Genomic DNA, 144179 nt, shown 5'->3' with positions numbered 1-144179 from the left:
ATTTTGGTGAACTTGAAATTCAGAAAATTTCAGTCATATAAACGAGTATGCAGCAAAGCAAGTCTAAGAGGAGTTTTTGTTAGCTTTCTAGGAATCCTCCTGGAATCCTATCTTCAATATTATCAACTGTTGAATGGGCCCACTATAATACTCTCCATTATTCTTTCTGACTTTAAAGTTGCCATCCCATCCTTTTTTTTTCTTTTTTTTGCAGCTTGAGTTTAAATTTTCTCACACCCAACTCGTAGAAGGTTTTGTTGCCTTAATTTCCCGTGAAGCAGAATTAGTTATGCATCTATTCAGGAGAGCCTACTTTAATACACTCTGATAAACTCACTTCTGTTTGACTGGTGTACGAGTGATGAGCAGTGAACACCATTGAATGTATTTAGCAAGTCAAAATGATTCTGATGAGTTTAACTGATTAACTCATTTAGAAGCAATGAGCTACCGGCACAACCTAAAGGAAAGTTTGCTGCTTTGTAAGTCAATCAAATCATTTTCATCACATTCAAACTTTTTTTTGTTTGTTCCCAAATTTAAAACTAAAGGAGGGGAACGTTTTTTAAAAGCAACAATATTTTTTGTTTTAAAAACTAAGGGGAACATGTTTTTGCCTTTTCTTTTTTCTTTTTTTTTTTTACTGCAAGGTTAAATGGTGATAAACATATAGAGTCCATAGTTTACAGATCGTCATAGAAACCCTGATTTAAAAGGCTGACGTCATGTTACTGAGACTGTATCACAGCCATTGAAAGTCCATTTAAGATACAGAGGGACTTGTACAGTGTGTTTGTGAATACAGAGCAAAATCAAACAGTACAGTTTTCATCATTAGACTCAATTGACTTCCTGCTAAAAACGCACAAATCTGACAGTGTTTGAGGCTATTTTTAATTTGGCGAGTAGCCTGCTCATTAAAGGTAAAGTGTTGTGTTTTTCAGGCTTGTTAGCTCTTTGAAATATGTGCTGGAGGACAACTTAAGTGTGTGTGTGTGTGTGTGTGTGTGTGTGTGTGTGTGTGTGTGTGTGTGTGTGTGTGTGTGTGTGTGTGTGTGTGTGTGTGTGTGTGTGTGTGTGTGTGTGTGTGTGTGTGTGTGTGTGTGAGACAAGAAAATGCTTTGAAATTCAAGCTTTCTCCCTCCTGTCACATAATTTCCTCAAGCTTTCCAAGTATTTTTTTTTTTTTTTTTTTTTTTTTTTCTGGTTACGTCTGCAAATTTGCTTTTCATAACAGAGAGCAGTTATTATAATTGAAAGTGCTTCTCTCTGATAACAGCAGGCGTCTTTTATTTCATCTCATTGATCACTTTTGATTTGAGAGCTGATGGTAAACCATATGCAGACACTGAGGATTTGTCTTGGCTACACATCATTTTCATATATAACGATGCAAAGCCTTCTACCAACTCATTAAATACCGCCGCTTGGTCAAAGTTCCAACAAAAAATAACTTTAAGGCTTACTTATGCATCAAAACTACATTTTTAAGCTCATGAAGAAAACTCTTGGTTTGTGTTAAAATAACTATTTGTTACATAACTGGCATTGGCTTATGATTTCATTGGTGCATGTTTAGTGCATGTAAGAGCTTGTTCCACTAGTTAGCTCCAGGTGGCAACCTCCAGTTCTGACGAGTAAAGCCAATGAATGAGTGTATTAAAGCTGCATTCTCTCTCCTGTCCACCAGGGGGCGACTCCTCTGGTTGTATAGAAGTCTATGAGAAAATGACTCTACTTCTCTCTTGATTTATTCCCTCAGTAAACATTGTAAACATGAGTTTATGGTCTCAATCTCTAGTTTCAAGTCTTCTTCAATACAGCATGATGTTCATTTAGTAAATGATGCTCCATTTAGAGTCAAACAGACCATAACGTGTGCATGGAGAATGCTTGAGGGCGGAGATACTTTGACAGATTGCTACTGCAACTGTATACAGTGTCTCTATGTCACTCCCCTGCATTCCAAATATGGTAACTTCAATTTATCGTTGGCGAAAAAAACAACATGGCGACGGCGGTTATCCAAGAAGGCGACGGCAAAACAGCCAAACTCAAGGCTTCATAACGGCAGTCCAGAAACCAATGGGTGACGACAAAAATACTTAGTCCACTTCTTATACAGTCTATCGGTACGTCTGCGTTGGTATCAGATGCAGAGGGCCGCTGACCAGGCTACGGTATTTCAGGCATTGGGAGTGAAACTGTGTTGTTTTCTTGCAGGGAGTAATGGGGCCTAAGACTAAAAGCCAAATATGATCTTTATATAAATTGTACAGATGTTAGAGGGAAACCAATCAACCAGTCAGTGTCAATTTTTCAAGGTCCGGGCTAAACCTCAAATATCGCCAAATCCTAGAAACACCCCTGTGAACACATGACCTGTGTGGGACTTCTCCAACTGGTCTCTTGTCATTTTGCAAAAATAGGCCTTTACACAGGTTGCAAAACGTTCCAGGTGGCTCCACAAGTTAAAACTTGAGTGGTAGCCAAGCAACCTATCCTGGAAATGTGTTTGGCACATTATGACAAAATATTCAAATTATTTTAAATGAAAAAAAAAAACAATCCAAGTAGTGATAAAGGGATGCAAGGTTCACATGCTGACACCGATGAGGCATATTGATCATAAAAGCAGAAGAAGCATCCTGCTATAAGTGTTCAAATGGACAGTAATGGACCTGCAGTAATAATTTATCATTATTCATGCATGTTTTTTTTATTACACTGTCTAATCTTATCACCCACACGGCCCTGACTGGTCCAGTAATGTGTGTATGTGCATAGTCACAGTGTGGGAGCTGTCAAGGTAGTTAACGTTGTGTTTGACTAGCTCTCTCCAACAATAAGATTCATTGTTCTTTATTTATTTAAAGCCAAAAAAATAACAGCCTATTTCTGTAAATAAGAGAGAAAGGAAAGAAGTAGCAATCACTGCTGGTTGAAACAAAGAATGTAATTTTGTCAGTGTGCGCATGTGTGTGGGCGAGTCATTTTTTTTTAATGCAGTATGCTCTTAAGTACCTAAACAATCTTTTATAATAGAGTAAAACACACAAAGAAAAGAAAAACACTCCCACACAAACATATGCAGCGGTACAGACGCGTAGGTGGCAGTGGGCGCTACCATCTGTAATCGCTCCAGTTGTTAATGAACATGGTTCTGCTCCGTGCACACAGTCCTGTCTAGCATGCACTTCTCAGCCAGAGAGTTTCACGGCTGCAGCTCAAGAGGCAGATTTCAGCTCCTGATGAAGACACGGAGAACATTTGTTCCCGAGCCAGAGAGACAGAAATAACGCCAGCTCTGTAATGAATACCTGTTTTCTTTTATTTATTCATTTTATTATTCTTCCCCTGTTTACAAGAAACATCTTCATTGATGTATTGTGTAATACAGAAATATACACAATAAAGACAGTGAAGAACAGAAATTAGCATATTGTTACTTACCTCCACACAATATTGCTTCACAAAAGGCTCAAAGAAAAGGCTGCGTGGGAAGAAAACTTTGTTTTGGCTTCGCAGGAAGAAATGATTGAAATAACACATTTTAATACAAATGAATACTTTGTCATTGAGAGCACATGGTTTCACTCCTTGGTGAATAAAGCAAGAGCATTTTTATAGGAATACTGGATGATGAAAAGGTCAATTCAGTGTTTTCAAAACATGAATCATGGGTAATGCTTTGGAATAGAAAACTTTATATATTTACTGTGTTTTCTACCTTATTTTTCTCTCCCTCCCTCTGTGGACAAAGTCATCCATTACTGTTCTTCACTCATTTCCCACAGTAGTACCTCTCACTGTGTGGCTTTATTATCCACAGTGGTACAGTACTCTGTGTCGCTTTACTTTCCAGAGTAGTACAGTACACGGCGTTGCTTTGTCTCTTTGGTTTTTACAGTAGTACAGTTAACTGTCTCTTTTTTTTTACAGTAGTGCAGTTAACTGTGTCTCTGTTTTCCACAATAGTACAGTACACAGTCTTGTTTTTTACAGTAGTACAGTACACTGTCGCTTTGTTTTCCACAGTAGTACAGTACACGCCGTCACTTCTTTTTACAGTAGTACAGTACACCGTGTTGCTAAGTTTTCCACATTAGTACAGTACACTGTCGCTAAGTTTTCCACAGAAGTACAGTACACCGTGTTGCTTTGTTTTCCACAGTAGTACAGTACACTGTTGCTTTTTCCACAGTAGAAAAGTACACTGTGTCGCTTTACTTTCCAGAGTAGTACAGTACACACTGTGTCTCTTTGTTTTCCACAGTAGTACAGTTAACTGTGTCTTGTTTTTACAGTAGTACAGTACACTGTCGCTAGTTTTCCACAGAAGTACAGTACACGCCGTTGCTTTGTTTTCCACAGAACAGTATATGTGTTGCTTTGTTTTTTCACAGTAGTACAGTACACCGTGTTGCTTTGTTTTCCAGAGTAGTACAGTACAATGTGTTGCTTTATTTTCCACATTAGTAGAGTACATGGTTTGACTTTGCTTTCCAGAGTAGTACATTACTCTGTGTTGCTTGGTTTTCTACAGTAGACTGTGTGGCTGTAATTTCCCACAGTACTACAATACACTGTGTTGAACAGTAGAGCAGTTCCTTAAATTGCTTTTTACAGCTGATTCAAACCGCTGCTGCTCGACAACAAAGACCAAGAAATGGTCACATGACTCCAGTTCTGAGTTCAAAGAATCGATTTTAAAAATATTACTGTTGGTTTATGAAGCACTTAATGGTTGATTTAGTATCTTCTGCTTCGTTATGAACCATCCAGACCTCTCAGGTGGTGTTGGACCGGTCTCTCTTATTTTTGTCTTTTTTTTTGTCCCCAGTCAAAACTAAACTTGGAAAAGCAGCGTTTAGTTTGCGTGCACCATGCATCTGGAACAAACTCCCCAAAAACCTGCAGGCCAACTTCAACTCTCACTGCTTTTAAATTGAGGCTGAAGACTTTTCTGTTTACCGCTACCTTTTATTAAATCAAAGAAATATGAGTTTCTTTCACTGAACTAAACTTTTTTCCTTGTATTTTTTAACTGATTTTCATTTTTCCTACTGTCTTTGGGTTTTTGTAACTGTTTAATTATTTAGAATTTATATGTCCTTTCATAATGAGTTTATTTTGCAAAACGCTTTGAATTGCCTTGTTACTGGAATTTACTATTTCAAAAAATAAACTTGCCTTGCCTTTGACATTATTGTAAGTAAGTAAAATACATTGAAGTAGTTTCAGTTGTAAGGAGGCTATTAAACTAATTTTCAGAACCCACTTTTGTTTTCTCATAAAATAAAACACATTTCTAGATAATGTTGATGTTAATTAACTACTTGTCTGTTTTTTACAGTGTGTTTATTTGATCTTAACATGGTGAATACTACGTGATGTACTCACACAAAGATAACTGACATGATGTTAGACATTTAAAGGTCTGCTGAATGTCTGAAACTATCCAAGAACACTTTCCAGTAGAGATTCCGTCATGTTTAATAAATTAAACATGACCTGTTACTTTCTGGTGGTTAAACCTGTTTATATCTGAGCCCCAATAGCGAGACATGCCGAGAATATTTTGTTGGACTTTCTGAAAAATGCATGCACCACCCATCTGTCACCAACAAGCTGTCTTTGAGCAAAGCACTTAAGGCTAATACTTGTATTTTCTCAGGTTCATGGTTCTGTTTTCCTCCCTTTCAGAAAAAATAAGCCATTTGCAGCTGATCATTCTTAAAAAGCAGAAAAGCTACTTTCACAGCCTTGAATGCTGCCTCAGTCCTTTTCATGTTTTATTGTGTTTCAATGTTTTTATACCACCCATCACTCACATTGTGTCACATGACACCCACGTTTCTTTTTTGTGAAGATTTAATCCTCACAAACACAACTTTATTGTCAAATTCATTTATTTATTTTCATTTCAAACAATGTTGTTGGATGGGACAGCTCAGTCTGACAGCTCAGTACAAGAGCAGCAGTTCCCTGATCTGAGTGGCCGTAAGTGCATTGCTGTGAAAAATAATGATGCTGTAAAAAGCATATGCAGGCTCCTCAAACATCTCTTTAGCTACATCAAGGCTAACCAACGAATGGAAAAAGTCAAGCCTCCAACAGCTCTTGTTCAGACAGGCGGAGATGAAAACGTCAGCCATCAATAAACTGCAAAGGCAACAGATCCAGGAGTCTTCAGTTCTATTCATAGTGATGAATGATAATGTGCTCTCTGAAAGTGAATTCTAAACAGTGTTGGTGTCATGGTGCATAAAAGGAGGATCAACCACAGATGTCGCCGGGAATAATTAGTTAAAAGCCTGGTGACTGAAGGATTTTATATTAAGATATGTCATCAGGATCAGGTGTAAGACTGTTCATAACAACACCATTCTACATGGCCTGCTATTGTTTTATGTGCAGGAAGATTCATTCAGCACTTTCGCTAAGCCTGTATAATAACTTTAACTTTTCCCTGGAGGTCTGAGGATCAGCAGCCATGACACTCTCTGGTACAGAATGTTCTATGAACTGTCTAAGCTTAATAGACAGATTTATACACGGATCCTGCATTCACGTGCAGTCCAAAGTTCAACCAGATTGATCTTGGATATCAAGGCCAAGATTTTCTTTTCTGTGTGCTGCTGTTTACAGACCTGTTAGCAACTTGAAATACGAGACTTTGGAGCTGGAGTTGAGATACGTCTACAACCGGTCGCACATTTTAAACCAATAAAAAAACCTAAATCATCTTCAGACGATAGCCAGTGGGTTGAGATTTCATTTCTGCTTTTTACTCTCCACACGGACTGTTTACCTGCATTCAACCAAAGTCCGCTCAAATGTGATTGGTTTCAACTAGTCAGACTACAAACAGAAGCCAGAGCACGTCTGATACTAAAATCTCATCCTGTTTCCTCTGTTTATACAGATCATCTACAGTGGGATTTCCCGCCCCATTTTGTGTGAGTTTTGACTTGCTTTATTTGAGTGAATTGTGGGTAAATTTGACCACTGAACTGTTTGCGAAGTCTGTGTTTATTTCACACAAACACCAGACTGAGCTTCAACTGTAGCAACATAGACACTGATTTTATGAGTGCTGAATTGGCCTGTTTGTGTTGCAGCTGAGCTTTATCTTTTTATATATTTGTTTTAATCCTTTCTCTGTTGTTAAGTATTCATAAAGCCTCTGAATAAGCATAAATATTTCAGTCAAAATGCAAATTTTTTACTTTGCATTGTGTGTTCGCCCAACAGTGGAGCACAATCCACAGCTGGTTGTGTCCAGCTCTATCTTTCCGTTGACTTCCTGTTTTATTGCACCACACTAAAGTCCGCTTTATGTTCTGTTTGAACATCCCTTCCGCCACGTTAACTATGTGCAGACAAACCAAGAATAATGAGAGAACCGGAGCTAGTCCATAAAAAAGACAAAATGTCATCAGACTCGGACTGATTTCTAGCGTACAGTGATCATAGCCTCATCCGTGGTAGTAATTAGTAAAATACAGAGTAGCGTGGCAGAGATAATGAGATGGAGAGAACGATTGCTTGTGTAGAAGCTTGGGCGGAGCACAGTGTGCACTGGAGGAAGATGAGAGTAGAGCAGAGGATGAGGAGAAAACGAAGGGCGAGCAGAGGATGGTTGCATAGCTGAAGGAAGATGAGAAGGGAATGCAAAGGGTGAGGGGGAGGGTGATGGAGAGATGAAGAGGAAGAACAACACATAGAGATCAGATAAAAAAGGAAAGGAAGCAGGTCAAAGAAAGGGAGACATGGAAAAAAAAGATGAAGGTGAAGTATGCAGGAGAGAGTTCAGTTACCAGCAGTAAGCCATCCATCATTCCTGCCCTGGATTTCTCGGGGGACCATATGTTGTTGTAGAACTGTACTGTATATAATACTAGTATCATGTATAATACAGACTCCCTCCACCATGCGTGTCGACACGTTCTGTGTTACAATCTCAGCTGACGAGAAATGTTTCTACGCAGATGACAAATTCCTTTTTACATCTCCGCGTGCTTGGTATATGAAACAGATTTTTATTTTTCACCACATCTAATCCTCCGGCTCACTGGAGCGCCCTGGTGGTTCGATGGACCGGGATGCATGCTGCACTAGCACGCTTTTGCTTTTGTGGGATTTGCGTCTGACGTATGCCCCCCCCCTCGTCGCCTTCCTCCACCCTCCGATGTGAGCTGATTGATGAAAAGCAGCAACGTGTATAATCTGCAATGAAGTGATCTAAAAAAATAAAAGAACGTCTTAACCCTAAGAACAAGCGCGACGGCCTTGCTCGTTTTGCGAGGTAAAGCGTGAAGAGGAGAGGATGAGAGGGATGAGGCTGGCGTAGCTAATGTAATAAGATGCTTTTCTGCTGAGTATCCAAAAAGAGCAGAGAGAGAGTCAGATGCTTTAGAGTTTAAAAGCTCTCATACAAATGGGGTCATCTATAATGACATTAGCATTATCAAAAGGCTAATTCTGCTCTGGAACCAGAACAATAATAATACACAAAAACACAATTAGCAGAATGTGATCCATAATTACATTTAAAGCTGATGAGGAAGAGAAGGACACAGAGAAACACACAAATCTCTTTAATCTCTTTCACATGAGGTGGAAATGACTCACAGTAATTACAGTCCATATCACGAGGAAGGAAATTCCTGAAGTCATTATAGCAACTCTCAGCTCACATACAATAAAAGGATAAGGATATTAAATATAAATGCATATGCAGAATTGCAATCCTCCCCTTGGGATCCCAGCCATAGGTTAAATCTATAATACCATATCATCAACTGTAGCGTGCATTTAAATGGATTTTCCCAGCTGTAAATGTGCCCTCTAAGGTGGGTTTGGATTCGCATATGGCTTGTTAATTCTGGACACCCATCCATAGCTTTAATTAAACAGCACACTTATTAAAAGCATAAACAAAGCACTGCTTAGTCTCGCTGTTTTATAAATCTGGATGATTGGAGCAAAAGGCGTTGTGGCTAATGAAGGATTATCGCAGCTCAGTGTTCATATTGGGGAACTTTATTTAAAAAGTACAGGTTTAGATACACTAGAACAACTTCAGCTACACCCAGACTCATTAAATCAAGCTGAATCATGTGATTTTATTTTTTTAAGTAGTTTTAACTCAATTAATGAGAGAATACATCGCGACTACAAAAATAGGCCTACCGGTCATTAGGATAAAAAAAAAAATCAACTCTATTTGAAAAGTGCAGAGAACATTCCCTGTGATCCAAACTGCCACAACTCAAACTTCACATGTGAACGTTTTCTCAGAGGAGCTACTTTACTCATCATGCATGGCTCTTTTAATTAGCACCTTGGAGGTTTCTCATCAGAATCCAATGTTTTTATCCAAAACCTGGGGACCAGATGTGTAGAATATGAAATATGTATATTCACAAAAAGTAGCCTATATATATTATCCAGCCTCCATATGAAAATAAAACTCTGAAACATGTGTGATGTAGTGAAGGGACAAGGAGAGGAGTAATATTTAGATCTGTGGTTACCAATCTGGGGATTATGAGATGAATCCATGCGGTCGAGAGATGATAACTAGGGTTGGGAATTATGTTTATTTTTAGACCCTGCTCTCCTAGTGAAATATAATTATTTTTTTATATATATATATATATATTTTTTAGAACTGTTCAAATACACATTTGTATTAAGGGGTCACATGCAAAACATATTGAGAACCATTGATTCAGAGCTTTCTAATCGCCATGTTAGAAAGATAAATAAATAGATAAATATATATATGATATAATACAATATGTCTCCTAGCATAACATGTTTTTTAGAGCGGAAAAATAAGCGCAGTAATTGCCAGCTATGTCATACAGTTTATAAAGGAATAATGATATTATTTGAAGCATGTAAGAGAGAGAGTGTGCAGTTACCAGCAGTAAGCCTTCCATCATTCCTGCTGGGGATTTCTCAGGGGACCACACCTTGTTATAGAGCTGTACAGTACATAATACAAGTATGATGTGTAATACAGGCTTCATTATATGCTCCCTCCACCATGCACGGCGGTATGTTCTGTGTTTCTATGCAGATGACACTTGATGACATCTCCTTGCATAACTGATATTTTATTGGGAAAAATATGCACAATTATTGTCATATATGTCACACAGTTTATAAAAGAACAACGATGGTATTTGATATTTGAGTTTTATTGACTGAATGAATGAGCTGCATGCATGTCGTCAGGTTTTTGTATAGTGATATATAAAATGTATTGTGAAATACTGCGGAGTATCAAAGCAGGTGAGACCACCAATAAAAGTGCTTTGGATATGTTGAATGTTTTACGCTTTTACAATTGGTCAGAGCATTGGATGTAGTACAAGCAACCGCTATCGATAGTTATGTGATATAATAAAGAGAATACCAGGAGTGAACGTTCCAATGATGGGTCAAACAAACCGAGGACTTTCACCCAGGAGCCCGCTGTTCTTGTCCTGTGTCGAAACAAAAGTAAGGATTGACTTTAGCTTTTTGTCTTACGTAGGAAAGTCTACTACCATGTGACGATATCTTGTTATTTTGATGCGATTATTTTAACACAAACCATGACCTGACATGGCAAATATCTAATAAATTGTAAATATAAATGAATAATTCACACTTTTATTCTTTCTAAAAACAGTTTATAGCTTGACACATTGACAAACACAAAGAGAATGTGAACTAGAAAGTCAATGCATTTATTCTACGACTACGTTTCTTAAAGTTGGTGTGTAAAGACAGGCACGTGTGCCCCTGGAGCCATGCATATGCTTATGTGCCTGTTTTTCTTCAGGTGACTGCTTTCATTTCACACCCGTGGGAATTCACTTGACTGATTAGCTACAGAGAATTAATCAAAGCAACAGGCCGGGGAAAATCCTGGGGAGCAGCCAGACACATCCTTCATCTGGAGGACACACTTCAGCGAGGCCCGCGGAGACACCGAGCTGCCAGAGCTCCGGAAAGATCACCAACAGTTCACCATATGTGTGCGTGTACATGTCCTGCATTTAGCTGGAGAATGCTTTTAGTGTCGGGGCAGGGAAACATAACCAATGTCACAATAGTAGTATTGGTAGCATTCAAAGTAAAACAGAAATATCTTTCTATGCTGTATGTGACTTTAAATGACACTCTGGTTGGCGTACACTGCGTTTATATTTAGATGGCTATACAAACAGTTGCGTTTGAATATATTATGAACAGGATTGATGTGCTTTCTTCTAAATGGCCAAACGTGTGGCAGCAACAAATGCACACCGGAGAGCAGATGCTGACAAATGTGCAGTTTAAAACACTGCACTCAGCATGTAATACGCTTGAGAGGAAGCTAACAAGCAGATCGATGCAGAAATGTTCAATGACGCTTTTTGATCACCTGATTGTCCATTCATCTTACTTTTAACCCATTCTTTCTTCCACACCTCCATCACCCCTCCTTTTATCATGGCCTCAGCTCGCTTTCCACTCAGGCGACAAAGCTTCAACCAGCTGGAGTAAATTATCACCGCTGCAACGTTTTCCCAGTCGATGTCCCCCCCTCTCCCTCATCACAACTCCATCGATCCCATTATACACTGGTCTGGTGAAATGACCACACTATGGGGGTAACAGGCACAGTCCTCCAATCAGAGGAGGACAAGACACTTAACCCCAAATTGCTCCCGCAGGCTGTTCCTGCATGAATGTTAGGGTCCTGATGTGCAGGTGGCACCTTGCTTGGTAGCTCCTGTCATCAGTGTATGAATGGGTGTGAATGGGTGAATGATTAGTAATGTAAAAAGCGCTTTGAGTGGTCGGAAGACTAGAAAAGTAGTCTCCATTTACCATTTACCATTATTGGTTATTCAAAGGCCATTTTTAAGAAGTAGCTCCCATTGATCTAAGGTAAGTGCAGGAAGGAACTGCAGGTTCTATGATTTTTGTTATGTCACGTGACTTGACATTTTCCATAAGTTGTCAGATGCTGTTCAGTCCTCTGAACCCCAAGATGTTTAAGGGCGGTTTTTGGCACATTTTACTCTCTGTGGCCTTGATTTTCTCGGCAATATGTAAAGTCCTGCACCTCTATGGAAACCGCACAATGATGGCTAGAAGAAGAGAGAACTCAAACATATATTTTGTACAGTATAACACAGTTCCACGAGCCTCATACAACGATGGTATAATATCTTACTTAAAGTTACTCCTCATATTTTGTGCGTTTTCCTATTAAAGCCAGCGACGCGTGTCAATTTCTGCTTGTTTCATGCATAGTCTTTTTAAAAAAAACTCATTGGAAACAACTAAATTAGGTTTTCGGCAACAGAACCACTTGGTTTGACTGAGGAATAGATCTTGAAATTGGTTAAGTTCAGGAAAAGATTGTCAATTGGATTAAAAAATAACGCATTTATCAAAATAAACTTTATGAACAGATATTCCTGGGACCACTACACAATATCGCAGATGAATATTTAATAAGCAGGAATTCACATCAGAGACACCACTGATTATTGCTGTAGCAATTAGTCACATTGACAACTATGTGCTCCTCTCACTGAAAACCACTAAGATTCAAATAGAGGTTCAGGGGTTAACCATATTTCTGTCATTATCAAACGCTCCTGGATAGGGATCGATTGCTCCGTCCAGGACAAAAACAACCTCAAAAATGAAAGGAATTACCTCCATTACTCTCTCTCACGTGACATTGTTGATGGCCCCATATTGCAGTTGTCACCAGATTAGGTTGCCTCGCTGATATCATCCAACTTGTATCTGCCCCCGAGGGCTTGATCTCAGACAATCTCTCCAACACACACGGTTAGTTTCCAGCTCAATAACTACACTAACAACTCTCTCTGTCCCTGCTCTGTGCCACAGTTTGCTTTATTCGCCTTTTAGCTATTGATTGCGGTTTGCTGTTGTTATCGTCTGGGGGATGACAGATATGTTGTCTTTTTGTCTCAAGCTCTTATCTGCTGCTCATTTTATTTTGATTTTAATTAGTATTTTCTTCTATAAAAACTAAACAAAAACTAAATGAATGGTTGTCTTCTGTTACTCTCAATTAAGGCAGTTTGGAATGGATTTTAATAAAGGACCATAATGTATTTTTGTTTTGGCCGTTTATTGTCCTCGGATTCTGTATCTCCTGCTAATTCCACTTTGCATCCTTCCAAATAGTCCTTCTGTGCTGTCTGTTCTTTTAAATGAGCGATGTTATGGTGTGATTCTCAGACTTATTATGTGCCCTTAAAATCTACATGTATTCTGGGCCAACAAGCTCCAGGTTAAATCTCGTCAATTATGAAGCGTCTTTGGCTTCCAGCTTGGAGGGGAGATTGTTAAAAAAGACAGTTTCATCCAATTATTATATGGATACATGAAGACTTTTAACCAAACACAGTTATTGTATACTGTTAATGTATGTATAGTGTGTGTGAGAATGTTGGGTGTTGACATACACATTATCCACCAATAGAGCAACACAATTTATTTAAATTCTTTGCTAATTTCCCATCTGGGTCTACAGATATAGTTTGTATTCATGTTAACTGCAATAACAGAAGAATCAGGTGGCAACCTCTGGTTCTGAAAAGTGTAGCCGATGCTGAAGTGTCTTAATCCTGCATTCTCTCTCCTGTCCATCAGGGGGCGACTCCTCTGGTTGTATAGAAGTCTATGAGAAAATGACTCTACTTCTCTCTTGATTTATTCCCTCAGTAAACATTGTAAACATGAGTTTATGGTCTCAATCTCTAGTTTCAAGTCTTCTTCAATACAGCATGATGTTCATTTAGTAAATGATGCTCCATTTAGAGTCAAACAGACCATAAAGCAGGGGATGCTTTAGGGCGGGCTACCTTGTGATTGGCAAGTCTCTACGTCTCCCCTCCCCAGACCATATATGGTAACTTCTGCTCACTGTTTGCAAAAAAACAAGACGCCAACAGCCAAAATGTCAAAATGCCAAAATGCCAAACTAGATGCTTAAAAACATCAGTCCACAAACCAATGGGTCACGTCACGTTGACTACGTCAATTTCTTATATACAGTCAATGGTGTAAAAGAATGTGAATATGACACATGCACAAACGATGCTCAGCTGAAGCAACTTTCAATTTGGGGCAATGTGATCTGACCACGAACTCTTAACAATTTATTACTGCTTAAAATAAGTACTTAAATACTTTAAGTAAATTCCTAACTTCACTTTGGGACACCAAAACAGGTCTTAAACACTGGTCTCCTAGTTGAAAGTCCTGTGCTTTTTTTCCTGGGACCATGTACACACATCTCTCTGGCAATCACGAAATTGTTGAGATACCTGCTCTGGCCCAAAAGAGTCGAATGGGAAAATACGTTTCAAAATTCTATGACCAAACCCCTATCGGACAAATTACTCATGTTTAAGAATGATAAAATCACATACGAATGTTTATATTGGGCGATTTTTCATAACCCAGATTATATTCAATGACAATATCTGATCAATCCATAATATCTGTGCCTAACTGCTACAATTTTCTTAGGCTAAGATAAGTATTGCAGTTATGATAAAACAGAAGTAAGCACTTAAAAAAGGCACCATGTCGAGTTTTTGACAACAAAGGACAGGAGGTGCTCTACCAGCTAGAGCATTGTTTGTGCTTCTCTTGTGTACACGCATGAGGGTGCATGCAAGAGTGACATGATAAACATTCCTTCCACACAAATCCTGGTCATCGTATCACCTCCTTTTGAACTGAACATTGGCATTTGGTGTAAATTACTAGGTGAAGAATTGACTAATATAAATGTAAATTCTGGAGCTACTGCGCTATGGACAAACTACTCCATATCTTATTCTCTTTTGACATGTTCCTATACCTAAATATGAATACATTAAAGATACATAACACAGCTGTTCAGGCTGATTTTTGGGGGATTTTTAATTTCAGAAGTTCAGGCGTTATTGCTGAAGTTCCATCACTGTTGCAGTCCTCACAGCACGACTTGCTTAAAAAGAAAAGCGCTGACATCCCTTGTCAAGCTCATTATATCTGAAATCTCCCGCCACCCTCACTTCCGTTGTGTCTCTCTATCTCTTTCTTTGTCTCGAACCATTCTCTTGTCCTTCCCTCCTCTTATCTGTCCATCTACATCAGCACAGGCCAACTAAGGGAAATGTTCTGTTTCTTCTTCCACTCATTTTCCCCTCCATCCTCCTTTCCTGCTGTTTCCACCCTCCTTTTGCTCGTGGCCCCTCGCATCAATAATTCACAGACCCCTGTAGAGACAACCGCCTGGTGGACTGATTAAACATGAGAGAGAGAGAGAGAGAGAGAGAGAGATAGACGGAGAGAGATTGCAGAGGTGTGAGGGAGATGCAGAGGGAGGAGGAATAATGACAGGGAAGATGAATCCATGTTTGAAACTTTGAAATGCAGTAAATACAGACCGGAGTCGTGCAAGTGAGTCGAAATTAGTATATGGTTGATGTCAGAAGACATCCAAACGATCTCTGTGAGGACATTTTTATGAAGTCAGTACGGCCAGTTTGCACTTTTTAAAGGGTAGATGCATGGTGCGGATGAGTTTGAGATAAACATTATTTTAGGGTTATGGATCCGAGGTGAAGGGATGGAAATAGTGTGAGTGTGTGTGCGTGTATTCTTGTATTTGTTACATAGTGGGGACTCATTCTCAAACCAACAGAGTGAGGACATTATTAATAAGTTAGGGCATTTCACTATTTTGAAGGCCTGTTGAATATTCAGACTTGTTTTGTATGGGTCAGGTTAGACTAGGGTAAGGGTGAGGCATTTCATTTTTGGTGGTTAAGGTTCTTGTGGGTGTGGTGTGTATGTGTGTGTGTGTGTGTGTGTGTGTGTGTGTGTGTGTGTGTGTGTGTGTGTGTGTGTGTGTGTGTGTGTGTGTGTGTGTGTGTGTGTGTGTGTGTGTGTGTGTGTGTGTGTCTGCTCCACCCAGCCATCCAGAAAGCCCAATATTATCCCCGTCACCAAGTGGGCGTGGGCAGCATAACTCAGCCATCTCTGATTTACACAGCCTCACTAATGCACCGTCGTTAGGTGAAGGAAGCATCACATTAATATTGTCTCCTCTCTTTAAATCTGCCACATCGTCTCCTTCCCATTTGCCAAGCAGTCACCCATGAAGGAGCTTCTAACTATAATCTTGCAGTGCAGCAGTTCTGTTCTCTACTTGCTACGATTGTGATAAAACTTTCTGTCGGGGAAATCTCTGTCTGTTAGACATTTTTGGTTTTCTTTAAAATGCATGGACGTAAAACATGCTGTGCAGGTATACCTCACATGTTCTAGGTGTGTGATAGACACATATTTTCTGCTGAATGTTTGACTGTCTCGATCTGAGTTTTCTTATGTTAATATTTACTCTCATTGTGTATGTTATATTTTTCCCTCTGGGCTCAGATGGACATTGTTGGAGCTGAACAAGAGAGCAATGGATGTCATTGCTCTTTCTTATTGACTTTAGACCCAGGGGAATAGGAATGCCTTTTGTCCAAATGAAATACATACAAGGTTCTTATGATGTTTCTCAAATGGTTAAAATGTTATGATTTGAATTGTTTGGTGCCTTCCAACATCTTGAAGACCCACAGAATCAGAAACATGTTTCATTATGCCTCCCTGCTGGCGACAACCATGACCAGATATATCTCACAAAATTTGAAAAACTGGAATTTACTAAACTTTTGCACAAACATCCACCAGGACTCAAGGATAAACTGATATGTGGTGGTCACAGTTCAAAGGTCACTGACCTCACAAACCACGTGTTTGGCCATAATTTAATATGCTGATGTTTGAGGATTTCACAAAAATGTCAAATAGGATAAAATGATGAAGTGATGATATGTTTTAACAGACAAAACCCAAACTAGATTAAGGATGGTCTTCTGTTTGTCTCATTTCAAGCAGTTTTGCAAGAATTTTAATAAGAGACCATCATCTACTTGTTTTGGCTGTTATTGTTTCTAATTCGCTAATTCTACAATGTGCAATAACATCGTTCCAATTGCCATGCCCTTCTGTGCTGTCTGCTCTTTTAAATGAGCAATTAAATGGTGTGATTCTAAGGGTTTGTTTCAAATAATGTGGTTGTCTCCACATAAAATTATTATTCTGGGCAGAGAAGCTCAATTATGAAGCGTCTCACAGAGAGTCTTTGGCTCCAATTATATGGATACATGAAGGCTTTTAACCAAACAGTTATTGTATACTGTTACTGTATGTTTAGTGTATGTGAGAATGGTGGGTGTTGATCCCAACATACACAGTATCCACCCATTGAGCAACACAATGTATTTGAATTGTGTGCTAATTCCCCATTTGGGTCTATTGACATAGTTTGTATTCATGTTAACTGCAATAACAGAAGTAAATCCGGTGGAAACATCCGGTTCTGAAAAGTGAAGCCAATGCTGAAGTGTCTTTAACCTGAATTCTCTCAAATGGCCATCGCCTCCTCTGGCTGTAAAAAGAAGTCTGATTATAAAGAAATTTATGAGAAAAAGACTCTCTCACTTTATTTACTCCCTCAGTAAACATTGTAAACATGAGTTTATGGTCTCAATCTCTAGTTTCAAGTCTTCTTCAATACAGCATGATGTTCATTTGGTAAATTATGGTGCATTTAGAGTCAAACAGACCATAAAGCAGGTATGACTAGTATGACCACTGTGAAGTCAGATGGACATTTTTGCAACTAAACAGCTTCATTGCTCTCATATCGACTATAAATCCAGGGGAATAGAAATCCCTTATATTAAAAAAATTAAAAGCATTTGAACTTTCTTCAAATTTGGCACAAACATCCACTTGGATTCAAGGATGAACTGATATGTGGTGGTCACAGGTCATAGGGTCACTGACCTAACAAAACATTATGTTGACCATGAGTCAAGAATATATATTCTAATAATGAAGATTTCACTCAAATGTCTAAAAGGCTAAAATGATACTTTGAACAGGCATGGATGTAAACTACAAGTGGACTGGTTGGCGGAGGAATACAACTGTGAGGTAGTAATTCTGGTTGTACTAAACCTGCAACAGTATTGGTACCATGTTTTTCCCAAACTGCTATCATACTGAAACCACTGGCTGCAGAGTGCCACACAAGCACAGCAAAACTGTAGTCAGCAAATATGCATATGGCTGAATGCCACATTCGTCTTAATGGAAGTAGAGCTTTGGCTCTGGAAGCCTGGCAACACCCATTTAATGAAGGTTTTAAAACATACCACCTGCTTGGGAGTCTTGGAGGCGAAGCACAGGGATTAATATTTATCTGTGGTGCACTGAAATCTGTGGCGGATCATAGAAGGTTATGTTTTCCCTTCATGGCTGTTAATAATTTAGCAGTACGCACACACACACACACACACACACACACACACACACACACACACACCTCTCTTAAATGTCTTGAAATTCACCTGTGTTGTAACCCACTGATGTGATAAAACATTCAGCTAAATTCCTATCACTCAAACACACCACACAGTTAATCAATTACCACAAATATATTGTCTCACACACTAGTTTATACTTACAGGCCCAATTTTCCATGACTGTGAGAAGTCACTGCCCCTTAATGATTCCTGCCAATGCCTTAGGCTGCAGATATATTAATGTCATATTAGGAGGAAATGGAATGAATTCACCCAGAGGGGCTTAATATTTCCATTTATTTATGGGTCTGTGAGAATGGTAATATACTGTATCTGACATGGTAAGATTATAAGACGATGCTAGAGGCAGGTATAGTGTGTGTTTCCCCGTTATGTGCTCACTGGTCACACTCTGCACACATCTCCATCTCATGTGTGTGAGTGTATTTTGATTGTGCATATTCCTCTTTGTGACTGTCCATTAAGTGCAATCATTATAATCAGATGTGTTCAACCTTTTTTGAATTGAGACCCATAATGAATCTATTTCACCTAATCCCTTGTCACAACTTCAATATATGCATCTAGTTATGAGTGTTTTTAAAAATAATTATGTGAAAGAATAGCCAGTATCACGTTGTAAGAAAAATATGAACATTGTTATATGGTTTTGTGTAGCAGAACATTCTTCTTTTTTTTTTTTTACTATTACATTAAATATTTAACCCCCCTTGGATTTATGCATCCTCCTCTGAATGTCTGAGTTGGAAACCAAAGTTTTAGATGATGGTTAAATGAGGTTTTCTGTAATGAGAGGAAGTTTCTTCGTCTCATTTGCATAATTACCCACAAGTGATTCTACAAGTGATAAGCCAAAGATGAACCAATATGTCTGTATATGTACTTGCATGCATTTCTATATGTCTGCGTCTGTTTGAATGTACATTGGCCTGAGATTGTTCTGTGTGTGCTTGCACTTTTCTCTGATTAATTATTGAATAATTCCTGCAGTAAGCAATCGCCTTGACAAAGTATTGCTATGAATCATTCCCTCATCAATAATAGGTTTGTGAGATCATCACTGTGTGTGAGGAGTCCAATTAAAAGCCGAAAGGTGATTTAAATGGAGGTAAAGGAGGATAGAGAGCAGAGAGTCACAGCTGTCAGCGTTGTGATGTAAGTAAAAGCTTTTTGATGCAAAGGCAAAACATTTTTTTCTTTATCTCTGAGGTTTTGAATGTTGTGTCAAATATGTGGAATTACAAGTTCTGGACAAGTGCTTCTTCAAAAAAGCAGAATTCATTGTTGCTGGAGGCTGACTGATGTGACAAAACTCTGGCTCAAAATAAGACATTTTTCGGCGTTTTAATGCTTCAACTCCAAACAATGAATTCTCTTTCAAAGGGATCCAATACTCATTTAAAATGTTCAAACGTATCTCACTCTGTATTGTGCATTTGGTGTTTTTCGATGGCAGCATTTCTGCTTTACTGAAAGAACACAGTGTCAACAACTCCGTTTACAGCGTCCCCATTACCACTGCCGTGTACTCAACCTTCTCAATCTTCTTCTGGCGTGTAGTTAGATGTCATCACTTAAAGTTACCTATAACTTTCAAATCCTGGAATATGGGAGCTAGGTAGGCTGAAAGTTTCCAATTAGTCAGGAAACTTGAGTGAGCATACGAGTATATACAGTATCTTCGAATTGACATAAATCCATTGGCCTCTGGCAGATATTAAAAATATTTAAAAAAATAAAAAAAAAACGAGCAAATAAAAATTAATTTTTTGCATTAAAAGAAAGCGTCAAATTCTTGTGTTGGTATCATTAATGTGCTGCAGAGGATTCAGAGAGGATTTCATGGGATTCCCTTTACATTTCACACATCTGAGGTCTGAAATAAGCAGGGCCACACAAGAAACAGATTTTACTAAATAAACCAAACTGATTGGTCCTTGATTTTGATGTACAGCAATGAGACCAACTGATGACGAGACTCTTCTTTTGTGATGTGGCAAGTTTGAAAACAGTCTTGGCTCATTTATTGTGCCAAATGTGGTCCATGTCAGTAACATTGTAGGGCCTTATTAGGATGCATTCAGCATGGCCAAATACATCTCCTGTCACATGTTGTCAAAAGCCTCATTTAAAGTGCTCTTTCGTTTTGGTACAAGCTGTTCTATAGTCTTGTTTCAATCCTTTCTAAATCATACATACAGCCATAGCAGCTTTAAGAGGCACAGCTGGTCTTTGGGGCAAAAGTTAATGGATGCCAATATGCTCACAATGACGCACTAACAAGCTGCTTTAATGGTTACTGTGTTTACCATACTGTTAAAAAGTGTTAAGATGCTAACATTTGCTAATTAGCTTTGAATACACAGTACAGTTGAGGCGGATGGGAATGTCATTACCAGCCACCGAGCGCTGGTATTGTTTCACCTTGTGAGTCTGTGTGTGTCATCATGGCAAAACGTGGTCCACAGTCATGTACAACAAAGTCATATTAAATGTTTTCCCCCACGTTAGCGTAATGAAAATGTATTTGTGTAACCCCAAATATATGATTATGGTGGTGCAAGTGGAAAAGTCAGAAAATCTCCAAAGTCATTAGAATACATTGTCTGGGAACCATGAATGTCTATACAAAATTTAACAGCAATGCATGCAAATAAAATGTATATTTCACTGAGAACCAAAACAAATGTCACCCCGTCTAGAGGTAAACGACTGACAAATCCCTGGAGCCATGCTGCTCACATGAAAGTATTGAACTAGTTATTGATGTACAGAAACAATTAAATGTTGCCAATATTCTTGAAGTACAGTATTTACATCTCCACGACAAATTACACACAGTGGTCCCTCTGCTTCCTGTCTCCTGCTATTAAAGCTACAATCAATTGGAAACCTGAGCCAATGTTCCTCCATTTACAATAAACCTATAAAAGGGATAAATAGGAGAAGTTTAATTGATGGCCTAAATGTTAAGTTGTTCGTTATACAAATTGATCATAGACAGAAGAAAACCAGTAGAGATCGTTAGAGAGCTGGGAATTAAGAGGCTGTTTGGGTCTATGTAGCTTTTTTGAGGCATTCGGTAAATATCAGAAGAGTGAAAAGATATCATTCATTTTCAAACAGTATTGAGGCAAAGGCTTAACCCAGGCAACAGTGGATAAGGATGGAGAAACAATACTTTAATGATCGGGTCACAGGTTTGATCCCCTAAAGGAACTAATGAGTACAAAACTACCACAAGATCTCTTTTCTGTCCTTTTAGAGCGACACTGAACCCTTGCAAGGCTCACTCACTGAATGAGGCTGCCAAATTAGAGACACTCTTGGAGATGGATTATAAAAAGTAGACTTTGTGATTCCTTTCACTGTTAGGGGGTGAAATCGTGCTACTAATCCTTATCCTAGCCCACCCAGTGGGATCCTGAACCAACGTTTGTCTCATTTTGACAAATATGCTGTTCTGCATGACTACAGATAATTTAATGAGTGTCCAATGTGGTCAAGTTCAAAATGTAATTAGGACAAATCCTTTCAAAGAGAACCAAAGAGTAACAATTACTTTTACTTCCTTAAAGTGAAGGGATATGCAAAAGACTATAGACTGTATATAAGACGTGGATGTAGTCACAGTGGCATCACCCATTGGTTTGAGGACTACGGTTTTGAAGCCTATAGTCTGTCATTTTGTCCGTCACCATCTTGGTTTTTGGAACCAGAACTGACACAAGACAGCGGTTCAACCGAACGCTGAACAAGACAAAAACAATTAACTTTTAATGAAAGGAAAACCCACTGTGAAAGGGTTAAAGTTCATAGACGAAAACATGGACAACTCCCAGACTGGACAACGACGTGGTGTCGACCTGTCAATCACAAGGTAGCCCCGCCCCTAAAGCATCCCCTGCTTTATGGTCTGTTTGACTCTAAATGGAGCATCATTTACTAAATGAACATCATGCTGTATTGAAGAAGACTTGAAACTAGAGATTGAGACCATAAACTCATGTTTACAATGTTTACTGAGGGAATAAATCAAGAGAGAAGTAGAGTCATTTTCTCATAGACTTCTATACAACCAGAGGAGTCGCCCCCTGATGGACAGGAGAGAGAATACAAGTTTAAGACACTTCTGCTTTGGCTTCAGAACAGAAATAACAGTTGAGGTTAATTGGAATAGTTCGAAATCCAAAATTAGTACACTCCAAGAGACAAGAATGTGTTTGCTAAATTTCGGGAATTATTTCACTGTAAACAACAATTATCAACCTCATGGTGGCAGAGAGGAACGTTTCTTCTACTGGGGACCATGAATATCTGCACCAAAATCCACAGCAATCTTTAAGATAGTTTATTTTATTCCGGCCAAAAGTGGTGGACTGACGTTACCATCCCTGGAGCCATGCAAATAAATAAAAAAAGAGTGATCCAAAGCAATGCTGTCTTGGGTCAAGGCTCCAAGAAATATACATTGGCCACTCTTCCCTAAACGCAGCTCAATAGCTCCTTTTCATTACACCATTCCATTTGGTAAATGCCCACATCTTTCATAGCTCATGCCAATGTAATAATGCTGTCCTCATGATAAGGGCAACAGATTGAAAAACGCTGATATGGGTTATTTTCGAAGGCAGTGATGAAATAAAAGAACATTATATCACTGATGGACTGAGTGAGTAATGATTCAAATCTTTTCACTTTAAGTCAAGTATGTGATATAAAGACCTATCTAAAGTATAGTGTGCTAAAGTTTTGAAAGTTTTATTATCCTTTATGAATGTTCAAATGCAGTCAAATCATTCAAAACATACGGTTTATTAACTTTCAGGCCCTCTTCGCCTGGCAAACAGTCGTTCAATAAGGAGAGATCAATTGGGAGTGTATGAAAATGTAACGGAGGAAAGTATAACGACAGGACAGCTGACATTCACCCACAGAAGAATAAAGGCAGAACGTGATGACAAAGATTTTCCTAATTGAACTTTTTTCAAAGTTTCTAATGAACTACTAAATGTATTATTCATTGCTTTGTTTTTAAGTTGACATATCTTGCACAGAGTTAGGTAGCATTAATAACAAAAGAAGAACAATACACTAATCAAAACTTACTGTATTTCAGAGTTAAACATTAATTACGACCATGGACATAACCAGCTTTCAAACATTGTTTTTTGAGACATGCTTCAGAGAGAGACCTCATGTTTTAGAAGGACTATTGTTTATGAAACATCTATTCAGTGCAGAAATCTGATTGGGGTTGATTAACAATAACAGAGCTTCACTTGCTCTTAATAAATGGGACGGATATTAGTTTACCATGAAGGAAATGTGTCAGGATTTGGAAATACCTCTGATACGGCCTTGAATTCTGGATGCAAGTATAAGTATACATCATTCATCAGCTCTAAAAATGGTAGAGGAACATATGTAAGTGTGAAGGCTGGAGGTTGATGTATATGCCTCCCCTGCATTGGTGAAAAACCCCTGGCGAAGTGCGTTGCCAAGGCAGGGCTCCTGTAGCTGGCTGGCTCCCTCTTGTCTCTCACATCTACTGGGGGCCCACAGGGCTCAAGAGGTTCACCGGGCCCCTCTGGGCGGTGCTTGGAGTCCACGTAGGAGGCAGCATCCCACAGATGTATCTTCATCCTCTGACACTTGCTCCTGGCTGGTAAACAGAGAGCCAGACAGAAAACTGAGAACTGACAACAGAAATGTGCATAGATATTTTTTTGTTTGTCCGAGGTTTGGTTTTGTAAAAAAAAGATAGAATTAGAATAATCAACACAACGGTGATGTCTGTGAACTTATTTTATAATATATACTTCTTTTCATAGATGCAGCTAAGAAAGTTCTGACAAATAATGTATCATATAGTGATAAAAGATTGGTAAAATAATCTAAAATTCAGTGTTTTCCCAAACACAGATCCAGTCTGCATTAAATATACAGCTTGACAGATATGCAATTTCCCTGCAAAATATTACTTTGGAAAGCAAGTTAAAGCTTGAGACTATTTTATAGATTGACAAAAGTTGACGGAACACAAAGAGGCATGAATGGGTAACCAACTGGGTCTTCCAGGTACAGACCCAGAGGGCCCAGGTCCTCAGTGGGTCCCGTCTTTCTACACCCGCCTCGTCCTGAAAGCAGTCTAATGCTGCGTTCATACCAAAAGCAAAGCTGGCTGTGCACAAAATAACTACATAATAATACCAATTTGTAGTCCGAATTCATGCTTTGTTAGCCATAAACACATTGTAAATGCTTGTTTTCTGAAAGGAGCTCGGATAGATTGTTGCTAGCCTTTGCTGACATTATAGCAGCTCCTTCAACACTCAAAATAATGTATATCGGCGTAAATAAGGCAGCGTCATTATTGTTTGTAACATTATGGTTTATTCACACAGTCATTTTGTAATCGTACTTCCTTTTTAGAGCAGTGATGAGACTACTGTGCTTAGCGTCACCAGCTTTATCATCCTTTACTTGCCATATGCTTTACAAAAAAGCTGTTATGAAGTAAAAATTAAGTAAAATAACCATTTATATCCCCAATATGTAAACAGTTTATTCAAACAAAGGCGTGAAAAAACCACATGACAAAAGTGTTTTAGTAAATACTCTTACTACTACTGCAAGTACGACCGTGGAGTATTAATAATAAATGATGATATATTAAATTAAGAACCGTCAAATTGTGCGGTAGCTAGTCTGATCAGTTACATAAACAAACCTGACTCATCACACTGTGCGTGGGGAAGGTGTGAAACCTGTCCAACGAGCAGCAACACAGCATTTTGCTTTACAAACAGCTCATGTCTTATTCATCTCAAAAGTTTACGACATAAGTAAGCCAAGACGAATGTCAGAGGAAGAGATCCCGCCTGCTAAAAGGAGTTTATTTATTTTAAATCTCAAATCAGCCGAAGACAAACTGCAGCGAGCGCTCACTGCTGTCAGCGGAGTCGACTGCACGTATTAGTGTGATTATTAATGAGTCCTCAAGAGCTTTTCCTAGTCAGCGGTTTCTACACATCACAAAAAAAGAATGAGTGTGCAATTCATCCAGAGCTTTTATCCACTCATTTATATTTACAATGATACAATACCTATTTAATAACTCTTGTGCTGATCATACACAGCGGTGTCGTCAGTCACAAGTGATCGATGGAGCTGTTAGTAGATGGATTTAACGTCAAAAAGAGGAATTTCCCTGTGATTAAATAAGACTTAAAATTCCTAATTTAATGCAATTAATATCAATTTAAATTTAGATGACTATTATCAACAACTCTTCTTTTATGAGTAGTTGTGATGACTTTCAGAAAAGGCCAGATGTTAATTCAATACTCAGATCTTTGCAGGGAGAGTTTTGACCTGCAGTTCTATATTCTGTTGCTTCTAAATAACGGCAATAAAGCTATCTAACCACACACACACACACACACACACACACACACACACACACACACACACACACACACACACACACACACACACACACACACACACACACACACACACACACCTGTGATGAGGTCTCTTCTGACAGTGCAGAGGTCTGGCGTTCTGCCTGCCACTTGACGGGAACGACATTTACTTTAATGCAGAGCTCAAAGCGGATCAATAGCTGTGACCAATGAAAAGGAGTGACAATTAACTTTTAAGGTTATAAAATAAATTTGAGAACTTTATGAGCTGCTAAAAGTAGTGCACTTTAATAAACCAGACCCTACTTTATGAAGGGTATAAGGTTGTTTCATCTTTACAACGTGACGGGTTTCCGATATTGAGGGTACCCTTATAGATATACATTCATTGGGTGGGCAGTGCCGACTAAAATATATATATATTTTTTTTTCAATATAATAGGTCATATCGCAGACTTGCTCATGCCTCTATGAATTTTAAACACTGGGCTCTGACACATGCTGCAGCTCTGTGTAGAGGATTGGTCTTTTGGTATGTGGAACACTTAAGCCAAAAGTATACTTTCCACTTTTGAAAGTACACGAGGCTCAACGTGACATACAGTGCCCTCCAGAATCATTGGCACCCTTAGTGAATATGAGCAAAACAGGCTGTGAAAAAATGTCTTTGCTGTTTATCCTCTTGGTCTTTCACTCAAAATATTCACAAAAATCTTACCTTTTCATTGAAGTAAAATTATTGAAAGAAAAAATAAATGTTGACATTAAATAAATATTTTTCTCCAAAACATGTGTGTCACAATTATTGGCACCCCTAGAAAATCTCATGATTACAATCTAACTGAAGTATAATTCCAGTCATATTTTACATTTTTAAATTCACCTGTTTGATTAGGAACTCTTAAGTGGTCAACCATGACTTCCTGTTTCACTGGGGTATAAATATGAGGTGACACAGGCCAAATTCCCTTAGTCATTCATCACTATGGGAAAGACCCGAGAACACAGTGACGATGTGCGACGAAAAGTTGTTGAGCTGCACAAATCAGAAAATGGATATAAGAAAATCTCTAAACAGTTGAAAATACCCATTTCCACTATCAGGGCATAATTAAGAAGTTTAAAGCGACAGGAGATGTTAACAATCAGCCTGGAAGAGGACGAGTGTGTACATTGACCCCACGCACCGTGAGGAGGATGGTTCGACTGGCAAAAGAATCTCCAAGGATCACAGCTGGAGAATTGAGGTTAGTTGAGTCTTGGGGTTAGAAAGTCTCCAAAACTAGCATCAGACGCCACCTACATCACCACAAGTTGTTTGGGAGGGTTGCCAGAAAAAAGCCTCTGCTGTCAATCAACAACAAACTAAAGCGCCTACAGTTTGCCAAACGTTACTGGGACTTTCAATGGGACCGGGTTATATGATCAGATGAGACCAAAATAGAGCTTTTTGGCAACAAACATCAAAGGTGGGTTTGGCGTAGACAGAAAGATAGCCATACAGAAAAGCACCTCATACCCACTGTGAAGTATGGTGGCGGATCTTTGATGTTGTGGGGCTGTTTTTCTTCCAAAGGCCCTGGACATCTTGTTAGGATACATGGTATCATGGACTCCATCAAATACCAGCAGATATTAAATGAAAACCTAACAGCCTCTGCCAGGAAGGTTAAAATGGGCCGTGGTTGGACATACCAGCAGGACAATGATCCGAAGCACACCTCAAAATCTACACAAAAATGGTTCACCGACCACAGAATAAAGGTTTTGCCATGGCCATCACAGTCCCCCGACCTAAACCCCATAGAGAATCTGTGGGATGAGCTGAAGAGGAGAGTCCACAAGCGTCGACCTCGGAATCTGAAGGATCTGGAGAGATTCTGCATGGAGGACTGGTCTCAGATCCAGTGCCATGTGTTCACCAACCTCATCACGCATTATAGGAGAAGACTCAGAACTGTTATCTTGGCAAAGGGAGGCTGCACAAAATATTAAATGAAGGGGTGCCAATAATTGTGGCACATATATTTTTGAGAAAAATATTTGTTTCATGATAAGAATTGAATGTTTCTTTCAATTATGTTTCTTCAGTTAAAGGTTAAATTTTTGTGAATATTTTGAATGGAAGATCATGAGGATAAACAATAAAGATTTTTTTTCGCATCTCGTTTTTCTCATTTTTACTAAAGGGTGCCAATAATTCTGGAGGGCACTGTAAATGTTGTCATCGCGTAGAATTTGATGTGAAAAGTCCCAAAACATTAAGACAATGTTTTTTTTGTATTGCGAGTTTTCTGAAACTTTATTTTTAAATATGCAAATGAGCATTATCTTAGAAAATATGTGCCAAATTGCATTCATTTCAAAACAGTAATCCCAACAAAAGTCTGGTTCAAAATTCTTGTTTTATTTTGTTGACATACGTATTATGGTCTAAAGTTTTTACAGTGGAAATTTGGGATATCTCTTCGTATCAATCCATTAATCAGTAAATACTGTCAACAGCCATAAAACAATACAATATACTGAATGATAAATGAACAAACCCCTCTGTAAAAACCTTCAACCTATAGATAGGAATGAGGATAAAGAAGATTTTTGGCTCAGATAAAACAGCCCTTGAAGATGATTTGAATTGTAAAATGACATACAACTTATAACTGATGTTTATCACCATTTAACTTACCCAGTTAATTAGATGCTTTCTCAAAGTTTTCGGAAATGCAAATGAAGCATTTTCTAAAGGCTACTTTTGGTGAAATTAGGAGAAATCTGCAGATGCAAATGGATAAAAGTAGTAAAATAAACAATTAAATGTGTATTTTGGATGTTTTCTTTCAATAAATGAAGAAGAAGAAATGTTAAAAATCTCAGAATTGACCGGTGCATGATAAAACAGTCACGTCTCGCCTTACGGTGCTTTTGATGACTTTCTAAATCCTAAACAGACACACCGGTTCATACCCGTCTGATCTAATTAAACCTTGTGTCCCGTCTTGTGCTCTCCTCTCTCAGACTGCAGGCCTGTCTGTCCCCAGAGTAGAAAAGAAGTCAGCAGGCTGCAGGTTTTTCTTCCTATCGTGCTGCCTTCGTCTTTAATAAAACTCCATGCTGACATCACACTGCTGACTCTGTCGAGGCCTTAGAATCCAAACTTTTTCACCTTTTTTTACTTTCAGTTAGTTCCTTATTCTTTAGTTACTTCAAGTCTCGTGGTGTAACCATCACCCTTCTGGGCGCGTCGGTCTCAGTCTCGATGAATCATTAAGCCGAGAGCTTTGTCCCGGTGTCAGGAGAACGCAGAGCTTTCTGAAAAAAAAACACTGCATCTCTCTAACCCTCTGTTTGTTTCTGTCCCTCAAGTTGTTGAGCGTCAGAGCTGTGTGCCCAATCTCTGTCTGTGTTTTCTCCTTGTCCTCTGTGTTAACTCTGGCTCCTCTGTGCTGGACCATTGCCCGTCCTAGGAATCTCTCTCTCTCTCTCTCTCTCTCTCTCCCTGGATGTTGGCGCCGATGTTTTTGGATTTGGGTCTTCTTCATCTCGGAGACTCAGCCTCTCCTCTTCTCTCTCGCTCTCTCTGTGTTCTTGTTTGACTTTCTAAAATTGAAAGTCTCAAAAGTCTTTAATAAGCTCTGAAATCCCAGAAGTCATCCAATTTGCACTCCTCTATTTAATGATTGTCTCCTTCATTTGACAAAACAGCATCAAGTGCATCTATAACAGGCTCTGTAAAAGAAAAAATTTAAAAAAAAAGAGTCCAAGCCTTTTCAACATCATTGCTACCCCAATTTATTTTCTCACAAAGCCCATGTTGAAAGCTCTCAACCCTGTAAAGCTTTGCACATCAGAACATAACAGAGCAATACATTTCCGGGTGTAACTGGAATTAAAATCTCATGAGAACAATAAAATCACTGCATGATCACTGAAAGCAATATCAACTTAATATCCAATAAGGACCTGGCTGTTAACAGACACTCTAGTAGCTTCAAAGATCATTTGTTGCCATCCAACTTAATACAAGACGGCAATAAAAAAGGGTTTATTCTTGAGAAGCAGCACTTCAGTCCATGCCGATTCCAATCCTTCCACCTCGCAGATTGAATAACAGATCACTCCTTATAAACAACACAACCCAACTCCTCCTTTTAAAGCTGGTGAGCTTAATTCCATCCATGCATCTTGAATCGAGCTGTCAAGCTGTGCGTCAAGACGCTGAGAACATGACGTTATCCTTTGAGATAGGGTGCTTGATCTCCTCGAGATCCTCACATCATCGTGAACAAAGTCAAGACCTCTCCTGTGCAATGGATCATCCCGAGAGTTCCGTGTGTCAAGCGTATCCTTTACTGAAGAAGACGATGTCGCCTGGATCCAACACGTCTGCAAGATACATTTCCTTCAAGATACAACCGTCGCACAGCAGGGGAATGTCAGCTGCGCTATTCGCTGCTAGTTCAGAAGACTTTTTCCGTGATTTTTCCACATTTACCGTGAACAAATACACCCCAGAGATCACAAGGCGGGACTTCAGCGTTAGCCCTCAACCCCGTCTTCACATTTAGGGCACTGATTACTTGCGTTGACATCAATCCCGTATTTTACCTGCAAGTCGTTTGGCTAGTGAATATCTCATGAAAATCAGCAGGCAGATAGTTACGAGGATGAACTTTCCGCTTGCCTATGAATCTGATTTCCTTGCCAGAGAAACTGATCTGAAGAAGTATGGTGATTAATATTTCATTGCCATATCTTAACTCTTTGGTGTAACTCAACAGCTTTCTGTCCAGAGACTCTTGGACAAAGACACGCTTACTAGAACGCTGACCAGGGCAGATTGAACCAAATCTCAAACTGATTGTTTCAATACATAACATACACTTACACTGCTGCACCAGCTATCATCTTGGATTCATTAGCGAGAATTTTGATCCAAACCCCCAGCCCCCCCCCCCGTCATGAGCTCTGTGTGCTGAGGACACAGCAGGAGCTCCATGTGTCAAGACGCTGCTTCTCCACCCACATTCCATCTCAGAGAAATCATTTGAATTATTAACCGTGCCGAGCTACTGTAGATTACCTTAAAATATTTGCATCGGCTAATTTAAATTTGCAGCCATGCAGATCATTGTGCACTTTCTCTCGTGAGGCAACTGAATGCAAAACAGAGCTGTGGAAGGAGTTTAAGTTCGGGAATATTTGTTATATAAGTTTTCATCTGCAGTTTTAATTGTCGAGCAAAAAAAAAAGAAGGAATGAGGAACGAATAAAAAGAGAGAAAGGTAGAGACAGTTGTCAAGGAGTATTGGAGGCTGTTGGAATGTGGATGGATAGAGATGGATAAATGACGCAGGGAGAAAAAAGGAGGTGACGGAGAAAGACAAGAGGGCACATAACAATCTTACCACATTTGTTCCTTCTGTAAATTTGAGCCGCTAGAGAAAACGTTGAGTGATCATAATTATCATAAGGGGCCAATAGCGTTTTTCTTCGTAAGTATCGGTTTACTGTAAATGAATGAAGGAGAAGTACATCATGTAGTTCTGGACTACCTCGAGACCACAGAATGGTTTACTTGCTTCAAACTTGCCATCGAAGGACGTCACTTGGGATTTATGATGCTGGAAATCCATTTTGTCAGTGAGACTTACTGCTAAATTACCGCAACTTCATCATCATCATCATCATCATCATCATCATCATCATCATCATCATCACCATCGTCATGGTAACGCCCAGGTTTTGTTTGCTTATTAACAGCAGGTGTATAAATGCATGGCTTGCGCACCATCAACATCAGCACCAAGCGGCAGTTCCTTGAACGGCCACTCGAGGCCGGCTCCGGACGTGAGTCAATCTCCATCGACCACCATGTTAAAATGACATCACAGTTAAGATGGCACCAGTGGAGTCACCCACGTCACGGAGACTACGTCCATATTTATTAAAGTCTATGATCTGTCCAAAATGTTTAGGACATCCATCATTTTTGAGACATTTGAGTTAAGAAAAATAACATGAAACGCATGTTGGTGCAAGAGCAAAGAAGAATAGGTTTCTTCCTCTTGGAACTATACATGTTTTATGGTAATCCATCAGTTGTTGAGATAATTCAATCTGGACCATTGTTTTTATGTTTTAAGATTGTGGGAGTCAGTTGATTTAGCAGACGTTAAGGGAAACAGTGCAGTGGTCCCTGGAAGAGAACTGAAGATGAAATCAAATACACAGCACTGGCCCATCTTGGAGAAATAAATAGACAAACAAGTTGACAGATGCAGGAACAGAAGAGATAGAAAGTAAAGATTTAAAGAGAGATTCAGAGCCGGATGCAGAGTCACATCTTGGCTGGTGTGTCGAGCTCCTCTTGGCCCCTCTTTATATCTGGATGAGAGGGAACAGACAGACGGAGTGTGTGTGTTTGTGTGTGTTTGTGTGTGTGTGTGTGTGTGTGTTTGTGTTTGTGTGTGTGTGTGTGTGTGTGTGTGTGTGTGTGTGTGTGTGTGTGTGTGTGTGTGTGTGTGTGTGTGTGTTGTGTTTTTGCGAGTAACAGCTGAATCAGGGAGAAATGTGGCCAAAAGCTGGAGTCGCCCTCACCTAATGAAGCACCCTAAATACAACTGACAACTTCCCTTTCTCTCTTTTTTTCTCCTTTATCCGTGATGCTCTCTTTCTCTGCCAAAGTCTGTGGAAACAGCAAACACACACACACACACACACACACACACACACACACACACACACACACACACACACACACACACACACACACACACACTTACGAAATTCTATATTCAGTAGCTGCCTCTACAGTATCAGCTTTACTGGAGATAATACTATTCCATGGCAACATGCCAGGCCGATGCCTCCCTTCACGCTCAGGCACACTGGCAAATACTAATGACTTCAGACTGGATGTGTTCTCATGCAGCTGCATTTGAATAAATCCTTACACAACAATGACACCTGCTGGCCAACAAAGACCTGATGGACACATGAACAATAATCTCTGTGTGCTCAGAAGCAGACACTTTGGTTTTCCACACATGGTCAAGAGACCACACGTGCACTGTCAATTAAGAGTAATACAACCAGAGCAAATCAATTTGAGGCCAAATGAAGTGCTATATTAGGAGGATATACTGGATTCACTGTAGTTACATTGCTTTGGATGACAACTAAAAGTGCTGGGAAAAATTATATATTATCTTTTTAACATTTTACAGGGTTATTTTGTGCCCTGTCAACTCTGAATCATCATGGTTTTATCTCATCTTGTTTACTACGGCAGCTCCTGACTATTTAATCCTGAATCTCATTGCGTGATTCAAAATGTCACCTCATTTAGAATGCAGGATTTTAAATGGATGCAAATGAAGAAACCGTGTAGCTGCAGTTTATTTTTACTCTGAAAGGAGTCTGAAAGGCGGATAATCAGACAGTTGACCCATCTCTATCAAAACGCCTGGCATTTTGGGAATCTGGACCACACAAAGATGACTTCATCTGAACAAAACATGGACTCTAAGAGGCACGTAACAAACAGGAAGAGACTCAAAATGACCTCAAAGAGACCAGAACAAAAGAGATACAAAACAGCTCCAAAGAGTCACGACTACTTTGAAAAGGGGAAAAAACAACCTCACAGAGATTCAAGCCAACTACAAAGAAACTCCAAAAGACAATTAAGAGACAAAAAACAATTACAAAGAAACTCAAAATGACTACAAAGAGACACAAAACAACTCAAAATGACTAACAGACTACAAAGAATTATAAAGCAACTACAAATACGCAAAGAAAAAAACAGAACAAAACAAAACAACTACAAAGAAACACTAAATGATAACAAAAATACATAAAAAACAACTACAAAGAGATGCAAATTGACCATAAAGAAAAAATAAACAACTACAAAGAAACTCAAAAATGACTACAAAGAGACACAAAACAACTAAAAATAACTCAAAATTACTACAAAGAGACACAAAGCAACAACAAAGAGACTGTAAATAACCACAAAGAAATATACACCAATTACAAATAAAACACAAAAAGGTTACAAAGACACATAAAACAACTACAAAGAGATTCAAAATGACCATAAAGACACAAAAACACAGGGAGATGCATAACGACTAAAAGACAAAAAACAACAAACAAAAAGAGGCTAAAGTACAATAAAAACTGTCTTTTTCTTGTATAAGCAAGGTGGTGGGGCCTTTTGCATTTCTTTGCATAACTGTCTCATATCAGCCTTCATACACAGCAGACATAAACCGAGCCCAGGAGACTCCATGAGGACAATGGCAAAGATGTCTGTGTTGGCTGTCAACCCGTCAACCCAAGAGCTCTGAGCAGCATGAATTATTTAAGGTCCAACAAGCCATGTCTTTTAGGCTCATACAGAATAACACAAGGCTGTTGCAAAGTGTCTTTTAGAGAAGGATATGGTATGGCAATAAAGGCAAAATAAACACATCTACTGTACTTATGGATTTATTCAATCATTTCAAGCATCAACAACTGATTGAAAGAAAATAATCGAGTGTAATAGATATGATCTGATCTCACATTTAGCAGTCTCCCTGATTTAGCCTCTGCAGAGAGTCAAATTCAATTACATTTTCCCTCAAAATAGTTCTTGCTTCAGGGTGGGAAAGCTGCTAAAATGGGATTTCGACTATGATGAGCCACTAAGTAAAGGCCAAACTAATGAAATTCATTCTTAGGTTGCAGCTTTCTTGGTCTGGGTGACTGGATTTCACATTAAGTGTAGAGAACTTGAGTGAATGAATGCTGGTGAAGTACTTCTCTGTTAAATTCCCGTCCTTGACTGTATGAATGTGACTGGCTTTTTTGCTGAGCGGCTCATTTCACCAGCCTTTATTCCCTTCATTGGTCATTCCCCCCAAATCAGCAAGTTTAGCTTTATCGACTGATGCAACGTGTCGGCTTAACATTAAAGGATATATTTCTCAGAGATTGAAAACCATAATCCCCAAAGTCGTATCGCTATTATGCGACATAAAACACTTGAAAAGGAGTTTTTCTTCTTTTCTTTTGAAGAATGAAAGAGAGAGTTCTTTGAATTGTCACTGATGCCTTAATGTTCATTGAGTTACCCACTGGGATTTCATTGATTTTCAAGGAAGGAGGCCTGACAAAGGTCTATTAAACATTGCATCTGGAAAATCTGTTTCTTTCACTTTATTTCAGAGGGTAAAATGACAAACTTATACTTAATATAAAAGAAAAACAGGTAAAGGAATTGTTGCGTACTGTTTGCAAACACAAAATTGAATGTTGGTCCCTACTAACAGAACACAGCCGGATACACAACCTGCAGCATCCACTATGGCAGCCAAAGTGAAAGGCAACCCTGATTAATCATTTTGGAACAGGCTGTGTCCCCCTGGCGTTTTGCCTCGCTATAATTGCGGGGGGGGGGATTCGGCACTGCTTCCACCATTTTCGCATTTTGGATGCGTAAATACTAAAGAAATATGAAAGCTCAGGCCGAGAGCAGGGTCTCTACAGACACTCACTTGTAGTGGGTCATAACATCAATACATTCGTATTGATATAATATCCTTAAAGTAAACAATATCATAATTTATTTGTGGATTTTTTTCTTTTTTTTTCATTATTAAATAGTGAACAGTAACTAAAGTAAGCAAATACATGTAGTGAAGTTTAATGTACGAATTTGCCTTTTGAAATGTAGAGCAGAAGTATAAAGTAGCAGAAAATGGAAATACTTAAATACAGTTTTGAAATACTTTTATTTACTGAAGTACAGTATGGTAGTAATAGTATAGCTTTTTCCAAAATGCCTTGTCTTCCTTTTAAATTGTGTTTCTTTTTTATCATATATCATCTGACCCCATATCTACAAACATCATTTCTTCTCCATGTTTTACAGTTACATGGTGTCCAATGTTCTTTCTTTCTAACTCATTCTCCATCTCATTGTCTCTCTCCACCAGCACCATGTTTTTTAATCAATACACCATTCCCTCTACCTGCTTTTTTTGCCAGCCTATTTTTCTCCATCTGTCTATCAGTCTGTTTGTTCTCCCTCTCTGTACAGTTTATCACAGTTGGCTTGCACCACTTCCATTCCTGTTGCTCTTCTTCAACAGATTGCCCTGTTTGTCATACAAACAATTACTGCCCGCTGTAATTGAGGAGCCAGAAACCACTGCAGCTGAATTAAACCTGGTTAGATGGAGTCAAATGACCGTAAATATCAATGGACACACAACCTACGTCCACTGAAAAGACTATGGGTTGCATGGGAGCCACAGTGAGGCACAGAACACCAGTGATGCAACTTATTCCCATCCGTGCTCTGTATGTGTAGAATTAGTTATAGCTAAAGTTATGTTACAATCCAACTAGCTATTACTTAAAAAGTAAAATGTCAAAACTGTCATGCATTTCTCTGTTTCATGGACAGCACCTACATCTATCTATAAAGCATGAACCTCCGTCTGTCTGTGTGTCCTTTGCATAGCTCAAGATACGTTCTCCCGCTTACTTTCAAATTTGGTGGGTGTATTGTTGGGAACCCAAGGGAGCGCCTTTGAAAATTTGGTGCAATTTGGACATGATCAATATTAATAAACTTTGAATAAACATTGGGGGCGGGGCTACGATTCACTTTGGTTCTAACGTGGGTATATCAAGCATGCAACAGCAAAACGCTTCTCCACTTTCATGGAGACAACAAGCGATGAGCGGTTCTTGAAAACACACAAAAGTCAGAAAGTTATGGTACAGTTTCCCCATCTTTTAAATCTTTGTTGTTGACATTAAATAGATTCAGAAAGTAACAGTTTATCTCCATTCATATCGTCTGCCATGATGAAGCTGCCACCTCGTGGTTTCCCGATACATAAGCAGGTTGCAGTATTTTTTTCATCATGTTATCAATTTTTCATTTATTTTTTATTTTTAGATGGCCGTTTTAATCTTTTAATTCATTTTGGAGAAAAATCATCTACTTGCCGCCCTTGATAAGTTATAGGCTGGTCTGGTGCCTTTTTTAAGAATTGGCAAGTGCCCATTAAACAAAAATCTGATTTCTGTAAATACATTTACTATAGTCCTTTATCACAAACAAATCTCCAAAAGACTTTACTAAGACTATACTTGTTTCTGTTACCTGTTGATTCTTGTGGCACATGAGGTAGAGCGCTGACTCCCCTCTACAGGCAACATGCCGAGGTGTCCTTGAGCGAGACCCCAAAAAATTGCTCCCCAGGCGCTTCATTGCAGCCCACTGCTTCTCCGGGATGGGTCAAATGCGGCTGAAAACTGTCCGATTGGACCACAGTTTTTTTTCTTTGAAGGCAACCTCCCCTGCTGCTGCCGCCTGCTCTCACTTTCGAGACGAGGCGCAGTTCATCTCTAACGAACCTAATGTTTGTACACCTCGACTGCCACAGGGGACAGAAAGAAAAAATACAATCTCTATAAAAGCCTGTATGGGTATTCTTCCTGCCTACTGCTGCCTGTTTTTCTTTCTTTGTAAAACATGAAGGTAACAAAATGATTATGACAAAATGTGGTATTAGCACAAAAAGTGTCATTTCTGTCCCTTAGTGTCCATTTGATACTCAAATGTTGGAATAATAAAATGCAAATTTGGGAAACAAGATTGATCTTTGAGGCACTGAAAGCAGAGTTTGATATGATGAGACACCAATCAATCAATCATTTTAAATTTGAAAACCTGATATTAACTTATTAGAAGATAATTGCTAATGATGTCATGATCTTGGTTTTGGTTTAGTTTGTTTCCTGTTTTATTTTGAAGTTATGCCTCTTGTGTTGTGTGAAGTTTGTTTGACTTCCTGTCTTTGGAGTCTCACCTCCTTTCTTTGTTGCGCAGTAGTTGTGTTTGTCATGTCTCGTCCTGATCCCTAGTTAAGTTTCTTAATTTAGTCATTTCAGTATTTCCTGTTTTGTTTTGTGTAACTCACCTCACCTCTCATTTGAGATCTCTCTACTTCCTGCCTTTGTGTGTTTTCCAGCCACTGTGATTGGTTTCCCCGCCCCTGATTGAATCCACCTGTGTCTAATCAACTACACCTCCCCAGTGTATTTAAACCTGTGTTCCCTTGTCTCTTTGTCTGTTCGTCTGCTATGTTCTGGGTTGTGGCCCCTCATGCACGGCTGAGCTACCGGATCCTGTTTCGTGTCGTTTTACCTGTTCTGTTTTTCGGGGGATGATTTTTTTCAGTAAGTACCTTTGTACTCACCTGGCATGTGAGTTTTCTTTTCTTTATTAAAATCACCGTATCTATCTGCATTTGGGTCCTTCCTCAGTTGTCTTTTTGCCCTACTGTGACAATTGAAACACACTTTAGAGGAGTAAATAGCTAATGAGACCCTTTCACAAAACATTTACTTTAACTATTTAAAAAGATTTGATAATTTGTTTGGCGTTACTTTTTGCTCTGCCTGATGGTGCAGCACCATCAGATGTAGGATCCCAACTGGCTTTAAGCTGAATCAAACACGGATGCATCCAACCTGGCCAAATGTGGATGAATATTATGTTTTGATGGGCAAAGTGCAAGAAATAAACTCCACATTGAAACCTGGCAACATCTGTGTATGGGTCATTTCAAATAGTTTATACAGTATATTTGCAATACTAAAGCATACGATTCATTAGTAAATAGTAACTCTGCTGACAAACTCAATTTAAAGAAACATATTTTGTCAAAAACACAAGCACAAATGGGTAGCTCTGTCATATGGAATGATGAAGCGTTTGTACTCGAGAGCCTCATTCAAAAGGCTGAGTGTTCAGGCTGGCACTGAGTGGTGCCAGTTGATTTATAACTAATTGGATTCATTCTTGTACAAAAAGCTGCCAGTTGAGCACAAACACATTCTGCCTCGACTAATTAAAGGAGTTGGCCTCTCTTTTCCAGAACATGCTCATGTCAAAATAATAAAGCTAAGCCCTTTTGGTCATGTGCTAAAAGCAATTTTAATGGGCTTTCTTTCCCGTTAACTTACCACAATTACTGACATTTAACGGTGAGTAAATTAGACACATGGTGTCACTTCTGCTTTCTGTACTTATTCAGCGATGTAATATGATGGAGTTCTTGTTATTAACTTAAGGATCTCTATCTGCCATTCCTCAGTAGCTTTAATTACAAATCATTATTTCAATGTCTTTATAGAAAATTAATATCTTTGTATTGTTTAAAAATGTAATTTATGTAAAATAGCCTTTTTTTTTAATTTAAATTTTTTGTAATACAATGTCACCTGTTCACACTACTTGGAGATAAAGAAAAGATTTGTAAAATGTATTATATTATTGAAATATTGGTACGTGTTGGGAAATTGTGAATTAAGGGTTTCTGACTGGCAGCCACATGAGTACACATTCACTCAAAGACTTCACCTTGGCTCATATTCAAAGAGCCTTTGTCTTGCTCTAAATACTAAGGAGCATGTTTGATATACAACATGTAGCATTAAGAAAAAAATTAGCAACAGACTCCAGTCGACAGCTTGACAGCTTGAAGTAGCTCTCACGCTTCACCTCGTTTAAGTTGCGCTCGTCTCAATGTTGTTGCAATTCCCTCTGGTACTCAACAGAGCTCTATAAATGACTTTATGCCTTTTTTAAGAAGTAAGTCACCTCATCTTACCCTTTTTGTCTATAAGGCCCACTGTTGCATTAACGGTGGTTTGGTGATTACAAAACATAGTCAGAAAGTAAAGGATGCCCAGAAATGTTCAGCAAAGTTTCATGAATCTGAATCTGATCCCCTATTTGCTCTAGTGGTTATTTGACTGCTTTAAACATTGTATGCAAATGTTGTTGAATAGTTCAGAAAATCAATAAAACACTTTTAAAAGTTTCCTCCAAGTTTTATCTTCAGTTCCCGCAGCTAAAACACCAAACTTTATTTTCCAGTGATTCTGTCTCTTTGGCTCTCGGTTGTTTGCTGCAGTGTAAACCTGTGTTTATGTCATGACCCTCTGTTTTGGGCTGGTTAGTTGGTGGGGAGGTTTATTGGTAACTATGGAAGCTGTGAAGGGGTTCTCATTTAAGTTGTTGATTCTGTTTCTCTTATCAGTATTGTGTTTTGGTTTGTTTCTGTAGGAAAGTTGAGTTATTTTCTAGATCCTGTGGGGGTTTTGTTTATGCCTTAGAGACCCTGACGTCAATGCTTCCATTTTAGTTGGGGTTTATTTCTGTTAATTAATTTGTTATCAATAAATGTTAGTTATTGTGCTCAAGTTTTCCAGCTGCCATTCATTTACTTTCACCTTGTGCCGAGGGTTTGTCTCAAATAGTTGTTACTGCCTGTGTACCCCTAGACCATTAAGTAGGCTGTAACAGATATTAAATTGCTAAAACAGCAGTGGAAAATTAAGTTTGTAACAAGGGCATTCGACCCCTTGCTAAAGATTTTGCATATGTGTATCTGATTGCTATGGCAACTAACCAGACTTGTTGGCTAAATAAACTAAACTCTAGCTTTGATTTCACACAGCTCAAAGCTTGCATTTCTTGGCAACAAACATGGAAATTCTTCTCTACTGCTATTCTCTGACATTTGGCACACTGGCCCTCTAAGCCACTAGGATGATGGTGATGCTTAGTCATACTTGGTTCCAGACTGTGCTGGGTTAGTCTGACGTCTCATGGTGTTATAGAGTTATACCCACCTAAAGAGGTGGTTGACTGGTTTAAGTTTGTTTTCCACTTTGCTTTCGGGTTCCATGTATAATAAAATCTAGTCGTTCTGCTGAAGGTTGATCCTATGAACTGAAGTTAACAGTACACTGGTGGTGGTGAGGACAATATACAGTCAGGGCCATAAGTATTTTTCTAATTGTGCCTCTTTACTCAGCTCGAATGGATTTGAAATGAAGCAGTCAATATGTGGTAGAAGTGCAGACTTTCAGCTTTAATTCAATGGATATAGCAAAAGTATCCCGTTAACTGTTTAGGAATTACAGCCATTTCTACACAGTCCCCCACATTTTCAGAGGCTCACAAGTAACTGGACAAACTAACATAATTGTGAATATATTCATTATATCATTTTATTATTAGATCATACTTGGAGGAAAATCTTTTGCACTTTCCCTTAATGTTAAGAGGGGGAAAAAAATGAAAATTGTCACAGTCCAAATACATTACAAACATTAAGTTAAAAAAAAAAAAAAGAAGTTAAATCAATATCGAATTGGTTTATCAAACTTTTATCACAAATGTCAGTCTCAATCATGAACAAAATGCAGGTATGAGTCTGTGGAGAGCAAGTCTTTCTTCCTTATTTTTATGCTATGGTTGGAAAGGTGACAAAACAATTAGATCCCATGAAGAAATGTGGACTGTTTTCTGGAGTGAATGCAACTTATCCACCATTTTCTCTCTGCAGGTTATGCTGTACAACAACTAATTGCCTTTTTTTTTTTTTTTTTTTTTGTAGAATGGTGTGAACTCCTGTCACCTTGCCAAAAGCCTCCGGAGGCCACCATGTTGAAGTCGGAGATAAACAGTGTCTTGGCAAAATAAACTGTGTTCTAATCTGTTCCATTGAGCTAGCATATAAGTTAGCATTCTAGCTCTCCAAGGCACACAAAGGCCCATGTGTTGCAAAAAGATTTAAGGGAGCTCAGCAAGAGGCAATCAGGTGAAGAGTAAGGTACTCAAATGAGAGGCAGGGTACAGGTTGGTTTGGACAACATCAATACAATAAAAGGGTCTACTGCACTTAGAAACCTAAAAAACTAAATTAAAGAAATCATGCCTTGTGATTTTGAAAGCAGAAATACATGGAAATAGTGAACAGAGGTCAACATACGCTAGAAGTGTCAACTGCACTTGAAATCATGCTATTGGTGCAACGGCTTAAAAGACATTACCATGAAATTCAGTCATATTAAATGATGCAAATTCCTACTGGTTGACAAGAATTTGGTGGATAAACATATTTCCATGGCTGTAGGATCCTGAAATATGTTTGAGACAATCTAATGCTGTCCCCCTACAAAAAAAGAAATTCCAAAGTAGAGGTCATGCTCTTTATTCTGGTGACCAGATACTTTTATGCAAACATTTTCATGAAAATGTCATAGTATAGTATCTCTAAAAATGTAATGGAAGAAAAAAATCATAGTAAAGGTTATCTAAAAATGTAATGAAAAAAGTAATTGTATAGTATTTAAAAGAGTCATAGTAAAGTGTGTTAAACAGTCATAGTATAGTATGTCAAACAATATGAGAAAATGTCATGGAGAAAAGTAACAAAGTATTAGTATAGTGTGTTGGAAAATTTCAAAAGAAAAAAATACGAATAGGTCGAGGAAAAATGTATTAAAAAAATATGTGCAACGGTCTTCATATAGTATGCCTATAACTCTCAAAGTATAGTATGTTGAACAAATGTCATTAAAAAGTCATAGTATGTGTAAAAATGTCATGAAAAAATTCTAAGTAAAATATGCCTAAAATGTATAGTAAGTCCAAACTTATATGGAAGACGGTATAGGATGTCAAATGTCGACAAAAAATTGTCAAAGTATACTTTTTCGAGAAAAGATATGAAACCGTCTTTTTATAGTATGCTTATTATTAGTGTAAAAGTATAGTATGTCGAATCATTTCATGAAAAACAATCATACACAAGTCAAAATATTTTAATCAGAAGAGACATTATTACACATGCATGAGAAAAGAATAATACAAAGTCTTGTATGTAATGTCCAATAATTTCATTAAAAAAAAGTCATAGACTAGTATGTTGAATCATATCACGAAAAAAACAGTATAGTATGTTGCAAAATATCACAAAAAAAGTCATAGTATAGTATGTCGAAAATATTAATGAAAAATTTCAAACTATACTTATTCGATAAAAGATATGAAAAGGTCTTCGTATAGAATGCCTAATAATGTCATAGTATAGTAAGTCGAAAAATGTCATTAAAAAAGTCATAGTATAGTACGTCAAGAAAAGTACTTGTATACATAGTCCAAAATTCTATGGAAGTAGACATAATATAGGATGTCGAATTATGTCATAGTATAGTATGTCGAAAATGTTCTTTAAAAATGTCAAACTATTTTTTTTTTTTCAATAAAAGACATGAAAAGGTCTTCGTATAGTATGCATAATAATGTCATAGTATAAAATGTCGTAGTATAGTATGTCGAAATTTTTCATATAAAAGTCAAAATATAATATGTCAAAAACTAATTGTATACTAAGCCCAAACTTCTATGGAAGTGGACATAGTATAGGATGTCAAATAATGACATAGTATAATAAGTTGAAAACTTTCATTAATAATGTCATAGTATAGTATGTCGAAAAATGTTCATGAAAAATAATATAGTATGTCAAAATATGTAATTGTTAAAAACTTATGAAAAGGTCTTAGTATAGTATGCCTTATAATGTCATAGTATAATAAGTCGAAAAATTTCATTAAAAAAGTCATAGTATAGTATGTCGAAAAATGTCATTAAAAAATGTCATATATAGTTGTCGAAAAACACATGAAAAGTCTTCTATGTATAGTATAGCCTGTCAAATAATGTCATAGTATAATAAGTCGAAAAATGTCATTAAAAAAGTCATAGTATAGTATGTCGAAAAATGTCATGAAAAAATGTCATAGTATACTAAGTCGAAAAATGTCATTAATAATGTCATAGTATAGTATGTCGAAATATGCCATGAAGAAAGTGATAATATAATCTGTAATAATGTCATGTCATAATAAAAAATGTCATAGTCATAAAGTATGTCGAAAAATGTCATTAAAAAGTCATAGTATAGTATGTCGAAAAATGTTCATGAAAAAATGTCAAACTATATTTTTTGTTAAAAGATATGAAAAGGTCTTCGTATAGTATGCCTAATAATGTCATAGTATAATAATTCGAAAAATGTCATGAAAAAAGTCATAGTATAGTATGTCGAAAAATGACATAGTATAATATAGTATGTCGAAAAATGTCATTAATAATGTCATAGTATAGTATGTCGAAATATGCCATGAAGAAAGTCATAATATAATCTGCATAATAATGTCATAGTATACGAAGTCAAACAATGTCATTAAAAAGTCATAGTAAAGTATGTCAAAAAATGTAATTTTATAAAGTCCAAACATTTATATAGGATGTCAAATAGTATAGTATGATGTCAAAAAATGTCATAGTATAGTATGTCGAAAATGTTCATGAAAAAATGTCAAACTATATTTTTTTGTTAAAAATGATATGAAAAAAGTCATAGTATAGTATGTCGAAAAATGTCATGTTATAATAAGTCGAAAAATGTCATGAAAAAAGTCATAGTATAGTATGTCGAAAAATGTCATGAAAAAAGTCATAGTATAGTATGTCAAAAAATGTAATTTTATACTAAGTCCAAACCTCTATGGAAGCCGACATAGTATAGGATGTCAAATAATGTCATAGTATAATAAGTCGAAAAATGTCATTAAAAAAGTCATAGTATAGTATGTCGAAAATTTTCATGAAAAAATGTCAAATCATACTTTTTCGAAAAACACATGAAAAGGTCTTACTATATAGTATGCCTTATAATGTCAAAGTATAAGTAGTCAAAAAATGTCATTAAAAGAGTCATAGTATAGTATGTCGAAAAATGTCATGAAAAAAGTCATAGTATAGTATGTCGAAAATGTTCATGAAAAAATGTCAAACTATATTTTTTTGTTAAAAGATATGAAAAGGTCTTCGTATAGTATGCCTAATAATGTCATAGTATAATAAGTCGAAAAATGTCATGAAAAAAGTCATAGTATAGTATGTCGAAAAATGTAATTTTATACTAAGTCCAAACCTCTATGGAAGTATAGACATAGTATAGGATGTCAAATAATGTCATAGTATACGAAGTCGAAAAATGTCAAAAAAAATGTCATAGTATAGTATGTCGAAAATGTTCATGAAAAAATGTCAAACTATATTTTTTTGTTAAAAGATATGAAAAGGTCTTCGTATAGTATGCCTTATAATGTCAAAGTATAAGTAGTCGAAAAATGTCATTAAAAAAGTCATAGTATAGTATGTCGAAAATGTTCATGAAAAAATGTCATGAAAAAAGTCATAGTATAGTATGTCAAAAAATGTAATTTTATACTAAGTCCAAACCTCTATGGAAGCCGACATAGTATAGGATGTCAAATAATGTCATAGTATACGTAAGTCGAAAAATGTCATTAAAAAAGTCATAGTATAGTATGTCGAAAATTTTCATGAAAAAATGTCAAATCATACTTTTTTTGACAAAACACATGAAAAGGTCTTCGTATAGTATGCCTTATAATGTCAAAGTATAAGTAGTCGAAAAATGTCATGAAAAAAGTCATAGTATAGTATGTCGAAAAATGTCATGAAAAAAGTCATAATATAGTATGTAAAAAAATGTAATTTTATACTAAGTCCAAACCTCTATGGAAGCCGACATAGTATAGGATGTCAAATAATGTCATAGTATACGAAGTCGAAAAATGTCATTAAAAAAGTCATAGTATAGTATGTCGAAAATTTTCATGAAAAAATGTCAAATCATACTTTTTTGAAAAACACATGAAAAGGTCTTCGTATAGTATGCCTTATAATGTCAAAGTATAAGTAGTCGAAAAATGTCATTAAAAAAGTCATAGTATAGTATGTCGAAAATGTTCATGAAAAAATGTCAAACTATATTTTTTTGTTAAAAGATATGAAAAGGTCTTCGTATAGTATGCCTAATAATGTCATAGTATAATAAGTCGAAAAATGTCATTAAAAAAGTCATAGTATAGTATGTCGAAAAATGTCATGAAAAAAGTCATAGTATAGTATGTCGAAAATGTTCATGAAAAAATGTCAAACTATATTTTTTTGTTAAAAGATATGAAAAGGTCTTCATATAGTATGCCTTATAATGTCAAAGTATAAGTCGAAAAATGTCATTAAAAAAGTCATAGTATAGTATGTCAAAAAATGTAATTTTATACTAAGTCCAAACCTCTATGGAAGCCGACATAGTATAGGATGTCAAATAATGTCATAGTATACATGAAAAATGTCATTAAAAAAGTCATAGTATAGTATGTCGAAAATGTTCATGAAAAAATGTCAAATCATACTTTTTCGACAAAACACATGAAAAGGTCTTCGTATAGTATGCCTTATAATGTCAAAGTATAAGTAGTCGAAAAATGTCATTAAAAAAGTCATAGTATAGTATGTCGAAAAATGTCATGAAAAAAGTCATAATATAGTATGTCAAAAAATGTAATTTTATACTAAGTCCAAACCTCTATGGAAGCCGACATAGTATAGGATGTCAAATAATGTCATAGTATACGAAGTCGAAAAATGTCATTAAAAAAGTCATAGTATAGTATGTCGAAAATGTTCATGAAAAAATGTCAAATCATATTTTTTTGAAAAACACATGAAAAGGTCTTAGTATAGTATGCCTTATAATGTCAAAGTATAAGTAGTCGAAAAATGTCATGAAAAAAGTCATAATATAGTATGTAAAAAATTTTCATGAAAAAATGTCAAATCATACTTTTTCGACAAAACACATGAAAAGGTCTTCGTATAGTATGCCTTATAATGTCAAAGTATAAGTAGTCGAAAAATGTCATTAAAAAAGTCATAGTATAGTATGTCGAAAAATGTCATGAAAAAAGTCATAGTATAGTATGTCGAAAATGTTCATGAAAAAATGTCAAACTATATTTTTTTGTTAAAAGATATGAAAAGGTCTTCGTATAGTATGCCTTATAATGTCAAAGTATAAGTAGTCGAAAAATGTCATGAAAAAAGTCATAGTATAGTATGTCAAAAAATGTAATTTTATACTAAGTCCAAACCTCTATGGAAGCCGACATAGTATAGGATGTCAAATAATGTCATAGTATACGAAGTCGAAAAATGTCATTAAAAAAGTCATAGTATAGTATGTCGAAAATTTTCATGAAAAAATGTCAAATCATACTTTTTCGACAAAACACATGAAAAGGTCTTCGTATAGTATGCCTTATAATGTCAAAGTATAAGTAGTCGAAAAATGTCATTAAAAAAGTCATAGTATAGTATGTCGAAAAATGTCATGAAAAAAGTCATAATATAGTATGTAAAAAAATGTAATTTTATACTAAGTCCAAACCTCTATGGAAGCCGACATAGTATAGGATGTCAAATAATGTCATAGTATACGAAGTCGAAAAATGTCATTAAAAAGTCATAGTATAGTATGTCGAAAATGTTCATGAAAAAATGTCAAATCATACTTTTTCGACAAAACACATGAAAAGGTCTTCGTATAGTATGCCTTATAATGTCAAAGTATAAGTAGTCGAAAAATGTCATTAAAAAAGTCATAGTATAGTATGTCAAAAAATGTAATTTTATACTAAGTCCAAACCTCTATGGAAGCCGACATAGTATAGGATGTCAAATAATGTCATAGTATACGAAGTCGAAAAATGTCATTAAAAAAGTCATAGTATAGTATGTCGAAAATGTTCATGAAAAAATGTCAAATCATACTTTTTTTGACAAAACACATGAAAAGGTCTTCGTATAGTATGCCTTATAATGTCAAAGTATAAGTAGTCGAAAAATGTCATTAAAAAAGTCATAGTATAGTATGTCGAAAATGTTCATGAAAAAATGTCAAACTATATTTTTTTGTTAAAAGATATGAAAAGGTCTTCGTATAGTATGCCTAATAATGTCATAGTATAATAAGTCGAAAAATGTCATTAAAAAAGTCATAGTATAGTATGTCGAAAATGTTCATGAAAAAATGTCAAACTATATTTTTTTGTTAAAAGATATGAAAAGGTCTTCGTATAGTATGCCTTATAATGTCAAAGTATAAGTAGTCAAAAATGTCATTAAAAAAGTCATAGTATAGTATGTCGAAAAATGTCATGAAAAAAGTCATAATATAGTATGTCAAAAAATGTAATTTTATACTAAGTCCAAACCTCTATGGAAGCCGACATAGTATAGGATGTCAAATAATGTCATAGTATACGAAGTCGAAAAATGTCATTAAAAAAGTCATAGTATATAGTATGTCGAAAATTTTCATGAAAAAATGTCAAATCATACTTTTTTGAAAAACACATGAAAAGGTCTTCGTATAGTATGCCTTATAATGTCAAAGTATAAGTAGTCGAAAAATGTCATGAAAAAAGTCATAGTATAGTATGTCGAAAATGTTCATGAAAAAATGTCAAACTATATTTTTTTGTTAAAAGATATGAAAAGGTCTTCGTATAGTATGCCTAATGATGTCATAGTATAATAAGTCGAAAAATGTCATTAAAAAAGTCATAGTATAGTATGTCGAAAATGTTCATGAAAAAATGTCAAACTATATTTTTTTGTTAAAAGATATGAAAAGGTCTTCGTATAGTATGCCTTATAATGTCAAAGTATAAGTAGTCGAAAAATGTCATTAAAAAAGTCATAGTATAGTATGTCGAAAAATGTCATGAAAAAGGTCATAGTATAGTATGTCAAAAAATGTAATTTTATACTAAGTCCAAACCTCTATGGAAGCCGACATAGTATAGGATGTCAAATAATGTCATAGTATACGAAGTCGAAAAATGTCATTAAAAAAGTCATAGTATAGTATGTCGAAAATTTTCATGAAAAAATGTCAAATCATACTTTTTCGACAAAACACATGAAAAGGTCTTCGTATAGTATGCCTTATGATGTCAAAGTATAAGTAGTCGAAAAATGTCATGAAAAAAGTCATAGTATAGTATGTCGAAAATGTTCATGAAAAAATGTCAAACTATATTTTTTTGTTAAAAGATATGAAAAGGTCTTCGTATAGTATGCCTTATAATGTCAAAGTATAAGTAGTCGAAAAATGTCATTAAAAAAGTCATAGTATAGTATGTCGAAAAATGTCATGAAAAAAGTCATAGTATAGTATGTCGAAAATGTTCATGAAAAAATGTCAAACTATATTTTTTTGTTAAAAGATATGAAAAGGTCTTCGTATAGTATGCCTAATAATGTCATAGTATAATAAGTCGAAAAATGTCATTAAAAAAGTCATAGTATAGTATGTCAAAAAATGTAATTTTATACTAAGTCCAAACCTCTATGGAAGCCGACATAGTATAGGATGTCAAATAATGTCATAGTATACGAAGTCGAAAAATGTCATTAAAAAAGTCATAGTATAGTATGTCGAAAATGTTCATGAAAAAATGTCAAATCATACTTTTTCGACAAAACACATGAAAAGGTCTTCGTATAGTATGCCTTATAATGTCAAAGTATAAGTAGTCGAAAAATGTCATCAAAAAAGTCATAGTATAGTATGTCGAAAAATGTCATGAAAAAAGTCATAATATAGTATGTCAAAAAATGTAATTTTATACTAAGTCCAAACCTCTATGGAAGCCGACATAGTATAGGATGTCAAATAATGTCATAGTATACGAAGTCGAAAAATGTCATTAAAAAAGTCATAGTATAGTATGTCGAAAATTTTCATGAAAAAATGTCAAATCATACTTTTTTTGAAAAACACATGAAAAGGTCTTCGTATAGTATGCCTTATAATGTCAAAGTATAAGTAGTCGAAAAATGTCATTAAAAAAGTCATAGTATAGTATGTCGAAAAATGTCATGAAAAAAGTCATAATATAGTATGTCAAAAAATGTAATTTTATACTAAGTCCAAACCTCTATGGAAGCCGACATAGTATAGGATGTCAAATAATGTCATAGTATACGAAGTCGAAAAATGTCATTAAAAAAGTCATAGTATAGTATGTCGAAAATTTTCATGAAAAAATGTCAAATCATACTTTTTCGACAAAACACATGAAAAGGTCTTCGTATAGTATGCCTTATGATGTCAAAGTATAAGTAGTCGAAAAATGTCATTAAAAAAGTCATAGTATAGTAAAAATTTTCATGAAAAAATGTCAAATCATACTTTTTCGACAAAACACATGAAAAGGTCTTCGTATAGTATGCCTTATAATGTCAAAGTATAAGTAGTCGAAAAATGTCATTAAAAAAGTCATAGTATAGTATGTCGAAAAATGTCATGAAAAAAGTCATAGTATAGTATGTCGAAAATGTTCATGAAAAAATGTCAAACTATATTTTTTTGTTAAAAGATATGAAAAGGTCTTCGTATAGTATGCCTTATAATGTCAAAGTATAAGTAGTCGAAAAATGTCATGAAAAAAGTCATAGTATAGTATGTCGAAAAATGTAATTTTATACTAAGTCCAAACCTCTATGGAAGTCATAAATAGGATGTCAAATAATGTCATAGTATACGAAGTCGAAAAATGTCATTAAAAAAGTCATAGTATAGTATGTCGAAAATTTTCATGAAAAAATGTCAAATCATACTTTTTTTGACAAAACACATGAAAAGGTCTTCGTATAGTATGCCTAATAATGTCAAAGTATAAGTAGTCGAAAAATGTCATTAAAAAAGTCATAGTATAGTATGTCGAAAAATGTCATGAAAAAAGTCATAGTATAGTATGTCAAAAAATGTAATTTTATACTAAGTCCAAACCTCTATGGAAGCCGACATAGTATAGGATGTCAAATAATGTCATAGTATACGAAGTCGAAAAATGTCATTAAAAAAGTCATAGTATAGTATGTCGAAAATTTTCATGAAAAAATGTCAAATCATACTTTTTCGACAAAACACATGAAAAGGTCTTCGTATAGTATGCCTTATAATGTCAAAGTATAAGTAGTCGAAAAATGTCATTAAAAAAGTCATAGTATAGTATGTCGAAAATGTTCATGAAAAAATGTCAAACTATATTTTTTTGTTAAAAGATATGAAAAGGTCTTCGTATAGTATGCCTAATAATGTCATAGTATAATAAGTCGAAAAATGTCATTAAAAAAGTCATAGTTTAGTATGTCAAAAAATGTCATGAAAGAAGTCATAATATAGTATGTCAAAAAATGTAATTTTATACTAAGTCCAAACCTCTATGGAAGCCGACATAGTATAGGATGTCAAATAATGTCATAGTATACGAAGTCGAAAAATGTCATTAAAAAAGTCATAGTATAGTATGTCGAAAATTTTCATGAAAAAATGTCAAATCATACTTTTTCGACAAAACACATGAAAAGGTCTTCGTATAGTATGCCTTATGATGTCAAAGTATAAGTAGTCGAAAAATGTCATTAAAAAAGTCATAGTATAGTATGTCGAAAAATGTCATGAAAAAAGTCATAGTATAGTATGTCGAAAATGTTCATGAAAAAATGTCAAACTATATTTTTTTGTTAAAAGATATGAAAAGGTCTTCGTATAGTATGCCTAATAATGTCATAGTATAATAAGTCGAAAAATGTCATTAAAAGAGTCATAGTATAGTATGTCGAAAAATGTCATGAAAAAAGTCATAGTATAGTATGTCGAAAATGTTCATGAAAAAATGTCAAACTATATTTTTTTGTTAAAAGATATGAAAAGGTCTTCGTATAGTATGCCTTATAATGTCAAAGTATAAGTAGTCGAAAAATGTCATGAAAAAAGTCATAGTATAGTATGTCGAAAATGTTCATGAAAAAATGTCAAACTATATTTTTTTGTTAAAAGATATGAAAAGGTCTTCGTATAGTATGCCTAATAATGTCATAGTATAATAAGTCGAAAAATGTCATTAAAAAAGTCATAATATAATGTCGAAAAATGTCATGAAAAAAGTCATAGTATAGTATGTCGAAAATGTTCATGAAAAAATGTCAAACTATATTTTTTTGTTAAAAGATATGAAAAGGTCTTCGTATAGTATGCCTTATAATGTCAAAGTATAAGTAGTCAAAAAATGTCATTAAAAAAGTCATAGTATAGTATGTCGAAAAATGTCATGAAAAAAGTCATAATATAGTATGTCAAAAAATGTAATTTTATACTAAGTCCAAACCTCTATGGAAGCCGACATAGTATAGGATGTCAAATAATGTCATAGTATACGAAGTCGAAAAATGTCATTAAAAAAGTCATAGTATAGTATGTCGAAAATTTTCATGAAAAAATGTCAAATCATACTTTTTCGACAAAACACATGAAAAGGTCTTCGTATAGTATGCCTTATAATGTCAAAGTATAAGTAGTCGAAAAATGTCATTAAAAAAGTCATAGTATAGTATGTCGAAAAATGTCATGAAAAAAATGTCATAATATAGTATGTCGAAAAATGTAATTTTATACTAAGTCCAAACCTCTATGGAAGCCGACATAGTATAGGATGTCAAATAATGTCATAGTATACGAAGTCGAAAAATGTCATTAAAAAAGTCATAGTATAGTATGTCGAAAATGTTCATGAAAAAATGTCAAATCATACTTTTTCGACAAAACACATGAAAAGGTCTTCGTATAGTATGCCTTATAATGTCAAAGTATAAGAAGTCGAAAAATGTCATTAAAAAAGTCATAGTATAGTATGTCGAAAATGTTCATGAAAAAATGTCAAACTATATTTTTTTGTTAAAAGATATGAAAAGGTCTACGTATAGTATGCCTAATAATGTCATAGTATAATAAGTCGAAAAATGTCATGAAAAAAGTCATAGTATAGTATGTCGAAAATGTTCATGAAAAAATGTCAAACTATATTTTTTTGTTAAAAGATATGAAAAGGTCTTCGTATAGTATGCCTAATAATGTCATAGTATAATAAGTCGAAAAATGTCATTAAAAGAGTCATAGTATAGTATGTCAAAAATAGTATAATATGTCGAAAAATGTCATGAAAAAAGTCATAGTATAGCATGTCGAAAATGTTCATGAAAAAATGTCAAACTATATTTTTTTGTTAAAAGATATGAAAAGGTCTTCGTATAGTATGCCTAAAAATGACATAGTATAATAAGTCGAAAAATGTCATTAATAATGTCATAGTATAGTATGTCGAAAAATGTCATTAATAATGTCATAGTATAGTATGTCGAAATATGCCATGAAGAAAGTCATAATATAATCTGCATAATAATGTCATAGTATACGTTAAAAAGTCATAGTAATATGTCAAAAAATGTAATTTTATACTAAGTCCAAACCTCTATGGAAGCCGACATAGTATAGGATGTCAAATAATGTCATAGTATAGTAGTCGAAAAATGTCATTAAAAAAGTCATAGTATAGTATGTCGAAAATGTTCATGAAAAAATGTCAAATCTATATTTTTTTGTTAAAAGACATGAAAAGGTCTTCGTATAGTATGCCTAATAATGTCATAGTATAATAAGTCGAAAAATGTCATTAAAAGAGTCATAGTATAGTATGTCGAAAAATGTCATGAAAAAAGTCATAGTATAGTATGTCGAAAATGTTCATGAAAAAATGTCAAACTATATTTTTTTGTTAAAAGATATGAAAAGGTCTTCGTATAGTATGCCTTATAATGTCAAAGTATAAGTAGTCGAAAAATGTCATTAAAAAAGTCATAGTTTAGTATGTCGAAAAATGTCATGAAAAAAGTCATAATATAGTATGTCGAAAAATGTAATTTTATACTAAGTCCAAACCTCTATGGAAGCCGACATAGTATAGGATGTCAAATAATGTCATAGTATACGAAGTCGAAAAATGTCATTAAAAAAGTCATAGTATAGTATGTCGAAAATTTTCATGAAAAAATGTCAAATCATACTTTTTCGACAAAACACATGAAAAGGTCTTCGTATAGTATGCCTTATGATGTCAAAGTATAAGTAGTCGAAAAATGTCATTAAAAAAGTCATAGTATAGTATGTCGAAAATGTTCATGAAAAAATGTCAAACTATATTTTTTTGTTAAAAGATATGAAAAGGTCTTCGTATAGTATGCCTAATAATGTCATAGTATAATAATTCGAAAAATGTCATGAAAAATGTCATAGTATAGTAAAAAATGTCAAAAATGTCATTAATAATGTCATAGTATAGTATGTCGAAATATGCCATGAAGAAAGTCATAATATAATCTGCATAATAATGTCATAGTATACGAAGTCAAACAATGTCATTAAAAAGTCATAGTAAAGTATGTCAAAAAATGTAATTAGTATACTAAGTCCAAACATTAAAAATCTATGGAAAAATGCATGAAAAAAGTCATAAAAATATAGGATGTCAAATAATGTCATAGTATAGTATGTCGAAAAATGTCATTAAAAAAAATGTCATAGTATAGTATGTCGAAAAAAATTCATGAAAAAAAAATGTCAAACTATATTTTTTTGTTAAAAGATATGAAAAGGTCTTCGTATAGTATGCCTAATAATGTCATAGTATAAGTAAGTCGAAAAATGTCATTAAAAATGTCATAGTATAGTATGTCGAAAATGTCATGAAAAAATGTCATTAAAAAAACACATGAAAAGGTCTTAGTATAGTATGTAAATAATGTCATAGTATAAGTCGAAAAATGTCATTAAAAAAGTCATAGTATAGTATGTCAAAATGTTCATGAAAAAATGTCAAACTATATTTTTTTGTTAAAAGATATGAAAAGGTCTTCGTATAGTATGCCTAATAATGTCATAGTATAATAAGTCGAAAAATGTCATTAAAAGAGTCATAGTATAGTATGTCGAAAAATGTCATGAAAAAAGTCATAGTATAGTATGTCGAAAATGTTCATGAAAAAATGTCAAACTATATTTTTTTGTTAAAAGATATGAAAAGGTCTTCGTATAGTATGCCTTATAATGTCAAAGTATAAGTAAAAAATGTCATTAAAAAAGTCATAGTATAGTATGTCGAAAAATGTCATGAAAAAAGTCATAATATAGTATGTCGAAAAATGTAATTTTATACTAAGTCCAAACCTCTATGGAAGCCGACATAGTATAGGATGTCAAATAATGTCATAGTATACGAAGTCGAAAAATGTCATTAAAAAAGTCATAGTATAGTATGTCGAAAATTTTCATGAAAAAATGTCAAATCATACTTTTTCGACAAAACACATGAAAAGGTCTTCGTATAGTATGCCTTATGATGTCATAGTATAAGTAGTCGAAAAATGTCATTAAAAAAGTCATAGTATAGTATGTCGAAAATGTTCATGAAAAAATGTCAAACTATATTTTTTTGTTAAAAGATATGAAAAGGTCTTCGTATAGTATGCCTAATAATGTCATAGTATAATAATTCGAAAAATGTCATGAAAAATGTCATAGTATAGTATGTCGAAAAATGACATAGTGTAATAAGTCGAAAAATGTCATTAATAATGTCATAGTATAGTATGTCGAAATATGCCATGAATAAAAAGTCAATATAATGTCATAATGTCATAGTAACGAAGTCAAACAATGTCATTAAAAAGTCATAGTAAAGTATGTCAAAAAATGTCATTGTATACTAAAACCCCTATGGAAGCCGACATAAATAGGATGTCAAAAATAATGTCATAGTATAGTATGTCGAAAAATGTCATTAAAAAATAATGTCATAGTATAGTATGTCGAAAAATGTCAAAAAAAGTCATAGTATAGTATGTCGAAAAAAAAATGTCAAACTATATTTTTTTGTTAAAAGATATGAAAAGGTCTTCGTATAGTATGCCTTATAATGTCATAGTATAAGTAGTCGAAAAATGTCATTAAAAAGTCATAGTATAGTATGTCATAGTAAAAATGTCATTAAAAAAGTCATAGTATAGTATGTCAAAAATGTCATAATAATGTCATAGTATAGTATGTCGAAATGTCATGAAAATAATATAATCTGTATGTAATGTCATAGTATAGTAGTCAAAAAATGTCATAAAAATCATAATAATGTCATAGTATACGAAGTCAAAAATGTCATTAAAAAGTCATAATATAGTATGTAAAAAAATGTAATTGTATACTAAGTCCAAACTTCTATGGAAGGAATAATAGGATGTCATAATATAGTAAGTCATAGTATAGTATGTCGAAAATGTTCATGAAAAAATGTCAAACTATATTTTTTTGTTAAAAGATATGAAAAGGTCTTCGTATAGTATGCCTAATAATGTCAAAGTATAAGTAGTCGAAAAATGTCATGAAAAAAGTCATAGTATAGTATGTCAAAAAATGTAATTTTATACTAAGTCCAAACCTCTATGGAAGCCGACATAGTATAGGATGTCAAATAATGTCATAGTATACGAAGTCGAAAAATGTCATTAAAAAAGTCATAGTATAGTATGTCGAAAATGTTCATGAAAAAATGTCAAATCATACTTTTTTTGTTAAAACATGAAAAGGTCTTCGTATAGTATGCCTTATATGTCAAAGTATAAGTAGTCGAAAAATGTCATTAAAAAAGTCATAGTATAATATTCGAAAAATGTCATGAAAAAAGTCATAGTATAGTATGTCGAAAAATGACATAGTGTAATAAGTCGAAAAATGTCATTAATAATGTCATAGTATAGTATGTCGAAATATGCCATGAAGAAAGTCATAATATAATCTGCATAATAATGTCATAGTATACGAAGTCAAACAATGTCATTAAAAAGTCATAGTAAAGTATGTCAAAAAATGTAATTTTATACTAAGTCCAAACTTCTATGGAAGCCGACATAGTATAGGATGTCAAATAATGTCATAGTATACGAAGTCGAAAAATGTCATTAAAAAAGTCATAGTATAGTATGTCGAAAATGTTCATGAAAAAATGTCAAATCATACTTTTTCGACAAAACACATGAAAAGGTCTTCGTAGTATGTTATGTCATAAAAATGTCATTAAAAGTATAGTATAGTATGTCGAAAAATGTCATTAAAAAAGTCATAGTATAGTATGTCGAAAAAATGTTATGAAAAAATGTCATAGTATAGTCATGTCATAGTAAAAAAAATGTCAAAAAAATGTCATAGTATAGTATGTCAAAAAAATTAATAATGTCATAGTATCATTAAAAAAAATGTCATTAAAAAAGTCATAGTATAGTATGTCGAAAATGTCAAAAAATGTCATGTCATGAAAAAGTCATATGAAAAAATGTCAAAAAGAGTATTTTAAAAATGATATGTCAAAAATGTCATTAAAAAATGTCAAGTATATTTTATAATGTCAAAGTATAATAAGTAAAAAAATGTCATGAAAAAAGTCATAGTATAATATGTCGAAAAATGTCATGAAAAAAGTCATAGTATAGTATGTCAAAAAATGTAATTTTATACTAAGTCCAAACCTCTATGGAAGCCGACATAGTATAGGATGTCAAATAATGTCATAGTATACGAAGTCGAAAAATGTCATTAAAAAAGTCATAGTATAGTATGTCGAAAATTTTCATGAAAAAATGTCAAATCATACTTTTTCGACAAAACACATGAAAAGGTCTTCGTATAGTATGCCTTATGATGTCAAAGTATAAGTAGTCGAAAAATGTCATTAAAAAAGTCATAGTATAGTATGTCGAAAATGTTCATGAAAAAATGTCAAATCATATTTTTTTGAAAAACACATGAAAAGGTCTTCGTATAGTATGCCTTATGTCATGTCAAAAATGTCATTAAAAAAGTCATAGTATAATAATTCGAAAAATGTCATGAAAAAAGTCATAGTATAGTATGTCGAAAAATGACATAGTGTAATAAGTCGAAAAATGTCATTAATAATGTCATAGTATAGTATGTCGAAATATGCCATGAAGAAAGTCATAATATAATCTGCATAATAATGTCATAGTATACGAAGTCAAACAATGTCATTAAAAAGTCATAGTAAAGTATGTCAAAAAATGTAATTTTATACTAAGTCCAAACTTCTATGGAAGCCGACATAGTATAGGATGTCAAATAATGTCATAGTATACGAAGTCGAAAAATGTCATTAAAAAAGTCATAGTATAGTATGTCGAAAATGTTCATGAAAAAATGTCAAATCATACTTTTTCGACAAAACACATGAAAAGGTCTTCGTATAGTATGCCTTATGATGTCAAAGTATAAGTAGTCGAAAAATGTCATTAAAAAAGTCATAGTATAGTATGTCGAAAAATGTCATGAAAAAAGTCATAGTATAGTATGTCGAAAATGTTCATGAAAAAATGTCAAACTATATTTTTTTGTTAAAAGATATGAAAAGGTCTTCGTATAGTATGCCTAATAATGTCATAGTATAATAATTCGAAAAATGTCATGAAAAAAGTCATAGTATAGTATGTCGAAAAATGACATAGTATAATAAGTCGAAAAATGTCATGTCATATAGTATAGTATGTCGAAAATTTTCATGAAAAAATGTCAAATCATACTATTTCGAAAAACACATGAAAAGGTCATAGTATAGTATGCCTTATAATGTCAAAGTATAAGTAGTCGAAAAATGTCATTAAAAAAGTCATAGTATAGTATGTCAAAATTTTCATGAAAAAATGTCAAATCATACTTTTTAGAACAAAACACATGAAAAGGTCTTCGTATAGTATGCCTTATGATGTCAAAGTATAAGTAGTCGAAAAATGTCATTAAAAATTAGTCATAGTATAGTATGTCGAAAATGTTCATGAAAAAATGTCAAACTATATTTTTTTGTCATAAAAGTCATGAAAAAAGTCATAGTATAGTATGCCTATATAATGTCAAAGTATAATAATCGAAAAATGTCATTAAAAAAGTCATAGTATAGTATGTCGAAAAATGTCATTAAAAAAGTCATAGTATAGTATGTCAAAAAATGTCAAAAATGTCAAATAATTTATATAATGTCCAAATATGCCATGAAGAAAGTCATAATATAATCTGCATAATAATGTCATAGTATACGAAGTCAAAAATGTCATTAAAAAGTCATAGTAAAGTATGTCAAAAAATGTAATTTTATACTAAGTCCAAACTTCTATGGAAGCCGACATAGTATAGGATGTCAAATAATGTCATAGTATACGAAGTCGAAAAATGTCATTAAAAAAGTCATAGTATAGTATGTCGAAAATGTTCATGAAAAAATGTCAAATCATACTTTTTTGACAAAACACATGAAAAGGTCTTCGTATAGTATGCCTTATATGTCAAAGTATAAGTAGTCGAAAAATGTCATTAAAAAAGTCATAGTATAATATGTCAAAAATGTCAAAAAAAGTCATAGTATAGTATGTCGAAAAATGTCATGAAAAAAGTCATAATAGTATGTCAAAAATGTCATAGTAATTTTATAAAAATGTCATAAAAAAGTCCAAAAAATGTAATTTTATACTAAGTCCAAACCTCTATGGAAGCCGACATAGTATAGGATGTCAAATAATGTCATAGTATACGAAGTCGAAAAATGTCATTAAAAAAGTCATAGTATAGTATGTCAAAATTTTCATGAAAAAATGTCAAATCATACTTTTTCGACAAAACACATGAAAAGGTCTTCGTATAGTATGCCTTATGATGTCAAAGTATAAAAAAAATGTCATTAAAAAAGTCATAGTCATAAAAAAAGTCATAGTATAGTATGTCAAAAAATGACATAAAAAGTCATAGTATAGTATGTCGAAAATGTTCATGAAAAAATGTCAAATCATACTTTTGTCGAAAAAACATGAATGAAAAGGTCTTCATTAAAAAAGTCATAGTATAGTATGTCCATTAAATCATACTTTTTCGATGAAAAGGTCTTCGTATAGTATGCCTTATGATGTCAAAGTATAAGTAGTGTCAAAAATGTCATTCAAAAAAGTCATAGTATAGTATGTCAAAAAATGTCATGAAAAAAGTCATAGTAAATGTCGAAAATGTTCATGAAAAAATGTCAAACTATATTTTTTTGTTAAAAGATATGAAAAGGTCTTCGTATAGTATGCCTAATAATGTCATAGTATAATAATTCGAAAAATGTCATAATCATAGTATAGTATGTCAAAATAGTATGTCGAAAATTTTCATGAAAAAATAAATCATAAAAAGCACATGAAAAGGTCTTCGTATAGTATGCATAGTATAAGTAGTCAAAAATGTCATTAAAAAAGTCATAGTATAATAATTCGTGTCATGAAAAAAGTCATAATAGTATGTCACATAAATAAGTCGAAAAATGTCATAATAATGTCATAGTATAGTATGTCGAAATATGCCATGAAGAAAGTCATAATATAATCTGTAATAATGTCATAGTATACGAAGTCAAACAATGTCATTAAAAAGTCATAGTAAAGTATGTCAAAAAATGTAATTGTATACTAAGTCCAAACTTCTATGGAAGCCGACATAGTATAGGATGTCAAATAATGTCATAGTATACGAAGTCGAAAAATGTCATTAAAAAAGTCATAGTATAGTATGTAAAATGTTCATGAAAAAATGTCAAATATACTTTTTTTGACAAAACACATGAAAAGGTCTTCGTATAGTATGCCTTATGATGTCAAAGTATAAGTCAAAAATGTCATTAAAAAAGTCATAGTATAGTATGTCGAAAAAAAAAGTGTCATAGTATGTCAAAAAAAGTCATAGTATAGTATGTCGAAAAATGTCATTAAAAATCATAGTAAAAAAAATGTCAAACTATATTTTTTTGTTAAAAGATATGAAAAGGTCTTCGTATAGTATGCCTAATAATGTCATAGTATAATAAAAAAGTCATAGAAAAAATGTCATTAAAAAGTCATAGTATAGTATGTCGAAAAATGTCATGAAAAAAGTCATAATATAGTATGTCAAAAAATGTAATTTTATACTAAGTCCAAACCTCTATGGAAGCCGACATAGTATAGGATGTCAAATAATGTCATAGTATACGAAGTCGAAAAATGTCATTAAAAAAGTCATAGTATAGTATGTCGAAAATTTTCATGAAAAAATGTCAAATCATACTTTTTCGACAAAACACATGAAAAGGTCTTCGTATAGTATGCCTTATATAATGTCAAAGTATAAGTAGTCGAAAAATGTCATTAAAAAAGTCATAGTATAGTATGTCGAAAATGTTCATGAAAAAATGTCAAACTATATTTTTTTGTTAAAAGATATGAAAAGGTCTTCGTATAGTATGCCTAATAATGTCATAGTATAATAATTCGAAAAATGTCATGAAAAAAGTCATAGTATAATAAGTCGAAAAATGTCATTAATAATGTCATAGTATAGTATGTCGAAAAATGCCATGAAAAAAGTCATAATATAATCTGCATAATAATGTCATAGTTTACGAAGTCAAAAATGTCATTAAAAAAGTCATAGTAAAGTATGTCAAAAAATGTAATTGTATACTAAGTCCAAACTTCTATGGAAGCCACATAGTATAGGATGTCAAATAATGTCATAGTATACGAAGTCGAAAAATGTCATTAAAAAAGTCATAGTATAGTATGTCGAAAATGTTCATGAAAAAATGTCAAGTCATACTTTTTCGAAAAAACACATGAAAAGGTCTTCGTATAGTATGCCTTATAATGTCAAAGTATAAGTAGTCGAAAAATGTCATTAAAAAAGTCATAGTTTAGTATGTCGAAAAATGTCATGAAAAAAGTCATAGTATAGTATGTCGAAAATGTTCATGAAAAAATGTCAAACTATATTTTTTTGTTAAAAGATATGAAAAGGTCTTCGTATAGTATGCCTAATAATGTCATAGTATAATAATTCGAAAAATGTCATGAAAAAAGTCATAGTATAGTATGTCGAAAAAATGTCATGTCATTAAAATGTCATAGTATAGTATAAAATATGTCATAATATAATCTGCATAATAATGTCATAGTATACGAAGTCAAAAATGTCATTAAAAAGTCATAGTAAAGTATGTCAAAAATGTAATTTATACTAAGTCCAAACTTCTATGGAAGCCGACATAATATAGGATGTCAAATAATGTCATAGTATAGTATGTCGAAAAATTTCATTAAAAAAGTCATAGTATAGTATGTCGAAAATGTTCATGAAAAAATGTCAAACTATATTTTTTTGTTAAAAGATATGAAAAGGTCTTCGTATAGTATGCCTAATAATGTCATAGTATAAGTAGTCGAAAAATGTCATTAAAAAAGTCATAATATAGTATGTCAAAAAATGTAATTTTATACTAAGTCCAAACCTCTATGGAAGCCGACATAGTATAGGATGTCAAATAATGTCATAGTATACGAAGTCGAAAAATGTCATTAAAAAAGTCATAGTATAGTATGTCGAAAATTTTCATGAAAAAATGTCAAATCATACTTTTTCGACAAAACACATGAAAAGGTCTTCGTATAGTATGCCTTATGATGTCAAAGTATAAGTAGTCGAAAAATGCCATGAAAAAAGTCATAGTATAGTATGTCGAAAATGTTCATGAAAAAATGTCAAACTATATTTTTTTGTTAAAAGATATGAAAAGGTCTTCGTATAGTATGCCTAATAATGTCATAGTATAATAATTCGAAAAATGTCATGAAAAAAGTCATAGTATAGTATGTCGAAAAATGACATAGTATAATAAGTCGAAAAATGTCATTAATAATGTCATAGTATAGTATGTCGAAATATGCCATGAAGAAAGTCATAATATAATCTGCATAATAATGTCATAGTATACGAAGTCAAAAAATGTCATTAAAAAGTCATAGTATAGTATGTCAAAAAATGTAATTGTATACTAAGTCCAAACTTCTATGGAAGCCGACATAATATAGGATGTCAAATAATGTCATAGTATAGTATGTCGAAAAATGTCATTAAAAAAGTCATAGTATAGTATGTCGAAAATGTTCATGAAAAAATGTCAAACTATATTTTTTTGTTAAAAGATATGAAAAGGTCTTCGTATAGTATGCCTTATAATGTCATAGTATAAGTAGTCGAAAAATGTCATTAAAAAAGTCATAATATAGTATGTCAAAAAATGTAATTTTATACTAAGTCCAAACCTCTATGGAAGCCGACATAGTATAGGATGTCAAATAATGTCATAGTATACGAAGTCGAAAAATGTCATTAAAAAAGTCATAGTATAGTATGTCGAAAATTTTCATGAAAAAATGTCAAATCATACTTTTTCGACAAAACACATGAAAAGGTCTTCGTATAGTATGCCTTATGATGTCAAAGTATAAGTAGTCGAAAAATGTCATGAAAAAAGTCATAGTATAGTATGTCGAAAAATGTCATGAAAAAGTCATAGTATAGTATGTCAAAATGTTCAAAAAAATGTCAAACTATATTTTTTTGTTAAAAGATATGAAAAGGTCTTCGTATAGTATGCCTAATAATGTCATAGTATAATAATTCAAAAATGTCATGAAAAAAGTCATAGTATAGTATGTTGAAAAAGGTCATAGTATAGCATGTAAATAAAAAGTAATAGTTTATTTTGGCAAAACAAGTAACCCGGTTCACAGGCTGCAACATGAATGGGAGACCAGACGATTTAAAGTAAAAGATAAACACATTTATTTAAAGAATACATTAACTAAATTAAACAAACATGGAGAGACAGTATTCAGTGACGTCAGCATTTGTGGATGTGTGCAAATGTGTGAAGCAAACAAAACAAAACGGCATCCGTTTCAGCAGAGGAAGAGCAGCCGAGGAAGAACCGGTCAATGTTCACGTTGAGGGACTTTAAAGCTGGAAGGCTGGAAAACTGAGCTCCACCAGGCTCAGGTGTGGCTCATCAGCTGACGTTCACCTTCCTGAAGGACAAATGAGACAGAAAACAGGACAGAGACCCCTAGTGGAAAGGAGGGGTTGTAACAGTATGTCAAAAGAAGTCATTTTATGGTATGTCAAAAAAATATTCTAACTTTATTTTTTAGATAAAACATATGAAAAGGCCTTCGTGTAGAATGCATAATAATGTCATAGTATAATAAGTTGGAAAATGTCATTAAAAAAGTCATAGTATAATATGTCGAAAAATGTAATGAAAATGAAGTCATAGTATAGTATGTCGAAAATGTTCATGAAAAAATGTCAAACTATATTTTTATGTTAAAAGATATGAAAAGGTCTTCGTATAGTATGCCTTATAATGTCATAGTATAATAAGTCGAAAAATGTCATCAAAAAAGTCATAGTATAATATGTTGAAAAATGTAAGAAAATGAAGTCATAGTATAGAACGTCGAATCATTTCATGAAAAAAATCAAACTTTACTTTTTCGATAAAACACATGAAAAGGTCTTCATAGAGTATGCCTAATAATGTCAAAGTATAAGTAGTCGAAAAATGTCATTAAAAAAGTCATAGTATAGTATGTCGAAAAATTTCATTAAAAAATGTCAAACTATATTTTTTTGTTAAAAGATCTGAAAAGGTCTTCGTATAGTATGCCTAATAATGTCATAGTATAATAGTTTCATTAAAAAAGTCATAGTAAAAAAAATGTCATGAAAAAGTCATAATAATGTACAGTATAGTAAAAAATGTCAGTATTCTATGTAAAAAAAAAATAAAGCATTTTTAATGTATGCTGAAAGAAAAGCATCTAAAAGTCATAGTAGAGAATGTTGAAAAAAGTCATAAAAAAGTAATGAGGCATGAAAGTCAGCATAGTATGTTAAAAAAGTAATATACTATTGACTTTATGACTTTTGAAAAGTACTACCACATTAAATTCATGGTAGCATTTCAAAAAAAATTATAGTATAGTGAGTCATAAAAAAGAATAGTTGTACGTAATTCATTTAAAAGCCATATTTTGGACTCATTGTATATCTTAATAGGTGCATAACATGCACTGTACAATAGAGAACCATAGATTAACTCTAGACACCAGAGCTGCTGACTGCTCAGTCTGCTCAGTCAAAATGTGTGTGCGTGACGACGTGTTGCATCACAATGAATACGTCTTTGCCCTTTTGAGAATCTCCAGTAAAGCAATATTTAAGTCCCTTCATATCACGCTAGAGAGGAAACAATGACTCTGCATATTTTGACAGCGCCTCGGTCCATTCGGTCCTGCTGACTCAGCGATGAGGCCCCTCACACCGCACAGTCGGTAAGCCAATAAAACCAGTCGGAGAGACATGGTGATTTGTTTACTCCCATATATCCCTTTTGTGTATTCACCTTAACTGCCTTTTTCAAACCTCGTTTCTCTGAACAGAATCACAGGGACGTGCTGCCCGGGAGTTGTTTCTTTAATACTTTCATAAACTGTTAAAGAGTGCAACCTGGAAATGCCTCCACCTTCATTCATCAAGTCATTCATTGATCCCCGGGCTCTGCATTCGGAGACCATTCCCATTTCCATTTCCATATGAGCGAACACCGTCTGTGAAAATGAGTCGACGCTGATATCCACAGAGGGAGACTTTGATTAAAATGTTGCTGAAGCACTGAGTTGTTACAGACTACCGTATCAGGGCCAAAAGGGGGTTTGAAAACAATTATGACTGGAAGGGTGACTCTCTCTGAACTATTGAACACGTTTGATTAAAAGCCCTTTGCATCAATAGTGGGCCTCCATTGCCGAGTGTCCCCCGAAGCCGTAAGAGAGTTGTTTGTGTGAGCGTTGCTGTGAAAGCGATTTGAAATCTGTCTCCACGACTTCCTGTTGCTGATTACAGACTCAACTGTCAACGCCTCCAATGTGAGGCAACGCTTTAACAAGAGACTTTAGATGTATGAAAAAGTCACATTGTGCCCTCAAACATATTTGGATCCCAAAGTTATTTAGTAGAACCTGTTATTTGGTTTGATGTATTTTTTTTTGTCATTATGGCAAACAAAGAACTTAGAGTTGGAGATTATTTTGCAACTGCTCTCTTAAGCCTTCTTTCTTTTAACTTTTTTAAACTACTTTTGAAACAGAAACTGGAACAACGTCCTCTGCTGCTGACCAGTGGGATCGACGTGTATGTGGCCAGGACGCACACTTTTTATATCTTTTGACTGTGCAAAAATCTGTTGTTCTAAAGTCACAGATGACCAACGATGGGAACAAAACGTGAGGATGCAGGTAAACAACGAGACGGAGTAGGCTGCAGCTCGTTCTGCAGGTGCGTTGAACTGTAATCCAACTTGGCGTATTAATAAAAATGTCTATAGATAAGAAAATAGCAGCATGACAAAATGCTTGTGGTAGTTATAAACTGGTTAATCAGTGTTGGTGATACTTCGCTGTTGTTTGCACTACAAGAAAAACATTTTTATGTTATATAATTTCATTAATACCGTCCTGGTTTTTGATTCTGGATGGGTACCTTAGTTTCATGTCACACCCACAGACTGTACATGAGAAGTGGACGTTGTCATTGTGACGTCAACCATTGTCTGTGTCTTTCCTTGCTTGCAGTAATTGTTTTAAGCATTTGTTTTCTGTATTCTGTAAAAGTCATAAAATAAAGAAGGTCAAAGGGCATCTACAAGCTAATGTAGAATGCTAGTGAGGTAACGATGGCATGTAAGCATTGAAAAAGCAAATTATCTGATCTGCAAAATAAATCTAAATTCAATGTAAACAGCCTCCTTTCAGCTCAATCCTGTTAAACTCCATTAGCTGATTGTCTTTCACGCATCAACTGAACGTCTCAAATGTGCAAAAAAAAATAGAATCCACATCACTTTTCTATAACATCTTTATTTAAAAGGATTTACAACACAAACTGGCACCACTTAAATTCAAATGGCATAATATTCTCATCCTTAGTTCCTCTGCACAATGTTGTATTTTTGTACAAACAAATAAAATGTGTCCCTTCAGAAAAAAAGAAAAAAGACAAAAAGGGAAAGTCTAATAATCTGGCAGTTCAGTATGTTTTGTGATCTTTATAAAATGGGTAATTCAGAACAGGCTGACCAGCATGAAATCATAGAAGAAGAAAAAAAAAATGAATTGTGAATCCCCAAAATATTCAGTGACCTCCGCACAACTCGATAAAACCAGAGGAAAACAAAAGATCATAGTGGTCAGGTCCAATAAAACGTAGCAACTTTAGTTTAGTTCGATGTGTTCAATGGTTTATGTTAGCTTATTAGAGGCGACCTGCAAATGCTGACTAGCTTGTACACGACGACTGTGTTCAGACCTGGAAACTAGAGTAGGGGAGGAACGTTGTGTTCCGGGTTCATCTGATTCACAGGAAGATTGTGATTTTTGTTATTCGTTATGACGACAATATGCGTTAGCGAGGCCATAAAGTGTTCAGCTCGATGGGACGCAGCTTTGGAGACTGGCTAGTTAGCGGGCCACTAGCCACCTTTCCGGCTCCTCTTCTGTAACCAGTGTAGCATTACTGCAAGGGAGAAATTAGCGAGCTAGCTAACTAGCCAGCTATACGCTAGCTATCTTTGGTAATTCCACCACACTCTCATGCTACACTGGTTACAGAAAACGAGTCAAATGGTCATAATGGCAACCGGTACACTTCAAATTGGCCTCTTTCTACGTATGTTGACTTGAATGGGAGTTTCTGTTCTACCTATATTGAATTGTTATGGCTTAAAACCTTAAATGGTTTATCTGGCTGATGGACTACTGGAGTTGAAACTGATTTATATCAAATATCTGTAAATCATGGATACAGTTTGTACCCAAAGACATTTGATCTGGGGTCACATGACTTCCTGTCTTTAAAACATTTGGTTTTGCCCGTTGAAGCCTTGAAACATCCGTCTTGCAGCCACATTCTGATTCATGTTGAGTAAGAAGAGATAATGTGCGCTCGAGTCACAGCTGCATTATTTAACAATAATTTATACATGTTCTCACTTGGCCTTTTGACATTTAAGGTGTGTAACACCACTGCTGAATGAATTTGTGCTTGACATTGTCAGATTCTGGATTGGGTTTTTTTTAGTGGTCAGACTGCATCGAAATGGAAGAAAGTTGTGCTGCTTGGGTTGAAATATTGAATATTGAACATTGGCAAAAAGTAATAATGATAAAATGACCTTTCAATGGAAGGAGGGTTAAACATAATGCATGTCATATCAAATGGATAAGAGACCGCTTTGCTCTTTATCTACGATGTCATTTTTCAGAAAAACTGGGAAAGCAAATCTTCAAACTGATTTCCAGAGGAGGATTTTAACTACCGGGAGGGCAAACCGGCTTCAAGACTACAAAATGTAACCAGTGTCTTACAATTTATAAAATGCTTTGCTTCATGTCATCAATTCCATAAATGTATTGTAACTTCTAGTCTCAATGAGGAAGAAATTTGTAAAAAAAAAAATGAAAGTCAGGCAGAGGTGAATAATAAGAAAAAGGAAATGAGCAACAAAAAAACCCATTTGTGTGACCGATGCCTCTGCTGGGTGGGGAAAACATTTAATGCTATAAAATAAGTATCATCATGAACTACGAACACCCCCCAAAACTTGAATTAAAATTATTATAAAAAGGTTATGTAATGCTAGATATTTCAGATAACTGCAAAAAAAACTTAAAAAAAACTCAAACTAAATAGAAATCTGCAGTCAACCAATAAAGTTTTCAATTTACTTCATGTTGAGAATCAATCACTAACTGGAAGAAAAATGGGTGAATTATCCTTTAATATTAAAGAAACATGGGCGTTTAGTCTTTGCACACAGCCTCTGCAGGGCCATGCAGTCCCCCCCCCCTCGCCGACGTCCTCCGTTAAAGAGATGAGATGGTGTGTTTTTTGTTTAGGCGGTGCCTGCTGCTCCTGCTGGAACCGCTGTAGAGATTGTAGCCGCGTTCAGACCTTTCCCTCGATGTCTCTGGCCGCCTCGCCGACGTCCTCCGCCTCCCGACTTGAGCTGCACACAGACAGGAAACAGAACAGTGAGTATCAGTCAGTGAGTGAATCAACGTAGAACAATGAAGAACAGCAGGTAAACCGGTTGGTACAGAACAGTTTAGATGTCACGGTGCATTGATGAGAAACAGGAATGAATGTCTCACGCGTGCTTTGAACTTAAAAGGTTAAGAAGGTAAAGACTTGGTTAAAGTTTGTCCTAAGAGGAGGAATAAAATGAGAAAGTAGATCCCAAAGGTTAAAGGTTTACCGCAGGAGGTTTTCAGTCCTCTAGAATGTCCTTATTCATTAAATATACAACTTTCTTTCTGTGTTGTATCACCTCTGCTTATTGTGATAATCAATAAAAGTGTAAGAGTTTCATCTGACATCTAGCAGGTGTGGTCTTCATTTTGTTGGGTGGTCAAGTGTTGTAACTGCAAATGTATGAAATTCTAATTATAACTATTTGCAGCTTTTCAAATCTTTTAAGACGAAATATTCTAAATGAAATATGGAATGATTAAATCCCACGACCAGGGAGAACTAGAGTTGTCCTGATACCAATACCAGCATGAGAAATACCTCAGATACACCCATCAAATATCACCAATATCATACCATTTATATGCTTATTTATGATACACAGAGACAACAACACGTGTCACTCTCTTCCCGATCCCAATCAATACTACTCAACAAGTTAGAGTCATATTCAATAGATATTTGCCTAATTTTCCCTAATCGGGAAGGAAAAAAATGGTATTAGTCCATCTCTAGGGAGAACCCTAACTTAGTTACAAATACATAAACCTCACATTAAAATACTGCAAGTAATTTGCACAACCAGGGAAAAAAGGGAGAAAAACAACACAGCACCTCAACCATAACTGATTCTAATCAAAAACCACTGCGCTCCAGTTCAGCAGTCAAACACCAGATTAGCTTCCAGGTTCAACTCTGTGAAACTCTGAATACAAGTAAGACGTATGCATGCTCAGAGAACACCGGTTTAGAAAGTTTAGAAAGTGAGGAAACCGACAACAAAACAAAATCCAAGATTAATAACCCTTATGCATCACTTGAGACATTTTTGGCTTTTTCAATATCGCGATCAATTTCGTCTGTGTTAGCGTATGGCAAACATTTCGGCGAAGGTGTAATTTTGTTTTTTTCTTTCAGAATTTTGGAAGTTCAACCTCATCTCCTATAATAAGTCTTAAATGACCTGTGTATCCAAAATACAGACACACACACCTTTATGGAGCAAGGTTTCCCAAATGAAAACCACAGCCTTTTATAAACATTCTATTATAGGCTGTTAATCTGGGGCCGTGGCTTCAAAACTGTCGTTTTTACTATTTTCCACCAGATTAAGGTATTTCCTCATGTTTGCCCTATGTAGGCAAATATGTAAATATATCCCTGGGGGGAAAAAAATACATTAAAATACATTAAAATGTATGTCACTAATAATTAACATTACCCAGGAGGAGGATTTAGCATTTAGTACACAGAAAATACTACAATTTTGGTGGTTTTCTTTTAAACCGCATTATGTAAACTGGTATTTAAAGGATTGAAAAATCTGAAAAATAATATTTGGTGGTTATGAGGGCTTAAATTGACTGAGATAAAAGATATTTAACCATCCTCTAAGAACATCAGAGGAACCTGAAAAAAGGAACTTTTTTTAAAAGTGATGCACAAGAGTTCAGAAGATAAGGACCCCGTCACGACTCTGCAGGAACGTCTTTACCTTGTTCTCTTTGTTGCCATCTTTACATAGAGCCTCCTCCTCTGCCACTGTCTGACGCAGCATGCCAAGACAGGGAGAGAGGGAAAAGCAAGAGAGGTGGTAGAAGAAAAGTGTTAAAGGAGGAGGGGAAAAAAGAGCATGAAGGGCAGAGAAGGCAGAGAGGAGGGAAACGAGGAGGTGGAGAGAAAATGAGAAAGAATGACGCGGGAAATGAGTGTAACCGTAAAGAGGAGATGGAAGCAGGATATGAGGGGAAGGGTGAGAAGGCGAATAAAAGTTAAGACCGGTAAGAGAGAGGAGACAGTGGAAGAGAAATACACCCAAACATTTAAAGAAAAGGAAACAAGTAGCATTAGAAATGACTTTTAACATTCAAACACATGGCTCAGTTTGTTGCAGAGATAATCCTAACTGGAGCATCATTACGAAATAGTTCAGATAAATTGCCTTTACTATTAAGAGGTAACCAAATATGGTTGAATGAATAAGTAAAAAAAAAAAAGAATATTGCCCTATTGACACGAGGAAAATGTAGCTTTTTCAATAAATCTTTTTCATTATTTTAGTAATCAATGATTCTACCCTGAATCAAGGGTAACTGTCCTGCATTATGTCATGATTTTGACGATTGAATAAGAAAAAAACAAACATGGAATCAGCTCTGAATTGAGAATTAATCACTTTTGGTGCAATGCTGATAAATGCAAGACAGTGATACATGAGGCTAACTGTTTACATCAAATACTTTTAATTAACTAATTAATGTATCCAATACTGGGTGCATAAAACATGCTGTAACCAGGAAGTATTACACTGTATATAATAAAAAGGTGCACGGAGCATTGGTTCACTCACTGGTAGCTGTGCTGAGTTCGGACTGGGCGGTCGTGCTGTCGATCCGGCCTCCTCATTGGCTGCCGTGCCGTCTTTGAAAGTCTTCTTACTGGCCAGCAGCTTGGCCTGCTGGGCCTTAGCTGCCTGGGTGTTTACTGCTTGGAGAAGCTGAAAATCACAAGCGTGGCCGACGTGAGTTGAGCTGCATGAATCAAGTGTTGAAATACAGAGAGGGATAACGAGCTCCGGTACCTTGGTGATGGTGCCCACAGCTTTGGTGCGGCCTTCCCTGAACACCAGTTTGTGGTCACAGTGCAGGTACTCGGGGGTCTTGATGAAGCGGAAGTGGACTGCGGCCTTGTCCCCCGTCCGCAGACAATCTTTGTTCATGGTGAGGATGGTGGCCGTCTGCCTGATGCTGCCACAGTGGACTGGTGTGATGATGGAGAGAGAGAGAGAGAGAGAGAGAGAGAGAGAGAGCAATGGTTCAGGGCGAACCAACGACATATAGAAGCTTAAAAACGGGGTAAAGGACTGTGTTGGAACTAACCCATGGCCTGGTATCTTGGGGATATCGTGGTGGGGTGGTGGAGCACCAGAATCTCAGCTTCAAACTCCCAGGTGGCCTGTGGCATCAGCTTCGGGGAAACCATCACCATGCCTTTCCTTATGGACGACCGTTTGATCTGAGACATGGCGAGAACACAGCGGGAACAGTGAAGACGAAGAAGGGGGACTTGATGAGGCCAAATCCAGAATTAAGAGACAGAACACGAGCTAAAACCCACAAATTGGGATTTGCATGCATTAAAAAAAAACAGATTTTTAAGCTATGAAACTAATTCAAATGCATATTACACCCAAAAGTTTCAGAAAAAGGGGAATTTAAAAACTTAACTTAGTGCCAGGTTGTCTAAAAAAAAAGCATTAAAATGTTCTAAAACAGCAGATTATTTCCCCCACAAACCTTCTTGAGGGCAAAGGACGCCGTCTGTCCCCCGCGGACCTCTTTGACGGGCATTCTTTTGCGGTGGATGGATTTGACGGCGATGGGGATGAAGGTGCCCAGCGGGTCCGGGCCTAAGAGTAGCGTGTCATTCAGTCGTATCATTCCACGTAACGTAGTCCCTGAAACTACTGTGCCCACACCCTGCCAGGAGAAAAATCAACAATCGCATACTTCAGTAGAGACTCTCTGCTTTTCATATTCATGACATTAAGCCAAACTCCTGACCCAACATGCTGTACCAAACGTTACCACTAGGTGCCACACAGTCAGCAACCGCTCACAAGTGGAACATTCTGGCACTGACAGAGTCCATGAATGCGAGTGTAGCTTCTCCAGTCCACTTTGTGGTGGTAATGCACCTCTAAGATGGTTTGCAAACCGCCAAATAAACACCAGAAAAGAAGAAGAAGCAGCGAGTGAAGCAGCACCACGAACAATCGCTGGCTTCAAATCCAGACTGTTTCCATATTGGTGTAGTTTTAGTTTTCTTTGAGACTTATTCTGTCATGTCTCTACTCATGTCTCTACTCGTCAGCCCTAAGGACACATGATCTTTCCACTAAACAAACACAAAGTCCCCACATCTAATGAAATCTGATCCCCTTTGCGTTCCGGCCTCGGCTCACAGCCTGTCAGACACTATTGGCTCCGTTAGTCCTTTCATAAACAAACATAATATTATGTTAATCATGCTGTACATCAATGCAAGCAGGATTTAGCTCTGTGGCGACTGCTTCGCAGGTTGCTGATGCAGGCTACTTTTTGATTCCCCTGAACGTGTCATAATGACAAACTGCTTGGGTCTTGAGGAGCTGTACCATTTATTAACCAATAAACTGCATGCACCAAAAGCCTAAACTGTTCACTGCTACCCTCACAGCTTTAGCTTTACAGCTAACGTCATACTAATCTTCAGTCCGTGACACACTATCATTCCGCCTTTTCAATGCACACTCACAAAAAACACATTTACTTTCTAGTAAACCAACACAAAGTCCCCATTTTGATCTCTACTACCGTCTCTTATTGCTTTCACACAGTAATAAACCTAAACAGCAGAGACTCTCAAACTGCAGCTGCCAACCGTTCTGTTTGATCTGGTTGACCCTGTTCATAATCATTTTAAATGTTTTGAAAAAGGGAAGCGAGGAACCAGGAGAGAAAAGACATCTCTGTGTGTACAGCTGTGTGTTGTATTCCGTACCGGCACTGAGTATGTGTCGTCTATTTGGAACTCAGCAGGCTCATCGTTGTTGAAGTTGGTCCTGGACGAGAGGAGGTTGAGGAACATCTTCAGCAGCTCCATGTTCTCCCCCGTCACGTTTGAGATTTGAAAAATTGGACACATCCTGCAGGGAAGGGAGGAGGAGAAAATGTCTGACTGTAAAAAATGACTCTCAAACACGGTAATTACAAGACAAACAGAAACTACTACTTGGAACTGAAGCCAAAGGGATCAAAGATGCTGTTGAATGTTAACACACATTTGAGACTGAAGACGAGATGTTTTGAAGATGCAAGAGGAAATATGTTTAAGTAGAAATGCACTGGTCTTAAGAGCCAAAATACTCACCGAGGCTGCAATAGTATTCTAGTTCTGCCATAATTACAAAGCTGAGGAGTCACAACTTTGGAAGTATTTTGAAAATCATTTATGTCTAAAACAACAGATTTCAACATTTTGTTTTTTTATTTTGAAGGCCTGTTTCAGTTCTCATTACCCGGAGTAATGCATTTTACTTCAGTTATTTTTTAAATGCAAATGAAAGGGGAAAATTATAGGAATGTTTTTTAAAATTTCTTTTAAATTTTGGATAGATTTAACAATGTAACGCATGTTTGATCTGAGCTTTGAAGAAAAGGTTTCAACTATTGTCCTCACTAATGGACTGAGCTGCAAAAAAAGTAATCTCTCATCTGACTTGATGAAGACTATACTCTCAATACTACGGTACTTGTAATTTTTTTTCCAGGTCTCTCGAGATCACGATCTCAATGAGACGACCTGTTTCAATAAAACATTTTCTTTGTTGCTTCCTGTCACATCATCATCACGTCAGTCTGTTTTTCATTTCTCTCCATCTTTGAACAATCTATTTATGCTCTCCTTCGCTCTCACCTCTCAGAGCTGAAGTTGGAGGCTGTGACGATGACATCATCCGTGTTCTGGACCAGCACGGGGATTTTCCTGCAGCCCGGCGACTTTAGTAACCTCTGTAACAGTTTTAACGTCTCTGCAGGAACACAAACACAAAATATTCATCGCACGAGTAATTCTCAAAACAAAAAAAACGGCAGTCAGAACGTCTTATTTTATCATATTTTAGTGAGAAGACTTCCCATCGTCTCCACTGCTCCCACTTTCTTTGTTAATTTGCTCTTTCAGCAATTTTCTGTTCATGAAAACTCAGCACTTCCTCCTTTTGTTTCACATTAAAAGCTCTCCAGCCTTTTAGGGTGTACAATTCATCACCTTCATTGAGAAGCTTTCATTGTGATTGATTGTTGAATTTCATACACATTACCATAGCGTCATTAAATCACAGCCAATTAGTGTGAAGAGGGAATAGTTTCTACAAAGTTTTAAACCAAAAAAACAGCTAGTATGTAATGGTGGTGTTGTAGTACTGATGTAATTACTGCTGTGGGTATAATTAATTCCCCATGCAGGACATTATTCTCACTAAAACTGGCTTCTCACTGTGTGGTAACTTATCTTACTTTGTCAGAGGCTGTGCAGAGATGTGAAGCTCGTGATTAAAAAGGTGTAATGTATAAGGTCTGGCAGGAATGTTTGTTAAAACATAAATAAAAATGGCATCAACAACAGAATGCGAAGAGATTACAGTGTAAAGGTTATGTCAGGTATGTAAAAGACACTTATGTATGTATGGTTATGTATGTTCTGAGACAGCTACTGAAATGAGCATGCTAACCAGCTAGCTGCGGCCTGTCCTTTCTAGTAAAAACTACTAACTGTAGCGTCCATTCTGTCCTCAGTTCAACATGAGAGGAAAAAAACATTTTGGAGGTAGAGAGCAGATTACTTTTTAAGTGTATTTAGCGACTCCCAGGACAATTTTTTTTTTTTAAATGCCTCGATTTAACCCTCTGATCCCCAAAATCCGCCAACTCATTTAGAATTTAGCATATTCTTGATGATATGAACCAAGTACTTCAGGTGATATGCTGCCCCGTATATTTTTGGAGCAAGTGGCCAAGCGTTACACCACATTGCACCTTGAAACATAAACGGCTTTTTTGGGGTTCCTACAACAACAGGTCTATGAGTCAAACAGTGGTATGTCTCTTTACCTTGCAGGATGTTGGCTGGACACATGTCTATCTTAGTCACCACTACAAACACCGGCACATTCAGGGCCAGAGCCAGACCCAGATGCTCTTTGGTCATGCCAACGATGCCAGCGTTACTGCCAACCTGAGACAAGAGAGAGAGGGGGAACAGGGAAACAGAAGAGGGTTGTCTTTAATAATCTATTTAGAGTTTGCAGAGGCGGTTTAATCAGGAATTGAAAATGAAACAACAATACAAGTCCACACTCTTCCCCAACCCTCTCTCCTCTCTCACCATGAGCATGCAGAAATCCGGTAGGTGTCCCGTCATGCCGAACACGGTGGTCTTGAGGTACTTCTCGTGGCCCGCCAGGTCAATGAAGGTGATGACCTTTGAGGATTTCTCACAGATCTTGGTCCAGTCCAGGCCGCCACCGTGGCTGTCCGGCTTGTTCACCACCTGAAGGAGAAGGAGCAGACGCAGAGAACAGGAGATGATTTACACAACATGAGAAAGAAATGAAAACATGCTGTACAATAAAACGATTTCTCCACATTAAACTGGTATTTAATCTGAATGAGAAGTGGAATTGAACATATTTAGCCTACTGCTCATATTGACAAAATATTTCAGTCAATTTGGCCGTGTATCTGGATTTTCAACGTAAAGGAAGTCTCTCTTTTTCCTTTTACACCATAAACATTTGCATATTGTACAACTGTGAGCAGTGTGAGATGCACACTGTGAGATGTTTTCTTCTCATGCAACAAAAACATTGTGCCCAGTATAATGATGCATCGTTTGTTGCTATGGTATCACATCTCACATCTATAAAACACTTTGAGGAATCAACAAAGCTTGCTTATTAAGTAGTAATCACACTGTTTTTGATGTTTTGTAATTAAACCAAATGTCTTTGAGAAGTAGAACTCTCAGAAGAGGAGCTGTTACTCTCTTCATCTAGCACTTGCCATGGCCATCCATTGCTCATGCTGTAAATCTTGAGCGTTGGCAGAAGCTCACCTGTCCCTCCTGGTCAAAACCCAGGATATCATTGCCCACACTGCTGGTCCTGCCACTCTCCATTTCATGTTTGTGTCTAAAGAGCTTCTGGCGAGCAAAGCCTCTGCCATTGTCCAGCTCACCGTGGGTCAGCACCCCCAGCAGAGTGCTCTTCCCCGCGTCCACGTTCCCTACCACCGCCACCCTGGAGGCGAGAGGGAGGAGGAGGAGGAAAATATGAAGAGTGAGAACAACAGGTTTCAGTGTAAACATGACACATGTTGAAGGCCCTTCAGCTCACCACTCCCTTCTCAAGCATGCAGGAGAAATATGTTGACCTTCAGGTATTGTTAAAATGTCAAAGTTTCTCTCTAGAGTCAGTGTTTGGCTAGTCCGTTCTGGGCTTCTGTAGAAACATGACGGTGCAACATGGCCGACTCCATGAAAAGAACCAGCTCCCTATGTAGATATGAAGGGCTCATTCTAAGCCAACAATTCTTATTTTCAGCTGATTATTCACCAATGAAAAATAGTAGTAAATATTATATTACATTTCTGCCAAAAGAGCCCTTGAAATGCTACATACTGTACCTTTAATTAAGCAAAAACCTTGTTTATTGTCTGTATGTCTGTTCCTGATATTGTGTTTTTGTTTTGTGTTTGTAGAGGGGTTTTGCTGTAAAATAACATGTATCCTCAACACAGACGACTCATCCATTTCCCCATCGAAAAACAAAACCCACATAACAATCTAATACTAAAAGACATGTGAAAATACAATCTATTGGATTACATAAGGATTTCTAGACAATATGAGACATAAGAAAAAGACATTGGAATTCTGATCGGTTTCTAAACATCTCTCTGAATTTTACCTGACTTCCAGGAAATCCTGCTCGCCCACACGCCGGCGGATGAGGTAGTCACGAATCTTCCCGCCGGTGTCAGTCCTCTCTCTCAGGAAAATCAGGTCGGCCTCAATTTGTTCACATAGCGACCGCACCGTGGCGACCGACGCCTCCATGTCCTTCTCATCCAGACCGTAGTCACCCCCGTCTAACCAGAGAGGAGAGAGATGGACAACGTGAGGAAGAAAAAACTTTTTCTGTGACCGTACAACAAAGTCGTCTTGGGCCGAATCCAAGAATATCAGATTGTCAAAGGTTACTACATAGAGGTATAACTTTCTAAGTAAAAACTAGTTAGTGTCTTGTTCAGTGAAGGAACTTTATGTTAGGCCTTCACTCAATATTACCAATCATCCCTTTTTATAGAATAGTTCAGTTATTGTTGTTTTAACGCTTTTTTACTTATTTATTATTCTTTACTGTGTGATTACTTGTTTTTTTGTGTCTTTTTTTTGCACTATCCTCTCTGCTGCTGTAATCCTGTAAATTTCCCCGCTGTCGGACTAATAAAGGATTATCTTATCTTATTACACCAACTACTTAGTGGTTTAAGTGGCTCACTGTTGCTTCACTCAATATAAACAGCATTCCATAAACTGGACACAAAAACTGGTATCAGATTGAGAACCAGAAACAACCATTCAGGTCAACAGGCCAGACAGCCGGCTCCTCGTCCAGACAGAAACTGGTGAACTATTGACATTCCCTCTGCTGACATGGGAGAATCCGACACCCTTTGACCCACCAACAGTCCACAAGGGTCACATGTGTTGCTGCAACAGGCAAAAAATAACTCTGGTTGACGACAAAAGCCCTCGTGGCTGTTTGTGGAGCAGAGGAGTTCAGAGCGAAAACTAAACAAATGGGGTTAGCTGCCTGTGAGGACACACGGGGCCACAGCTGACAGAGTGACGTTTGTGTTACTACACAGTGGTGACTCTGCTTTGTATGAAAAATATTAACAAACCCCACCAGTCTATAACATAACAAAATAATCTTCTCATCTCTTAAATTCATTTTTTACATATCTGCATTATTGCCAATGATAATATAGAGATATTTAATCCGTTTTTTTATTTTATTATCATATTAGATTTTTTCATAAATGTTAGGAACGCATTATCTTCATTTAGAATAATCAGTTGATCAATAATCTTTTTTCAACATTAGATCTGATTATCTATGATGGTAGAAGCATCGGCAACAGCTAATGTTATTGATTATGAAAGCCTAGAGGCCAGAGCAGTATCAGTAAAGGTCTTATCAGGACTGAGGTTGTTCTGGGATGAAGCACTTTACTTTATCTTCTGAATCTACAGGAAGCTTTCAGCTTTGACCCACTTGTATCACAGGCGTTTCCCTCCATCTCACTGTATCGAACAACAGCACAACAACACAACAACAACAACTGCATGCAGTAAATGTGTCAGTTCATACAGCACGCACTTTGGCTTGCAGAACGTAACTTTTTTAACCTCCAGACTCTTTAAGTGAGATTTTAAGCAGGTCTTTTAAATCTGTAAGCAAGATTTTCAAGCTTACAACTGTTTTATTTCACACATTTAATATAACGTCACATTTGATGATAGATCAAGGTGTGAATAATAAAAGACATTCGTTCTAATTATGTGCTGTTTGATGGAACCAGGTGTATTGTCAAACGAAGAGTTCATTCTTAAACTGCTCACACAGTTAGTCACCCTTACCTGAACCCATCCCAACCACATAGATTGTCTCTCCACAGCCTTCGCCTATCTGCTCCCTCAGATGCTTGAGTAATGAATCATACTGTTGCCCCGTTGGACTCACTAGAACCAGCTGAACAGGGAAGACACAACAAAGATAGACTTAGCAAAGAGTAAACACAGAGTCAAGCAAGTCCAAATATTGAACCATTGTTCTCAGTAAATATATTTCTAAAGGTGCTATTGACATGACATTCCATTTGATTACACATAACTTCATTTCTGAATGCATTTGTTGGGTTTTCTTTGTATGACGTGTTCAATACTTATTTTACCCTTGTTTTCAAGGCTTTGTGCTCTGCAAAAGTGTGTTTTTTGAAAAATTAAGTTACGTGTAATAAGATGGAATGACACAGGGAAAAAGTATTGAACACATGAAGAAAGGGAGGTGCAAAAAGGCATGGAAAGCCATTTTATTACACATAACTTAATCCCTGAACTTATTTGTTTGGTTTTCTTTGTATGTATGGATATGTATGAACAGTATGATGTCTGATGTTTTGCACAGACATAAAAGATTCTTTTCATGCAACATTCATTGTGAAACATTCCTGTGCAATAAAATGGCTTTCCATGCCTTTTTGCACCTCCCTTTCTTCATGTGTTCAATACTTTTTCCTTGTCATTCAATCTTATTTCACATAACTTCATTTCTGAACTTATTTGTTTGGTTTTCTTTGCACTCATTTGTTTATTGATCAACGGCTGCAGCCTAACTGCATTTTTCAAAAAACACACTTTGCAGAGCACATAGCATAGCCTTGAAAACAAGGGTAAAATAAGTATTGAACACGTCACCATTTTTCTCAGTAAATATATTTCCAAAGGTGCTATTGACATGAAATGTTCTCCAGATGTCGGTAACAACCCAAGTAATCCATACATACAAAGAAAACCAAACAAATAAGTTCAGGGATTAAGTTATGTGAAATAAAATGGCTTTCCATGCCTTTTTGCACCTCCCTTTCTTCATGTGTTCAATACTTTTCCCCTGTGTCATTCCATCTTATTACACATAACTTAATTCCTGAATGTATTTGTTGGGTTTTCTTTGTATGACGTGTTCAATACTTATTTCACCCTTGTTTTCAAAGCTATGTGCTCTGCAAAAGTGTGTTTTTTTGAAAAATGCAGTTATTCTGCAGCCGTTGCTCAATAAACAAATGAGTGCAAAGAAAACCAAACAAATAAGTTAATAAATTAAGTTACGTGTAATAAGATGGAATGACACAGGGGGAAAGTATTGAACACATGAAGAAAGGGAGGTGCAACAAGGCATGGAAAGCCATTTTATTACACATAACTTAATCCCTGAACTTATTTGTTTGGTTTTCTTTGTATGTATGGATATGTTGACGTGTTCAATACTTATTTCACCCTTGTTTTCAAGGCTTTATGCTTTTGCAAAGTGTGTTTTTTTGAAAAATGCAGTTATTCTGCAGCCTTTGCTCAATAATAAATGAGTGCACAGTGTGCACATGCAGCAGGCTGCTGACCTGCCAGCTGGATGCAGTTACACGTAGAGCAACATACGTGTCACTGTCTGATTCCATATCCATACATACAAAGAAAACCAAACAAATAAGTTCTCAGTAAATATATTTCTAAAGGTGCTATCGACATGAAATTTTCACCAGATGTCGGTAACAACCCAAGTAATCCATACATACAAAGAAAACCAAACAAATAAGTTCAGAAATTAAGTTATGTGTAGTAAGATGGAATGACACAGGGAAAAAGTATTGAACACATGAAGAAAGGGAGGTGCAAAAAGGCATGAAAGACATTTTATTACACATAACTTAATCCCTGAATGTATTTGTTTGGTTTTCTTTGTATGTATGGATGTGGAATCAGACAGTGACACGTATGTTGGTCTGATGTTTTGCACAGACATAAAAGAGGCTTTTCATGCAACATTCATTGTGAAACATTCCTGTGTAATAAAATGTCTTTCATGCCTTTTAGCACCTCCCTTTCTTCATGTGTTCAATACTTTTTCCCTGTGTCATTCCATCTTACTACACATAACTTAATCCTTACTTGTTTGGTTCTCTTTGTATGTATGGATGTGGAATCAGACAGTGACACGTATGTCACATGTAGAGCAACATACGTGTCACTGTCTGCTGTTTTGCACAGACATAACAGTCTCTTCTCATGCAGCATTCCTGGTGAACCCTTCCTGCACCCTGTGAGGACCACCCTGAGGTCGGAGGTCGGAGGCCCACCTTGCTGCTGAGGTGCAGGTGGTCCGCGGCCTCTCCGGCGGTGCGCTCCCCGTCCTCGGAGCCCTCTGAGCCGGACGCCTCGTCCGCACAGCCCCGGTCCGGAGCGAACATACAGGCGGGCACTATGGAGTCCGCAGACGGGCAGGCCACCGGTTCTGTGGCCGCTAACGACGCCATTTCTAACAGAAAAACAACAACAACAACAACAACAAAGATAAATAAACACGCGTATATGCGCTAGCTAGCTGATGCTAACGCTAACAACCATTCGAGCTCGCTGTTGTTAATATAAACATTTATAAATACGTGAACACAATGCATCCTCGCAGCAGCCAACAACATGTTTATCCAAATTTTTAAAAAAAATTAAAAATCCCTCTTTGAATGAGCACGTACCAGGAGTTGCTAACTAGCAGAGAAGCTAACTTTATTATTCTGGTTAGCTTCTGTTTCTGAGCACTGGAGGGGGAAGACACGCCCCCGTAGCGGAATAGAGCCACGGGATTGGCTGAGCGAGTCAACACGATGACGTGTGTGCTTACGTCAGCGTGGTGAAATCCCGACCTACTTTTCAGAAAGTCCACACGGTGACGTGTGACGTCAGCATAATAAATAACATGGAACATTAGGGTTTTTCCTGATTAAATTTAGGTGTGACATAATAATAATAATAATAATAATAATAATAATAATAATAATAATAATAATGAAATAATAATAATAATAATAATAATGATAATAATAATAATAATGATAATAATGATAATAATAATAAATAATGATAATAATAATAATGATAATAATAATAATAATAATAATAATAATAATGATAATAATAATAATAATGATAATAATGATAATAATAATAATAATAATAATAATTATAAAAATGATAATAATGAATATGTTTTCATCTTTGACAAGTAAAGAAAACCTTTACTGAAATTAATAATAAATGTAAGTTGAATAATTATTATCTTTGACATCTTTTTATGATTAAATTTATGACATAAATGCAGGGAATATGCAGTGGTCTGTAATAATAAAAGCTTATAATTGGATAATAATAATAATAATAATAATAATAATAATAATAATGCTGTCATTATTATTATTAATTAATAATAAAAATAATAATGAATATGTTTTCATCTTTGACAAGTAATAATTATAAAAATAATAATGAATATGTTTTTACCTTTACTGAAATTAATAATAAATGTACCAGTTGAATAGAAGAGGAAATTATTATGGTATCTTAACAGTTAATTATTCTGTGAATACATGTAGGCAAAGGAAAGATAATAATAATAATAATAATAATAATAATAATAATAATAATAATAATAATAATAATAATAAAATAATAATGAATGTGTTTTCATCTTTGAAAAGAGAAAGCAAACCTGTACTGAAATGAATAATAAATGTACCAGTTGAATAGAAGAGGAAATTATTATGGTATCTTAATGGTTATTTAAAGTGACATTTAAATGCACAAACAGCAAGTGAAAAATATAATTATTCTGTGAATACATGTAACTTGAAAATTAGGATTTTCCTGATTAAATTTAGGTATGACATAATAATAATAATAATAATAATAATAATAATAATAATAATAATAATAATAATAATAATAATAATAATAATAATAATAAAAATAATAATAATAATATGTTTTCATCTTTGACAAGTAAAGAAAACTTTAATGAAATTAATAATAAATGTTCCAGTTGAATAGAAGAGGAAATTATTATGGTATCTTAACAGTTAATTATTCTGTGAATACATGTAGGCAAAGGAAAGATAATAATAATAATAATAATAATAATAATAATAATAATAATAATAATAATAATAATAAATAATAATAATAATAATGAATATGTTTTCATCTTTGACAAGTAAAAAAAACCTTTAATGAAATTAATAATAAATGTTCCAGTTGAATAGAAGAGGAAATTATTATGGTATCTTAATAGTTAATTATTCTGTGAATACATGTAGGCAAAGGAAAGAAAGGAATAATAATAATAATAATAATAATAATAATAATAATAATAATAATAATAATAATAATAATAATAATAATAATAATAATGAATATGTTTTCATCTTTGACAAGTAAAGAAAACTTTAATGAAATTAATAATAAATGTTCCAGTTGAATAGAAGAGGAAATTATTATGGTATCTTAATAGTTATTTAAAGTGACATTTAAATGCACAAAAACAGCAAGTGAAAAATATAATTATTCTGTGAATACATGTAGGCAAAGGAAAAATGAAAGGGAAAACACCCAACCTTCCATCTTTTCCACATGGCCTCTGTATGAATAATCATAATAAATAACTTGAAAATTAAATTTTTCCTGATTAAATTTAGGTATGACATAATAATAATAATAATAAAAAATAATAAAAATAATAATGAATATGTTTTATCTTAATAGTTATTTAAAGTGACATTTAAATGCATAAACAGCAAGTGAAAAATATAATTATTCTGTGAATACATGTAACTTGAAATTAGGATTTTTCCTGATTAAATTTAGGTATGACATAATAATAATAATAATAATAATAATAATAATAATAATAATAATAATAATAATAACTTTATTTATAATAGCACCTTTTAAAAACAAAAACTTTTAATAAATGCTTTGACAGACCAGCCAGCAAGACAGTGCATAAGAAACAAAATGAAATAACAAGTGACAATCAAATAAACAAATAAAAATAATAAATAAAATAATAAAACAATAAAATAATGAAATAAATAAATATCAAGTGATTATGGTAAAATATAGTAAAGGGAAAACACCCAACCTTCCATCTTTTCCACACAGCCTCTGTATGACGTAATCATAATAAATAACCTGAAAATTAGGATTTTCCTGATTAAATTTAGGTATGACATAATAATAATAATAATAATAATAATAATAATAATAATAATAAAAATTAAAAAATAATAATGAATGTGTTTTCATCTTTGAAAAGAGAAAGCAAACCTGTACTGAAATTAATAATAAATGTACCAGTTGAATAGAAGAGGAAATTATTATGGTACCTTAATAGTTATTTAAAGTGACATTTAAATGCATAAACAGCAAGTGAAAAATATAATTATTCTGTGAATACATGTAGGCAAAGGAAAGATGAAAGGGGAAAACACCCAACCTTCCATCTTTTCCACACGGCCTCTGTATGACATAATCATAATAAATAACTTGAAAATTAGGATTTTTCCTGATTAAATTTAGGTATGACACGCAAAAAAAATATATATAATTATTTTATTATTAAAATTATTATAATGTGTTTTCATCTTTGACAAGAGAAAGTCAACCTGTACTGGAATGAATAAATGTACCAGTTGAATAGAAGAGGAAATGATTATGGTACCTTAATAGTTATTTAAAGTGACATTTAAATGCACAAACAGCACGTGAAAAAGATAATTATTCTGTGAATACATGTAGTTTGTTGGGTGTTTTCCCCTTTCATCTTTCCCCATTCATCTTTCCTTTTTCCGGTTCCAGTTTGTTTGTATATATTTGAATGTGAAACGCGTGATAATAATTATGTATTTGCATATCAACATATATGTTTCATTTCAACATGCTTTGCAATTATGACATTACAAATGCTCAATGTTAAATGCCCACGCCTATCGTGCAAAACATTTGATATGATGTTCTATTTATTATCTGCTTTTTAAATATCAATACAGTAATATGATGGGGTTTTTTCCATAACGGCTCTCACACATTCTCAAAGAAACAGATTGTATCTATACTTTGTTTTTGATTTCATTTTTCATATGCATTTCTATCTATCTATCTATCCATCCATTTTTTAATTATGTTTCTTAATTTTAAAACACCCAACCTTCCATCTTTTCCACACAGCCTCTGTATGACATAATCATAATAAATAACTTGAAAATTAGGATTTTTCCTGATTAAATTTAGGTATGACACGCAAAAAAAAAATAAATATTATTTTATTATTAAAATTATTATAATGTGTTTTCATCTTTGACAAGAGAAAGTCAACCTGTACTGGAATGAATAAATGTACCAGTTGAATAGAAGAGGAAATGATTATGGTACCTTAATAGTTATTTAAAGTGACATTTAAATGCACAAACAGCACGTGAAAAGGATAATTATTCTGTGAATACATGTCGGCCATGCAGCTATAAATATTTATAGCTGCATAGTTCGTTGGGTGTTTTCCCCTTTCATCTTTCCTTTTTCCTATATTTGCATATCAACATATATGTTTCATTTCAACATGCTTTGCAATTATGACATTACAAATGCTCAATATTAAATGCCCACGCCTATTGTGCAAAACATTTGAGTACTGAAATTAATAATAAATGTACCAGTTGAATAGAAGAGGAAATTATTATGGTACCTTAATAGTTATTTAAAGTGACATTTAAATGCATAAACAGCAAGTGAAAAATATAATTATTCTGTGAATACATGTAACTTGAAAATGAGGATTTTTCCTGATTAAATGTAGGTATGACATAATAATAATAATATTAATAATAATAATAATAACAATAATAATAATAATAACAATAATAATAATACTAATAATAATACTAATAATAATAATTAAAATTATAAAAATAATAATGAATGTGTTTTCATCTTTGAAAAGAGAAAGTAAACCTGTACTGAAATTAATAATAAATGTACCAGTTGAATAGAAGAGGAAATTATTATGGTACCTTAATAGTTATTTAAAGTGACATTTAAATGCATAAACAGCAAGTGAAAAATATAATTATTCTGTGAATACATGTAGGCAAAGGAAAGATGAAAGGGGAAAACACCCAACCTTCCATCTTTTCCACACGGCCTCTGTATGACATAATCATAATAAATAACTTGAAAATTAGGATTTTCCTGATTAAATTTAGGTATGAAAAAAAAAAATATATATAATTATTTTATTATTAAAATTATTATAATGTGTTTTCATCTTTGACAAGAGAAAGTCAACCTGTACTGGAATGAATAAATGTACCAGTTGAATAGAAGAGGAAATTATTATGGTACCTTAATAGTTATTTAAAGTGACATTTAAATGCACAAACAGCAAGTGAAAAGGATAATTATTCTGTGAATACATGTCGGCCATGCAGCTATAAATATTTATAGCTGCATAGTTCGTTGGGTGTTTTCCCCTTTCATCTTTCCTGTTTCCTATATTTGCATATCAACATATATGTTTCATTTCAACATGCTTTGCAATTATGACATTACAAATGCTCAATATTAAATGCCCATAGTTACTATGTTACAGTATAAAATGAGGCATCTAATACACAACAGCCACATCGCTCTTAAAAATTAGTTGCCAACAGTATGGAATATATCAAATTTTTCACAGCAACACTACCAAACATAAGATAAGTGTCTACCTCATTATACACAGGCGGTGCAAATGTCTCAGTAACTCACAAATGCCAATGTCAAACGTGTCATGAGTCAATAAGTAGCCAGATATTGACAGAATGAACCACAATAACTACTAAATAACTCGTACCAGAGAGTGACGATCCAAAACCTCCAACGTGCAGCATTATGAAGCTGAAGAAGTGGTTCCATCTATGGGCAAATATGGTAGTGTGCGATGTGCAGTGTCCTTTTTTTACAACCCTTTTTCCTTGTTGGTTGCTTCCTTCCAGCGTCACCACTGTTATATAAATCGCTCACCTGGGTGCAGACCTTTGTCACTGGAGGCACAACCCACTGAAGACAGCCAAGATGGTAAGCTTCATTCACAGGAGAGTTCTTCATTCTCCACATGGACAAATACATGCATTCATTATCTTGTTTCTAATTCTGTCATTATCCTATACTCAGAACAAGAAGGTTTTCCTAAAACTTCTCCAACTTATTATAGCCATATTCTATGATCTAACTTTAATGTTAAATGTGTTACATTACATTTATAAACACACACACATAGGAGAGATGCTGTAAGTCTTTAAGGTAGAAGGTTTGTGTTAACGTTCTTTGCAGAGTTTTTTAACACTTGTTCACCAGGTTTTGCAAAGGTGCTGATTGCTTTAATTCAAGTCCACAGAAAGAAGAGACAACGTTTGTTAGCATGAGCACCTGTCTACTTTATTTGGTTTAAAAAAAATATTTTCTATTTATATCATTTTTTAACTGAGTATCTTGTTAATCATTTACACTCATTCCAGATGGACTAGACATATTTCTCACTTCTCCAGTTTGTAAAAGATGTGTAGATCAAAACCAAAGCTGACCTACAAATATGAGATATATTTTCAACAGGAAGTACTTGGCTTCACAGCAAACTAAATTACACTTCTCAAGGTCCAAATACTTACACGTTGCCTGTGCAGTCAATGATAAACCCGTATTGATCTGAGATAAGGGATAAGACATGACTGCATATATTGTAAGCTGTAGACTGAGGTATCTATAGGTGTGGTGCAGGTTTATAGGGGTCAGGATATTGAAGTCCATGTGTAACTCGTATCAGGTGATGCCCAGCGTATAGACAGGAGGGACAGTATAGTGAATGGAATTTATTGCTTTATTGCTTAGGTGAACTGACTTTGGAGAAAGTTCCTGGTATGCTATAATGATATTTTGTTCCTGGAGCTCAACTATTAAAATCAATAAAGGGTGTTTTATCAGGTTTGCTAAGCCTCACACACACACACACACACACCTTCTACAGAGGCATGGTAACTGTATACCTATCTAGGCTCTGCATATCTACTGCGGCAGAAGGTTGATGCGTGGACGTGTTTTTATGGATTTATTGTCCATAAATGATGGCCACGTGAAGGAACAAATACGGCGACTTCCTGTGTCAGTACTTTTACAGCCGAGGCCACGGTTCCACCATGGTTGATCATCAACAGCCAAAACAAGAGCACTGCCAATTCTCCCACACAATCATCTCTGTTCGTTTATATGCCAAAGACGACTTGTTCTGAATTAAATATTAAAATAACATAATAGGCTCCTCCATCCCCAGATTGTTTGTCTGATTCAAATTCTTTAGTTTTAATAAAATGAAAAGAACAACTAGTGTAGCTTTTTTTCTGACTTAAAAGTTTTGTAGTTTGCTTGTTTCCTCAAAGTCAATATTCTGTGTGATCTGTGAAAAGATAGTTTTAGGAATGAGGCAACCATCCATCCATCAATCCATCAAAACCAGTTCCCATTTTGTCTTTTCTCTTTGCAGAAAATCCACGACATGACAATCAAGGAGGGGCATGAGTTCAAGATCCGTATCAAGCCCAAGGAAAACTGCGATTCGTAAGTTCCCCTCATAAGGGATAAAGTTAACAATGAGGATTCGGTTATGTTTAATAAGGAGGAAGTTAACATGGTGTCTAGGTTAATGTTTCACTCACTTCTTCCTGTTTTCATTGCACCCTTTTGACCTCTGTGTTCCTGCCTCCATTGCAGCTTTGCCATCAACATCGGCCATGACCCTGAGAACATCGCAATGCACTTCAACCCACGCTTCGACGCCGGCGGTGACACCAACACCATCGTCTTCAACTCCTTGTCCGGCGGAAGCTGGGGCGACGAGCACCGTGAGGGAAACTTCCCCTTCGTGCGTGGGGAGGAATGCAAGGTGTGTTTGGAGAGAGTGATGGTGTCGAACGTTTGTAATTCATTTAACATTTCTGCAGACCAAGAACCAAAAATACCTTCCGTAAATAGGCTTCATATCAGCCTTGTGTCACGGTTGCAGAAACGCACAATGCAATGAGGGAAACGTTGGGAAACGATTGGTTAGGTTCAGGATTGCGCCTGTACAGTTCAATGAGAATTTCTCGCCTGGACGGATAAGTCAAGAAAGTTTTCTAGCTTCCCCATTTATTTTAGGGGTATGCGGCCCGATGAATGTGAGCAGTTTTTCTCCCACCCACCATATCCCACGTAACCCATAGACTTAACATTTTGATGAAGTCACAGATTTTAAATGGCTTGTCTGGTCTTCAGGAAAGTTAAAAATATAAAACCTCCATGGATCAAAATATCATATTAGAAAGACATACTTGATTGTTTGCCATTTCATGTGTCCTGTCAACAGTTTTATAGACATCTCGTTTACAATGGTGGTCTAACAAAACAACTTTATATAACAACGTAACATAAAAATGTAATTTAACAACGTAAAGTAACAACGTAACGTAGCAACGTAAAGTAACAACGTAACGTAGCAACGTAACATAGCAATGTAACGTAACCAGGTAACGTAACAAGGTAACCTAACAAGGTAACCTCACAAGCTAACTTAACAAGCTAACTTGCACAAAAAACAACCGGACAACTTTCTTACGTAGCATAGAGTAAAGTCAACGTTGACTTCAGGTTACACGTAGGAAACGAACAGCAGTCTCCTGGGTGAAGGTCCTGTGGTTGTTTTCCCTGTGCTTTTGCTACTATAACAAGTTAAAATGATGATTAGTCCACATAAGCTACTCATACTTAGTATATTTTTATCGAGACAGGGTGCGTTTGATTGCTTGTTGTTTCACCTTTTCATTTGTAAGAGGAAGAACAAGTGATTCCTTCTCTCATAAGTAAATTTGTCTAATTTTAAGCCAGTTCTGTTTAATTCAAGAGTAAAAGAAAGTTCACACAATCATGTCTCATCATGTGGTTCTCGCTTTAAATTCTGCTCCAGAAAGGGTTTTACCTTTCGTCCCTTTAATCTTTTTATATCGGATTCTGCAGCACCTAAAATGGAAAATATCTCATTCCAGAGACAAAGTCGGCATAGCTTTTAAATAATTAAGTTGCATTCTTATGGTTTTATCAATGTTTGGACAACAAAGGCTCAAAGCCGATTTTGAGCGTGATTAAAGTTCACACACAGAGCTGTTGTGTTTTAAAGAATATTCTCTTGAAGACCATTTGTGAAGTACTTTTTCTGTATTTATTGCAGTCATTTGGCCCAAGCTCAAACTCCATGATGTCTTTTGCCATAAGGAGGTTATAAATAATGGCCTTGGTGTCTGTGCTAAAGCAGTTAAGTCAACAGACATCGACCGTCCAATCATGTGGTGGTTTATGGGCTCATTGAACTTAATAGCTGTTGAGAAATAGAGATTATCTACCTCAGTCATTCTTTTCACATCCTCTTATCTATTTCGATGTATGAAATTTACTGAAACTTGACACGGAAAGATAAATCATAGGGCCTATCTTTGTCCTCTACAGTTTCACGTCAACTTCAACATGGATCAGTTTTACATCAAGCTTCCTGATGGCTCCATGCTGAACTTCCCCAACCGACTGGGAGACGTCAAGTACAAGTACTTCGATGTCAGCGGTGACGCGAGGATCATCGGCATCAAGGTCAAGTAGAAGTTCTTGACTCTTGACCTGTCCACCTTGTGTCTGTTGCTTTAATAGTCTGTTTCACATTACTGAACCCATGCCTCGAAATCCATCTTTTCTCCTGCTGAGGCATATAGAAAAAATACCACTAGAGATTTATACCAAGGAGTGCTGATACTGTAATGAGATTAAATGACCTAAAGAGGGAGCCACAGCACATCTTACCTCGTTGTGTCAGCTCGACGTCTCATCTGTTGCTGGGTTTCTGAATAAATTCTGTGTAGAAAAGAAAAGTGTCTCTGTCTATGTCTCTCACTCTCTAACACACTAATAACCTCAAATAATAATTAATCGACAATTGATGTTTGTTCTTTTAACTCTAAATGCAACACTCAAACAAACACAATGTTAGAAATCGGAAACAAAAGTACTATTAAAAATATCTGTATTTTACTTACTTTAGACTTTCAAATACGCTCCTAGCTCTGACATCAGTCATATTTTGACTATTTGACCTCAGACTGAGCATTCATGTCAAAGAATTCATGAGAAAAGAATTTTGACACCTTTAGTGGAGGTATTCAGAGAGGACAGGGAAGTTTTGGATCACATTGCAACTAAACAGAGATGTTGTTTAGATAAATTTAAAGCGAGACGCTGCAGGCAAAAACAGCGTTATTTCATGCACTTGAGAGTTTGGTCTATTTTGCTTCTATAAAATGTCTTTTTTCAGACTAGAAAACATAAAAAAAAAAACATTTAGGTGTTTATTTTACTACTTTCTCAATATAATGCCTCATTTGCATATTTGAACATAACATTTCAGATAACTTGTAAAACAAAAAAGTAATTGTCTTAATGTAATTAATAAATTTGGGAAATTTTATGGGGATATTTTGTCAGCTGCATGATGACCATATAAGTGATGACTTAATAAATAGTTAACGTTAATTCATTTTTAAATGCAACTTTGTACCAAAAGGTGACATGGTTAAATTGGTATTAGACATGGGCCATATTGAAAAGATGGGAACAAATTTAAAGAAGGGAAAATTGGAACTGAACTGTTAATTGTTCGTGATTGTGGCCAATATACTGTGGCGACTGACCTGAGAGTAAAGGGCTGATTATAGAGGATAAAACAGGATCATGCAAAAGGACAAACTGTATATGACAGAGGTGAGATGTCCAATCTCAAGGGGACAATTTGCAGGAGGACTCAAAGACGCCGTGGCTCGAGGATGAGGAATGTGGCACGGTGCAACCACATTCCCAAAGAGTAGATGAAATATCCTTTACATGTGTGTGTTTATGTGTGGGTGACAGGTGGATGTCAAATAGACGAGTGAAGGAAAAGCAGTTCGTAACATTTAATTTGTTAAAATTATCAGAATGTTCAGAACAATTGCAAAGTACACAAAGTGCTGTTATGAAATCTTGTCATGAGTTGATTGAAACCTTTTTCAATTGGAAAACAACTCACATTTGAACCCAAATATCAGTAGCTTAAAGATACTATCAAATGTTTGTCAGAAGGAAATCATGAATGTCAAGAAGGCAGAATTGTAGATTGTTAGACAGGCATTTGTACTGTGCATGTGGGGATAAGTGTTGGATTACAATACAGAACACAAATCAAATACTGTGGCATTTGCACTGTTTGCCCTCCAACCAGAAGACTTACAGTCAGACTTTCATGTTAGCAAACATCCACCTGCTGTGCTGAGTTTCTCTCAATCCTTAACAGCTCTGATTAAACAGAACTGGAAACGTGGAGCATCACACCGAATATGTTTGCAGCATTAACAAAGTTTGTACAAAGATCTACGTCAGATTACAAGTGTCTCACAAATCATTTTCCACTTTTGTACACAATTACTACAAAAGAAATGTCCTCTCTCAGGCTGATGAGCAGTCAATCGTTTAGACGTTCGAGTCTACGATCATCGATCAGTTATTGATCCACTAGAGTTCCTGCAGTGGCGTCGTCACAGCTGACACGGGGTCGGCCCTGCTTGAACCCACGGACTGACCCTTCTGGGCCAGGTAATCTTTATAGTTCCGGGTCAGAAGAGTGTAAAGGAACGGATTGATGCAGCTGTTCCCGTAGGTCAGACACGTGACAAAGAAATTCACGTAATTATGAGCCGCCGGGGACAAAGATCTGAGGGACTCTGGAGAGAACAGTTTGGCTAGCTGCCATCCCCAGAAGGGCAAGAAACAAACCCAGTAGGCCACTACAATGCTAAAGATCATCGACACAACTTTCTGTTTGAGTCCTCTCCTCCGGGTGGACTGGCTGCTGCCTCCGAAACTAGCCTGCACTGCCCAGTAGCGGCTAGCTAGCCCAACATACAACCCAACGATTATCAATCCAGGAACTAGAACGCTTGTTAGAAACAGGGCGGTTATATAAGCCTTGAAGGCCTCAGGGGTCCAGGTAGGGAAGCAGATCCTCTTCACCAAACCAGCCGCCGTTATTTTGCCCTCCCGGAGTCGGATCATCACCATCATGGGAAGCGTTAGCACGAAAGACAACCCCCAGATAATCCATGCGGCTAGCCTACGTTTACGGGACGAGGACCTGTGTGCGCTGAAGGGCTTCGCCACGGCTCGGTAGCGCTCCAGGCTCATGGCCACCAAGATGAAGACGCTGGCATGCATGGTGAGGAGGTCGAGGCTCAGCAGGATGCGACAGCCGGCCTCGCCGAACAGCCAGTCGTGGGCGAAGTAGGTGCAGACCACGAAGGGGATGGTGGAGAGGTAGAGCAGGTCTGCCAGAGCCAAGTTGATGATGTAGACGTACATGGAACCCGTCCGGCGCAAAGCGGCCGAGCGGGTGATGATGAGCGTGTACGTGTTGCCCACCACACCCATGGCGCACATGATCATCAGCGTGGCGCCGAGCAGGGACGTCACCCAAAGGCCACCGCTGCCTCCGCCGCCGCCACCATCGCTCTCCTGGGACCCTCCATCACCAGCCCCTGGGCTCAGGACAAGGCCAAGCTCTGGCACAATGGTGGCATTAGGAGTGCAGTTCATTGCAGATCTACAGTTTAAAAGGTTAGAGGTCACGCCCCAACGTTTCAGAGCCAGATCACACAGAGCTGTGTGACGGTTGGCTCCTGCTTTAAATTGGAAAAGGTTTTAAGGTCTGGACAAACATTTCATACTGTGATGCAAAACATGGATTGAAGATGATTGTAAAGACAAGTCGTTTTTGAAAATATGTCTAGCACAATCCAGGGTAGAACAAACATTGCTTGTCATATCTCCAAAATGTTATTAAAACCTGTAAAATGTTGGAGATAAATCCAAAGGAAACAGCATTAATTGGCAATAGGTGGCAAGAGAAAGTAGATCCACCGACATGACCAGCAGCTTTAGTGACCACAGAACTTCTTCTAGCTTGTAGTGCTTTTCCCCAAAAACAAGGTCCTCCACACAGCCATGATCTCCAAAAAAAAAAAAAAAGTTGAAAGGAAAAAACACTTCCTTTCAACTCGACAAACTGCGTTCAATCTTCTGCAGGGCCGAGCTGTGCTTGAGCAGGACTTGAGTTGCTGACATTGATTGGACCACGTTGGGTTGAATCGTCATCTGAACTATATCCAGTCAAAATTGGTCTTTTTTCCAGATTTGTCCCTGCATAAAGACGCCTATAAGTGGTAGAGATCCTTTGCTTTAATCCAAATGATCCATGTCAACACCTCACTGGTGCTCCTCTACATCTCTGTTTCAGTTCGGTCCATTTGACTCCCTGGTCTGATAGAAGACTGGTATAGTCGAGGTGCTTTGGGGGTTTTCCTGGTCACTCTCCCTCCTCTCCTCTTCTCTCCTCGGCCCTAACTCTTTCTCACCAGGGTGAAAAACTAGCGGGGGCCTATAGATTTATGAGGTATTCCTCTCGGGCCCCTGTGGTCTGTTCACACTCAGAAATCATTGGTTGTTAGCAACTAGATTGGAGATCTTTATAAAAGTCTGCCAACCCTTCATCAATCTAATGACGTAAAGTTATCCGTCAGCTGATATTGAACTACTGTCTATGTGCTGTTTTGTTCGTTGTGTCAAAACCCTTTTTATATATGTATTCTTTTATTATGAAAATAAATAATTTGTTGGGCCAATTGCCCATAACCACACACACAAACATATATACTACAGGACAACCCATTCTACATATGCATAAATGACATAAGAAAGCAGCGTATTTATTAATTTCAGCTATTTTTAGCAAGATTTTCCTGAAATCCCTATCTTCACAACCAAAATGTATGTAATAAAAGGAGTATTACAGAAAACTTTCTGCAGATTTTACTTAATATATATTTAAGGTCTAGTGCAGGAAATCTGATATTAATATATTCATAGAAAAAAAACACAGAATAATATATAAGGTTTTTCTAGAAATGCACTGGATGGGCTCAGGTTGGAAAACAGTATGTTTGTGCAATAAGCGAATATAATTTAATACTCTTGAATTTGTGCACACATTTGTACAGAGATTCCTTGACAACTTCCAGAGGAAATATTTTTATTACCGATTTATCTATATTGTCATGTGGTAAGTCATTCAGCCATGCTCAAGTATATAAATGCCTTTACAATAAAAAGGAGACAACTCTTTAACAAAAAAACAGAAAAGTAAAACCACAGTAATAATACCATAAAAAAGTATACGTTTTTTCTTTTTATATCTAAATAATTGCGAAAAAGTTACTTTTCACTGGAATTATTGTTTGTTTTAACAAAGCCTTATACTGTATATCATATGCCACATGGAGGCACTGTTGGACCATGTACTGGCTGGCAGTTCTTTCAGCTTCTCCATCCCAATGCATGAGCAAACCTCCTTTATTTAGAAGTACTACTTACAAAATCAGCATTTGTCTCAAGAGAAAGATATTGCTTTGCTTGGAAAAAAAACTCTGTCTGACCTTTAGGACTGAAACAGCACAGGAAGGAGCAGAAAACTGTAATACTTTTGCTGAATATAAATGTTTTAAGAGCATTGTTACAAAGCAAACAACCGATGAATAACATTTATTAACAATAAAAAAAAATGTAATTAGAGAAAGATCAGAAGGATTATTGAGATACAATTGTTTTCTGTCCTGTTGATGGACTGTACCTGTTTAGTGTATACTTAATACAAAAGGACCAAGGCATATCTAACATGAAATGGAACTAAATCTCACATTCATTATCTAATAAACCACATTATTTTACTATGAGAAAAAAAAAGAAAATCAATAAACTGGCACACAGAGAGATTTGTACACTAAAGTAAAACATCAAAGCTGGCACCAAAACAAAATCAAACAAAAATTGTATGATTATTACTGGAAATGTATGTGTTTCTATTTATTTTGGCTGGAAAATGTTTTAAATTTACCCCAAAAATATTGCCTTGGTCCTCTTGTTTGCATATCTATGAAAAAATGCCAAAGAGCAACATTGGGACTTGGGACAAGCTCCTGTCTGAGTATATTAGTGATGAAGGTCGGAGTTTGGTGCATTGTAATGCTCAGTGGCAGAACGGACGAGGGTCCTGGGTCAGATTAGTGATTGGCTGAGAGGAGATGGTCCCGCAGGCTTCTGGTCCATCAATGCCTGTGCTTGAACAAGGCTTCCACTTTAATACAAATCAGAGTCAAAAGTTAGAGGGAAATACAGACAAATCATTTTGTATGACTAATACAATAGAGTCCCAGGGTTTAATATAATTGTTCTTTTAACGTTCATTTCTGTGATTATTATAATGATGAAAGTCTTTTGTTTCAGTGCATAAGAAATGTGTTTGAGCACACTGCTCTCTAACACAAGATGCAAAGGAAAAAGTTCAAGGTTTTGGTTCAAATAAGTATGATTGTTACATAGTACTTGACGTAGTAACGTATTTACATATTAACGTTAGATACCTGCTATTGTTGTAACGTACATCACATACTAACATTGTAACACACGTTATGTACTAATGTGGTTATGTATGAACTCTGTTTGGTGCATTTTGTACTAACATGGTTATGTACTTTCCACACTTACAGAGCTAAATATGTTACATACTAACGTTTTTACAATATTTGCGTACCAAAGTCCTTATGAACATCACATACTAACACAGTGACATATGTGACAATCTAACGGCCTTGAGTACCAACGTAGTTTTGTACGTTACACACTAACATTGTTACACACATGTTACATATTAACGTTGATACGTACTAACGTTGTTAGGTGTATTTCTTTCCAACATACCTATGTACGTTACACACTAACATAGTTAGATACTTTACGTACTAAAGTATTAACAACAGTTATGTACCAAGGTCATTACATACGTTACATACTAACATAAGCTACACAAGTAATATTGTTAGATACGTTACAAACTAACATAGTTATGTACTTTACGAACTTAACATACTTTACAAACGATTTGTATGTACCAGCTTCCTTACATAATGTTACATACTAACATAGTTACATACATAATGTTACATACTAACGCATTAACGATAGTAACTTACTAAAGTTGTTACGTATGCTGCATATTAGCATAGTAACATGGATTACGTAATAACAAAGTAACATAAGTTACATAATAACATAGTTACAAACATAACAATCTAACATAGTTACATAAGTGACACAAATTAACTCAATGTGTTGACTATTGGTTTCAATAGTAATGTCCCGTGTGAAAGTCCTATATTTCTTTGATTGTTTGCGTGAATATCTATTGGATGAATTGCTTTGTTTAAACATTTATTTCACCACAACCACTATGGATCAAAAAGCCACCAACTCAGTACACTATATTTATCATTCATATTGAATTTGAATTCCTGAATTAGTATTCTGTTGTGTGTTAATTCATTTGTGGTCTATTATTTTTCTATGGTGCCCCTGTGGAGCGGAGTAGCTATTTGATGTGAAGCTATAAAAAAACAGCACCAGCCACTTACTAAATAAATAATCAGCAGCTGATTATAAAGGCTAATAGCTCATGAATATCTAATGACTATTCAAAAAGGTTCAGAATTCTTACTTGTGTACTCCTGAGGGGACATCACAGCATGCATGACATCATTGAAGTGTTTCAGCCAATCCTGCTGGTCGCTCTCTGACTCGCAAGTAAACAGGAAGCTGCGCTCGGGTGTTTTTATGGTGATACCGTGTTGCCAGGCGCCGTTGCAGTGGGTGCCAGCGGGCAGGCCGGGGGTGGCGCTGTAACCGTGGTCCTTGTTCCCCAAGAACGCCTCACCTTTGGCAAAGGCGTCCTTCAAAGAGAGGGAGAATGAAGGAAACACAGGTTTAATGAATACTTCTGAATTTAGGGCACAGTGACAAAAAGGTAACAGTTTGGTTTTCTTAAGTTTAGTGATTCTCTCAACTCCCAAACTGTTGTTTTTAGCCAGAACTAGCCGAGCCTTACTACATGGTTCTTGGGATGGCAATGGCGGTCTGTTGGCCAATTGGTACGTCTTCCTCTTTGGTCCAGACTGAGATATTTCAACAACTACTGGATCGATTGGCGTCCAATTTTGTACACAGATTGTTGGTAACAATAGGATGAATCCTATCAACCAATAATACTGCCGGTAAACGTTTTGATTGCAGTGAAAATGTCGTTAGATAAAAACATGTTATACATTCTGTTAATTATAAAAAATAAATTGTAAATGTTTACTTTTGTGTAATGTTTTTTGTAAAGGTTTACTTTTGTGATGACATTATGTTTTTGTGATTATATAAATGTAATTTATGGTGCTGTTAGATTGCTGCCACACTGCCCTGTTATTACTGCCGGTAAACGTTTTGATTGCAGTGACAATGTTGTATTTGAAAAGCTGAACGCCAAGAAATACAGATTGAAGCAGAATATTTTGTTAGATAAAAACATTTAAAAACGTTTTAAATTCAGTTAATTAGTTTTGGCCGTCATTTACTTTCATTCATCAAGACTTTGTTCTCTGTTTTTGGATTCTTTGTTCACCGTTGAGGCATGCGAGAAAAACAATGTTTTCTCTGGGTGAGTAATTGATATTCAATTGGTCATTTTAGCAGTAAAGTATTCCTTTAACCTTGTTCTGAAAGGTGACACCACTAATCATCTCAAATAAATCTTGCTCTGCAAAGTGTGAACAAACGCTTAAATACACAGTGAACCACAACATCAAACATGCATCATTTCCAAGTGATCAAATAGACTTCACTTCACTTCACTTCACTAGACTTCCTCTTCCTCTCATCTACCAGTTATTCTTATCTAACACTCTCGGGGTTAGTTTGGCATTTCGGTCACCTATAAAGGTTGCACCTCTCCATTGATCTATTACATCAGCAACAATACTGAGCTAATCTGACTTAGCCATTTGACGTGTATTTAGCTAAATCCCTCTCAATGCAAGTCTCTGTGATAAAACGACCACTCCTAATCATTCAATGACTCAGAATCACTTTTTATCAACGTCTCTCCCTTCTCAACACTGATATCAAATCAATTAAGTTGACATTTTAGAGTTATTTGTTGAAGTAACTAAAGCCACATGCATAATTATGTTATGTATGAATGAAAGGACCTTATATCACCCTCTTCCCACTGAGTCATGGCTTTATATCCCCAAACGTCGTCTCCTTGATCTAACTTGCATAAGGGAAAAAAAACCTTCCACTTTCCATGGTGTTAATTCATAAAATTCACCATCAAGACATGGTTGTTGGTAGTTTGTGATCGAAAAAATGAACTAAAGACTTGAAAGATAAACTGATGCCTATTAGGAAGTATTTCTGATGTGCGTAGGCGCGTGTTAAAGATGCCATACCAGCGGATCTTTGAAGTACATGAGTCGCCTCTGATCAAGGGTGAACCAGCGTTTCTTGAAGCCTTCTGTGTGCTGAAAAGACAAACAACAAGACAGAGACAGTCAGACATGAGGCGAGACTGAGAGAGACACACAAACCTGCATTGGACTGAAAGTGGTGTCTGTCTGGTTTTTAAATGAAAAGAGTGAATCATACTTTGCTCCTAAAATGACAGTTTTGTATTAACAATTCATGCATCAGAGTTTCCTGATCCAAGACTGTCAATTATTAAAGTGGCTGGAGCTGCAACTATTGACACTTAATTATTTTTTTCAAATCATCATTTAGCTTATACGTTTTCAAGTTTTTCACAGAAATTAATGTCTGCACTAAAAGTCAAAAAGGCATTTTTGTATCGCCAACAATAAGTTCTGTACCTCTCATTTGTTTTTATATTCAAAGCTTCTTTTGAATTATTTTTTAAATTGAGTTTTAAATGTACTGTTTGTTGACGTATTTGATGACGTCATCACTCCAAAAAAACCTTATGAAAAAAAACAGATTTTGTGTTTTTGTGATTATATAAATGTAATTCATGGTGCTGTTAGATTGCTGCTAGACTGCCCCGCTAATACTACCGTAAGACGTTTTGATTGCAGTGAAAATGTATTTGAAAAGCTGAATGCCAAGAAATATGGATAAACATGTTGTAAATTCTGTAAATTATATATTTTTTAAAACTACGATAAATGTTTACTTTTGGACTAAACATGTTCTGGAGTTGATGAAATGTTTGGAGTTGGAAACAATCCTATGCAGCCACCAATGGAAACAAATTTTACAAATAGTATAATACTAATAATATTAGTGAAGCCTTGATCTAATCTGCAACTGTGCAGAAATATTGGCTTTAAACAAAATGAATAGACATGCAAAAAGAGAAAAAAGAAGTTTGCCGCATTTGAATGTTGATTTAAATCAAATGTGAACGTTATGAATTAAAGCTTTGAAGCGTCAAACTATTCTTTACAGCTCTACCAACAATACAAAAATATTGAAAAAGGATGGAAACTGAGAAGAGTGGATGAGAGTGTGCTGCTGGTGTCTTATTTATGTTTTGCTTGACTGATACTGAATCGCGATGCAGCCTCGTTTCCCCACTTTGTCAGGAGTACTTTCCTTTTTATGAATCATTATTGTAGCATTCCCTTGTTACTGTCCTTTGACAAAACGAGACAAAGTGTTAGATTTGCATAATTTCCTGTTTGTGCTTCGTACTAAAACTGGTTTTCCCTCTTGGCTGCCCCTGTCAGAATGTTTATGGCATCAATTTCATAACACTATGAAACTGAATTGGAGAAGACAAACTTGTTGTCACGGTTGAAAGTTTACATCAGTGCCGCATATCAAAACCCACATGCTGAAAGCAATGATCTATTAAAGAATATGCAGAACCTTCTGAGAGTTTATTGAAGTGCAGAAGCAGCTTCGATGGAGCCGAGCCTCAAATAATGAGTCATGTCCCAGACTGCTGCCAGACTGTCCTCATCAAAGTCTTTGATTTCCTCCTCGTGGCACAAGCCTGAGGAACCAACCGTTCCCTTCTCAATTTCGCCAGTGACTCCTGTTGTTATATGTATATTTAGATAGAAAAATTAATAAATAAATAAATAAATTAAAAAAAAATCTAAAGAAATAATTACAAAGAAATTAAAACATAAAATCAAGAAAATTAAAAATTAAAAGTTAAAAGTAAAAAATTAATAAAAAAGAATTAATGAAAATATAAATATATATTGGCCATCTAGCCCCTTTTTTCACCTGGAATTAACTCTTCACAGAATCATATTCAGAAATCATGATTATGATGCTGTCTTTGTTGCAGCGGATTCTCAGATGTAAGACCACTACATATAACTTCTCAACCAGACGTCGACACTGAACTATTTAATCTATTTCAATGTGTATTCATAATTGACACAAACTGATTTTCTCCTCGTGGCACAAGCCTGAGAAATCCACGTTCCCTTCTCTATTTCGCCAGTGACTCCTTCCACAAATATCTCTCACCCCTGCATGAGGGGAAATTAATTCATGACATCCATTTAGCAAATCAGCCCGAAGCAGCAAGTTAGTGAGTCCTTTTCATCTCTCGGCCTGACAGACGGAGATGAAACTGAGAGTCTGTGTCTGTCTGAAAACAGATCATCGTTGATGAGGATCAGGTTGCTTGGCGTTGCCTGTGTAGGTGCTCCGGTCTGAATCCTGTGTGTGGAAGCAGCTGCACGTATGCTAATATAACACTGTGTGCCTGACTGCATGCGTATGTACAAACGCCTCTTTGCTCATTTGCTTAATCCCGACATATGTTTCTATTTCTGAGTGGATTCGAGGGTTTGACACTTCAGGATTAAGTTGATCCTCTGCTGGAAGCCTTTTATTCCCTCTCAGACGGCCTGACAGACGGCCTGACAGACGGACGCTGAGGCCGGTGGGTAGTTCCTCTCAGAAAAGCAGCCACACTCACATCTGGGCTAGTTAACATCTGCCCCCAGCTCCCATTCAGTTAAAGCAGGGAGAGATGGAACTGTGTCCAACTAGTTAAAAGGAAATAGAGTCTGAAAGTCAATTCAGAATTAAGTCTAGTTTTGATAGTTTCAAAAAAATATAATGATATGATGATATGCATAAAAAACAGGTTTTTTATGCATATCATATATACAGTATTAGAACATTCAGACAGCAGTTCATCATAGAAAAGTCAATACACACCTGTTTATAAATAATGATCGACTGACCTGGAATTAGATTCTATTAGAAATGAAAATAACTGTAATTCCTTATCACTGGCTAGAGATACTTTATGTTTTTATTCATATATTCAGTAAGAAGACTGATTTTAATCCTGAATATATAAGAACATAGTTTATTTGTGTCCTATTGTATATTAAAGCTAACTGACATCCTTTGGTGACTCTAACACACAAGGATCTACATGTTCTGATTAGTGAAAATGTCAATTTCTGCTGCAGTGGGAGTAACATGCAAGGAAATTAATCTGCGTGTCTGTGTGTGTGTGTGTGTGTGTGTGTGTGTGTGTGTGTGTGTGTGTGTGTGTGTGTGTGTGTGTGTGTGTGTGTGTGTGTGTGTGTGTGTGTGTCACTTGCCCTGGGGCCTGTCTTCTCCATATATCCTTCCTTCAGAAAGTTCCGGGTAAGTTTGGGTATCAGCTGAAAACAGAAAGCAAAGTGATGGGATGAAGAATAACACCACGAGGATGCAGTAAGTATGAATACAGTAACGGAGATCTAACCTCCTCAATGCGATGTGTAAGTGTTTTAGTGTGTGCGTTTGCTCACCTCAGTATCGGTAGCCCCGGGAAAGGCCACCTTTAAATAGTGAAGCTGAACCGCACGAATGGTGTTGAACCAGTCCACGATCTCCTAAAGCAGACAGAGAGGTGATGACAGGAGAGAGTTAGTTATGTATATTCCTGAGATTACTTTTGTTTCTCTCTACCGTTTAGGAAGATAACTCAGGTTTTTGTTAAGTCTTGGAGAATAATACAGCCACATATGTAATGATCAATTATCATCACCATCACAAATACTACTACTACTACTACCATTGCATATTTTTGAAAAATGAAGTTCAAAGTACAGGTGAACCACAGAAGCCCTGAGAGGCAAGTGAGAAAAATATTGATTTAAAATGTTTTCTCTCCGGTGTTTCAGACTTAAGTCTCTCATAAGTTCTTTATTATTTTACATTAGTGAAACAGGTGGGGGAAAAATGTTTTGCTAGGTGAAAAGAAATACCTTTGCCAGCAAGTGTTTGTTGCTAAATCCCACCTCGTTCTAATTGAAACCACAGTTATATGTATATTTAAATATAAAAAATAAATAAGAAAATATAAATAAATATTAAAATGAATATTAAAAAATATAAATATAAATAAATAAAAATAAATAAATAAATAAATAAATAAATAAATAAATAAATAAATAAATAAATATTAGCCACTTATTTAAAGCCCCTTTTTTCACCTGGAATTAACTCTTCACAGAATCACACTCAGAAATCATGATTTTGATGCTGTCTTTGTTGCAGCGGATTCTCAGATGTAAGACCACCACATATAACTTCTCAACCAGACGTCAGCACGGAACTATTTCATCTATTCCAATGTGTATTCATAAATGACACGAAATGAAAGATATGAAGCTAGAATGTCATAAGCTAATGGATATCCATCAGCAAAAATTGTTACAAACATTTTATAAAGGTTTGGAGACTCGCCCACACCAGGTGATTCAACACCTCCGTCCCTTATTATGATGGATGACAAACATCCTGTTTAAATGCTTAAAGTTAAGTTAGTCTTTTTGCATCACTAGAAATAAATAAAGAAGTTTATTTCTCTTTATGTTCTGTTATAAGCACTGATCACCACGCACACACATACGCAGTACAGCGATGCAGACCTTGCCGTTCTCATGGTAGACGAAGATGTTGCGGGTGCTGTAGTCTTTGAGGTAGGTGAGCTGCAGACCGTTGGGGTTCCCTATCTTCTCCGGCTGGAAGGTGGCGTTGATGGTGTCCACCTTGATGACTGCTTTGGGCTCCTTAGCCTGCAGGAGAGGAGGGAGGAGAGGAGGAGAGGAGGAGAGGAGGAGAGGAGGTGTGTTAGAGATACATGGGTGAAGGACATGGAGTCTACCTACTGTAACTGCAGAAAATAAGGATCAATTTCGAGACTTGTAAATTACCTGTAAATCTGATTATTTCACTTTTAAAATAATATCAAAAAAAAATGTTTAATGCTGAAATGAATGAATGTGAAACAGCGGTTTTGTTTTATCTAATGTTTATTTTTTTATTTTAATCTTGTCGTTTTACCTTGATAGAAGTGACTTAGTTTCAATTCTGAAAATTGTTTAAAATGTTAAATAATCATGACATAAATTACGACAATCATACAATTAATTAACTTCATCCTGATTTCCTTGTTTTGAATGTTCATGTTAATAAACTTTAGTTTTTGATGCCATTGCTTCACCATAAAAAAAAAATATATAGTTATGGATTCAAAGTGTGTGCAGGGTATCGAGGCTCGGGGCCACATTTTGTGCTCCTTCTAACCATGAAATATAATATCTGGAGATATTATCTACACATCAGTCTGCATCTCTGATAACCATCATGTCTGACCGACACTAATGCCATGTGTCTGTGTGTGGAGGCTGAGCTTCTCTCTGTCCTGACTTGAATTCCAATGGGATCAGAATGTGTGGACCTTCCAGGGGTGAAACGGATCATAAAACTCAAGGTCGTGGATCGCTGATCGGATCGGCACAAAATAAAAAAAGAGGCAAATGTAACTTTTAAAAGATCATGATTTTTTACTGTTTATACCGTATGGGGATCATTGATGATCCGTATTGGCTGGTACAGATGTTTCTGTTGTATTGTTTTGTTTTGTTACAGCAGCTGGTCTACAAAACTGCAGATTAATTGTCTCAAAAATCATTTAAACCACTCTGAAGTCAGTGTAAACCATCAAGAATCCTAAATGTTATCCTTTTTACTTTGTTTTAGTCATTTATACAGATTTTTTCTTCATAAAAAAACACTAATTAAATTATATGGAAATAAAAACATGTATTTTTGTTGATTAAATCAAATCTTGTCATTTTTAGAGCTAGTTTTAGGAAGTTAAACAGCTCATAATTCATCTCTAATATCTATTTTATATTAATGTGAAAACATCTCCTTCAAACTACTGGATTTATTCTAGTTTCTCACCAACGCTACATTTTACTAAATTACATTTGAACGCATCATTGTAACGTTTTAACCAACCTTCGAAAAATAGTAATTTGCATTGATCAGACCCTGAATGCATCATAATGTAACTGAACTGAACCTCCGTATGTTCTCTGTTAGCGGTGCTGCTAACGTTACTGGCTCTCCTCCTCGTATTATCAAGGATCGGCAGAAAGGGCCTGAATGTTTTGTACGCCGAGACATAAAGTAGAAATCCATATACCCAAATGAGAGTGACAGTCCACTTCTAGGACCCTGAAACATTTTACTCCCACAGCTCTTGAGCTGGTTTACTGAGACAAACAAGGGGCTCCCAGTGCTTCCAGCTCTAATTGGTTTGGGTGGTGTACAGCTTAGTGAATCAGTCACACTGACAGAGAGGAGGCTGCTGGTTAAGCTTGTCTGAGCACGCTCCGACGCAGCACAGGGAGCAGGTACTGATTCTCTTCTGTAGGCTTTTTTGCATGATTATAAAGTGTGTGTGAAAAATACTGAAGCCTTTAAACGACACAAATGCGGACGCTACGTAATTACAGCAGGTTACTGGTTTCCTGCAGGCACAGCTTTGTGTTCGTAAAAGTCTCATTAAAACGCTGCTTACGTCATATTTGGTGAAATACTTCAGAGTCCCCTCCCTCTCCGAGAGGACGAATCGCCTGCTGAGGAACTGCCCGTTGTCCCGCCCCCTCTTCATCAAGATGCCATCTCTAGTTCCTGCAGGAAAAAAACAGCAAAGGTCATTCGTTATCAGCGTCAGTATGTTTTGTGTGTGTGTGTGTGTGTGTGTGTGTGTGTGTGTGTGTGTGTGTGTGTGTGTGTGTGTGTGTGTGTGTGTGTGTGTGTGTGTCGGCACACACTCACCTTCCTCATATCTGGAGTTCTTCCCAGGCTCGGAGAACTCCTTCCTCTCGTACTTTGCTCTAATCCACTGCTCCCTCAACGTCCTGAACACACAAAACAGGCGAAATGTCGACAGAGCGAGCTTGTGAAAGAAAAGTAGCAGCTGTGAGCAGACTAAGAGGCATCTACGTCACTTTGTGGAAGATGAGAAAGAGGCTGGGCTGCATGTTCAGTGAAGGCTGATACATTAAAGCAGAAACCAAGACTGGAAAGATCAACAACTATTCTGATCAAGTAGATCAGTTCATTCCAGGCGGTGACCTCCACAACCAGGGGGCGACTCCTCTGGTTGTATAGAAGTCTATGAGAAAATGACTCTACTTCTCTCTTGATTTATTCCCTCAGTAAACATTGTAAACATGAGTTTATGGTCTCAATCTCTAGTTTCAAGTCTTCTTCAATACAGCATGATGTTCATTTAGTAAATGATGCTCCATTTAGAGTCAAACAGACCATAAAGCAGGGGATGCTTTAGGGCGGGGCTTACAGTGATTGACAGGTTGCTGCAGCTACAGGAGCCGTATTCTGCATCTCTACGTCACTCCTCCGCATTCCAAATATGGTAACCATGGTTACAGGCTAACTAAGTCCAACACAGTTGACGTGACTCTAATGGGAAAATATCCTTTCCCTTAAAATATTTTACAAGTTGTTAATATTTAAGCTTTGTAATAACGGATATATTTCACTGAAAGAATATTTAAAATTAAACCACTGATTACTTCTGCATGTCATTGTTTATTTGAAAGGTACCCGCAAATGACTCAAAGTATGAAAGTTTTTATACATGTAATAAATACATAAATGGATATAAACAAAATGGAATGTCAAACATAATCCACATTAAATGTATATAGGTTGAGAGACTTGTGAATTTGTGTTCACTATCTTACATTTCCTGGTTATTATCAATATAGCTAGCTTGGCCAGCTAGCCCAGTTGGTAAACTAACCTCAAACAATATTTTGGGATTTGAAATATGACACTTTAAAATCGCACAACTCAGAAGTGCATGTTTGGAAATATATGATACTGCATGAAAGAAAGAAATGCCTGATAATATAGCTACTTTAGTATTTGGCAAAGATGAAAGTGCAGTTGGCTGTCAAATAAACACCGTACTGTACTGTAGGTCTACTTAGTTTCTACCATGAATTCAATTTTAGAGAAACTCTCAGGTCATATTTCATGTGCTGGTTAACATGATACCCGACACAAAGTATCAATGAGAACATATTAAAAACTAGTTCATTTGAAACTCAACCCTGTAGATTGACAGTGAACTCGACTAAGTATCAAACACTGTGTGAAGAAATCCTTTTATTTATCTTCAATTTACCTGTTTATCCTCGTGCACGTGTGAGTGTGTGTGTGTTTGTTTGTGTGTTTGATCCTAATTTGATTCTAATAGCAGACTGACATTAATCTGAAATTAAATCCAATGATTCAGCTCTTTTTTAAACACTGAACCAAGAAGGAACACGACGTGAGACGCCCAGTGTTATCTTCTCACCCACATTCCTCTGCACCCGTCTCACTAATGATCAAAGTAGGTGCTTCATGTGAGTATAAATATGTGTGTATGTGTGTGTGTGTCTGTGAGAAAGAAGGGTGTGGAGATGAGCTGCCCTCAGGCCAATTCAACAATCGCACTGCATTTTCTCAATCAAGCAAAGACTTTGTAAACCGATAGTTTAAACTTGACTTTGTGGTGCAGCTTCAGACACATGAGACGTTTTTTGCTGTTGTCGAAAGACAGAATACCCTTATTCACATGTATACATTCAACATTCCTGTCTGGGAGCTGCAGCCACAGTGACACAGACACTACGAGACAGAGACAGAGAGCGTCTTCAGGCAATCTGGAGACGACCGCAGACAGAGAATGCAGCAAAGAGACAGTCGACAAAAAAACTCACAGACAATAACTGTATTTAAGGAATTGTCGAATTCATGTACACGACTTTCACGTATGTGGTCTTTTCTCTCATCAGCAGCGAAACACAAACTGCTTTCTACGATCATTGCGGTTTCCCCCAATATTTGAACCAGCTTTAAAAGTGACGCATCATCTTTTTGGATTCACAAAAGTGCCTGAGAATATATTTGGAAAGTAACAGATAAATATTTAAGTGTTACATTTCCGCCCCCCAGGTCAAAGCTGTCGAATTGAGACTTTAGCTCTGGACCTAAATCACCTGTTTATTATACATTAAATTGACATTTACTCTAATAGTAGCTATTAGTGAGGATGTGGCACACATAAATATTAATGCCTAAAATAATTATGCCCTTATAAGTTCAAAACACCGACACTGGTTTCTCAAATGCCAAAAGGCTGATTCAGAAGAAGTCATTCAGAAGTAATGTTACAAAATCAGATCACATGTGTTTTAAATGTCATGACCACATGCATACACATGATCCCACTCTGGTAAAAAAACAAATAATGTAGAAATGAAAAAAAATAAAAATGTTTCAAACAGAAAAATTGTACATTTGATAGCATATTTTTTTTTATGTGTGTATGTGTTGCTATGGTTACTCACTGGCAGTCTTTGTGGGTTGGTTTGTAGTAGTAGACCGGAACAGCAGCCTCATATTTACTCCTCATCAGCTCGTTGCCATTTTTAGCCATGGACTAACAAAAATAATAATGAAAATGACATAATTCACAGATGAATGACACCTTGGCACACTTCCTGACAGTTTTACATGATCAAATTCAAGGTTTCAATCTTTAGCAGTGTTACAATCAACGAAAGAATCTGAGAGCTGAGATGATGAATGCCACAAATATTTTTAGATGAAGTTGTGCAAAGTACCAACATCATTTATTATCTGGTTACCGTAAAACAGCTGCGCCGTTTCAAGGAACACTGGGGAGTGTTCTGGACGAGAACGTGTGAATTATTTCCTCATAAAGGCTTCGAAATGAAAATAATAGATTTTTTTCTCACATGACTTCATATTTCTAAGTGGTACCTTTTGTGGTATTTTCTCTATAGTTTGTTTTTTTCATTATGAGGGTGACATATGTTACAGTATCAAAATAACTTTTTAACTTTTTCTTTTTTTGTCTCCCCCTCCAATGTTGTGAATGAGGAATAAAAACTTAATGTTGTGAATTGAAACAAAGATTCAGGGAAAGATCGTGTTTGTTACGTAGATAACGTAACTTGGCGTTAGTGAAATACTTCAGTTACGAAACAAAACTACGGTGAAATAAGTTGACCTGTGGTTTCACTCAGGTAACAACCAGCGGTATCCTGGGTGAAAGTCCTGTGTTTGTTTGCCCCATCCATCACGTCTGACCTCCTACATACGAGGACTTTGTCGCCTTTTAAACAAAGTCAAATGACTTCCTTCGCTACCGTCATCGTTTCTACGGCCTCTAGACGTCGGCGTTGTCTTCCTGTATTCGTATTTGTGATCAACCATGTCAGTAGATGATAACAGCCTCCTGAGCAGGCGTTCTCACCCACATCTACCAGGTTGATAACAGCTGATGACACCCATCCAATAGCTGATAACATCCAAAGTGGGTGCTTTCAGGGAAGTTACAGTAATAGATATTTTTGGCCAACTAACTTCCCAGATTCTGTATATGTACAGCGTGTGAACTTCAGAGGTCCTGGAAGGCCGGTTTTGTAATCTTTGGACATAGCATGCTAGCTGTTTCCTCATGTTTACAGTCTTTATGCTAAGCTAGGCTAACCTGTGGTACTGATCTTCTCATGTAACTCTCAGCAACAAAGGAAATGCACTTATAGAGAAAAATGTCAATCTAATCCCTTAAAGATAATTATATAATATGTGATATTCGTTGAGCCTGAAATCTGTTTTGAATCATTTATTATTGGACAACTGTTATTGTTCTTATGTGTCAGGATCATTTTAGTTCATGTTTCTCCTGCTGTTATAAGAATAAGGGTTGCTGACAGCACATTTCTCTTACTAACTACAGCCGAGAGCAGATATTACATCGACCATCGCAGCAACATTGAGCCTGACATATTTCTAGTCAAGTGTCCTTTGAATCTAAGTAGTCACCATTTAGGAGGACATCATATAATATTATTTAAGGACAAACAAGAAGTGAGGTGTCACAACATCTTGAAATGAGGTTGTGCTGAGGATGCAAGCATTTACCAAGCTTAAAACTTCAACACTTTACAAGAGTCAGAAGTTTTTTTAATAGAAACACATGATTACCCAACTAAACCAAAGTGGTAACAAGCAACAAATCAGAGAACAGAGAGAGTTTTTTTGTTACCGTGATCAACGAAACAAATACTTGTATGGGTGTTGCAGACTTACCTGGACCTCGTGGTCCTCCCAGTGGGAGAGGCTCAGGGACTTGACTTTGCTGATGTCGGGGATGTTGCGGTGGATCCCAGAGCAGTCCAGGCAGATGAACACGCCCAGAGAGCAGGAGCCCCACCCGGGATCTGCAGAGAGGAGGATGTGTGAGTATGTGGATGGATGGTGTGGTTGGGCACGCAGGGGCAAAGAGATAGAAATGTGCTTATATTAGTCATATTCATGTGGTAATAGAACAAGTGTGTAACATTTAGGGGGATTAATTGGTAGCAATGGAATATAATATTCATATCTATGTTTTAATCAGTGTATAATAACCTGAAACTAAGATTCCTAGTGTTTACTTTAGCTTAGAAAAAACATTTATATCTACGTCGGACAGTGAAAAAGAAAGAGAAACCTAAATCAATCAAGCTTTTTTGTAAACTCCTCTGCTGGCTGAGATTATGGATAGAAGACAGGATGGATTACTGATACTGACCGATGTCCGTGTTCTTCATTCTTTATAAACGTCACTCAGAACTGTTTTTTATTTTATTAATGTTTTACATTTGTTTCTGAATGTATTTATTTTTCTACATATGTATCATTTTATAATTCTACATATGTTTTTAAAAGCAATTCTTTAGAAATGTTAAAAGGCAAAGCATGAAGAGGGAGGAGTGAGTTGAGGAGTATTTAGTTGGTTACAATCTGCAACACACCACTAGATGCCACTTAATTAACTTACGTTCCTTTAAGGCTAAATAAACTGCAAGAAATGACTATATATTTAATACACTGGTTATCGCTTCATCTATCAATTGCTTTATGGTTAATCAATTCATTTTTAGATGAATAAATACCAAGAAAATAGGTAAATAATACCAGCATACGTTCTTAAAGCCTTAGGAACAATCAGAAGAAATGATTACATTTATATTAAATAAAATAAAATAAGAATATTCATAAACTAAATATTCTGGCGAGGCTATGACGATTTCCGTTTACAGTCCAAAGATCAAATATATTTAATCAATGATGAAAAAGAAAGGAAGCAGATCCTCACGTTTAAGAAGCTGGATAAAAAAAACGTACTTATTGCTGAAAATATGATTTTCTAAATTGTTGTTTATTAATTTTTGGCAATCGAATAATCAACCAACAAATCCTCTCAGGAATATGACAACTCCTCTGAGAATACACAACCTTTAAAACTAAAAACAGATGATACATAATCGGAGGAGTCTTATTGTGAAAGCAAATCATGTGTTGAACAAAAGCCAATAAAAATATGACACATAGACAAAGAGAGAAAGCCTCCGGACCATTAAAAACAAACGCTGAGACGGCGGTCCATCACGGCACAGTTACTTTTAAAGTGCTTCGCTCAAGGAAATGGAAAACATTTCACTTTCTTTAATAATTATCATTAAGTTTGAGTACACAGAGTTTATGAGCAGATCATTGCCAAAAAACTAAACCCTCCTTGAGCCCTACTAACATATGAGGAATGTTTTCCCAGCATTGACCACACCTGGCTTATCTCCCTCTCACTTATTCTACAGTTTGTCAGTAAACAGAGCTTTGGCGTTCATATCTTGTTCTTATCATGACAGATTTCAGATGTCAGATGAGCAGGGGGAACAGAACAAATCTCAAAACCTCCAAATGGTGCAGAGCAGATTAGAATGCGAAGCGACGTAAACTGTTTCATAATGCAAGAGCGATAACCGGTTCACACGTGACAACTCGCCCGAAGTGACTCCTTTTCATCTCCAATCATGAGGAACAGCAGGAGATGACAGGGACAGGTGACAGCATGTGACTAGAGGGTAAGAAGGTATCTGTACGGTGCAGACAGTCAGCCTTGCTTGGATAAACAGATTTAAATGATGAAGAGATAAATGTCTTTTAAACATTGATGCAGTGCTCAACTACAGCAAAATGTGGCCCTCGAGGGCCTGGATTCAGTGATTGTAATGCACGGGAACCATAGACGTAGTCATGGTGACGTCACACATTGGTTTGTGGACTGCCGTTATGAAGCCTTGAGTTTGGCAATTTCGTTGTCGCCATCTTGGATGAAGGCCGTCGCCATGTTGAAAGAAGGTTACTATATTAAGAATGAGGAGGAGTGATGTAGAGACGCTGTATACGTCTCTGGTGTCGACCTGTCAATCAGTGTGTAGCCCCGCCCTAAAGCATCCCCTGCTTTATGGTCTGTTTGACTCTAAATGGAGCATCATTTACTAAATGAACATCATGCTGTATTGAAGAAGACTTGAAACTAGAGATTGAGACCATAAACTCATGTTTACAATGTTTACTGAGGGAATAAATCAAGAGAGAAGTAGAGTCATTTTCTCATAGACTTCTATACAACCAGAGGAGTCGCCCCCTGGTGGACAGGAGAGAGAATGCAGGTTTTAAGACACAAGGTTGGCGCCTGACGAAATGTAAAAACGTGAGCCTGTCCTGCAACAAGGACTACATATTTAGTCTAAATTAAGTTTGACATTTTGGTGACTGTTTTCTCTGCCACAAAACATGTATGATTTCCTTTAAAACAGCATGTTTAGTTTGCAGTGACTATAAAGCTGAAATAAAACCCCCAAAAGAAAAATCAAGAAAAGACATACTTACAGCTAAAGCTAGAGCACAACTAATAGTTGGTTATTCCACATAACTAAATGAGGCAGAAGATAAATCCATTCATGACAGATACAAAAAGCAGGTCAAGTTAAAGAACATCTAGTTTAGCAGATTAGCAGTATTTACCATATTTTAGCTCTACTGATATTCCCATGATTTACTACGGTTAAGTTATGTAAATCACACAAATGTATTCATTTGTAAAAGTATTTCCTATTTTGAATTGAATACATAACAAAAACTTAATTAATCCCTAAATGGACCATACATCAATCAAATATAATTTAGTTTCTTCTTCTTTTTTTATCTTAAAATGGACAGGAGAGCTAAAGAAAAAAATGTTTTGCTAAAAAGTATTTTCCTCTCACATTCCTGGATGGCAGCTAACAGCTAGCTTTGTTACACTAAGAAAAGTGCTAACAGAGTTCACATCGACGTTATCAGCTGAGAGCAGTGCACAGCAGTGGCTGTATGCTAACCAGTGGGGCACGCTCACATGCACTAAACATGCACTAAACATGCACTAAACATGCACTAAACATGCACTAAACATGCACTAAAAGGTACGGCAGCAGCTGACTGTGTCAACGAAGCAAGAAGCTCTGATAAGAACACAGAGAGGCCTTACGCCACCAAATCTCTACAGAGACAAGAGTTGTTTCCTGCTATTCTGAAGCTTAAATGCAGCACCTAGTGATACTACTAATAATAACTTTATTTATACAGCACCTTTAAAACGTTTACAAAGGGCTTTGACAGACAAAGCAAGACAAAAGAAAGAGAAACTAAGATAAGAGTTAAACCCTGATAAAAAAAACAGTACAATAAATGAAACAGAAAAGGAAACTGAGAAATAAAATGAAGAAAATAAATATAAAATAAAATAATAATAATATATATCAGTCTAATAAGACGTTTACAGGTTATTGCAGTGCTTTTGGGATAAGATTAATATTTTTATAGGTAGCTGCATTGATTTTTTGGGGGTAAATAATCGCACTAAGAAAGGATAGAATACATTTGAGTTTGTCGTTCAGCCTGAAGACTTTAAACCTTTTTTTTTTAACCCAAATTCACCTCTTCAGCTGACATGTTTGGACCTCCACAGTTGGGTTAAAACACCTGAGTGAGGGTGTGTTCCAGCCCTTCACTCTGCATGTCCACACATGTTGAACTGTGAGAGCTTCTCTCCAGTAAAGGGCCACTAACAGGCCCCTCACCTGAGCTCCAGCAGAGCTCTTCCTCTGCCTCACATTTAAGGACAAACACAAAGGGACCGACTCATGTACTGTTATGTTCCAGTGAACTCCAGCAGCATGAAGTCCTGTGTTCAGGCTGAGATGTGTGTTTTTAATGTTGCCACAGGTGAAACGCACCTCACCTGCTGCAGCCATTCTAAATATGTGTATATGTATATATATATATATATGTATGTTTTTCTTCTTCTTACCTGGCGCGCCGCAGTCTGCACAGGTGTCATTTCCAGGGATTTGCAGGATCTCCCGCAGAGCTCGCGTGGCTCTCTCATTTGCCGACATTTTTCCGTTTTCAGATTCCTCCGCTTTCAGAGAGAGAGAGAGAGAGAGAGAGAGAGAGAGAGAGAGAGAGGAGAGAGAGAGAGAGAGGAGAGGAGAGGAGGGAGAGAGAGAGAGAGAGGAGAGAGAGAGAGAGAGAGAGAGAGAGGGAGGGAGGGTGCTGGGGGCCCCGTAGAGCCACAACAGCCAGGTAAGGTGTGGCTCCTCCTCGACTCCCCCCTTCCTGAGTCCTCCACGGACGGGAGGGGGCAAGTCCACACAGGTATGAGTCCTCAGGTATGCGTCCTCAGCACAGGTATGAGTCCTCAGCACAGGTATGAGTCCTCAGCACAGGTATGAGTCCTCAGCACAGGTATGAGTCCTCAGCACAGGTATGAGTCCTCAGCACAGGTATGAGTCCTCAGCACAGGTATGAGTCCTCAGCACAGGTATGCGTCCTCAGCACAGGTATGAGTCCTCAGTACAGGTATGCGTCCTCAGCACAGGTATGTATGCCCTCAGCACAGGTATATGTCCTCAGCACAGGTATGAGTCCTCAGCACAGGTATGAGTCCTCAGCACAGGTATGAGTCCTCAGTACAGGTATGAGTCCTCAGCACAGGTATGAGTCCTCAGCACAGGTATGAGTCCTCAGCACAGTCCCTCAGCACAGGTATATGAGTCCTCAGCACAGGTACAGGTATGCGTCCTCAGCACAGGTATACGTCCTCAGCACAGGTATGAGTCCTCAGCACAGGTATATGAGTCCTCAGCACAGGTATATGAGTCCTCAGCACAGGTATATGAGTCCTCAGCACAGGTATGCGTCCTCAGCACAGGTATGAGTCCTCAGCACAGGTATGAGTCCTCAGCACGAGCAGAAGAGGAAACACTTCAAATCACAGCCTCTTTAGAAAACTGCTTCCAAGGTAAACTTCCATCCTCTCTGCTGCGTCCCTGAAGCCCCAAATCACCGCAAACCAACCCGGACTGCCCGAGCGCAACGGAGCGGAGCGGAGGTGTGTGTGTGTGTGTGTGTGTGTGTGTGTGTGTGTGTGTGTGTGTGTGTGTGTGTGTGTGTGTGTGTGTGTGTGTGTGTGTGTGTGTGTGTGTGTGTGTGTGTGTGTGTGTGTGTGTGTGTGTGTGTGTGTGTGAATGAAAGCCTGCAGGAGGAAGTGAAGTGGAGAGGTTGTTCCAACTTGCTTTTCCGCATAATTCGAGGTTAGGTCGCCAAGTATTAAACAGGGCGGAGCAATAAAGTAGATCCGTCAACTTGTCAAACTCAGAAGGAAGGAAGTAAATGTTACAGGATGTATAGTTTATGCATTATGCACACAATGCAGTCACATTTCAATGAGTCAACATGTGTGTAAGTGTAATTAAGGAAACAATCAGCAGTAAATACACACATGTCTCTGGGTCACATGGTGTCAGTTCAGGTCAATTTCATTTATTTTGAACTTAGTTCCAATAAAGAGAAGTACTTAGCATATCTTTTTCAGACAATAGTGAGCTTCCAACTTTGTTGCAACAGTTCAAAGTGAAAGGCCTTCACTGTTTCTACATAATGACGACCTTATTCACAAAGCCAGGCCTGTAATTCAGTGGATGAGATTACAAAGGAATGAATGAGCATTAGCATCCATTACACTTAAAACAAAATGTGTAATCAGATCATGGTTACATTTTAAGGGAAGTAATTATAAATGCTGAATATGTTCTACTTTATAAAGTAAGTTACTCCTTTTCAGGTTCCCAGTGTTGTTATAAGTGACTTTACTAGTATTTGTTTTTGAATGATTATTTATGGATAATAGAGTTTTAATGCATCTTATTTACATTGCAAATGGAAAAGGAAGATTTTCTGTAAGTCCTCCTTGTGGCCTTTAATAAAGCAAAAAAATAAAACTGCATTGTTTTTGCATTGAACATATTCTGAGATGCACTAAGCAAAAAAATAAAATAAAAATATATATTTGTGTAACTCATATTTTGTGACTGCGTCCAATTTTCTTAGTTTAAGGTTCATTATTTCTAAAGTTGGATTTTTAAATAATTCAACAGTATTCTGATTATATTTTGTATCCAATTAACAATTCATTTTTGTAATCCAATGGATTACATTACAAATTACAAAATTTGCATTGTAATTTGATTCAGCAACTGACTGAAGTCTTCCAAGAAGAGTGGAGGCTGTGATATCTTCTTTGTTCATGTATTGATGGTGCAAAAAGTGCAATACTTTCCTCTGAGATATCCTGGAATATAAAGTAGAATCAAATGTAAAACAACAACAACATAGTAGTGTATTGTATTGTAGCTCCTTGTTTGGCCACTAGGTGGCAACAGTTCACCACCTTTCTACCTGTTGTGACTGTGTAGTTCCTGTGTGGTACAGGTGTGTCTGTCAGCGCTTTGTAGTCTAAATGGATCCGTACCATAAAGCACCATAAAGATTCACAGGCCTCACGTCACTGCTATCAATCTGCAGCTCAGCAGTCTTCACATTTTAAAAAGGAAATAAGAATCTGTAATAAAATACACCAAAAACATTTTAAAGTAACTTCCTTCCTGCTTTAACAGTGAACATTCACCACCCCAGTTTGATCATGTAAGTGAGACAGATGACCATCAGGCTGATTTGACAGTCTGCGAGCAAACTGGGGATTGGATGTCTTATTGCAGTGCCGGACTCCCCCGTGACAGCAGAAAGGCTAATGCCCCGTTACCGAGCTCATTTGTCAACACTCTCCCAGCCCTGGTCCCGAAATCCTCCTCTCTCTCGGATACTAACAACTGTGGAAGCAGTGGGTCGGTCACACCTAATTGATCGGGGTTCAAGTCTGAGTGTGTTTGTGTGATTCAGAGCACAACATCCCTTTAACTCAAGTCTGGATGTGTTGCTAAATGACATCGGTCAAGGGATTTTGTACAGATATAAATGAGAACAGGACACAAGAAACTCCTGGATTTCTCTCATCCTTCTTTCACTGATTTATTTACTTCAATGAAGCCAGAAGCAACAAAATCACACTCTTTTGCACAGTCACATCACAAACATTGTTTTTGGACCGCACAGTATAGCTGTATTTTCCACTTTATTTGTGGCAACAACTTGGAGCTAAAAAAAACTGCACAGTGCCTCTGTCTCTGTGATGATTTATATGCACGCAGTTGGTGGCATTTTGAAGCTCGGCGGGTCCGACAGGGACTAAATGGCATCAAGTCCGGGCCATTAGTATGCGTCTCTCTGGGTGCTTCTGACATATCGTGGCCTGCCTGTGGCCCTGCCTTTCAGTCTGGACTCTCAGTCTATCCTGTGATATATCGCCATACATTAGGTTAAATCAATCCTTTTTCAAACTGAGTGATAAATGTTTGAAGACTTAGTTCTGACATCAAGCGGGGCTCTACAGTTACCATTCCAAACCATTTTGAGAATGTTGTGGCAGTAAAGCATACCCTGCTGGTAACGCAACAAAGTAACGCAACAAAGTAACGCAACAAAGTAACGCGACAAAGTAACGCAACAAAGTAACGCGACAAAGTAACGCAACAAAGTAACGCAACAAAGTAACGCAACAAAGTAACGCGACAAAGTAAGGCAACAAAGTAACGCAACAAAGTAACGCAACAAAGTAACGTAATGTAGACATCATGGGCATATTAAAGACTTTTTATCAGGCTTTTCATACAGAATGAGCCCTTAACCAACTCACATGAGCTTCCACCAGAAATCAGTTGGTGTAAGCTCATGGTTAGAAAATGAGAAGCCAGCTATTGGGGGGCTAATGGTCAATTATCAAGCAAATCATGTAATTTGGTTTTCTAGAAAAATTGAGATCACTGTGAACCGTGTTAATGCAATAACTGGACTATAACCTTAATTTGGTTAAGGTTACAGTAGATTGACAGACACAAAAAAAGGAGAAAGAAAAGACAAAAAGGAGACACTGCTGGAGAGAAGCAAAGTTTAGGTAGACAGACTGAGAAGTAAATGAAAGATGGCATAAGAAAGGATGAGATCCAGGGTGAGAAAAAAGAGAGACATTGAAAAACACCTTGAGTAAAAGACAGTGACAGACAGAAAAAGAGGACCAGAGAGAAGAGAGAGAGACAATAGGAAAGAGGGAGACAAGAGAAGCTCAGAGAGAGCAGAGAAAGAAAGCGGAAGGCAGCGTATTACTCGTGGCAGACTCTGTCATGGAGTTAATGGGGTTTTGCCACTTCCTATCTTCCCGCTGCCTTTTGAACCGTGGCCTTTGCATACAGAAAGATCATTAACTCCCAGCTCTGCCTCCTCCAGGGGCCTCCGTCTCCTCCTCGTCTGCGGGACGACTTGTGAGCCTTTAGCCTCCCTGCCTCCGTTTAAATCTGCACTTCATACTTAAGAAAACAACGCACCCGTATTAGCAGACTAAGTCACAAATTGGGGCTGGAACAGAGAAGAAAGGATCATCATTTTCTCTAATTGAGATGCAGTAGATTCCCTCTATTCACAATGAGTCACTGCAGTTCAGCTGGTGGATTTATTCACATGCTGTTGTGTAATATCTTTATCCAAGAGTGGAGAAGTGACACACAACTTTTTGAACCCAAAGAGCAAGCATAGAAATCTTTAAAAGGGTGCGTTTCAAGGAGTTTCCAGACTTTACTAGACTTGCTTTCTGACCTCAGTTTGCATCCGAAAGTCCAGAATCTCCCTCAAATACTGCCTTTCTTTTTCTAGACAAGCATCTAGACCTTGCTTTCTACTGGAGCGGACCAGTGGGTGAGGAAAATGTGGAGGTAATGAAGCAGTTATTTCCCCATTTTTAGACAGTTTTCTACACAGTTGGACGAATCCATAAACAGGAACTGCAACCACCTCACATCATTAAAACAGGTAAGAAGCAGGCGGCAACTTTTGCTTCTGCCGAGTGAAGCCGATGCAGAAGTGTCTTAAAACGTGCATTCTCTCTCCTGTCCACCAGGGGGCGGCTCCTCTGGTTGTATAGAAGTCTATGAGAAAATGACTCTACTTCTCTCTTGATTTATTCCCTCAGTAAACATTGTAAACATGATTTTATGGTCTCAATCTCTAGTTTCAAGTTTAAACTCCGGCCTGCCTCATATTATATGGAGTTAATGTTGCAGTGAGCTCCGGGTCAAGCACTGAGGGGGATGAAACCTCGTTCAGGCGTCGGAGCGATGAATGAGGCGTAGAAGCATGGTGGAGGTCGCTGTCATACATCCCCTCTCCCCTTCACCTCACCCTGCGGTGCACAATGCCGCAACACGACTCACAGAGAGGGATTGATTCAGGTTGTGTTCGTGTGTGATTGAACAGTGATATGAGTTTGAGGGGAGGAGAAAGCAGAGAACGACTCGCCTGTCTTCTTATCTGAGCAGCTCTCATGCTCTCACATTAAACGCATCGCCCGAAGTTAGACAGGAAGAGAATTAGACACGACAAACGAGCGAGACAACAAGACTTGATTGTGTTGCCCTCATACTTTGTTCATCTTGTTTTCAGGAGAAACTTTGCCACTGATGAAGACAAACGTAAACATTCTGCATTCTGCACCATTTTTTTTTTACTGAACATATTTGAAGCTCTGAGCTGTACAGAGCTCAATGTTTTGCTTTGAGCTTATTTTGCAGCTTTCTGCTAACCAAGCTAGCCGCTATACTAACTTTCCTGAGCTAATGTATGTTCACTGTTGGGATAACTGTTATGTTGTGGAACCAACAAATTACCATGTTGTACTACCTATGGGGAGCTTAAGGCATTTACATAATTTTGTACTACAATATATATTTTTTGGATGTTTTTTTTAATGAGAAAAAAACCAGGCAGTGAAGTGGACGCAAAAGTGTCTTAACACATGCATTCTCTCTCCTGTCCACCAGGGGGCGACTCCTCTGGTTGTATAGAAGTCTATGAGAAAATGACTCTACTTCTCTCTTGATTTATTCCCTCAGTAAACATTGTAAACATGAGTTTATGGTCTCAATCTCTAGTTTCAAGTCTTCTTCAATACAGCATGATGTTCATTTAGTAAATGATGCTCCATTTAGAGTCAAACAGACCATAAAGCAGGGGATGCTTTAGGGCGGGGCTACACACTGATTGACAGGTCGACACCAGTGACGTATACGGCGTCTCTACGTCACTCCTCCTCAGTCCAAATATGGTCACTTTTGTTCATTGGCTGCAAAAAAAAGCCATGCTGATGACTGTAATCCAAGATGGCGATGGCCAAATCACCAAACCCGAGGCTTCAAAACATCAGTCCACAAACCAAGGTGACATCACTATGACTACGTCTACTTTTATATCCAGTCTATGCTCACAACGCAAATAAAGGCATCACCCAATCTTGTGTGCAGAAAGTAACTGTGAACTTACAAGCATAGTAAGGGCAAAAGAACATGTGTCCATCTGTGTATGTATGTTGTGCTATATCTTATTTTTCTTGACTAAAACAAGAAAATGATGTCACTATGTTAACATGAATGTAAGGGCGCATATTGCTCTGTATGTTCTGAGAGATGGAATTCAGATGGAGAATACAAAGATACAACAATCCCAAACTCTTCATCCTTCACTTGATCAATGCCAGTGAGTTCAGCAGCCTATGCACCCATCCACATTCCTCTCCTCTGCAACAGCAAAGTCAGATAAGAACTTCCTTTGTGGGACACCAGGACATTATTAATCTCTTCCTGCTTTGTGTATTCCCTCCTCTTGTTTACATGTTTTCCTCTTTAGCAAACACCATCCCCCATTCTCCTATCATTGATCATTTCATGTTGATGGAGTGCATGCAGAAGGGTAGGACACACGGATTACATGCTTAAGCCGTGTTTCTGGTTGAAATAATTCATGGCTTCTGTTTACGGAGGCGTTCGCAAACATAGTTGTGCACCTGCAAGGTGACCGGGAAGGTGGAGATAGATCACGGAAGGACTATTTAACCAGCAGAGGTTTCAAGGCCAGATGAGTTTCTTAGGAATATTCTGATGTTGTTTATCACATAGAAATGATTAATGAACTAAATAAATGACATGGTGCATGAGGCGGCAACCTCTGGTTCTGCCAAGTGAAGCTGAAGTGTCTTAAAGCTGCATTATCTCTACTGACCACCAGGGGGCGACTCCTCTGGTTGTATAGAAGTCTATGAGAAAATGACTCTACTTCTCTCTTGATTTATTCCCTCAGTAAACATTGTAAACATGAGTTTATGGTCTCAATCTCTAGTTTCAAGTCTTCTTCAATACAGCATGATGTTCATTTAGTAAATGATGCTCCATTTAGAGTCAAACAGACCATAAAGCAGGGGATGCTTTAGGGCGGGGCTACTTTGGATTGACAGGTCAACACCAGAGACGTATACAACTTCTATAAATCAGTCCTCCGCATTTCAAATATGGTCACTTCTGTTAATTGGATGCAAAAATGCAAAGATGGCTAAGGCCGTAATCCAAAAATGGAGACGGTGAAATCGCCTAACTCGAGGCTTCATAACGGCAGTCCACAAACCAATGGGTGACGTCGTGATGACTACTTCCACTTCTTATATTAAGTCTATGGGTGAATGCTAGAGGCCCCCTGCAGTGCACGTAAAAGTCAAGGTCAAGGCTGGACAGATGAAGTTGTAGGAAGTAAAGGACTGATGTCTGATCCACCGGCAGCAGAGACTCTCTTTTCTCCTCACAGGGCGACCATATGTCAGTGTCAGCTCCACGCCGGTGTGAGGGCTCTGTCTCGTGTCAGCACCTCGGAGGGCAGACGTGTCCGGGGAGATGGCAGGAGTCGCGAGGCCATGAGCTCGTCCTGTAATTACAATGTGAAGTTCAAAAATGTGCTCTGCCAAGAGAGGATGGAAGTGAAACGGAAAAAATTAGAGTGAATTTTGAAAAAAAATTATTTGCATTTCCTTTGGCTGCTTCATAATTAAAGCCATCTGTGTTTTGTCATTCCTTATTTCATGGAAGAAGCAGCTATGGGAAATATTGGGTTTGCATTTACAGCAAAGCAAAAAAAAAAAAAAAAAAAGCATAATTTGAAGATCAGTCAACAATAGCTCTTGAACAACGAGATTGGACAATGTAAATTCTTAGTATGGGACACCCCTAAAGTAAGAGGATTTATGACCCCAAAATAATAAGGAAGTGCCTCAAACATTGCGCAACCAAAACAGGAAGAGGAGCGCTTTTGTTTTCCCCGGTAGCTGTCGGTGTTGCTATTGTCATTGCAATGGTCGAGTTTGGAACAACTGGAACAAAAACAAAAAAGGAAAAAAACATTACTAATGCACATCCATAAAGTTGGGCAACTCACAAAACACAATAAATTTAAAAAAAACATATTTATGTCCCTAGTATGGAAATAATGTAAAACGTTAAGTAAACTCCCCTAAAAAAACTTTAACAGGGAGAAAAAAGGAAGAAACCTCTGGGAGAACGACAGAGGAGGGATCCTTCTCCAGGATGGACAGAATGCAATAGATGTCATGTGTACAGAATGAGCAGCATAACAGAGATACAACACATTCAATGTATATGACATAAATGATTCATATAATAAGACTACTTATAATAACAGTTATTATAGTAGAATTATAATTATGATTCATCATTTATTATTATTATATTATTATTATTATTTCATCATTTTACAGTTTTAGTAAATCCTCTTGTTATCTAGGAATTATCTTTTGAACCACATCCCAGATTTTAACACAACACGCCTTGACTTTACCATTTTCTTTATCTTGTAAAGTTGGATATTTTCCAATTTGTCATACAGTGACTACTTTGTGTTTTTAATCATTGTGTTGTGTTTCACGCCTCACAGTGAACAAATGCAGGTAATTTATCCATCCCAGCCAACATAAAAGCTTCTAATTCAGCATCAGGTACCCCGTCGTCACGGTCTAGAAGTGCGAAACTAAATACTTCCATGCATAAGAAGGTGTTTCCTAACAGGCCTTCCTACTGCGTCTGAGAGATGATCCTCTAAAGTCCTAATTATCTATACCATTGTCCTTCTCCTAACAGTTTCCTTCTCTGCTCCACTGCTTCTCATTTGGCTATTATTGCTTTTTTCAATCCCTTTATGCCGTTTTTTCCTTTTGCTGCCCTGCCATCATCACACTGCATACAGAAAACATTTACTGGCTGTTAATTAAAAGCAGCTCTAAAGTTTGTTTGTGCATTCTTACTTTTCTATTTTTTAAGGACCAATCTTAAACCTTGTAGAGTCATGTTGTTGTTAGAGACTTAGGTATTGGTTTCAGGGTTGGCTTTTCGGGTTTATTTGTGATGGTCAGGGTCAGGGTCTAGGAAATGCATCATCAAGAGAGTCCTCACAAGTGTAGGACAATTATGCAAGTACAAAAACAGAGCATGTGTTTCTGCAGCCTACGCATTTTTCTGCACTTATATTATGAAGACAACAGCGTGTCTCACCACGCACACACTCACCAGCTGTGTATGTGTTTGCTTTTGCACAATATATAGAAGGCTGAGTAGTTGGCGGTTATATAGGATGAGTGATAAATCTTTTATCGGTTCAATCTCAATGCACTTTGCTACATTCGGGCGTGGGAGAGGAAGATGAAACTGTGCTCTGTTTGTGTAGCATCTGCTTCCTTCACCCTCCGTGTGTGTGTGTGTGTGTGTGTGTGTGTGTGTGTGTGTGTGTGTGTGTGTGTGTGTGTGTGTGTGTGTGTGTGTGTGTGTGTGTGTGTGTGTGTTCATTGTCCGTGTGCGAGTAACGGGGAAAAAAATCTTCATCTACAGGTTATCGATTGCTCATCTGTTTACAGCATCCATCCATTATCTGTTAACGTTTATCCTTCACAGGGTCAGGGAGGGGAGATGTGGAGCTGATCCCAGCGCTAAAACATAGAAACAGACAAACAATCCACGCTCATATTCAGAATACATTCATCAGCATCTGAAAAGGAAGCGTTGGGATTGGATAAAGTGCAGCGGACACCGCCCACGGCCGACCAACCAGCCAGACCTGCCGGACCAAACGCCACCAAACTGCCCTCAGTTCGCTGCACTTATTGAATTCGTATTCTTTTACTGCACTTATCCTATTCGTAGTAGTTTGTAGCACTTATTGTATTCGTATTAGTCTGTTGCAATTATTGTTTTCGTAGTAATTTGCCTCTGCACTATACTTTTGCTCTGGTTTATGCTTTTAGATGCTTGTTTAAGAAAGGAGATGCACTTATGACTTCTGGTGACTAGTAGTTCTCTTGAATACCTATGTTGAATACACTTCCTGTAAGTCGCTTTGGATAAAAGCGTCTGCTAAATGACTGTAATGTAATGTAATGTAATGTAATGTAATGAGAGGGAGGTGAGCCCAAATGGAAGCTAAGCTAACCCAGCTAGGACCTGAGGCTACTCCACTACCCAGCATGCTCCTGGCTGTCTGATGTCTGTGACTGTTGAGTCCACATCTTCACAGAGACCTGGATCCATCGTTCATCCAGGATCAAGCTGCTCTTGATGGACGGACAGCAGGACAGAGAGCAGGACTCTGGTGCTTTTTAATCATGTTTCATTTTTAATGTGAAGATGTCGGCCCTGTTATCTGACCAGAGAATTGTTTTTGTTGCTGCTGTTTACATTCCTTATGATGCAAATTCAAAAAAATGCTCTACTTTGTTTTGTTTGTTATTTTACAGATGGGCTACAACTGCATTTCATTTTGCATCCCTGTGTTGCAAAATGATGATAAATGATCCTTGAAACCTTCAGAAAAAGAAATAAGAAAACACTGTCTCTCTCATTTCACTGACATTAGTCAGAACCTATGCAGTCCTGTCTGTTCACTCCGGCCCCCAGATAACTGTTGCTATAGCTGTCAGACTTTCTATTTCCATGGTGCATAATGCCATTTAAAGCAATGACGGTGGCAGACAACACTTTAAAACTTTCTTTTCTAAGGCAGTTTTAAGTGTCTTTATGATTTTTAAACAGATTTATGGACGTTTATTCTCAATGGACCTCAGTATTAACAATATCCTCGATAACAATTCTGAAAGTGTGTGTCTGTGTGTTCAGATTTGAAATGACTCAGATGTGCGGTGTGATTTTATTATGTAAATGTGGTGAAGGCTTTTAAAGTGCCATAATTGCCTCCATGAGCATTTTGTCACAGCTGCTCCAGTAAAAAGCCGAATCAGCGACCAAACTACAAACTACCTTCCAGTTTTAACAGCACCAGCGTCTCACCTCTGCCTTTCACCTCAATCAGTTTATTTTCAACTCTACTACGCCCCCTTTGCAGGTAGTAAACCTCTGGTCTGATTTATGGATACCACTACAGTATTACATGTTTGTATTCATGTAACAGGAGCCCTGTGGGAGGAAGAGTGTAGGCAGTAAAATAAGAGACACCATGAGGGATTTCAAAGGATTCAATAATCAGATTCAATGTTGGATTCAGAGGGGACAAAAAAGGCGAAATACTGGCACCAAAGAGATTTATCAAGGTCAGTAATCTGACCTGTTCTCTTCTCAGCCAATCATTCCTCAAGATGCACTGACACCAGACAATTCCCTCTCTCTGGATACATAGAAGTTAAGAGTCAATGCCTCCAACACTTCACACCTGTGAGGACAAGAGAGAAAGAGTGAATATGAATGCAGCTCTTGGCAGTTTATTTTTTGAAGCCCTTCATGAAAGTAATCCTGCTTTTTCTCTTAGGTTTGTCTTTGACACATCCAGTAGGTCGGCATCAAATACTGACATTGTATTGCCTGTATGAGAAGCACCAGGCTTTCAAATAACTACAATGTAAACCCATCTGACGCTCAGAGCAGCAGACAAATGATAACTTGCGAGAAAGTCCTCTGAAGGCGGCAGGGACTGGAGTTTCACTCAGGAGACATGCATTTGTGATTCTTACTGACATCATTATGTGACATCACAAATTGGGAAAGATCTACCATTCAAACCAGGCGACAACCTCCGGTTCTAGCGAGTAAAGCTGACGTAGAAGTGTATTAAACCTTGCAATCTCTTCCATGACCTGGTCAATTAAGAAGCTTTTACGTGTCCTAGAAAATTGTCTAAATTTGACAGCTAAACGTCCTCACCAGAACACTAGTCCTCCTTTAGCTTAGTGTTGTAGACGTGAAGTCATGTGACCGTGGTGTAGTTGTTTTATAGCCTAACGTACTTTACACTTCAAACATCATAAAAGTTGTGCTCATTTGTGAACAACAAAATATGTGAGCGTCATAAACTTTTGTTTGCCACAGAGATTATTTTCTGTAATAATCAAATTAATCCCATTAGCATTTTGTTGAGGGAACCAGTGATGCTAACTTCCTGCTGGACTAAAAAAACATGTCATCCCTGTAGTTCTCTATTGCACATGCTGGTTCTCTGAGACTTTAAGGAATTGAGCCATCGTTAGTGTTGCCAGTGTCACCGGTGCTCTTTTTCTTCTATGACAAGTCAAAATGTCTGCTGTAAAAAAAGGTCGATCTGTACAGTGACCACGTCACCGCGAGGTCAACCAGGCCGCGCTTTGAGCCGACACCTGTCAGATAACACTCAGATCTTCCACAAATAAAAGAGAGCCCTCCCTCTCCTCCACAAACATTATTTATGTAACGCACAAAGAAATACAGCTGGGGCAACAACGTTCATTATCTCTCTTTTCAGCTTTTGGAGTGCATACATTTCTGTTGTGTTTACAGAAAACACCGTATTTAATTGGGTAATTGGAAAAGTCTCTCTAATCAGACTGAAGACGGAGTGAACAAAGATGATTGTAACACTCAATTCTCCTCCTTCCCTTCATCTTCTCACCTCTCCCCCTCTTTCTTCCTCATTATGTAGATAACAAGATTACAATGACGCTGTGGCCGGCGCTGCTTTACATCAGCTAAATAATTGCTTTGCCCCTGCCAGGTACGTTTATCATCGCCGAGACCCCCCCACGCCGCCACCGACAGGCCTTTCATTGCAGCGACAGGAGCTTTTCACTACTGATGATGGAGAGCATTCACCACTACAGCGAGCACATTCATCAGGCTTCGGGTCTATTTTTACCGGAGCATGCATGTGTGAGTGAGACAGGCAGAGACAGACAGCCAACGTTATCATGCTTCCTTTTATAGAACAGAATGAATTAAGTTTTTTTTAACTGTACTGGGATCAATGTGTGTGTGTGTGTGTGTTAAGAAAGTGAGGGAAAGAACAATCTTTCTTTATCTAATTTATCAAATTTCTTCTCTTTTGTGCATTCATGGCTGTGTGTGGGCGTCGAGCTGGAGCGTGTTCGTGCTTTTTGTGTAATTCCACTCCTCTATACATTTGTGCAACATTGTTTTAATGTGATGTTAATGGCGAGAGACAACCAGATCGAATCTGTAGGATAAAGAGAGAAATAAAGAAAACTAGAGTTACTGCCTCGTGGTTGTACGCCTCCGCCAACATGTTGCAGTTTACAGCTGTCTGTCCAAAATGTCTGCACCTCATCCTGTTAGACATTATTGTGAATTTGTCATAACAAACAAAACATTTTTGAGTTATGGCCAAAAAAAATGTTTTTATTGGGTCACAGTGACCTTTGACCAGACGGCACCCCCGTATCTGAAAAGTGAAGCTGATGCAGAAGTGTCTTAAAGCTGCATTCTCTCTGCTGTCCACCAGGGGGCGACTCCTCTGGTTGTATAGAAGTCTATGAGAAAATGACTCTACTTCTCTCTTGATTTATTCCCTCAGTAAACATTGTAAACATGAGTTTATGGTCTCAATCTCTAGTTTCAAGTCTTCTTCAATACAGCATGATGTTCATTTAGTAAATGATGCTCCATTTAGAGTCAAACAGACCATAAAGCAGGGGATGCTTTAGGGCGGGGCTACCTTTTGAGTGACAGGTCGACACTAGACGTATACAGCGTTTCTATGTCACTCCCCCTCAGTCCAAATATGGTCACTTCCTGTTCACTGGTTGCAAAAAGCCAAGATGGCGACGGCCAAAATTGCTGAACTTGATGCTTCAAAACATCAGTCCACAAACCAACGGGTTTCTTCTTATATACAGTCTATGCCCTTGACCACCAAAATCTATAAAGTTCATCTTTTAGTCCGAGTGGAAGTTCGTTCCAAATTTGATAAAATATCCTAGAGGTGTCCCTGAGATGACACTGGGAATGGACCGGACGGACAGACGGACAACACGAAAACACGATGCCGTCGTCCACGGATGTCTTCAGTCATCAGTCATATCAAAAAAGGAAAGCTGAGATTGTGTCTGGAGTTCATTATAAAAGGAAGGCAGAAAACAGAAAAGGGAAACAAAAGACTCAATTTAACCATAATTAGGTTTGACTTCTGTTATCCAAGACAACCTTCTCTTTCTGTCGACATAAACTGTCACCTACACACAACGAAACACAGAGCGAACCCTTTGAAGTGAGTTAAGATGACAGTTACCGCTGTGTTTGGCGTCAAACTTTGAAGGCCGAGGGCAGCAGATGATCGGTGTTAAGACGCAGCCCCCTGGGTGAAAGCGTCCCACCACCGGTTAAATGTTGAAATATTAACCATTATTGGAAATTAAACTGGCTAATGCCTGCTGTCGAGGCATCCTCCGGGAATAGCAATTTTCACACTGAGAGGCGTAGCAATATTTTAAGAGGTTTATCCGAGTTATGTAATGTGGATGGAAAAAATGATTGCCCGTGAATGTGACAGGAGGAGATAGTGAGGAGCCTCTGCATGTTTTTACCCTGAGAGGCTTTGGTCTGCAGCAATCTATGCGTTACTGGAAATGAGAGCGGAGCAGAATGTGAAGTGTGGGCTAAAGGCTTAACCCCACATGATATGTTGCAAATTGGATATGGCAATATAGAGGGGGGGGGATGGAAAGAAGACTGGTGCACGAGTGTGATATACTACACATGTGTGGGTGTGTTGGTGTGTTTTTTTTCATTTCTATTTCCATGAGGGAGTGTTTTATTGTATAAATACAGGTGATGGGAAAATCCTAAGAGGACAATTTGCCACCATCACTTCTTTAAATAAGAAGAAGTGTGACCACCGCTTTGCTGGTCATTACACATCGTCTCCACAATAATATGATCTGATTTGTTTGTTTTTTTAAAGAAATTGATTTTAAGAGATTTTTTACATTTAAAAAGGGTTTGCTGACACGAATTACAAACTACTATTTTCTCAATATGCTTGCATTCAGCCATGTGGATAGTTTTTGTTTTGAAATATCTCTCTGAGATTTTCTGCCTTCACTCAAATATAGTGGAAGTGAATGGACTTTAATTCGTGGTGCTCAAAGCATTAAGAAAAAAAAGAAAGAAAAGGAAACAGTGTCAACAGGTTTCATTGGGTCTATTTTGTTAATATATGGTTGTGCCAGTGGAAATTTCCTATATTTCAAAGTCAGTTAGTTATTTGTATATTAAATGGTACCCTGGATTTTATATGACTGTGAGACGAACGAGATCAAAACTGTTTTAATGTGTCCTCTGGAATTGTCCTCTGAGTTTACCTTATTTGGGAGAACATCTGGTCCAATCACCTGCTCACCCAGCTGCCTCATCAGCAATCAGCCACAGCACCTACAGCATGTACTTCACTGTATACAGAGGCCAGCGGAGCCATATAGAGACTTGATGAGTCTCTGTATAGGATACAAATCAGTCCTGCATCCTGCCTGACAAACTGATGGATGAAACACAGCTGTCTGAAAGACATAAAGATAAAGCATCCCCTGCTTTATGGTCTGTTTGACTCGAAATGGAGCATCATTTACTAAATAGAAAAAAGAAAATAAATAAAAGAAAAAAGAATAGATTCCATAAACTAATATAATAGTTATAATTATAAATTGATAAAAAAAAAAAAATAGTTTAAAATTTAAAATTAAAATATAAAAATTAACCAATGGATACGATAAGAACATAATGAAAAAATAAGTTAAATTTATAAAAAAAATAATGGTTAAAAAAAATATAAAAAATAAAAAAAGAAAAAAGAAAATAAAATAAAAAAAAAAAAAGAAAATTCCAAAATAAATAAAGTTATAATTATAAATATAAAAAAAAATATAAAAAAAAAAATATAAAAATAAAAATAGAAAAACAAAAAAAAAAAAAGAATGGATTATTAAAAGAAATAGATTCCATAAACTAATATTAATAGTTATAAATTAATAAATTTAAATAAAAAAAAAAAAAAATGAACCAATTGATAATAAGAACAGTAAAATTTATAAAAAAAGAAACATTTATGAATACAATAATGGTTATAATAAATATGAATATAAAAAAGAAAATATTAAAAAAATATATAAAATTGAAAATATAATATGAAAAAAATATAAAAATGAAAATATAAAAAAGAAAAAAAAAAAAAAAAAAATATAAAAAATAATTCCATGTAAAAAAGAAAATATAAAAAATTAAAATATAAAAAAAAAAAAGAAAAATAAAAAAGAAAAAAAAAAAAAAATAGATTCCATGAACTAATATAATAGTTATAATTATAAATGTAATAAATTGATAAAAAAAAAAAAAGAAAATGAAATAAAAAAAAAAATACAAAAATGAACCAATGGATACGATAAGAAGAACATAAAAAAAATAAGTAAAATTTATAAAAAAAAAAAAATTTATAAATACAATAATAGTTATAATAAATATAAAAAATACAAAAATAGAAAATAGAAAAAAAGAAAAATAATGGTTACAATAAATAAAATAAATAAAATAAAAAATGAAACCAATGTATACGAAAAAATCAAACCAAGAAATAAAAATAAATAAATGAACAAAATAATGGTTACAGTAAATAAAATAATGGTTACAATAAATAAAATAAAATAAATAAATAGTTATAATTATTAATTAAATAAAATTAACAACTTAATGAGACCATAAACTCATGTTTACAATGTTTACTGAGGGAATAAATCGAGAGAAGTAGAGTCATTTTCTCATAAACTTCTATACAAAGTAGAAATATTCAGAAAAGAAGTCAAACAGCGTGCTGGTGGCCAAAGAACATCATCTCTTACACATCAAATGACCACTGAAAACAGTTAAAAATCTATTCTACTCCTTTTCATATTTCTGTGGTTGAACCCAAACATCAGCCTCGAAAGCCTCCTCTAAGAATGTAGGTCATGTGACACATCAGGTTGAAGCCTGGAAAGGGAGATCATGGAGTTTCCTGGGATTTCTCACTTAAATCATGCTCATGTGTGAAATGAATGTTGATGTTTGTGGTGTAAATGCTGCATGGTGCTCTCAAAGTGTTTATCAGCTCAGGCTTCAGGACTAAGGTGATGTCATGGACTCTGCATACAGCTGTGGGAGGGGTATGGATTTCATTTCACACAAAATGTGGATGTTTTAATTGTATTTGTTGGGATGTCTAATGACTATTTCTACATGTATGTTTAAATAAGTTAAATCATTTTGGTTAGATTTTCTTTAGGTCTAAATTAAGCTCTTTTTAGCATTTTCATTGGACGTTTTAATAAATATTATATTGTCTGTACCACATTTTTTTGTGATCAAACTAAAAGCCTACAGGTTTTTGATTGTAGATACTATATGAACATGAAAACATCTTCATCTGTAGATTTGTCCTGTTTGTTCAGGTTTTTGAGTTCATTCAAGGCCACGAGTGAGCCAACTGTGCAGAAAAAGATAACTGCAACAGTATTAGATTGTTGACAGTCAAAAGTATTTTGTTTCAATTCAACAGCTACATCCCTCTGTATACATATATGCTCTTAAAGTAAGTCATCACTCTACTCACAAAATAGAAAAGTCTGAAATGTCATAAAGAAGCTCACATTCTTGTTGGACCTTGACAACTAGAATTGAGTGGAGAACACCATGTTGAAAGATCGTGGTTACGTCTGCATTCCCTCTTCGAACTGTTCATGCTCTCTGGGGAGAATTTACAAAAGGATTGTGCAGATTTTGCAGCTGGTAAACCTGCAGAAATAAGAAAAAAAATAAACGGTTTTATTCTCTGCGGTGCCAAGCAAATATCTTCTCTGTGCTCCTGTGCTATTTTAACATATATATAAGGTTATACGCTTGATTTGCCTCTTTCAATGCAAACTAATCTTTCTGCAAAAAACAGTCCAGTTCACAAAGATCAGCGCAAATAGCCACAAGAATTTACAGTAAAATGATTAGCATCTTAAGAGAGTTGGTGTAAATTGAAGTCTCAAATGTAAAAAAAAACAATTAAAATAAGAAGGCTATCAATATTACCTCATTATTGATGAATTATTTCACTTCAGAGAAATGGCAGTTGCAAGTCATGTATCTATCTGCGTCCTAAATCGATTCTTTGTGAATTGGCCCTTCTGCTGGTTGTCAGTGTGAGGTTAAAGGTCTGATATTGCTCTTCACATTGTCACATGATTTTTAGAAATAGATGGTAAAAGCCAAATCAACGACAAGAAAGAAATGAATACATTCTCTTGCTACTAATGTTGCTACCTTGCTGGTCACATTATTGCCGTCTTTCAACTGGCAACACTAGAACAGAGCTAGGAAGATTTGAAGGGCTGTAATGCACCGATTCATTTCAGCCATTTTTACTCGCCAAGCAGCATTATGAAACGTTAAAGGTCGTGCAGGCGAGAAACAGACACAATCTGATTGGCTGCTGTCAGTAACAGTTTGATCAGGTTGACTATCATATTCCTCTGTCTGAACATCATCTGAATTTCTGCAGCTGTCAAACCCACGAGGACAATCTGACGCTGTGAAAGAAAGAGATGCTGCTGTCTATGAACCTTTTCATCCCCTGAAAAGGTTCAGGGGATGACATTTAATAAAAAGTATTGAAAATATTAAGCTGTATATTACATAAAAACCCACAACTACAAGCAAACTCACAAACAAGTAATGAGAAAATGTGCCTTTACTCCGACAGGTCTCACAATCATCAGAACAAAATGTCATTTCTTTATCAAACAATGGACATCTGACAATAACATATACTGGACCGAAGTGAGCTGTTGTCTGTGAGTCAATGAGCTGATACCTCATAGAAGTAGGTGGTGTGGGGGGGGCAGTGAAATCACGGTTCACTGATCTGATTGGTTCAGAGACGGAGGCCGTCCACTCTCATCCAACAACACCATGTGCACTGGTCTGAGCAAAGACTGCAGCTGATTGAGCCCCGACCTCTCCTCTACTTTCATGCTTCCTCCGTGTTAAAGCCCTCCTCTGTATTCAGTAAAAAATCAGCGCTCAGTCAGCGTGGCCGTGTACTGAATCTGTTTGATCATATTTAGGTTGATTTATTCAAATTGTGGCTCGACTTTACACAGTGAAACAGGAAAAGGAGCAGGAGGAAATGAAATGATTGTTGCCTTTTAAACTGGCATCTAATGCAGCTTTAATATGTCATAGTCAGGATCAAAGGCTGTTTGAAAGAAGTGGACGTAGTCGTCGTCACGTCCCCCATTGGTTTGTTGATTGAGGTTTTGAAGCCTCCCATTTGGTGTTTTGGCCTTCGCCATCTTGTTTTTTGCAACCAGTGAATGAAAATGACCATATTTGGACTACAGAGGAGTGACGTAGGGACGTTGTATAGAGACCTGTCAATCTTAGTAGCCCCGCCCTAAAGCATCCCCTGCTTTATGGTCTGTTTGACTCTAAATGGAGCATCATTTACTAAATGAACATCATGCTGTATTGAAGAAGACTTGAAACTAGAGATTGAGACCATAAACTCATGTTTACAATGTTTACTGAGGGAATAAATCAAGAGAGAAGTAGAGTCATTTTCTCATAGACTTCTATACAACCAGAGGAGTCGCCCCCTGGTGGACAGCAGAGAGAATGCAGCTTTAGGACATGAAGCTTTGACTTCAATTTTCAGAATGTGAGGATACTCATCTTATCTTTGGGGACAAACATTACATTAGTGTTACACAGCTTTATCTCCTCCAGTCTCAAAAAATCCATATGTAATGTAATTATCTATACATCTCTACTGTCCGTCCACTCATTAGTGCTTTAGTCAAGGATCCATCTGTCTGTGGAGGGCTCCAAAGCTCTGGATTAATTCTCTCTCTCTCTCTCTCTCTCTGCCCGTTCACCCTCTTCTCAGCTCTCCACCGCGGCCAGCAGATGTTTGCCGTTAATTAACAGGCTGATGCGGCAGATGCAGAGGTCGAGAGCTTGATGCCGCTCACATCTGCCCCCTTCACTGGGTGCCAGGTTATAAAAAAAAAAAAAAAAGGGAGAGGTCTCTGTGTGCCGGTCCTGAGGGGATGGTGCATGCTGGGAATATGCAGCTGTTGGGCTTACGTCCGTACTGGAGAGGTCGGAGCAAAGCACTGTGGCCAATTAGCAGCTCAACTAGAGATGAACCTATTCGTTGCCCTTCTCTGAATTCAATTTGTGACATACACTCAAGCTGCACCAAAGCAACATGAAGGATTGTGATGGGGATTACGGGTAGAACCAGCCTGGTCTCACTCTCAAGGCGTCAAATTCTGTTGCATGGTCAGTGCCCGACTGCAAAACACCCTTTAGCACCTGTATGAGTCACACCAGGCTCTCAGCTATCTCCAATGGAAACCCATCAACATCAGAATTAGATGCTCAGAGAAAATGACGAAGCATAGAGAGGGAAGGGTAGTGTATGAGTCAAACAAACAGGACTTTTACTGAGGAGACGGATGATCTTCTGTCTGTAGCCTACGTAGTGTAACAAGCGCACTTGTTTTAAGCCAAACCATAACGTTTTTTCTACCCCGACTAAGTGGTTTTGTTGACTACATGCAAGGAATCTGGCTTGGTGATTGGTGCATAGCAATAAACAGATTTACAGTAGTATTTACAATAGAATAAAACAAACAAATTAAGAGTACATTAAAATCATTCTGTTATTAAAGTGATCGTTTCTCTATGTTGACCACCTGCAAACCTTCAGTGTCGAAATACCACGCAAAAGTGACTCAGAGGCTTCTGGCGTAATGTGACGCATAGCGGTGAGATCACGCTGCTGTTATACCAATACGAGAGAAATCAGCCGTCATTAATCAAAAGCTGCTCCAGAGATTTTGATACATACAAACAGACATAAGGAACACCGACCTGTTGTAGTCGTCCTTTATCTGATCCCTGATCTGTTCAGCTAATGAATGGTCTGTATGTGGTGAGAGAGAAGCTTTCATGAGAGCCGATAAAACTTTTGTAAATATGATTTATCCTTTTCTTGCATGTAGCCTGAGGAAAACCAAGACGAATGATTGAGAAGGGTAAAGAGTCAGGTCCCTGAACCAGAGCGTTTCAGACAGAGAGCAAATACAGGCATATTCAGGCAGACAGCAGGACAAAAATTAAACTTTTCCACATGAATTAAAGCATGTTAACACAAGTATGAACCTGAAAATAAGCACGATATGTGACCTTTGACTAAACTGCAGTGATAACATAAAATGAGTTCAACACGGTGACTGAAGATCCAACAGCTCTAGTCATTGCAACAGTCTTCTAGTTGTTTCTCATCCATACAAGACAAACACACTGACAGTTCATTTGTCTTTAGTTATGCTACAGTATATACATCTTTCCATCGCTTTATCATGTTTATATCATTATGCTACCAAGCCCATGAAAATGGAGCAGCTTGTAAAGAGGAAGATAAGATAAAAGGGGAAGGGAACAGGAGGATGAAACTGAAACCAGGATCCATCTTTAATCGCATCTATGAGGTCTGTGGAGTAGATACAGTTAAAGGCTTTTTCTTCCAGAGGATGACAGAGATCACAAACTCAGAGTGCAAAGACGTTATGTTGGTCTAATTAGTGGACACAATTTGGGGCAGTTAAAGTCAACATAAGTGGGAAATGTATGATTTTTGCTCATTTCCTCAAGGGGCTTTTTTTTGGTTTTGCCATACACGATAATCATTATCAAAACATGTTCATCTAGTGATGTTCTTTTTTGGTTTAGCACAGAACCAAATGACTGCCTTTTAAGAAAGATAAGAGTGATCTCAACCTGCACAAAGCTCTCTAATGCAGTTATAAAGTCTTTTATTGGGATGTTTTCAATTAAAGAAACATAAGTGAAAAAAGATCACAGTGTCCTTGTAGAATATTGAATAGAGCTAGTGCTGTTCCGGCAGGTTTTTTTTAGGTCACAGTGACCTTTGACCATAGAAGTCTATGAGAAAATGACTCTACTTCTCTCTTGATTTATTCCCTCAGTAAACATTGTAAACATGAGTTTATGGTCTCAATCTCTAGTTTCAAGTCTTCTTCAATACAGCATGATGTTCATTTAGTAAATGATGCTCCATTTAGAGATACTATGCTGTGATTGGACAATTACTGTCTGGGGGAGGGTGTTTAGTGATGGGGGATTTGGTCTGCATGTGACATAGAAAAAACTATGATTGCACTGTAATGCTTGTCAAAATGCCTCCTCCATGTGCATGCATACACAAACACACACACACACACACACACACACACACACACACACACACACACACACACACACACACACACACACACACACACACACACACACACACACACACACACACCTCTAGTCATTCCACTTGACAGCATACAAAGTCAATGCAGTAATAACATGGTTCATTCTCAATCTTCCTCTCCTCCCCTTCAGCCTGCTGAACACCTACAGGCTTTCATACAGTCAGACTTAATACCATGCCACTTAATACATGCATATGATTAGCATTTGACGGCAAACTTGTGCAGCAAATTATGTAAATTCACTTGAGAGGAATTGAGACGCATTTGGTGATAAAGTGAGCCTGAGTTAAATCTTTAAAAAGGAGCAAATGCTGATTAGGTCCAAGGTTCAAAAAAGGATTATTGTCATTATGCATCACAGTGATGCACAACATCAGACAACATCAGACAGCCAGGAGCATGCTGGGTAGTGTAGTAGCGTTAAGTCCTAGCTGGGTTAGCTTAGCTTCCATCTCGACTATCCTCCCTCTCCTCCTTAGGGGCAGTTTGGTGGCGTTTATATTCATCATATTGTTATTCCAGTGTCACATTGAGGGATGGAAAATAGAAGACAACTCAAATCTTAGTTATCTAAAATTGAAAAGAAACTAAAAAATCCAACTCGTTCTAACTCCCAACAAAAACCCCTTGGCGTCCGGTACCGACGCACCTTTTAGCATCTGTATTAGACGCAACAGCTTTCAACCAACTCCAATGTGAACCCATCCACATCATTATTAGACACTAGGAGACTGATGTAATATAAATAACTACAAAGTCCATGTAAGGTGGATGAGAGCAAAGAATAAATGTGTCAGACAAACACAGACTTTCACCCAAGAGACCGCTGTTCATGTCCCGTGTTAAACAAAGTCAACGTTGACTTATTTTACCTTACTTTTGTCACGCAACTTACGTACTCAACTCACGTTGCATACTTATTTTATGAAACAAGAGTACTTCTTTTAACCCAAACCACGTCCTAACCCTAACAAAGTATTTTTGTCACATGAGTAAACCTAAAACAAAGGAAACCTGTGTTGTAAGTTTATTTGATTGATACAAGCAGAAACTGGTTCCTGTGGACACTGAAGTTTATTTTGAAAAGACACAATGCATTTAACCAGCAAAAACAGACGTCCATGACACGCCCAAAAATGACACACAGAGTGGGAGTGCGAACATATTGAGCCTTCCACTTTCAAAGGTGTGAATACAACATAAGTGGGTCGCTACAAAGCAGCTTCTGTGAACACGTTGAGCACATCTTAAGACACCTCTAGTTGAAGCATATGGTGAAAAAACCTCGCTCTGACATTATATGGTGAGCCTGGAAACCACAATACAGTGCTGTGAAATGCCCAGATACTGTTAGCATGTGTGGGCTGACAACCAGAGAAACAGATGCTAAATGTGGAAAAATAGAGATGACTTTGTGAACCGCGTCATTTCATTCAGTTCAGCTTGAAGATTCATTGTTAAAGATTCATTCGTACGTGTACTCAATCTCAAAAACAAACACATAGAAGAGTAAATCTGTTGGTTTATATGTGTGATTGACTGCGTGCATATAGTATGTCCATATGTGCATGACTCATGTGTCTGTGAGGGCATTGATGCAGAGGCCATCACCCTTCCATTGTCTCTTCTCGGCTGCAGACACCGTTGTACCAGACCACGTTGCATTGCTTGGCTCCACCGCTCATCTGCAAAGCACTTCCTCCCATTGTGTCCTCCCTCTTCGCACCGAATGTGGTGTTGGTGTGTTAGCTTTAAGTTAAGCCCGAGCCCAGAGATAGAGGAGGTGGTAATTGCATGTCCTCCTCTCGGCGACCCTCTTATTGTGCAGCACAGAGAGGGAACACGTGTAGCCATCCGTCTGATTAATTGGCTATCTTCGTCCCACCGGTTCACTCTCTGTGGCCCAATTACATTTCTTTTTTTTTTTTAAATGGGAAGCCGAATTAAATTGAGAGAGCTCTTCTTATTGCTCTGTAAATTCTATCAAGTGGTCACACATGGTTTGTCAAGGACATATGTGTGTGTGTGTGTGTGTGTGTGTGTGTGTGTGTGTGTGTGTGTGTGTGTGTGTGTGTGTGTGTGTGTGTGTGTGTGTGTGTGTGTGTGTGTGTGTGTGTGTTCAGTCAGGATCAGCCATGACTAAAAGTAGTATTTCTCCATAGAAGTTGTAGTCGAGTGGATTATTCCTAAACAGGCGGCAACCTCTGATTCTGAGAAGTGAAGTCAATGCAGAAGTGTCTTAAAGCTGCATTCTCTCTGCTGTCCACCAGGGGGCGACTCCTCTGGTTGTATAGAAGTCTATGAGAAAATGACTCTACTTCTCTCTTGATTTATTCCCTCAGTAAACATTGTAAACATGAGTTTATGGTCTCAATCTCTAGTTTCAAGTCTTCTTCAATACAGCATGATGTTCATTTAGTACATGATGCTCCATTTAGAGTCAAATATTCCGTCATTTAAGTTCACTAGTTGCAAAAAAACAAGATGGCGATTGCAAAAAACACGACCGTGAGGCTTCAAAACCACAGTCAACAAACCAATCATACAAAGGAAAAGACCTTCTCCTATGTGCGATCAATTTCTGTAACCAGTGAAGCATGAAAGTGGAAGTAGCAAGCTAGCTAGCTGCCTAACTAGCCTCTAAATGAGTAAAATTAAACAACTTAATGCTTCATCCGCACACTCTTGTCACAGCGGAGGAAACCACATTGCTATCGCCAGATAATCCACCAATCACAGCACAGAAGTGCGTGATTAGATCGGCCAAAAATGCCAAACTTGAAGCTTCAAAACTTTAGTCCACAAACTAATGGATGTCATTATGATGACTAAATTCACTTCTTATTTAAAGCTTATGCTCCTGATCCAGTTTCCACTTTGAAAAACAAACTGAAGAGTTTGCAAACTAATTCAATTTCTGATTATATTGTTATTACTAAACAAATATGCAGGACCGGCACATTTGAAGTTCTCACATTATGTTCTAATCCGGTGTTGGAGCTGCAAGATCACAGATGGTTTTGAAAAAATTGCTTGTGGGTTGGATTCTTTATTCTAAGTTATTCTTCAGAGGGAAATATTTTCAAGAGGCAATTAATTCTCATCAAGAAGCGCCGGCTCTTTTAGAAGTCGAGCTGTTCGCTCAAGTGACCGGCTTGACTCTAGTCAACGAGGCAGAGTGAAGTCAGAGAGGAGTGACATTTAAATGTTGGTGTCAGATCACTTGTTACTGAAGGTGAGTGGCATTTAACATTTAAGGTGAAGACAGCTGTTTGAACATTTTCCTAACTACATTTCCCAATTAGCATACTGCAGGTGTGCTCTCCTCATGTGGCCGGTATTAAAGGCTTTGATGCAACACGGCTGATGGAGATTTTTGGACTAATGCTGTGAAAGCCGGTCGCAGAAAACACACAACACACACACACATATGAAGCCGTGAAGGCCTCACAGCTGTTCGACATCTTACAACCTGCAACAGCTGGCGTCCGGCTTCTTTCTTTCTGTCAGTGTCACATTTTGGGAGGTTGGTTTGAAATTTTCAGAGGGAGGAAAAAATTGAGGACGAAATTCTATTTAAGGGTTGTTTATTTTTGACTCATATATGGCTCAATGAAAAAAATCACTCCAAGTTTTGATTCAATGTGTGTCTGCTCCTGATGTTATGAAGCCTTGAGTTCGCCACTTTCACCATCGCCATCTTTGCTTTTTTGCCAACAATGAACAGAAGTGACCAGCTGGTCTACTGCTGCTCCAATCAGTTTGTTAGTTTGTGTTTTTTGTGTGACATTGATGAATCCAAACTAACCTTTTAAAAACACCAAATTTGAACCAAAAAAATACTTTTCTATCTTGAGCATCAACTCCAGAACTTTTTCTACTTCTTATAATTGTCCACTATTCTCCTACTCCTAGCTAAAATGTTAGTGACTATCATTAGCCCGAAAACAAATGGAGAAAACAACAACAAAAAACCTAAATGTTGAATAATTTCATAGATCTGCATCTTAAACAAGAAACTAGAACCAATAAGAATTAGACTTCATAGGATGAGCTTTTTGGGACAGCTAGTGTGTTAAAAAAGTAAAGTGTAAAATGTTTCAAGTTTTTAATTGTCTAGATGTGTCTTTGTATTAATATTATTTGTCCAGAAGTTTGTTTAAGCACTATTGAGCAAGGGGAGTATTACAGCCAGCTACACCCATTTTATATCCATCTTTTCACACATTCATCCATCAATTATACCTCTCTCTCCCTCATTAGCAATGAATTGACAGGTCTGCCTGCCTGTGTCAGTCTGATTCCTGGTCATATCCAATCGATCAGTCTCCCTTTTACAGACTGATGAGTTTGGACAGCCTTAAATGTTAGCCCTGCTGTTTATTTACATCCTGCCTTTCATTGAGCCGTTGCATGGCTTGGCATAGAAAGTGTGTGTGAGTGGGTTGCGGGGACATGAACATGTTTACACAGTCACATTGTGGGGACTCTGCAATCTTTTGGGGACAAATGCACCTCTACACAATGTAGATTATTACATTCTATGGTGAAGACTTAGTTTAAGGCTGGGATAAATTATGTTTAGGATAAAGTTACGAGAAGTCTCGAGGAAATAAATGTAAGCAAATGTTGTGTCCTCAAAAGGGATGTAAACATGACTGTGTGTGTGTGTGTGTGTGTAGAAGCTTACCCTTCATGCATAACTGGATTGGTTTTGCTGGCAGAATTTTTTTAAGTGACTTCACTCAACCAACGCTGAAGCTTTCCTTGTCCTACAGCCACTGCTTTATGGTGATAGCCTAAGTTGTTGTTAATGTTCCATCATAATCATGTAGGTTGTTAGCTTTACTTTTTGCTAATAGCGAGCTTATCACAGCAGCCCACATCTGCTTGAGTCATTCTGATCACATAGTAGTATGGAAATGTTGTTTTTAAGATTAAGACAGGGCAAAGAGAAAAAAGCAGAACTGTGTTACTTCAACTTAATAGAAAAACTGACTAAATAAACACCGACACATATTGGTTTTGGCGCCAGACTCCCCAAAGCAATTCCCATCGTGTACCAGCAAACCACAAAACATGAATCAAATGGGCTGCTTTATAGCACAAAACTGGAGGAGGGTGTTTTTAAAGATATGGCAACGTTGGTCTCTCTGCTGCTCCACCACTATGCTCCAGACTGAGATACCTCCATAATTATTGGATGGATTTACATGAAACCTTGACACTCATGGTCTCCGTTTACCTAGCACATTTCAGTTTGTCCAATAATTTGGTTAAAGACCATTATGTCGTTGGCATCTTGGAATACGGCCGTCTCCATCTTGGCTTTCTTGCAACCGATGAATGGAATTTACCTTTTGGATTGCGGAGGAGTGACAACGTATACGGCTCTGTTAGCTGCAGACACCTGTCAATCCCAGTAAGCCCGCCCTAAAGCATCCCCTGCTTTATGGTCTGTTTGACTCTAAATGGAGCATCATTTACTAAATGAACATCATGCTGTATTGAAGAAGACTTGAAACTAGAGATTGAGACCATAAACTCATGTTTACAATGTTTACTGAGGGAATAAATCAAGAGAGAAGTAGAGTCATTTTCTCATAGACTTCTATACAACCAGAGGAGTCGCCCCCTGATGGACAGTAGAGAGAATGCAAACGTATGCGACTATCCAACATGGACTTGAGTCACTCCAGGAGAGTGATGCAGCACTTTGTTAAATATGTCATTACAATTAGGGATGTCAGCTTAAGTTAATTATACTTTCGATAGACCATCACCGATCAACTTGTAACTAAGGGGTTAAGTTTTAAGAGAAAAACATGCAAACTGGCATGGACTGAATGAACTTGTTTCCCGTATTTTTAAGCGCTATATCCATCCAGTTTTAAGGTTTTGTTGTCAATGTCTTGCCTTTTAATATATTTTCTGTTGGTTTTGCAGCAGTCTATTGCCCTATTTTGATTAAGCTAACGACGGGGCTCCGATCAATCGGTCCACTGATCGACATCGATATTCATTCTTAATAGTTTGGCCGTTGGCCGATCAGATGGCGCATAGATTCTGTTTTCAATACTCATTTGTCTGCTTTCTCACCTCTTTCATTAATTTGAGAGTCAAACAGCTGGAAACACACACACACGCTTCACAATGCATTTAAAGTTATTCTTACTTTGGTTATTTTATGAACTGTGAAGAGGTGTAAAAAGATTGTTCTAAAATGGTGCATTTTCCCAAATAAATGTGTTTAATCAAATTGCAATTAATTACCTGACACACAGCAGCACAACCTGCGTGGAGGAGGGTTGTCAGTGTAGGAGTTCTGCTCGGTTTCTGGAGCTTTAGGCAAAATATAATTAAACTGCATTGTGGGGTCTGTGGTGTACACTGCACTTGATGGGTACCTGAAGGCGGCGGGGAACAAATACAATGCACAGAGAACCGAGGGAGGGACCAGAGCTCATTTTTTGCCAAAGAGCTTCCTACTGTTTTAATCCAGCTTAGTTTTCAAATGTACAGGTGTGACTGCATCCTTTAGTTCGCAGATGAGGTTTTATAATAATCTCCGTGTTCCTTGAAGGTGCCACAGGTCTGCTGCAGGATTTATAAAGGGAAGCATCCACTGCTTTGTTATCCAGAACCAGTAAAAATGGGCAGAAAATAGAGTTAAAATTAATTTCTATGGGGCTTTACGAGACGGCAAGAGCTGTGTCAAATATATTTCGCTAATGACATTTTTCTTTTTGAAAGTTGGCAGCTCTGCAACGTAATGGCCCGGGCTGGGGTGAGATCAGAGAGGAAAATAATAAAGATGAAAGGGAAACGAGTGGCATCCGAGGGAAGAGTGGAGGAGGCTTATGTGGATTTGAGCGTAACTGAGGAATGGATGGTGGGATGGGGGGGGGGGGGGTT

General features: G+C 36.7%; 4 protein-coding genes across 4 annotated transcripts; 1 reads left to right on the top strand and 3 right to left on the bottom strand.

Annotated features, from left to right (window-relative positions):
• Positions 1-68444: 68444 nt before the first annotated feature.
• On the bottom strand, positions 68445-81827 carry gtpbp1l (GTP binding protein 1, like). Its single transcript, XM_054604910.1, has 14 exons — positions 81745-81827; positions 81349-81527; positions 79079-79190; positions 77340-77520; positions 76486-76669; positions 75757-75921; positions 75483-75606; positions 74287-74401; positions 73372-73516; positions 72126-72308; positions 71709-71844; positions 71411-71589; positions 71180-71326; positions 68445-68587 (listed from the first exon to the last, which is right to left on the bottom strand). Exons 2-14 carry the CDS (start codon positions 81523-81525, stop codon positions 68474-68476), a joined length of 1962 nt encoding a protein of 653 aa, XP_054460885.1. The 5' UTR covers positions 81526-81527; positions 81745-81827; the 3' UTR covers positions 68445-68473.
• A 5234-nt stretch (positions 81828-87061) lies between these two features.
• On the top strand, positions 87062-91011 carry lgals2b (lectin, galactoside-binding, soluble, 2b). Its single transcript, XM_054604479.1, has 4 exons — positions 87062-87151; positions 88611-88684; positions 88838-89009; positions 90605-91011. Exons 1-4 carry the CDS (start codon positions 87149-87151, stop codon positions 90749-90751), a joined length of 396 nt encoding a protein of 131 aa, XP_054460454.1. The 5' UTR covers positions 87062-87148; the 3' UTR covers positions 90752-91011.
• A 1678-nt stretch (positions 91012-92689) lies between these two features.
• Positions 92690-93766, bottom strand: uts2r4 (urotensin-2 receptor 4). Its single transcript, XM_054604478.1, has one exon. It carries the CDS (start codon positions 93764-93766, stop codon positions 92690-92692), a length of 1077 nt encoding a protein of 358 aa, XP_054460453.1.
• A 2290-nt stretch (positions 93767-96056) lies between these two features.
• On the bottom strand, positions 96057-114753 carry zgc:92360 (uncharacterized protein LOC436988 homolog). Its single transcript, XM_054604758.1, has 11 exons — positions 114666-114753; positions 110579-110709; positions 108808-108899; positions 106220-106302; positions 105960-106072; positions 104017-104163; positions 102892-102975; positions 102700-102762; positions 99553-99624; positions 97776-98007; positions 96057-96359 (listed from the first exon to the last, which is right to left on the bottom strand). The coding sequence occupies exons 1-11, from the start codon at positions 114751-114753 to the stop codon at positions 96331-96333; spliced, it is 1134 nt and encodes a 377-aa protein (XP_054460733.1). The 3' UTR covers positions 96057-96330.
• Between the last annotated feature and the right edge of the window lie 29426 nt (positions 114754-144179).

The sequence above is a fragment of the Anoplopoma fimbria genome, chromosome 9 (genome assembly GCF_027596085.1).
Source record: "Anoplopoma fimbria isolate UVic2021 breed Golden Eagle Sablefish chromosome 9, Afim_UVic_2022, whole genome shotgun sequence".
NCBI classification, from domain to species: Eukaryota; Metazoa; Chordata; class Actinopteri; order Perciformes; family Anoplopomatidae; genus Anoplopoma; species Anoplopoma fimbria.
This window is presented reverse-complemented; position numbering and strand designations above follow the sequence as displayed.

What these genes read in the sequence shown, in the direction of transcription:
- gtpbp1l (XM_054604910.1), bottom strand. Translation starts at nt 81,525, where the DNA reads ATGGCGTCGTTAGCGGCCACAGAACCGGTGGCCTGCCCGTCTGCGGAC. An exon ending in TCCAACTTCAGCTCTGAGAG is followed by an intron (nt 73,517 to 74,286) that starts GTGAGAGCGAAG and finishes CCTTCCCTGCAG; the next exon opens with GATGTGTCCAATTTTTCAAA. An exon ending in CTGTGGGCACCATCACCAAG is followed by an intron (nt 71,327 to 71,410) that starts GTACCGGAGCTC and finishes TGTGATTTTCAG; the next exon opens with CTTCTCCAAGCAGTAAACAC.
- lgals2b (XM_054604479.1), top strand. An exon ending in CCCAAGGAAAACTGCGATTC is followed by an intron (nt 88,685 to 88,837) that starts GTAAGTTCCCCT and finishes CCTCCATTGCAG; the next exon opens with CTTTGCCATCAACATCGGCC. An exon ending in TGCGTGGGGAGGAATGCAAG is followed by an intron (nt 89,010 to 90,604) that starts GTGTGTTTGGAG and finishes TGTCCTCTACAG; the next exon opens with TTTCACGTCAACTTCAACAT.
- uts2r4 (XM_054604478.1), bottom strand. Translation starts at nt 93,766, where the DNA reads ATGAACTGCACTCCTAATGCCACCATTGTGCCAGAGCTTGGCCTTGTC.
- zgc:92360 (XM_054604758.1), bottom strand. Translation starts at nt 114,753, where the DNA reads ATGTCGGCAAATGAGAGAGCCACGCGAGCTCTGCGGGAGATCCTGCAA. An exon ending in CCAACCCACAAAGACTGCCA is followed by an intron (nt 106,303 to 108,807) that starts GTGAGTAACCAT and finishes TTGTGTGTTCAG; the next exon opens with GACGTTGAGGGAGCAGTGGA. An exon ending in AGTATTTCACCAAATATGAC is followed by an intron (nt 104,164 to 105,959) that starts GTAAGCAGCGTT and finishes CCTCTCCTGCAG; the next exon opens with GCTAAGGAGCCCAAAGCAGT.